The 104,948-nt window shown below is 40.2% G+C and overlaps 8 protein-coding genes and 1 pseudogene across 8 annotated transcripts; 8 read left to right on the forward strand and 1 right to left on the reverse strand.

Moving 5' to 3' along the window:
• Window positions 1–2,216: 2,216 nt before the first annotated feature.
• On the forward strand, window positions 2,217–11,626 carry LOC122643236 (probable calcium-binding protein CML41). The gene is made up of 2 exons (XM_043836879.1): window positions 2,217–2,291; window positions 11,126–11,626. The coding sequence occupies exons 1-2, from the start codon at window positions 2,217–2,219 to the stop codon at window positions 11,624–11,626; spliced, it is 576 nt and encodes a 191-aa protein (XP_043692814.1).
• An 8,705-nt stretch (window positions 11,627–20,331) lies between these two features.
• LOC122643237 (agamous-like MADS-box protein AGL62) lies at window positions 20,332–20,906 on the forward strand. Its single transcript, XM_043836880.1, has one exon. It carries the CDS (start codon window positions 20,340–20,342, stop codon window positions 20,904–20,906), a length of 567 nt encoding a protein of 188 aa, XP_043692815.1. The 5' UTR covers window positions 20,332–20,339.
• Window positions 20,907–30,716: 9,810 nt separating this feature from the next.
• Window positions 30,717–31,388, forward strand: LOC122643238 (agamous-like MADS-box protein AGL62). Its single transcript, XM_043836881.1, has one exon. The coding sequence runs from the start codon at window positions 30,717–30,719 to the stop codon at window positions 31,386–31,388; it is 672 nt and encodes a 223-aa protein (XP_043692816.1).
• A 9,811-nt stretch (window positions 31,389–41,199) lies between these two features.
• Window positions 41,200–41,790, forward strand: LOC122643239 (agamous-like MADS-box protein AGL62). The gene has a single exon (XM_043836882.1). It carries the CDS (start codon window positions 41,206–41,208, stop codon window positions 41,788–41,790), a length of 585 nt encoding a protein of 194 aa, XP_043692817.1. The 5' UTR covers window positions 41,200–41,205.
• Window positions 41,791–44,349: 2,559 nt separating this feature from the next.
• Window positions 44,350–45,021, forward strand: LOC122643240 (agamous-like MADS-box protein AGL62). The gene has a single exon (XM_043836883.1). It carries the CDS (start codon window positions 44,350–44,352, stop codon window positions 45,019–45,021), a length of 672 nt encoding a protein of 223 aa, XP_043692818.1.
• A 7,089-nt stretch (window positions 45,022–52,110) lies between these two features.
• Window positions 52,111–53,145, forward strand: LOC122643241 (cytosolic sulfotransferase 15-like). The gene is made up of 2 exons (XM_043836884.1): window positions 52,111–52,785; window positions 52,939–53,145. The coding sequence occupies exons 1-2, from the start codon at window positions 52,111–52,113 to the stop codon at window positions 53,143–53,145; spliced, it is 882 nt and encodes a 293-aa protein (XP_043692819.1).
• Window positions 53,146–60,029: 6,884 nt separating this feature from the next.
• LOC122643243 lies at window positions 60,030–60,557 on the forward strand. Its single transcript, XM_043836885.1, has one exon. The coding sequence runs from the start codon at window positions 60,030–60,032 to the stop codon at window positions 60,555–60,557; it is 528 nt and encodes a 175-aa protein (XP_043692820.1).
• A 20,844-nt stretch (window positions 60,558–81,401) lies between these two features.
• Window positions 81,402–95,278, reverse strand: LOC122643244 (beta-glucosidase 24-like). Its single transcript, XM_043836887.1, has 13 exons — window positions 95,186–95,278; window positions 94,987–95,056; window positions 94,470–94,528; window positions 93,723–93,798; window positions 92,955–93,032; window positions 92,794–92,881; window positions 92,121–92,370; window positions 87,310–87,425; window positions 87,008–87,225; window positions 86,853–86,884; window positions 86,291–86,393; window positions 84,409–84,508; window positions 81,402–81,606 (listed from the first exon to the last, which is right to left on the reverse strand). Exons 1-13 carry the CDS (start codon window positions 95,276–95,278, stop codon window positions 81,402–81,404), a joined length of 1,488 nt encoding a protein of 495 aa, XP_043692822.1.
• Window positions 95,279–101,766: 6,488 nt separating this feature from the next.
• LOC122643245 lies at window positions 101,767–104,787 on the forward strand (annotated as a pseudogene).
• Window positions 104,788–104,948: the final 161 nt, after the last annotated feature.

Raw genomic sequence — 104,948 nt, forward strand, 5'->3', positions numbered from 1 at the left:
AACACTGAGAGAAGGACTCCACATGGGTGCCAATTGTCTAACCAAAGTCTTGTGGACATTCCATCATCAATCTTGAAAATTAACTATGTGATCTTGAACCAAATGTCTCAACTTTAGAATCTTTTTCCAAGCCCAAAAAGCATCAGAACCGCATTTGACTGTCCAAATAGAGTCTTTCTTGAAGTATTTAAAATAAATCCACTGAGTTCATAAACCTTCTCTCTTTTTAACAATTTTCCAAAGAAGCGTAAGAAGACCCGCTTTATTTACATCTTTCACTCTCTTTAGACCTAGTCCTCCCTCCTTCTTTGGAAGGAAAACTGACGTCCAGCTGATGGTGTGAAGGAATTTATTATTGTCACTTCCCTTCCACAACAAGGCACACATGATGGACTCAATCATCCAAATCACATAGCCGGGAAGGCCATATATTCTAGTCCAATAAAGATATGAAGCCTGCATCATAGCTCGAACAATATCCAAACGGCCTGTGAATGAACGGACTTTGCTCTTCCACAACTGAAGCCTTTTCTTGAGCCTATCCAAAATAGGAGAACAATGATGGAGAGAAAGCCTGGAATAAATCAAAGAGAGTTCAAGATAATGTTGCAAATAGTTTGTAAATAGAAATGGTTAAACATTACCATTGCTAAATGCAACTATGACAGTCAGATTCAGAAACTGTCGAGATTAAAGTCATAGTTGAAAAACCAGGTTTTGATTTGGCCGAGTTTCCTGAGTGGAGTCAAAATTTTGGAAAACTTGGTCAAGAGTCGAGTAAACTATGTTAGGGTAAAAAATGATGAGACTCGGTCATAAGTTATCAGACTTAGTATTTTTACCCGAGTCATGATAGACTTTGCGATTTTAGTCATTTAAAAAAAAAGCCATAAAGCCGATTCACTTAGAAATTGAGTTGAGTAAAATAGTAAATTTGTGTTGTAAAATAGTAAAAAACCCTTAACTCCTCGTCTCCCTTCTATTGTTCAATGGAATAAACTCAAAATGCATTGTTATGTGATTACTTTTTTTTCCATAATTTTTCTATGTTTTTGTAATTTTTTTTAATTTATTCATATTTATTGCATAAAAAATAAGAAAAAAAAAAGTGACTCACCATGATTGGGTTTGACAAGGCCGAGTCACCAAGGTTTTTTGAAAGGCGAGTTGAGTCAGAAAACTTGGTTTTCCAACTATGGATTAAACAGCCACAACACATTTCGAATGCACAAGTGAGGTGCACCGTCCAATGCACTTTAATAGTGCATTGGGCAATGCAATGCACTTGAGAGGATAACAATGGTTCCTTTAGATATATATATATATATATATATAAGGTGATGTTCTCTTCCTGGGAGTGTACGGGGGAGCAGGTTGCGCCGATACACATGGGGTGGGATACAATAGCCATTTCAGTCATTCAGGGGGCAGAGGCGGTCATTTTGGTCCCCATGTGTCTTGGCACATCTTGCGTCCCCAGTGCAGAGAATATATATATATGTGTGTGTGTGTGTGTGATACCCTAAAAATATTTTGAAAACTTATCAGTGGAACATGGTAAGGTAAAAACAATTTGACTTATATTCTGAGGTGCATGTATGCGAGATTAGGTGATTTATGATTCTAGTTAGTTCACACAAAAGAACTTAAATGGTTTGAGCTTGAGTGATTCTATATGGATAAATGTCGAATGGTTGAGGACCAAGTCAATTATGGGTCAATTTATTGGTCAGTCTAACTCAAGTGTGAGTGGTTCAGTTATAGCAAAGTTTATTTTGGACCTTTGATATAGACTATGATTGAATAAATAAAGATATAGAGATAATGTCCAGGAAGTTTAAAGACTTATTTGGCCAGGTTTGCATATTACATCAGTGGTGCAAGAATAATAAGATTGATTTTGGTTCAGTTTAGTGATACAACGTTTTAACCAAGAACCAAATTTTTTTTTTGCTAGAAGATCCTTGTATTAAAGAAAAGGCAAAAGAGTCACAACTCCAAAAACAAGAAGAAACCGAAAGCAAAACACAAACACAGACTGGACCAGCCAGCCAGCTCCCCTAAATCATAACAAATCTATATCTAGGCAAGCCCATAGCATCACGAGCCAAATGATCTACAATATGACTAGGAAAGAGTAAGTTAGTAGAAGACACTCCGTTAATCGCCGCATGCTTTGCCAAATAGTCTACGAAAGTATTTGCTTCCCTAAAGCAATGCGAGATTTTCCAATTGCAGGAGTCAAGGAAAGGCTTGAGAGCCTGCCATCTTTGGAGCGCAAACCACGGAATGTTTGAGTGTTGAATGGCCAACACCAAAGCTGGCGAATCATATTCAATCCAAAGGTCCATGAAGCCACTCTCCCAAGCAATAAAAAGCCCGTCTAACAGAGCCTCAAACTCCGCCACAAAGCTATTCGAAACCCCCAGGTATCTGCAGTAGGAATGCAAGACTTGGGCTTGATGATTTCAAAACACACCCCCCACGCCTGCCCTTCCTGGGTTCCCGATCGAGCTGCCATCGATGTTGAGCTTGATCCACTGCCTAACCGGCCTGCACCAAAAAACCTCCAAGACATCATGAGATTTGAACCAAGAACCAAGTTACCATGTTGGATATTATTTATATTGGTCAATAGATTTAGTTTGATCAAAGTTGAATTTTTGGAGTCTGATTTAGTAAATTGGTTAAATTTCTAAACATATTATCTTGACCAATAATTGATGGGCAGTCAGAGAGAGTGACTTAGATTTCGATGAAACACCTATTTGCTTTGGATCACAAAGGGCAAGTCCTATATAACCATACTAATTCAATTATGACGATTCTCTGGAGGAACCATGATATTCAAATGATTGTGGGAGAAAGAAGATGACATGCGATCCAAGTATCCACAACTGTTTAGAGATCTTGATATGTAAATTTCGAGGAACAAATTTCTTTAAGGGGGATGGACTGTAATATCCCGCATTTATTCAGCGATCCAGGTAAGTTTAAATTTCGAGAACGAAATTTTGTTAAGGGGTGGAGAATTGTAATACCCTAATTTTGGACTAGGGGTAATTTGATCTTTTTACTTAATATAGGATTGACGCAAGTTGAAGTGTAGGATCTTGGACTTGCTAGGGTGCACACATGATGGTAAGTAGTGTGCCCTAGTGTAACACCCTTAATTTGAATTATTCCTTACCTAAGTATAGAATTAGGGTTTTATTTATAACATATATAATTTGATTTGGAAAATAGTTCATAGTTAGTAACCTAGCCTAGTGTTCAAACATTTAATTTAATTTGTTAGAGGTCTAAAGTTCTATTCTTTAGAAGTGTAATTAAACATTTTATTTCTTATAATTTTATAGGGCTTAAAAAGGGACTTCCACGATTTCTAGCCTAGGAGGTCTTAGAATTTTGTAAGAATTTAGTTAGGAAAAGTATTATGGATTGATAAGGAAAGGTGAGGTGGTAATTTCCAATTGGCTGAAAAACTCAATCTTGGAAAAAGAAAGTCTTCATAAAATAAAATCTCAACAAAAAAGGAATTTAGCTAAAATTAAACTACCTAATCTATAATTTTAATTTAAAAAATCTTAAGTCAAGATTCCTTTTAAAATATTTTCATTAGAGAAAAAGTAAAGAGATCTAGTTAGAGACTAAATAGAATTCTTCTCATCTCTTTCTTTTTTGTTAGGATTAAATCCCAATAACCAAATCTCAAACCCCATTCCCTTTATCATAAATTTGAGAGAGAAAGAGAGAGCAAGAGAGGAAAATTCGTGGACTATAGAGAGGAAGAGAAGAAGAAGAAGAGAAGAAGAAGAAGAAGGAAGGAGAAGAAGAAGAAGAAGAGAAGAAGGAGAAGAAAAAGAAGGAAGGAGAAGAAGGAGATTCAGATTATATAGAATCAGCCATTTGACGTCCAATTTCGACCCTTTTGGAGCCAAATTGAGAAAATCTTATTTCACAATAAAACATAGCCTCATCTCTTATTTTAGAAACCCAACTTGAATCAGCCCAAACGAATATCTAAGAAGAGAGATATCGCTGATTTATTGAAGGTAGGTCATTCTGTCAAAAAATCTGTGTTTCCCAAATCCGAGTTTAAGCAATACCTTGAAGTTGATTTCATCATTACCTTACTCATGGGACTCCATTAAAGGGATTCTGAACTAGGAAAAGGTAGATTAACATCATTGAAGCATTGATTTGAGGTCACCTATAGAAACCCTAGTTGCTTCACACAATGTGAGTAGATCTTCAACCATTATACTTGATATTTTCCTTACATATAAAATTTATTTTGATACATTGTTTTAAATTTGAAATTTAGTTTTAGATTGAGATTTATCATGCCAAAAACATATTTCATTCATGCTTTTACTCAATTAAATTGTTCACACATGATTGCTTGCAAGGAATGATGATATCTTTATGATTTAATTCACATATGTGTGTGCAGAATTTTTAATAATGTCATGTTTATAGACTAATGAATCCAATGCTTATTTGTTGATAGTATGATGAAGGTCTTTGAATGATTCTTCATGATTATAACCTAATGCATGATGTTTGTGGATGATGCATAAAAATCTGATTTTGTTTTGGGTTTATCTTTTAATTTTCATTGATGTTATTGTTGGATATGTGATTGCGAAGATTTTGCCCAATCTTCCCTATTATTGTTCTTCACTTTATGCATTAATATGTTGATGAAAGTTACTGTTTTTAAATTTTATTTTCATTCTTTTCAATAATATGTGTTAGGGTGGAATTGGGGAGTCATGACCCTAAGTTTCGAACTTGGATGTATAGCCCTAAATTATAAGTAAATCCACGATTGTTATTTTGTTGTTTATCTTACCGACATTGGTGAATATATTGGGGTAAAGATAAGTTGGTGAGTTTTTTAGCTACGGGTTTACCCTTATTGGAGCTATATAGACACTACTAGAAAGAGGGAGATGATAAAAAACTCTCCAGGAGGGCATTGCTGGTAAAACCTTAAGGGGCTTTGACTCGGTCTGGGGCAAGTTTGGTCACTAGTTTCTCTATTAGTTTCTTGATGTTGAGAGGGAACAGTGGTGTTGTAGTTGATCATAGCTGGAGTTCATACGTCGCTATTATGAGGGCCTTGACCAGTGTATGGTAACTAGTTCACACTAGTCCATTAGGGAGTGATGTGTTTGTTATTTTACATTCTTTGAAACTATCTTTTGTTGATTGTTGTCATATATACTTTTCATTATAGTAGTGGTGATAAGCAAATACGGTTATGCTCATTTTGTTTTGTTTTTTTTTTCCGGATCTAGATACACATATTATGTCTTTACATTTTGTATTACTTGTGCATGTTTTCACACCTATATAGTTGTTGTGGATTTATTTGCTAATATTTTTCCGAAGCTTACCCTCACCGTTTTTCAGATGAACAACTTTATGAATGCGAACCTGGATGTGAGGATGTACTAGAGGAGGAGGTCCAAGAGGACGAAGCGTTTGGATTAGAAAAGGACGACTACTATTAGACACTTGACACTTCCTTTAAATTTTAGAAGAACTCATAGTTTGTTTGAGTTTAATTTAATTTTGGAGATTGTAACCTTTATTTAAGATTTTTAAGTTTAATTTAAAAGTTGTAATAACTTAGTTTGACTACCCTACTTTAGTTGAAGTCTTAATCTATACATTTTAGACTTATGTTTGTATTTTGGTTCTACTCCGGTTCATATCTCCTTGACATAAATGATCTTGTGGACCGTCAATGTCCCTAAACCGCATAGATGGTTTTGGAGGCGTTACAGTGTGTGTGTGTGTGTGTGAGAGAGAGAGAGAGAGAGAGAGAGAGTAGAAGGGACGTAAGAGGAAGTCATGGGGAAGGAAAATAGCAACTGATAAATATTTGTTCATCCTGACAGTTTATTCAACAAGGCCTACTAAAATATATATGTTGAATCAAGATTCAGCCTAACTAAGTATATATAACACATAAACATGTTTTTGTGCATATTTCTTTCTAAAATTCAATTAAAACAAATTTATCATTACCATGTTCAGATCAAGAAAATAAGAACCAGTGAAATGCTATTTATCTTGTTGAAGATAAACAAATCAGATCATTCTTTAAATACTCCCATGTTACTTTTTGAGTATGGAATTTATAACTACTTTATATGTTTAAATAAAATTTCTGTGCAAGTTAATACAAGAACTTAGAAGCTGCTAGTACAAGCATAACTAGATCTGTTTAAGAGAAGAAGAAGACAAATGTTTATACATATTCAATAGATGGGATTGATAGGGCTACCAAAATGGTAGACTACTATTATTTCCTCAATGGTGATAATTACTGCCCCTGTGTAGCATTAGTTTTGTAGTGCCATTTGATATGATTATCGTGACCCAATCACTATCCACTCACATATGCTTTTACATGACCATGATATTGTATATTAAGAGTATCTCTTAGGTACCAGGGCAACTAGGTGTGGCAATAGGTCATGTCAGGACATCTTCGTGTTGTGTTGGAATCTCTTCACCCCTAATGAACAGGATATGATAAATGAGTCATGTTTGTGTCAACAAACAACAATATACTATATTCGTATGATCTTAATTTTTGGTAAATAGTTTGTCTTAGATCACATTAAATTCATCCATACAAGCCGTTTTGGGTAAAATTGAATTAAGATATCCTTACAAGATGACAAAAATAGTCTCTTTCGAGCCCAATGCACAAAAATAAATAAATTGAAACACCAAGTTATAACTTCATCCATGTTTAGGTATCATATAACATATATACATAACTTATTTAATTTTCTAGTTCTTTTATATTCAGAAGTTATAATACCCAACAAGTACAACACCACGTATCCTTAACCGTGTTGTGTCATGTATGTAGTTTGGCTATTCATATTTGAAATTGACACCCAAGAGGCACTGAATCATATACTTCATTTGTACAATTTTGTTTGGTAGAGAAGAAGATTAGATTAGTTATTATTTGTTAATTTCCACCCAAAACTTGTTTATTTGTAAATTAAGGATTTAACATACTTGTTTTTTGAGGTTCCACCCCATTGTAAGTCGATGTATAAACTAAACCTTGTATTTGTATGACTTTTGAATGTGGAATCAAGAATGCTCATCATCACTCAAATCTGGGACCCAATCCATGCATCCACTTTTTACAACAACCAGTCCTTTTTAAGCTCTGGATACTTATTCTTTCTCACACTGAAAATGATTTGTCTTTAAGCAACACTCCCATGAATGTTTATATAGGCAAATATTCCAACAATTCAATATTGAGGAACTTTTAACCTAGACCAGTCCTTTTTAAACTCTAGAATCTGATTCTTTCTTTTTTACTTACCATGAAGTCTCCATCCTATCAAAGTCTCTATATAAGTCTCTTTGCATGCTCTTTCATTTCCATCACAGCAAAGAGCAACAGGCAACAAGAAAAGAAATACTACTCAACGTTCCTAGCTACTCTAATGGAAACTGCTATTGTTTCCAAGACAACATTATCCAAATGGTTCTCCAACAAGAGCTTCATGCTAAGTGTCCATCGCCTTCAGCATTCCAAAAAACAATCAAGAAATGATGAACTCCAACAAATATCTCGTCACTTCGATGCTGATGGTAAGAGAAACTATACAAAGAATACAAAAAACAAGAGAAGAAACAACTAAAGAAGTCTCACACGGACAGACCTATGAAAGGGAGACAAAGCCAACAAGACAACTACTCACTTAAGGATAAACAAACACAAATCTCATAGTGGATCGAGAAAGAAAGAACCAAAAAGATCTCATCAATGGTTCGACCATGAGACAACCATACCCTAATTTTGAACCAAGAACCAATTTTTCCCAGAGTCGGTGGAGTATTGATACAGCTCACAGGGGTATTTTGGATATTTGGCACCTGTTCGATGTGTGTGTGGCAAATAAGTTTGCAAAAATAAAAATAATGAGGTTAGGCACTAGGAATGTAAGTCAAGTGTGAACCACATAATTAATAATTAAGAATAGGTTTGCTATGTACTAACTTTGAATCTCAAGCTTGGTAATGTCTTTTCTAATATCGGTAAATCTAATTTAATTATTGAGAAAGAAAAAGAGATCGATTTATTACAACCAAAGGACAGCAGCCCTATAACATCTCATGGGCATTCCCGAGAGAAGAAAGGCACCTCCAACACTAAAACGAACATACACGCTCCAAACATCGCCCAATTTGCTAATTAGTTGTTATCCCTTTAGACCAAGACTTGCTCTGGCAGTCTGGCATAGCTTGCTTAAAAGCATGCATGTGGCTTGTTCAGTGAATCAAGTACTCCTCATTGCATTGGTGTTTGGTATGCACCTTCCACGCTTTCCAACCCCACCCAATGTATTATTTGTTAGGATTTAAACACCAATCTGGTTAACCGAATGGGCAGCGGAATCGGATTGGATATTTACCTTTGCATTCAAGTTTGAGATCTCTTCTCATAACAAAAATTAAGCGGGAAACATAGGATACCTGAGAACCATAAATGTAGTTCCTGCTTCAGATAATAGCTCTTCCATACTCGAGCAACAATGGGGATTGAAAGTTGTTTTATTTTTCAAGCTTCAATCCAAAGCAAAACCAACATGAACGTTCACTTGATATTCCCCAATTAAGGATAGTGGATTTCATATTGAGCATCTCTGTCGTTCACGATGCGATATCAAGAATCCAACACACCAATATATAGTCCACTTGACATCAACCATTAGTGTACGAAAACCCATAATGAAACACCATAATGATACGATCTCTCAGGTCAAAGGACTGGTGATGGGTACGCATCTCTCCTTAATATGGCAGGTAGTAACACATGTGCGAATTTGTATTAGATTTTTTCTATATATAGAAATAATGTGTGGTTACATTTATGCTCTGAAAACAACTTTTCTAGTGACATACAATCTAACGACCATATGAACGGGATGTCCAGTCCTATTCTTAGTAGAGAACTATTTTGGGTGAAAACCCATGGAACAAACATATAAGTCCATAAATAAATTCATGCAATAATTAATATTAAATTTATTTTTTTCAAAATAATCCAGGTTTGATGGACACACTCCAACATTCTCCCCCACGTCGGGCTTCTCCCTCGGTTTCCACCTGGCCCCTGGCTGTCCTCAAAGCATGACCACCAGAACCCCCTATAAAAAAAGTCGTCTTATCCCCAACAGTTACTATTTGCTTTTGTAATATAGAGAGAATGACCAACTAACCATACATATGTATCTCATGCAAGAAGCTAGTTTTATTCCATCTACCGATTTTTTATTTTATACATACATACATACATATTTATAAGAACAAAGTTTCTCGGCCGGGAGTGTAGCCTTTGCGCTAGCGCCATAGTGTCTTGTCTCTCTCCTCCTCCCTATAAATGACCTCCCTACTAAATAAAAATAAATTAAAATCCCCTTGTCAAATTATCCCGCCAAATAATTGGGTTGCCCGCCCATTGCTAAATGACTTAAATTGTAGCAATAATAAAAACTATTGCTATGTATACCTTTTCAGTGGGTTTTTTATTACCATTGATATATTCTATTTTTTATTGAGAAAAAATTGTTTCAAACATTACTGCTATTACTTCTAATATTTTGATACTATTTATAGTCTTTATAATTATATCATAATTTTGGTTGTATTTTTTGCAATATTTGTCACAAATAATTAACTTGAACTCCATTTGTACTATTTACTGGATTTTTTATGTTTTAATTTTATTTTTTCTGATTGATTCACGATCGATATTTGAGTTGATACCAAAAATATATATTTTTTCAATTTTATTATTTAAGGGATATTTTCTTTTGTTTTTTTATTTTGAATGTTAATTCTGAATACATGGATGGGTACGTATACATATATTTATATATTTAATAATTAAATCGACATGGTCTATATTACAAAAGTTATAGAAAACTGTTGCTTTATATGTTTTATTTTTTATTATTTTATAATCATCGCTTCACCATTATTATTGGTATAATAATTACTAATAATAAATTTTATTTCTTGGATTTCTATAGTATAGGCTGATCTTCCCAAATCTATCTGATTCCTACTAAATTGAGAAGTGTTTACCAAATTCATATATTACCGTGTATGACAGCTTTCGCCAAAAAAAATTTTGAATATTTATTTTAATTAAAAGTAATTGGTTGATTTACACATTTAGTTTCGATTACTATTACAAGTTTAGGGTTTAGGGTTTAGAGTACTAGTTAATAAGGTTATAGGCAGTCAATAATTTTTTTTTCTTTAAACTGCTTCTAAGTTTCTTGCTCCTCTTACCCCTCCAACAGTTCACTCCACCTCCTCATGGCTCTTGTTTTACAAAAGCACACTAACCTTTATTGCCTCCATTTGTGCAATATTCACCGATCAATGGTGAATTATTTAGTTCTAGCTAACTAATTTATTACTTTTTTTATAAATTTGTTTACATTTTGAGGATTTTTTTTGGACATTTACTGTTTTTTACATATATAATGCAAGAAATATATCATTTTATGCAATAGTTTAAAAAAATTTACATTTTTATTTCCAATGTATATTTTTATATTGGTTTGGATTTTATTGTATTTTTATAAATTTATTATAATTTTGATTGCAATTTTTGTAATATTTCAGACAAAAATGTTTAATTATAGTACCTACCGCCACTAATTGTAGTACGTTTGGAATTTTTTATTGATAACAAAGGTTATTCAACAATGTAATTATTGTTGCTAATAGTTTGTAAATAGAAGCGATTAAACTTTACCATTGCTAAATACAACTATGATGGTCAGATTAAACAATTATCAGGGTTAAACAACCGCAAAATATTTTGTGGTAGATTTCCAAAATATTTTTCTTTTGGAAAATTACGTTCCCCTCCCCTGTACTTTGCCCTAATTACACATTCCTCTCCTTGGTTTTTTCACCTTACATTTTGACCCCTTATGGCTAACAGTGTTAGGGTGCTGTTAGTTAACGGTTTGAAAAGATAATATTACCCTTTACTAACAAATTAAAACTGCATTTCCAATTCTACCCTTTCATCATCTGTGAAATTGTTTAGGGCTTCCAAGCTTCTCCAACGACAGCCACCTCCAAGCTTCTTCAGCCACAGCAACCTTCAAGTATCTCCGGCGACAGTCAACCTTCAAGAAATGATGAACTCCAACGAATATTTCGTCACTTGGATGCTGATGGTAATGGGAAAATCTCAGGATCTGAACTCAGATCCTACCTTGCCTCTAAAAGGGAGTTCATGTCACCTGAGGAAGCTCAAGGTGTGACCAATGAACTCGATGCAGCTAGCGGCGACAGTTTGATACTCAGCTTTGATGATTTTGCAATGTTGATGGAGCGTGAAGGTGGGGATGATGATCTGAAAAGAGGCTTTCAGATGTTCGCTGCGAAGAGTTCTGGGTCCATTACATTAGAGGGCTTGCAGAGGATATTTGGTCGCCTTGGAAACAAAATGTTGAATGAAGAGTGCAAGAGCATCATACAGGCATTCGATTGCAACGGCAATGGTGTGATTGATTTTGCCGAGTTCCAGCAGATGATGGCTTAATCGTATCAATGTTTGCACCTGTTCTATTGTTTGCAAAAATAAAAATAATGACGTTAGGCACTAGGACTGTAAGTCAGGTGTGAACCATATAATTAATAATTAAGAACAGGTTTGCTATGTAATGACTTTGAATCTCAAGCTCGGTAATGTCTTTTCTAATATCGGTAAATCTAATTTATTGAGAAAGAAAAAGAGATTGATTTATTACAAACAAAGGACAGCAGCCCTAGAACATCTCATGGGCATTCCCGAGAGAAGAAGGGCACCTCCAACACTAAAAAGAACATACGCGCTCCAAACAGTACACAATTTGCTAATTTGTTGTTATCCCTGCAGACCAAGACTTGCTCACATGTCTGTGGCTTGTTCAGTGAATCAAGTACTCCTCATTGCATTGGTGTTTGGTATGCACCTTCCACGCTTTCCAACCGCACCCCATGTATTATTTGTTGGGATTTAAACACCAATCTGGTTACCCGAATGTGCAGCGGAATCGAATTGGATATTTACCCTTGCATTCAAGTTTGAGATCTCTTCTCATAACAAAAATCAAACGGGAAACATAGGATACCTGAGAACCATAAATGTAGTTCCTCCTTCAGATAATAGTTCTTCCATACTCGAGCAACAATGGGGATTGAAAGTTTTTTATTCTTCAAGCTTCAATCGAAAGCAAAGCCAACATGAACGTTCACTAACGAATTAGGGTTTCTAAAATCTTAACCACACACCATCACTCAAAGGGAGCAAGAGAGAGGAGAGAGAAAAAGTTTGCCAAGGGGGATGCCAGAGAAATTCAACCAAGCCAGTGAGTGCCCCCGCCCCCTTTGTGGTGTGTTGTTATAACTCTCAACACCTTAGGATTGGGGTGGATTCCCTTATTCACTTTCCTAATGTGAAAAGGAAACTTGACTAGCTACCCAACTTGCTTCTAAAGAGGGAAGATGTAGAATCTAAAAGGGATTTTGTGTTCTCTTTAATTAGTCAATATTTTATTTAATAAAATACTATAATTAAATGGCCAACAACCTCTTTTATTTTTCCAATTAAATGTCATGCATAATTAAACTCTTTAATCTGCATATAAGACCCTCAACTAAACAATATCTCATGATGGACTATAGAGTATTTAATTAAATATTTTCAAACCCCAATCCATCATACAAGTCTTTAATTAGAGATCCTGTGATCACAGTAGGATGACCAAAAATGCGTTTAAACATTGTTTGAAATAATATACTGATATACTTAATAAATTGAAAATAAATTTTGTAAACAATTTATAAGAATGCCACTGGATCTGCATTCCAGTCCAATTGATCATAGACATTCTTTCTACTTGATATTCCTCAATCAAAGGTAGTGGATTTCATATTGAGCATCTCTTTCGTTCACGATACGACATCACGAATCCAACACACCAATATATAGTCCACATGACATCAATCATTGGTGTACTAAAATCCGTAATGTAACACCGTAACGATACAATCTCTCAGGTCAAAGGACTGGTGATGGGTACGCATCTCTCCTTAATACGACAGGCAGTAACACATGTGAGAATTTGTACCAAATTCTTTTCTATACGCACAAATAATGTGTGGTTACATTTATGCTCTGAAAACAACTTTTCTAGTGACATAAAATGTGACGACCATATGAACAAGATGTCCGGTCCTATTCCTAGTCAAGAACTATTTTGGGTGAAAATCCATGGAACAAACATACAAGTCCGTAAATAAATTCACGCAATAATCAATATTAAATTTATTTTTTCCAAAATAATCCAGGTTTGATGGACACACTCCAACATTCTTCCCAACGTCGGGCTTCTCCCTCAGTGTCCACCCCTGGCTGTCCCCGAAGCATGACCACCAGAACCCCCTATAAGAAAAGTCTTCTTACCCCAACAGTTACTATTTGCTTTTGTAATCTGAGAGAATGACCAACTAACCATACATATGTATCTCATGCGAGGAGCTAGTTTGATTCCATCTACCGATTTTTTATTTTATACATACATACATATCTATAGGAAGAAAGTTTCTCGACCGGGAGTGTAGCATTTGCGCCACCGCCATAGTGTCTTGTCTCTCTCCTCCTCCCTATAAATGACCTCCCTACTAAATAAAAATAAATTAAAATCCCCCCTGTCAAATTATCCCGCCAAATAATTGGGTTACCCTCTCATTGCTAAATGACTTAAATTATAGCAATAATAAAAACTACTGCTATGTATACCTTTTCGGTGGGTTTTTTATTACCATTGATATATTCTATTTTTTATTGAGAAAATATTGTTTCAAACATTACTGCTATTACTTCTAATATTTTGATATTATTTATAGCCTTTTTACAATTATATCATAATTTTGGTTGTATTTTTTGCAATATTTGTCACAAATGATTATCTTTAACTTCACATGCTAAGTTTCATTCCTATCAAAGTAGTTCATGTGGCGAAATAGAAGTTTGAAAACCCAGGTTTTTTAACTGCACAATAGTGGTCAAAGGAACATATACGTATATAGAAATACATAGGGATGTGTTCCAATACATGAGACGAATATTTGATTGATTAAGCTCAAAAATTTGATAAATAGTAATATAAACCATGATCTATCTATCCAACGGTTAAAATAGCTACACCATCAATCCATGAAACAAGTGCATAAAACCCATGCCCTCGTTCGGCCATAACATCTCTCCCAAAGCATTAAAAATTTCTATTACTCCCTTGAACTTGCACCTTATTTACTTAAACTCCCTTATCAGAAGTTTCACCTTTGAGTCACCCTAAAAAGTGAATTTTTACATCTTTTTATCTCCAGCTATATTGAAATGACTAAATTACCCCTCCTATCAACCTATTAATCAGTTCTCATCAGCTGTCTTTCTCCCTCTTTATTTTAAAATTTTTTTCTTCTTCTCCTACCTCGTCCGAGAATGCAGCCACTCATCCAGATGGTCCAACCCCCTACCCCCAAGCGATACGGCCCTTTCTAATGAGATCATGAAGGCACCTCTTCCCCACACATTTAAGATGCTGACCTTTGAAAAGTATGACGACACCACGGACCCTCTGCATCACTTGGAGAGCTTCAAGTCCATGATGATTCTCTATGGGGCCCATGACGCCATCATGTGTCGAGAATTCTCAGCTACTTTGAAGAAAGCCAAGAGAGTTTGGTTCTCCTGCCTCAAGTTGAAATTTATCAAAAACCTCCAGGAACTCAGTGAGTCCTTCGTCAACAACTTCCTGAGCAACAAAAGTCATAGGAAAACTTCGGTTAACCTGATGACCATAAAGCAGTGCAACAGCAAGCCTCTCCTTGGTGGTATCGATGATGAAAACTCCTGTTCTTCCTATTAAAGAAGCCGCCCTACGCCCTACAACCTCCCTGACCTACTAGCTATCAGCGAGAAATACATCAATGCGTTTGAGACTGGCTGCACAAAAATATATCGAAGGAAGTGAACCGGACAAGAACAAATCTAGAATAGAGAAATCCGAGCTGGTTTGAGCAAAAAACAATGCTCTAACCGAAGCTCAGGTTGGTTGAAAAGCCCTGCCAAGGTGTTTGACAAGTACACTCCCTTCACCCACAAAAGATTTGACATATTAATGTAGATCAAGAACAAGGACTATGTCAAGTGGCCAAGCAAGATGGGCTCACACTTGGGGAGACAAGATCAGAGAAAGTACTACTGGTTCCACTGGGATCACATGCATGACACTAACGACTACAAGCACCTCAACGGAGATATTTTTTTGGTGCAACCTCAAGGCTCAAGGGAGAGCTTGATCCAAAGAGGTTACCTTGACCCATACATTGACAAAGACATTCAGGATGCGATTAGGGATGTAAATTAATAGTCGAAATCCGTTTCCGTATTCGTGTTCATATCCGTTTAGTACTATCCAAATCCGTCCGAAAGTTAAATAGATACGGATACGGATACGGATAGGCTATAGCTATCCAAAATGCTATATTTACATATAAACGGATAAAATATTTGATTTGTATCCGTATCCGTATCCGTTTAACACTATCCCAATCCGTCCAAAAGTTAATCGGTTCCGAATGTGAATATAACACTATCCGAATCAAATTCGATCCTTTTACATCCCTAGATGCGACCTGATCTGAGCGACGTGCGGAAAGAGAACATAATTGAAGAAGAGACTGAGGCCCAGAAAGAAATGTCCTGACCCACAGAAAAGGACACAACGGCCATGCAGATTGTGACACTCCAACTGGGGTGATTGCCACAATTAGAGGTGGACCAACAGCTAGGGCAACTCTTCCTCCTCTAGGAAAGGCTACACTCGAAGTTTCTATAGCACGGAATGGCCAAGCAAAAAAGCCAAGACGGGATAGGTGATATCCTTCTCCAATGAAGACCTCAAGAACAACAATGTGCCACACGATGATGCTATCATCATAGCATTAAAGATCACAAACTTCGAGGTGGAAAGGATGGTCGACAATGGGAGCTTGGCCACCACTCTCTTCTGCGATGTGTATGAGAAAATGAAGCTGGGAAAATATAGGTTAAAAGAGCTGGATTCGCCGCTGTATGGGTTCATGGGAACACCAGTCAATGTCGAAGGGTTAATAGAACTGCCCGTAACTGCAGGAATTGAACCATGTCAATCCATGATCATGGTCGTCAACATCTCTTGCACATACGACACAATCTTAGGCAGGGCAGTGTGAGGACAAATGACGTCATGGCGGGGGATCATCATGTGTCCTCCACCTCATTTTTCTATGGAGAAAAAAACTGAGGTGAATTGAATGTAGGAGTCGCCACCTGGAGGAGGGTTCAGGACCTATAATTTAAATTGACTCTCTTGCAATGCCCATAGGGGACTGATCGGTCCATTGGTTTGGGTACATGTCATATTACGGTATGACGAAAGTGGAATCTAGAATACAAGGAAAGGTAAGGAAACATACTTGGAAGCTTGGCTGCATGGTAAGGGTTAGTATACAGGGAAGTAAAACAATGAAATAAAGACAAAGAAAAGCCCAATTAATGCATGACAAGCATGTGGTGCGATTTATGACAAGTAGAGATGGATGGAGATACTAGCATGTACATGTGCATGTTGAAATTGTGGAGGAAGATGCATGAATGGTAGAAAGGGGGGGGGGGAATGAGGACATTAGCGGAGGAGGAAACATGGTGTAGAATATTTGACAAGAAAATATAGCATATGAAAAGCATGTAAGCATACCATAGGCTGAGAAAATACAACAAATATTATAATGAGAGAAAATAGGATGAGTCTTAGTCTACAGGGGATGAGGATCATACATTAAAAGTAAAGGAAGAAACAACAACAAGAGTGTAAGTGATCACCATCTGAAGAGATGGGATCACATGCCTCTAAAGATGCAAAATAAGTATGAAAACGATGAAATCGACAAAAAATACGTACAAGAGAAAATGATCTTACCTATTTGGAAGATGTTCTAACTAAAAGAGATGGAGGCTTCCCTTTGTGACTCAGGAGGTTGATATGTAGAGATAGTATCACCAATGGTTGGATTTTCTTGTCTCTTTTTGGACAACACTTCATCCCCAAGCACCAAAATCACTAAGTATTGATGACTCTAAGCTATGAATTTGAAGCTTGAGATCCAATGACCAAGTAGGGACTCAAGAGCAATGGCAATTGAGCAACGGGGTGAGGATCAAGCAAGGACCAAAGACCAATTGTTCGTGCACTCAAAAATTCATGCAAGGATCATAGATTCGATTTGGATCATTGGTGAAGTATCGAGAGAGGTGTCTTTGCATCGACGATGAGTATTTGGTTAAAGTTATGGCCAATGGAGTATGGGCAAGTTGTTTGTTGCCAAAGTTGAGGTTTCTTAGAGCCTAAGACAGCCAATATTTGGATCCAAGTTGCAAAAATTGAGCTTGGTCACGAATGGAAATGAAATCGGAGCTAAACATGCTAAATTTGGGTGTCTGTGATTTTCATAGGATCAACATTGAAGTTGGGTCAAGTCGACATAGTGGAGGGGTATGGTCGACATCAAGCTGATATCGACGAAAGGAGATCGACATCGAGCTGATATCGATGAACAAGGGTTGACATCAATGAAGGTATGGTTGAGTGTTGGTAAGAAATGTCTGAATGTCGAGGGTATATATACATTCAAAGGGTTCAGTTCGACATTCACATGGGTGAGGTCGATGTCAACTCTGGGCTTTTAAGTGTCGACCTTGGGTTCGAATGTCGATTTTGGATGTTTGGGCTAGTTTTGTGCTTGGCCAGGTTGGTTCCAAAGAGGACTGGGTCAGGTCTAGCCCTTCAGGGATGATTTGGAGTATCCAGGGGCTCTTGTTTTGGCTCTGAAGAAAGTTTATGGGGTTTTCCCTCTTAGGGGTATTGTGAGTGAACAATCTGTGAACGAATTGGGGAAGTTCACACTTGCGCTACATCTATAGATACATTAACTCTACGCCTTGAAAGATGCTCATCTTCATCACGAGAAGCCTCCGGGTGGAATGACAAAATGAGGTGTCTATAGAATGCCCCTCTTTGATTAAGAATGTGAAACAATTGAAGGTCAAAGAAGTGATTCCTGAATACTTCGAATCATCAAGAGTTTGAGTGAAATCTTACAAGTTCTTTGCTCAGGGGCACTAGAGCGCGAGGGGTGATGGAAACATTCCTACGTAACGGCTCCAACAGATGAACATAGGGATGCCAGGGCAGCCATTTTGTTGGCTATGCTAGCTAGTGTGGATACCGAGACCTGTGGATGCAGGTCTTCATCCGCCTTGCAAGCGGGATCCGCTTGATTCGGGGTCCCTTAGTGACATGGGGTTTGGGATCATGATATATACACAGTAAAAATAAATGGAGTTGCCACCTAGGATTCGGGCCTAGGACCCAATGGGGTAGCCCCATCCAGGATGAATGGATAGGGCTATATGATTCCATATGGTTTGGTCAGAGAGCCTAGGTAAGTGGACAAATAATGAGAGTAGGAAGGTATTAGCACACCCCATCTCGCCCAGTCAAACCAGTCTTTCTACTAGATGCTTGATTTCATATATTTTCCTATAATGATATTTCTTATACCAACATGTGAGACTAATTTATGATGCATCAAATATGTAAAAATGAACTAAATATGATACTTGTCAAAAATGGTAATGCGCATGTTGAAATAAGTTACTTTAATCTATGGAAATGAGCTAAAATACTTTATAGAAAATAAAACAAAACATTGCTTTTTGTAAATAAGGCTTACTATTTACACTAATGCAAGCTACTTTAGTTGTCTATATCATGCCAACATGATAAAAATGCGAAAGACATAAACCTCATGTGAAATTAACAGAGTAAAAAGAAACACTACAAATATGAAATGTGATGATGTCCCACGGATCAGGTGGAGACGGACGACTGGCTTGCCTCTCTTTCGTCAAACAGAGTGACAACTATGTAAGATAGCTAAGGATTACTCGGACTTCAGGCAAAGTGACAGCTGTTATCACTGAAATCTCGGGCAGAGTAATGGCGTCTCTGGGGATTTCTCAAGACTATCGCTCGTTACTCGGACAGAGTGACAATGCTACATGACCATAATAAGGATACCATGGGGAATGTAATGAAAGAGGGTGAAAAAATGAGAGGTGAAAGAGGAGGGAGGCTCAAATATCAAAGTAGGACATGGGAAACAGATGGGAGGGTCACTATAAAGCGTGCACACACACACACACACACACACACATTCAAAAAATGGTCATTTTTTTGGGGCTTTTTTATTTTGTAAATCCAACCTACCAACTACAGGTGAGGGATCCGGTATTCGACCGTGTCCAATTGTCATCATCATTGTGGATGGCTGGCAATTTTCAGCGTCTACACTAATATATACAAGGATGCTTAAAGAGGTCCCAATATTGCAGGTTTCCTAGGAGCGAAGCCAGCTCCATTCTTAATAAGTAACTACCATGGACGGTTATATTTTGAAGATTCTTTTTTTTTCCTCTTGATTAAAATGGAAATTAAACTGTCTTTCGTGGTACCATACATATATATATGTTACCATACACACTCCAGGTGACACCATAGATGGATCGTATAGGCAATTACTATGTTTCTGATCATATCATACCCAAAAGAAATTAAAAACAATATCATATCATATCTCCTATTACATTCCTAAAGAGCACCACAGTTATCCCTAAACAATGTTCATGCAGCACAGTAATCTTAGATTTTACCTTAACAGACATTCCGCTTCCTTTTCCCAAACACCACATCATATAAAAGGAAATAAATATTTTTTTTTTTTATCAAAAAGGAAATAAATATGAACTTGGTTTTCGGATTTCAAGTCCAAAATGGTGTTCAAACTGGAGAAAGGAATTTGCCAACCAAGAAAACTAAATCTCATGATGATAACATTTTTTAATCTAAATTTTCCTAATTTGTGGCTAAATCTCTTAAGTTTGTTACCAAAAGTAAAAATTATAAAAAAGTAAAGTTTCAAAAAAGGAAATAAGATGAAATAGAGGCAAAAATTTTAATATATTCGGACAGCTTTGAGAGATATTGAAGGAAAGAAGGCCTATAAATTGAGTCCAAAGAAACAACAATTTCTCTATTATCTCTTTCTTTCCCTTGATGGGTGGTGAAGCAATCTTTTTTTAGTGTTTCTCTTATTGTTTCAGTGAGATGGCAAGGAAACCAAGCATGGGTCGTCAGAAGATTGAGATCAAGAGGATCAATTGTGAATTTTCTCGACAGGTCACTTTCTCTAAACGCCGAGCAGGACTCTTCAAGAAGGCTAGTGAGCTCTGTACTCTCTGTGGTGCTGAGATAGCCATTCTTGTCTTCTCACCTGCAGGTAAGGTCTTCTCCTTCGGCCACCCTAATGTGGAATCCATCGTTGATAGGTTCCTTAATGAAAACAATTCGCCCCCGGAAACCGCTGCATTGCCTCTTGTGGAGGCTTTCCGTGGAGCTAGTGTTTGCGAGCTCAACCAACAGTACACACAAGTGCTCAACCTAATGGAAATCGAGAAGAAGCGAGCTGAGACACTCTACCAATCGACCCCAGAAGCAAAGCAAGGTGAGCCCTGGTGGGAAGCACCCATTGAAAATATGGGATTGCATGAGCTTCAGAAGTTGATGATTTTTATGGAGGAACTTAAGAAGAATATGAAGAAACGTGTTGATGCTTCTTCAATCATCCCTTATGGAGATGGTTATGGTTTTAGTATTGGACGTGGTCTTATCTGAACTACTCTTCTTTTTCTTTCAATGTGTATATGGAAGTAGTTTTCTGTCTGGTAGTGTGGCCTACGCCAGAACTCTTATGTATCTATCTCTCTCCTCCTCAAAACAAGGGGGTATCGGTATCTTTTCATATGGGGAGGAAGCGATAGACTCATGAGAGGTTGGGTTGGCTATACTGCCAGACAGAGTTCTTTTTCCCAATAATTTATGGATTTTTTCAGTTTTTTTTAATTGAAATAAATGGAGAAATAATGCTTGAAATTGACAAAAAATGGGCGTTCCTTGGCGAACGATTAAAAGAAGAATCCAGATTTAAATTAATTCATACCAATTAAGTTAATATAAAATGTATGTGCTTGGGTTGGCCTCGATACCGATTCTCTTAATAGTTCCTTGTTTTTTATTAGAATTATTGAATGAATAACTTCTCTTATTCAATGGTAATCCAATTACATTAGGTATATATGTATTTGGTGAAGCCTGATCTTAGTCCAAAAAGTGCAGTGGGAAATCTTCGGAGGGCCATTTCGGCCTCGAAATGCATCCAGGTGGCCTTAAAGGTGCATACATTAATGCCAAAGACAATGAATCCTATAGAGCTCGTCGAAATCTTCGATTTGATATGTATATCAGCATATGTTAGGTTCAGGTGCGACCCTAATCGAGTGGGTCTTTTGGGCTTCTAAGGGCATTTATGTACTTGTTTGGGTTAGGGCTTTTCTATATAGTGTCCTTATCTCGTTGAGAGATGTAAGTGAGATCTGAGGATTTGTAACTTGCGAGAAATAGTGGAAACCAGTTCTGTCGTTGGCCGTGGATGTAGCCTACCTTCTTGGGGGTGAACAACATAAAATCCCTGTGTTGTGTGTTTGTTCTTCTCTTCTTTTTCGTTTTCAAGAGAGTCCTTGAGTACATAGAGTGTTATCACATGTGATATCAAGAGTCCTAAGTCAAATAGGTTGTTATCACATGTGATATGAAGATTATCGACAACTATCTTGTAGAAGGTCATAATCATCCCATCTTATCTTTGTCGATAGAGTTCCACTTTGAGTAGGCAGGGGTGTCGACCGGTCAGGCTTGGTCGGGTTCGGTCGGGCCTAGCCGGGCCTCACGATGCTAAAAGCCTGCACCGTGACCGCCCGTTTAAGTTTTCGGGCAGGGCCTGGTCAGGTTCGGTCGAGCTAGGTCGGGTTTCGGGCTATAAACGGGCAGCTATAATCGGGTCATAATCGGGCCATAACCGGGCTGTGGACCTGTTTAACTTTGAATGGGCCTTAATTTGGCTCTAACAGGTGCAACCACAGAGGGCTAAAGAAAAAATTCAAAAGTGAGAAACACCATTCAAGCTGTCCATTTCGACCAATTTCATCTTGATCAAGTCAATTTTGAAAATAATGGGCTTATTGAAATAAGATACAATGTGTGGATTATGGAGTAGAAAACAACATATAACAAGATCATTTTATACTCAAGCAATTTTCATTTGTGGACTATGTGGGCTTATTACTCAAGCAATTTTCATGTGTGGACTATGGGCTTATTACTCCAGCAATTTTCATTTGATAAGATATGATGAGAAGAAAACAACATATAACAAGATCAGACACAAGTCACACAACCACACAGGGGAGACTGGGAGAGGGAAGGGGAGGGACATTTTAAAGTTAAAGGGTCGGGCTAGGTCGGGCTGTAATCGGGCGGGCTAGGTCGAGCCTGGAATCGATCGGTCCGGTCGGGCGCCCGACGGGCTAAAACCCCACACCGGGACCGCCCACTTATTCAACATGTCGGGCTTAAGCCCGACACGTTTAGTAAACGGGCCGGTCAGGTCCGGGCTTTAATCGGACGGCCTCGGTCGATTTTGTTGGGCCGGGCCTGAAATTGACACCCCTATGAGTAGGAATGAATTAGGTGAGTGAATGTAGGAGATCGGCTAGATGTGGATAAGCACGGTTGATAAGAAGGTAGTTGAGCTGTTCCCACTGATGGCAATGGCGTAGATGGGTTAGTTCTCATTTTCTTTTGTTTCTCTGTATTCGTCTTGGTATGCCTAGATGTTAAATACTTGTTTTATCTTTTTCTTCTTTATATATCTTTGCTGACATTTAACAAAAAATACCTCAGCGTGCATGTGTACAATTCCGAACACAATTGTAACACTAACTTTCTGCTAGTTGAGGGAAGGCCATTCATATTTGTGGAGAAAACAGTTTACAAAGAATTTTAAATACTACAGCTCCCTTGGCTCCGTTTGGTTGCAAGGGAAATTAGCGGAAAGAAAGTGAACATTTTTAAACCTAAAAATAGAACTTTGGTAATCATTATCCAAAATGATTGTATAAATTACTTAAAGGGAAAAAGAATGCAGCTCGGTTGTGTGGCCCCTGCGCTAGACACAGGAGCGCCCAAAATTACCACCCGCCCCCTATGAAACCAAAAATCCTATCTATGTTGATGCCCTTGTGTGGAGTCTCATTGTTCCCCACGCAGGTGCAAGAGTCATGCGACCTTGCAATGATCCCTTGCCGATTACTTAAATATCGATCTTATCATATTTCATAACGGTGTTTTTATAATGTAATTTTTATTTTAATTTTCAAATTCAAGGAATTCAAGGGATTGCGATTCAAAGTAAAGTGAGTTTTTATAACTAAATATGGAATGATTTGAAGTTAGTAATATAATCATGTGGGGGTTTTTTTTTTGCTAAAGATCAGCAATGTGTATTAAATATAGAAGAAAAACTTACAAGGAGTGACTGAAAACTTCAAAAAAGATAGTCCAGAGAACTAACGTGAACCCTTCGGCCTAGCCCTTAGGTAAACATTAGAGCTAGGCAATCAAATCAGTTACAAATTAGGTGAATCTATAGAAAGGCCATTCAAGCGCTTCCCAATAGACAATCTGCCTAATAAGAGGTGTTTTTCCTTTTCGCCGCGTTGGTGGCAAGAGCATCCGCAGCCGAATTTGCTTCTCTATAGCAATGGGTCATACGCCACTGGATGGAGCCAAGAAAGTTAGAGGCTTTCCACCACTTATACATTAGGTTCCAAGGAATCTTATTAGAGAGAATTGAAGAGACAACTGCTCCCAAGTCGCACTCAATCCAAAGATTTCTTGCACCCATTTCTCTAGCGTGGTCAACTCCTGTAAAGAAAGCCCCCAGTTCAGCCATGTAATTCGATCCCACACCCTGGTGCTCAGAGAAGCAACTTAACACAGCTCCCAAGTGATCATGAAGTACCCCTCCTCCTCCTATCGATCTAGGATTACCCAAGGAAGAGCCATCAATGTTCAATTTCCACCACCCAAGTGGTGGTTGCCTCCATCGCACTTCTACCATCCTTCTAACAGGTGGCCTTGAAATTGTCACCTTCAGCATACGTGCCAAGGTAAGATCATTCACTGTTTGCACCTGCACCCCTTTCACCCTTATGCAGTCCCCAACTTCCCCATAGCATAGCTTTGCCACTTCAGTAGGAGTTCTTCTCAAGTTGTCATGGCATCGTCTATTGCGCTCCCACCAAATATTTTTGCAGCAGATAATCAGTATAGCATTCCATGCCTTAGGTAGGGGAACAGTCTTCGCCTTTCTGCGCCACCATGAAAACAATAATTCAATGGTTGGGAAACCACTCCAGCTCTGATTGAAGACATATAGCACCGCCATCCAGATTTGACGCGAGAAGGCATAGTCAAGAAATAGATGCTTGATCGTTTCGCAGTCCATGTAGCATAGATCGCACCTTGACGCTAGAGGAACTGCTTTGTGGCATACCATGTGGTCAGTGGGAAGTACTCCATGCGTAAGCCTCCATCCAAATACAGCAGCACGTGGATGAAGGTCACGGTTCCAAACAGTTGATACCCACTCAGGTGAGGGCACCTTTATGCGCAGGGTCTCCCAAGCAGTCTTGACCATGAAGTGGCCAGTGGTTGCATGCGCCCAAAATCTCATATCCAGTCTGTTGTGACAAGTAATTCCACTACCTTGAATCATCGTGAAGGCCCTTTGGAGTTTAGGTTCTTGGACTGCCGGCAGATCCCAACTACCTTCTTTCCAAAAGTTCGCCACCATTGCCGATAAATTGCGTGGAATGTGTAGGGGATAGACGAGGTCCTCAATGCTTTGGTTGTGAACCCACTTGTCATACCAAAAACTTACTGAATTTCCATTTCCAATCACCCATCTCTCTGCAAACCGAATAAAATCCCAAACTCTTCTTAGCCTAGGTAGAAGCGTGGAGGTATCAGCAGTCTTCTTGAGTGACCCATCTGCCTTCACTAGTCGACCTCTCAAAAAAGCTGCCAGGGTAGACTGATCTGTGTATATAGTCCAGGAGAGTTTAGCAATCAGGGCCAAATTTAAATCTCATAATCGAAGAATTCCGAGTCCACCTTCCTTCTTGGGCTTACACAGCCTATCCCATCAAACAGTGATGGCCCTAGAGCTATCAGCCTCCCCTGACCAAATAAAGTTACGTATCCATCTCTCCATAACCTCTATAGTGCCCAATGGCCAGAGATATACAGAGAAGTTGTGGACTGGGATACTACCGATGATAGTACGAACCAGCTCAATCCTTCCGGCCATGGCAGATGGCGTCCCTTCCAAGACGCAAGTCTTAGCTTGAACTGATCTACTAGAGGCTTAATCATGTCGGGTTTCACCCTGCCCTTCATCAATATAACTCCTAGGTACCTTGTTAGGAAGATACACACTGGGATTTGGATCACTGATAAAATTCTCCGTCTTCTAGCAGCTGAGACACAACCAAAATAGACCTTGCTTTTAGCGAGGTTGATCACATGTCCTGAATAATCTCCATAGGCCTCCAGAAAGTGCTTGACACGCCTAACATTAGCCAGCTCTGCCTTCATAAAGATAAACAGGTCATCAACATAAAAAAGGTGGGAGGGGGTTATCACCTGGCGTGGCCCTGCAAGAGCATTATGCCATCCTCTATGTGGCATGTCCTTCAACCCTCTGCATAGCACCTCTTCAGAGAGAATAAAAAGGAGAGGGGATCGACAGTGGGTCACCTTGTCTCAATCCTCATTCCATCCCAAAAAAGCCGACCAATCCACCATTAATCAAAATTGAGATCCGAGTTGATTGGAGTATTTGGTGCACCCAATGAATCCACAATTGTGAGAAACCAAAGGCACTGAGCACATCGAACAGAAAACTCCACTCAAGCGTGTCAAAAGCCTTTTGTATGTCCAGCTTCATACCCATTCCACCTCCCCTACATTTAACTTCCATTAGGTTTGTAAGCTCTGAAGCCACCCCAATATTTTCATAAATAACTCTGCCTTTCTGGAAAGCCCCTTGCTCTGGAGAAATCAGCTTGTGCAATATGGAGGATAATCTGGTTGACATAATTTTAGGGATAATTTAAAAAAGAAATTCCCCATGCAAAGAGGGCGGAACTGCCCACCCTTTTGGCATTCTCAACCTTAGGGATCAAGCAGAGAAAATTACAGTTCACCCCTTTAGTCACAATGCCTTCGCTGAAGAAACTCTGAATGCCTCGACACACGTCCCTACAAATGATGTCCCGACACACCCTAACGAACGTACCAGGGTAACCATCCGGTCCAGGGGCATTAGCTGGGTCCAAGTCAAAAATAGCAGTTCTGATTTCGTCTTGCGAAGGGATCTTAGACAGCATGACATTATCTTGATCTGTTACCAGGGTAGGGATCGCTGTCAGAAGAGCTGCATCTCTAATCCTCCCCCCACTCTTGAAGAAGCTCTCATAGTGAGCTACTAAATGATCACCAATCTCCTTAGGATCAGTCAAGGCCGAGCCATCATCCCTTAATATTTCTCGAATGGTGTTCTTGGCACGCCTCATTCTAGTTGAGAGATGGAAATATTTAGAGCAGCGATCACCAAATTTCAACCATTTTTCTCTTGATTTTTCACCCCAAAGCCTCTCCTGTAGCTCAAGAGCTTGGTTATAATCATGACGAGCCTGTACCTTTCTCTCAAATAATGCTTCAGAGAACCCTTCCGCATCTAATAGACCTTGTACCTGGTCAAGTTCAGCCTTAGAGCGGCTGATTTCATGATCAACGTGGGGGAAAGTTGGAGAGCCCAATACCAGTTCTACCTGAGCTCTGCACCACTCTACAAAAATCCCCATGATCTGCCCAAAACCTTTGCATGCGGAAAGGGATATTATTAGGCCGCGGCACCGCTTCACTACACACCACCAGAGGTGCATGATCAGAGGATCCACGAACTAAAACTCGCTGAACCTACCTTGCATAGTGCTGATCCCAAATATCATTACAGAAACTTCGGTCAAGCACTGCTTGCACGTTCCCCACCCTCCTATTATTTGTCCATGTGTACTTGTTGCCTATTGAGTGAATCAGAATCAGAGCTGCCGCCTCTAACATGGCTGCGAACTCCTCTGCAGAGCCTATGTTGAAAATACCCGGGCCTCTTTTATCTCCTGCATAAAGGTAAGCATTGAAATCACCGATAACTAGCCAAGGGCAAGCCATACCTGCAATCGATGCCAGGTCAACCCATAGCTGGCTTCTAGCTGCTCTAAAACAGCTCGCATGAACCACTGAGAAAATATTACTCAACCCATTTAATTCTACTCTCATGGAGATATGTTGCTCAGATTTCTTGATCACCACTGGCCGATGCAGTCCCATCTTCCATAGGCACCAAATATTGTCAGGGCCCTCTTCACGTTCATTTGAAATAAGGTCCGAGTACATCCCCAACGAAGTGATAAAACGACGAGGAAATCTCTCAGCACCAATCTTAGGCTCAGCCAAGCATAAAAAATCCGGATTCTGTTCCTTCACTAAAGCTCGCAGATGTGCTCTAGCTTTACTGTTACCCGCCCCCTGATGTTCCAAAAGAGGCAACGCATGTTCAGAACTCTTCAGAATTTTCCTGGCGCTGAGATACAACACCACGTTGTTGAGCGAGGCTTCTAGCAACAGAGTTGGCTTCAAGTGCACCTTTCCCTCTATGTCGTGCGCCTGTGATGATATTGCCCTGTTCAATATGTCTTTCCCTTACTTGGCGCCTGCGTGGGGCCTCCAAGAAAAGTTCTGTTCCTTCGCTTTTATCCTCTCGTGAATGATCTACATGAACTACCACAGCTGTCCTACCATTGTTGCGACATTCAATCTGAATAGGAGTGGGCCGGTTCACATCATGTGAAGCCTCAGCCTGGTCCAAAGAACCAGATCAGGGAGTAGGATCTACTCTCAAACTAATCCCATCCGAACCACCATGCACATGTGATAATGGTACATGTGATAATGGTGTCTCAACTACCACCGTGTTTGAACGTGATGCCGAAGAAGTAGGCATGCTAGGTTGCACTCCCTGAAAATTCTCCTTCCCAGCTGCCAAAACCACAACAGTTTGCACCAAATCCGCAGCCTGCGTCATCCTTTCCTTAGAGTCCAAAACCAACTTTGCTTCCCCCACCGCCCTGACCCCTGCCGGCGAGCTCCCTGAAACACCCTCGACTGCCGTCGATGATTCTCTAGGATGCCACTCCTGTCGGTGTGAAATGCACTGGCCTTGCCTCTCGTCGTTAATGGCATCAGGCATGCCATCATCATGCTCCATCTCGCGGCTTCTGCAATGTTCCTCTCGATGCCCATACCGATGACATCGATGACATCGAGTTGGCGGATCCTCAAACACAACTTTCTGCTTGAAGACATACATCTCCATGGACCCCTCCTATTCCCGTTCAACATAGACTTCCTCGACCTGAGGCACAGAGTCATCTACATCCACACACACTCTCGCATAATGCCCAAAGTGCAAATTCTTAGTTCTTCTGTCAATGGCGATTGCCTCCCCACCGCCTTTGCGATCAATAGAATAATATCCTCATGCCAGTATTCTTGCGGCAAGCTTGGAAAACGAATCCAGGTTAATCTGTTTGTGATAGCCTGATCATCAACCACGAAGTCTTTTCTCCACTGCTGGAACCTCAGGGTTTGTCCATCCACGCGAATAGGACTTCTTCTCCAGATGCATGTCATGTCCTCTGCGTTGTGAAATCTGAAGATAATGAATCCCTTGCCTAACGACTTCATTGAAACTCCTTCTTTCAAACCCCAGTTCCTCATTGCATCTCGAACCCTGTCCATCGTGGTAAACCTAAAGTTCAGCCTTCCCAGGAGCGCGAACTTAAGCGTGTTCAACTATTCCATGTACGCAGCTTGGGGAATCTTGATCCTCGTGAGTGACCCATCTCGAACTGAGGCCGGCAGACTCTCAATCTCAGGTAGCAAAGGTCGTGTCACATTCACATAAGACCTTGCAGTCACCTCTGCAACCTTAGGCTGATGCAGCAAGGTAGGAAAACCTAGGAAGCCCCCAATGTCAAACACAGCTCGTCCATCTGGGTCCGGGCATCCCCCAATCTCTCTCTGCCTGTCATGCAAAATGCTCCACCAATCGCAGCCATCCAAAAATTCCCCCCTTCAATCACGTCAATCATGTGGGGTAATGATTACGAAAATTCCTTTTTTAAGCTTAAAATTTCTCTTCCATTCCCATCTTGGCTAGGAGTGGTTTGAAATAGTGATACGATACCTGGAGAACTATGAGTTTTTGCAAGAATGAAATGTATAAACAAGTTTCGAGGAAACTGAATTAGCAACCAGATCGTCCTCAGCCAATTCCAGCCAAAATCAATCAATTTTTTGAATCGGGAAGTGAATCCAGCCGATTCCAATCCAATTCGACCGAAATCGGAGATAATCCAATTGGTGCAATGTGTGTACACGTTGCACCAAATCAAAACTTCATCCTAAGGGCGTCAATTCGGTACCGAAACCATTTACGAAACCAGTACCGTACCATATTACCCTACCATACGATATAGAATACAATTCGGTATGGTTTTGGTATGAGAAAATGGTATCGTACTCAGTACAATATTGGCATGGAGGTTGATACCGGCGGTACATACCGATATCGTACCGAATTATGTAATACCAGTACCGTACCATATTACCGGCATATATACTTATATATATACTAATTTATATATAATAAATAATATATATAAGTATATAAGTATTAAATATATAAAACAATTGCCAACCCAGAAGTCATATATCTATTAAAATAAATATAAGATAAAATCAAAAGTAAAAAACGTAAGAAAATCAAAGACTAAGAATAGTAGAAGAAAGGATAGTTGTTGAACTCTCAAGTCTCAACCCTAACCCTCATCAACAAAATGGTAAAAAAGTCAACGGATAGCCGAAAATTCATATTCGATCCGCGTTTATATCCATTTAAGAGAATCCATATTTAAAAAGTCACTATCCGAAAAATATCTGAATCCGACCGAAAACTAATAGGATATCATCCGAATATGTCCAAATATAATCAGATACGAATGTGATAATGTCACTATCCAACCAAATTCGATCTGTTTACATCCTTAACAACAAATACTATTCCTCTTTTTTTTCATAACACCACATCATATAAAAGGAAATTAATTTGAGATTGGCTTTCGGATTTCAAGTCGACAGTGGAGGTCACACTGGAGAAATAACATTGCACCCAGAAATCTAGATCTCATAAGATATTTGAATCTAAATTTTCCTAATTAGCGGCTAAAGCTTCAGAGATGGAAATAAGAGGATATAGAGGCAAGAATTTTAAATATTTGGACAGATTAAATGAAATTGGAGGAAAGAAAGGCCTATAAATCCACCTTCTTTAACCTCAATTCTGTGTCAATTGAGTCCAAAGAAGAACAGTTTCTCAATTTCTCTTATTGTTTCAGTGAGATGGCAGGGAAACGAAGCTTGGGTCGTCAGAAGATTGAGATCAAGAGGATCAATTGTGAGGCTTCTCGACAGGTTACCTTCTCCAAACGCCGAGCAGGGCTTTTCAAAAAAGCGAGTGAGCTCTGTACTCTGTGTGCTGCCGAGATAGCCATAATTGTCTTCTCTCTTGCAGGGAAGGTGTATTCCTTTGGCCACCCAAATGTGGGGTCCGTCATTGAAAGGTTCCTCACTGTAAACAATCCGCCACAGGAAGCCGCTGTGTTGCCTCTTGTGGTTGCTCACCGTGCAGCCAGTGTTCGAGAGCTCAACCAAAAGTATACAGAGGTGCTCAACCGAAAGGAAACAGAGACGAAGCGAGCCGAGGCATTCAACCGATCGACCGCAGAAGCGAAGCAGAGCGAACCATGGTGGGAAGCACCCATTGAAAATATGGGATTGCTTGAGCTTCATCAGTTGAAAATTTGTATTGAGGAAATTAACCAGACTATGACGAAACGGCTTGAAGAGCTTGTGGCCAAAGCTGCTGTTACCTCCCCTTTCTTATCTATCAATCCAATGGGAATGGTGGATCATTTTGCAGCAACAAGAGCTACCCCAAATCCAAATAATGTTTCTTTAATCATCTCTCATGGACATGGTTATCGTCTTAGTCTTGGACGTGGTCTTTTCTGAACTACTCTTCTTCTTTTTCTTCTTATTCTTCTCTCTCTGTCTGTCTATCTGTATAGTTCCCTTATAGGTCATCTATGTAAACAAAGGATCGACTTATGAATAATATTGCATGGATTTTTAATCTCGAATCCTGATATATATGGACTCTTATCTCCAATGGCATGAGGACATGCATAACAAGGTTGGACCAGAGAGTGGTCTAAGAAGTAAGAACCCTCAATCCGGTTGGACCCTCGACTGTAGCCTCATGCTAGAATCATGCCTAAGGAACTTTGTGTTGGCTTTATGTGTCCATCAAACCCGGTTTGGTACGGTTCAATCTGGTTTACTTTGTATTGAACTTTTACATATTTTGGTTTAATATCATCACATGCGATATAAACTTTTTTGATCATTATGTGTCCTTAAGGTTTACTTAAAATGGTAGTCACGACTAAGGTTTGGGCTGGGCACCCTTATCATATGGTTGTCACATTGGGTATGCCTAGACTTGTTGATGTCAGGGTACGAATGCGAGTGCACATAATGTTGTGCATTGGAGAAGAATCTACTTTGCCGATTACCTCATGTATTACTGCAAGATGTAGGATGGGATAGACATGTGATAGACATGTGTCATCGAGGCCCTGTACCTGAGAGGACCTTGTCACTGCGAAAAATGACTGTATTCTTTGGATCATCAATGACTAAGATTCAACAGAGTCAAAGCCGATGTTCTGGGAATGCATGAACATTTCGTGAGTGAGGATGTTACTCAACTTGGTCACCACTGCCCAATTGGAGAACAATATCAAGATAGAGATTGTCTATGGATGGTCGGATCAGAATCTGGATCCAATGCCGTTTTAGAAATGGTTCTTGCAAAACCTATTTTAGGCTAAAAGGTCGCAGTACGTACGCAAAAATAACTTGACAGTTCATTCTTCCATTGATAACCATTGATTTAACTTATCCAAGCACAGGCGTTGAACTATTTACCTAAGACCGGCTACGACCTAATCTCTCCCTCCTTCCCCAAAGATGACAGCCCAATTCCTACAGTCCCCTACCCCACCTCCCTCTCTCTCTCTCTCTCTCTCTCTCTCGTTTCTTACAGTGAACATCAAGGAAGCATTATGACTCTTCAATGACATGAAAAGGAAGCAGATATCTTCTTCTATCTATACCTATAGATCGTTGATTTGTAATTTAAGAGAGTTGGGAAGTTGGGGTTGGCACAGATTTCTCTGTCTTTGCCAAGTTGCAGAGCTTGAGGGAACCGAGAACAAATTGATTTCATGAGAAATGGTGCGAAAAGGAGACGATTTCTCATGAAATCAATCTATTGTGGTGACCTTCGCGCTGCTACTCCAAAAAAGTGATGTGATATTTTGAGCTTGTGCTCCGAAGCAGAGGTAGGTGGATGAAATGCGACTGAGTTCAGAGGCTACTGGCTCCTATCCTCTCCCATCCTACTATCAATCCATTAGTTATCTTTGGTTCAATTGAGAGTACAAGGACATCTTCTTCTTCACCCTTTATTGAGCAGCCCCAAGGCATACATCTACGAATCACAAACATTAATTTTAGAAAAATCAATCGAATGATAAATTGTTGAGTAAATTACTCCCCCCTCTTATGCTCTAATGACAAACCCCTCCCCTGGGTATTGAGTAATGACTCTCCCCTCCCCTGTATTAACAAGATTCTATCAATCTTATCCATTTTGACTGACAGTGTTAAAAATGCAAATAAAAAGATAATAATACCCTCATCTCTACCTCACTTCTTTCTTCTTCCTCCTGTAACCCCACCCGCTCCCACCACTCTGCACCACCGCCACCCCACTCTTCTTCTTCTTCTTCCTAATGCATCTCCAGAAGCTGTACGAATTTCCATGTTTAGGTGTGAAAAAAGCTCGGCAGAGATTGGAACTCTTATAAAACTCAAGTTGGCGACTTAGAGCTCGCATGTCTACCAATTCATCATCGTCAAGACCGATCTCGTATTCACCAAAAAAAAAAAAGTCAAGACCGATCTCAATCACCTCTGCTAAGCTGTTACGCCATGAGAGGAGGTTGGAGTGGTGCTCATATGGCCCAACAAAGACCACCCATCTCTCTTCTCTCTTTAGGCTCTTGAGTATCCTTTCTCTCATGGTTGAAGGCACTGTGATTCCCATAACCTCTTGAAGATGTTTGATTGTTGGAGTGGTGCCAGAGCCACAGAATATGAATGCAGCATCTGCTCCTGCGCCTAAGCAATTTTTAATGTATGCGGTTGCCTCGTTCACCATCTTAGTTGTCTTGTGCCCCATGTAGCTGTCACTTGTATGTGTGTTCCCTGTAAATCAATTCAAAATGAAGTATTTTCCATAGAAAGGAACCAAAAGAGAGGGCTTTCAGTCAATCCATGGTGGTTATACGAGTCTATAGGAGTCGGTGGTGGAGTAAATGGTGGAGAAGGCATAGGAGTTAAAAATGGGGTCTCCACAGTGGGGAGGATATCACTCAAGCTCCTACTTCTTGACCCTTTTCGGCTTTTTCCACTTCTGGATTTCCCATCATCGGACTCCAAATCTTCCTTCAAATCTTCTTTAATGGTGAAGAGGAATCGTGGAGGTCCACACAAATTCTGCCGCATCAAGAGTTCTAAATCCATGGCATCATCTTCAAAGGGTTTCAGTAACAAATCCTTATGTGACCCAAAATGAAGGTTAAGTTAATTCTCTATTTTATGACCATGGGCTCTTGTAATTCTCACAGAGGTGCAGAGTTCCTGAGGGTTCAAGGTTGTGGAACTCAACAACGGTGGTTTATTTTTTTCCAGCAAAACATATAAAATAGCTCTCTTGTAGGAGTGTTGTAATCATCTTCAATCTCTCTGTCGGTGACCCTCTTTTTCCACCATAACAAATAGTAGAGCTCTGCAACAAGAGCTAAGAGCAGACAACCGAACACCAAAATTAGACCAATTCCTAAACTGCTCAAAGGCCTCATCCTCGCTCCAGAATCACATTCCACATCTACTGTCGCTGTTCTTTCTTCAAGATCTCACTTCAATATCCAAAATCTCAGCTAGGTCTAAATTTTCCTGTACTACCAATCTCTCTGTTCTCTAATTGATCACCGAAAACGATCATCAGCAATTGTGAGACTGGGAGATCCAGAGGGTTTGGCTTCGTTACTTTCCGCGATGAGCAATCAATGAGGGATGCTATTGAATGGATGAACGGATAGGACCTTGATGGTAGGAATATTACTGTCAATCAAGCCCAGACCAGGGGTGCTGGCGGTGGTGGTGGAGATGGTTATTGCAGTGGTGGTGGCGGAGGCTATAGAGGTGAAGGCGGCAGTGGTTATGGATGTCGTGAGGCCGGCGGTGGTGGATACAGCCATGGTAGTGACCGTAGCTAAGGAAATGGTGGTGGCGGTGGTGACCATGGGTATGGAAGTGGTGGTGGCGGTGGTGATGGTGACCGTTAGACAAACTGGAGAAATGAGGTTTTTAGGGTTTTGATATGGTTAGGGGTATAATTGGAATATCACAAACATAAGGGTATTGTGGGGTTTAAATGAATATTTTTAGGGTGACATCATCACTTAATAGTCATTTTTAACGGAATGGGTAGGGTTGATAGAATCTTGTTAATACAAGCGAGGGGAGAGTCATTACTCAATACCCAAGGGAGGGGTTTGTCATTAGAGCATAATCGAGGAGAGGGGGGGTAATTTACTCTAAATTGTTTTATTTGAAGGCTCTCTCAAAGTTCATCTGCCTCTTATTTGGCCACCCCCCTTGTTAATGAGAAGGGGCAAATCAATCACTAGCTGTTGCTTTGTTGTCTGGCAGATAGCAATTAACATCTTCCCCTGTTTTCTCCTTTTCATCTATAAAACATCTTTACCCTAGTTAGATCATTACCGTGAAATGTAATGTGTTTCTCTGTTCGGTTTGGTTGTTCGATTTGGTTTCAGGAACTCTGAATCGACGACGCTACCATCTATTGCAAGCAAGAATAGAATGTCATCTTTCCATCTTACTAAAATGGAAAAGAATCGACCAGCCACTTGGATTTGCATGGGAGAGATGCAAATAAGTGGGATGGGAGGGGATGCAAAAGCATAAGGTGGGAGGGGATGCTGAGGCACAGAGCGAGCAGAGAGGTGTTTCTGGCTTTCTGCAAGGTTCATGGCAAAGGTAAGGAGGGAGATGTAGAGAGCTAGAGTTGGGAAGGGGGAGAGACAAAGAGAGAAGGCTGGGAGAGAGATGCAAATAGGTCGATGGGAGGAGAAGGGTTGCAGAAAGAGAGAGAGAGAGAGAGAGAGAGAGAGCACGAGGCTCTCACCGTAAGAGCCAAGAACCTATCACTGAGTGAAACTTCATGAACGGTTGAGATCAACTTTATACCTAATCTATGATTATAGTATAAGAACGCAAAAATTAGTTGGCGGAACGTACGTACTGCCTCCGGTCACCCTAAATTATATGTAGTTTTATTTGAAAATATTTTATCGTGTTTTGCGAGATCCGATCACATACACAAATGCTCTCATATGGACATGTTCTATGGAATTGGGTTTGGCAGGACATGTGTGCATGTCGTAGATTCCATAATGGTGATGTTGATTAGTGGTGGGTTGGTACATAATAATTTATTATTATGTGAGGGTATAATTGGAATTTGCTAATTAATTAATTGTTTATTTAATTTAGTGGATGTGGTGCTAATTATTATTTATCTATTAAATATAAAATAAATAATTAATTAAATATTTCCTATTAGATTCTGCTTCTTCACCAATTAGAAGCCCATCAGGTTTAAACAGGTTCAAGTCAATGTGGAGAGAGAGTGTCACTCTCACTGGGATTTCAAAGATAGGGTTTTGGAAACCCATATTATCAACACACACCAAAAGGGGGGGGGGGGGAGGGGGCGAAAAAGGCTTGTACATTTCTGGCTCCCTCCCCCCTTGGATGGTTTTGGCTCCCTCTCTCTCTCTCCTTCTTCTTGCTCTCTAGCTTTTGAGAGTTGCGGTTTTGGAAACCCATATCTATGCTTGAAGATTTGAAGAAGAAGATTTTGGATTGACTTGGAGAACCTTGGTAGCACCATTGGAGGTTCAAGTTTGTTTACCTAGTGTGCTTATTAGAGGAAGAACCACTATCCATTGGAGGAGCAACACTTGAGGCTCAACAGGTTAGCAAGTTTTTGTTAATTCCTCTTGTTTTTAATTATATGATAATCATAGGATGCGAAAGAAACCCGAATCAATCTTTTTCTGTTGCGCATTTGGGTATGGGATGGATCCCTCTTTCCATGGGATGGAAAAGAGATGAGTTTTCTTATGGATCCCATAATTTTATGGGACAAGAAAGAGAAGGATTGGGTATCGGATTTTCATACCAAACCTTAATGGGCCCAAGGTTCCCATGGGCAACCATGGGCAACCCTAAAATTTAATAGGGCACCTGCGACCATGGGTTAACCCAGGAGGTATAAAACCCTAATTGTTTTATAATTGGTTTCCCAGGGAAATTAGGAGATGATCCCATGGACTGCTATTTGACTAACACTTTGCACGTGGTATGTCAAGAGCACAATGACTGACATTCCTGACAAATTTGGTTAACGGTTCCTGTGGGATCTCCCGCCTAATGTAAGGAATACGCAACCCTAAAGGAGAGGGAGGACAGAATAGCATAAGTAGAAGAAGCGAAGGAGAAAGAAAAAGTCTCTGATTACTATTCTATGGGTTAAGATGCTGAAGCTCTAGAGCCAAGCTTTCCGGCCTAGTTAACTTCTGTTTTGCTCTGAGATCTAACTTAGGCATCAGAGAGTCCCCCCTAGAACCCATTCTTAGGCACTCACCTGCTCCGTCTTCTGGTTCTATTTGTGTAAGACGGAGTTGAATCGTGAAGGGAAGATTTCAACAGCAACAGATTGGCACCTACCGTGGGATTAGAAATTGGCTACGGAGCAAAGGTTCATTAACCATGGCGAGTAGAAAAGAAGGAAGGAAAACAATATTACCATCAAGGAATGTAGATCCTAGTTTGACGACCATCGACTTGCAACTGAATGCTCTGCCATCCGCAATCTCCCCCAACCACAGTGACAGTCGCCGTGAACATCCAAGAGAAGCACTTCCTCGCAATGAGGGAGTAGATCCCAATGCTCCGGTCACCCAAAGTCAATTTGCTGCCATGGGAGAGAGAATGGAAGTATTAATGAGGATAATGCTATAGAACGGTGAACAACAGAGAAACAAGACTCACGATCCTCAACACCATCGCGACCAACTTCAAGTGGAGGGAAACAACAACTCAAATTCCAGCAGATATGGTGGAAACCAGTAAACCACCACCCCCTCCCGCATGAGCAACCACATATAGGAGCATGAGCAACCACATCTAGGAAATCAATCGGATCGAGCCAAGCATCTTCAACAACATCCTCATCCACAAGTACTACCTAGGAACAATCAACAACTGGGCAACCAAAAAGAGATCCTCCAACGTAGAATTCCAGTGATAGGGAATCAACACAACTTCGCTGAAAAAATAGAAGAACTACAACAACAATTGGAAAAGATCCGAAGGGACCAAGATCCCCAACTGAAGGGAGCTACTAATTTAAATTTCTCCAATGAGACGACACTCTCCGACAAAATAATGAGGGCTCCCCTTCCTCGGGGGTTCAAGATGGCCTCGATCGGAAGTTACGACAGAACCTCAGATCCGATGGAACACCTCATTAATTTCAAGACCGTGATGCTGCTCCACGGCGCTCGAGATCCAATTATGTGTAGAGCCTTCCCTGACACACTCACCTTCGGAGCCAGAGCCTAGTTCGGCCGTCTAGAACCAAGGTCAGTGAATAACTTTATTGAGTTGGGAAATATTTTCATTGGCAATTTCTTGAGTAGTAGAGATTATACGAAAAATATTGCAAGCTTATCAACAATTAAGCAATGGAAAGGAGAATCCCTCCGCTCTTACTTGATGCGCTTCAACAAAGAAGACATGGAAGTGGAGAACCTTCCCTATAACAAAGCTAAATGCTCTAAACGAAAGTGTCCGGAATTCTCTACTACTAGTATCCATTGTAAAGAAAAGTTCAAAAACTATGGATGACTTCATGGTGTGCTGTGATAAATACATCAGGTGGAAGAAGCTCTAGCTACTACCAATGAACAGGGAGCTGGCCAGGGCTCCAAAAGGAGAGATCCTGATGACAGGGAAACAAGGTCTGACTACAGGAAGAAGTACCAACCTAATCCAAGTTTGAGCCAGTATGGGAATTCCCCTCGAATAGAGAGATTCACCACACTCAATCGTAGGAGATCAAAGATTTTAATGCAGATAGAAGGCACCAACCTCCTTTGACAACCCGAGAGGATACAAATGGATCCGGCCAAAAGGGATGGATCGATGTCTCTACCACGACCGTGACACAGATGACTACTATCACTTAAGGGCCGAGATAGAAAGATTGATCCAAAGATGGTATCGGAGGGATTTCATCGCCAATCCCAACCTCCGACAAGATAGGCTGATCAATAGAATACCCGAAAGACTCAATCAAAGGGGTCAACTGGGTTGAAGAGATAATCCACGACCCAACAGGGAATATAACCAAAGGAGAGACATGCAAAGGGAACATTGAAAAGGAGGTCATGAACAAGAGAGGCATAGGGACAATAGAGAGAGAGAGAGAGAGAGAGAGAGAGAGAGAGAGACAAGGTAATAGAAAGGGTCCAAGAAGCCCCAGCAAGGGTGATAACCACAATAAATGGAGGTCCAATAGCAAGTAGGAGACCCAACAATTATAAGAAGGCATATGCGAGGAGAAATAGGAGGGAGGCTCAAATATCAAAGTAAGACATGAGAAATAGGAGGGAGGATCAAATATCAAGGTAGGACATCGGAAATAGGAGGGAGGGTCAGTATAGAGCACAAAAACACACTCACAAATGGTCATATTGGGGTTGTTTTTTGTTTTTGTTTTTTTTTTTTTGTAAATCCAACTACAGGTGAGGCCTTGAGTATTCGTATGTGTCTAGTTATCATCATCGCCATGGGTGGGTGGGTTGGTGGCAATTTTTAGCATCTATACTAATATATACAAGGATGCTTAAAGAGGTCCCAATATTTGGAAGATTACTTTTTTTTTTTTTTTTCTCCCTCTTAATTAGAATGGAAATTAAACTGTCTTATGTGATACCATATATATCTGTTACCATACACAGTACGGTGATGGATCGCCTAGGTAGTTACTATGTTTCTGATCATATCATACCTAAAAGAAAGTAAAAAGCAATATCATTGCATATATCCTATTACATTCCTAAAGAGCACCATAGTTATTCCTAAACAAGGTTCATGCATTGTTGACAAATCCAAAACTAGAAGACTAATAAGTTCGTGATCTACTGAACCTTGCGAAAAAATTGGACGACCCGAATTTTATCCGAATAAATTCGTCACGAAAGAAAAAAAAAAAACCATTTATGGATAATGCCCTGCTGCAAGTACGTGCAAATGAACGTACATTTGAGACGTGACAACCTGCCCTATTTGTTTTCATAAATACCCCCTCCTCCACTTGTAAATGGCAAAAATCGGACAGGTGATTTACCTCTCACATATATGTGCACCTAGGGCTGCAACAGGTCGGGTTGGGCCGGGTTTTACAAAACCCCAGCCCAATCCTGAGTCACCATAGCTGGGCCCAAACCCGGCCCGACCCTTACTCAGGGCCTAAAAAATCCAACCCTGACCCACCCTCAGGGTCGGGCCGGGCTGAACCTGATTGGCCCTGATCACGGGGAGGGCGACGGAAATGCATGGGCTGGAATGGACCGGGGAGAAAATTATCAATTTCACGTAAAATAAAACTATAATAAAATGTATTATATCACTTATTTTCTTCATATATAATATATTATATAACAAAAAGTACGTGGGTGACGTTTAAAGTTTATAATATATATATTATATCAATATATATTTTATAGTATAACTTAAAACCGGGTTGGACCAAGCCAAGCTAGGCTTAACCCGAGGCCTCAGCCCTAACCCAACCCAACCCTAACTCAGGGCCAGAAATTTTCAGCCCTGACCCGCCCTTAGGGCCAAATATCTCAGCCCAGACCTTATTCGGGCTCAGGTGGGCTAGGGCGGGTTCGTGCCGATAGGACCAAACTTGCCCCCGTATGTACACCTGCATGTACGTGCAAAGGAACCGAACTCGCTGCTGCCTCATCGAGCATGGGTTTTCACAGTTTAACAGTTAACCATTGAAGGTTTAGGCGAGTAATCTCAGATTTTACCTTAACAGATATTCCCCTTCCTTTTCCATAACACCACATCATATAGAAGGAAATAAATATAATTTATTTTTTGGTAAAAAAGGAAATAAATATGAGCTTGGTTTTCGGATTTCAAGTCGAGAATGGCAACAAACTGGAGAAATAAGATTGCCAACCAAGAAAACAAGATCTCATAAAAATTTTGAATCTAAATTTTCCTAATTAGTGGCTAAATCTCTTATGTTTGTTACCAAAACTAAAAATTATAAAAAAAAAGTAAAGTTTCAAAGAAGGAAATAAGATGAAATATATTCGGACAGCTTTGAGAGATTAAATTTATATTGAAGGAAACAAGGCCTTTAAATCCATTTTCTTTAACCTCAATTTTGTGTCTAATTGAGTCCAAAGAAGAACAATTTCTCTATTTTCTCTTTTCTTTCCCTTGAAGAAAAGAAAACCTTGGTGAAGCAGTCTTTCTAGTGTTTCTCTTATTGTTTCAGTGAGAGATGTCAAGGAAACCAAGCATGGGTCGTCAGAAGATAGAGATCAAGAGGATCAATTGTGACACTTCTCGACAGGTCACTTTCTCTAAACGCCGATCAGGACTCTTTAAGAAGGCCAGTGAGCTCTGTACTCTTTGTGGTGCCGAGATAGCCATTCTTGTCTTCTCACCTGCAGGTAAGGTCTTCTCCTTCGGCCACCCTAGTGTGGAATCCATCATTGATAGGTTCCTTACAGAAAACAATCTGCCAACGGAAGCCGCTGCGTTGCCTCTTGTGGACGCTCACTGTGGAGCTAGTGTTCGTGAGCTCAACCAACAGTACACACAAGTGCTCAACCTAATGGAAATCGAGAAGAAGCGAGCTGAGACACTTTACCAATCGACCCCAGAAGCAAAGCAGGGCGACCCATGGTGGGAAGCACCCATTGAAAATATGGGATTGCTTGAGCTTCATCAATTGAAGGCTTTTATGGAGGAACTTAAGAAGAATATGAAGAAACGTGTTGATGAGCTTGTGGCCACTGATACCCTAAATCCAAATTATGCTTCTTCAATCATCCCTTATGGAGATGGTTATGGTTTTAGTTTTGGACGTGGTCTTATCTGAACTGCTCTTTTTCTCTCATTGTGTATCTGTTTTGTTGTTTATAATTTATATCTATATAGTTCCCTTTTTTTTTTTTTTTTTTTTTTTTTGATGAAATATATAGTTCCCTTTTTATAGTTCATCTATGTAAGCAAAGCATAAACATATGAATATATTGCATGAGTTTTTTAATCTCAAATCTAATAATGTGTTGAGGTTTGGGGTCTTGACTTCTGATATGGGTATTTTGGTAAATTTTCTGTATAGGGTTTTGCTATGAACATGTAGCGAGAGTTCTTTCTCTGTAACAAAAAATCTGAGAGGCATGAATAACGAGCGACTTGTAACCCTATTTTCCATTGATAGTGAAATAGATCTCATTTCATCGTGGACGTAGGCAATCCTGCCGAACCATATAAATCTTTGCGAGTATTGTGTGATTGTTGTTTGCGTTTTCCATTCTTTTCTGCATGGTGTTAGGTTCAACATAACGCATGGGTTTTTCAGTTTTTTTTTTTTAATGGAAATAATTGGAGAAATAATGCGTATGTGAAATGACAAAAGTGGACGTGCCTTGGCATAACGATTAAAAGAAGAATAACCAAGGAGACATGGAAAGAGTCTCTCCTTGAAGCAGGGGTACACATCAAGAGAGATTGCAGCTTTTCTATATTTGGATAGGATTCAGATTTAAATTATTCCATACCAAGTTAATATAGAATGTATGTGTTTGGGCTGTCAAGACTCAAGAATCATAATCATCACAATTACTACCATTTTAAATACCTCAGTTTGCATGTGGAATTTTTTTCCTATCAGGTTCCTGTCCCGTCCAGTTCCTCTCATAGGGGGCGGAAATGACAACTTAACCACACCCGGGCAGTGTGTTCTGGTGGGGGGTTAGGTCATCATTTCCGCCCCCTATGAAAGGAACCAGACAACTGTACCAGACAGGGAACCTGAGAGGATAATGATCCGTGCATGTGTGCAATTCCGAGCAGTTACCAAGAATTTTAAATACTACAGCTCCTTTGGCTCCATATGGTTGCAAGGGAAATTAGAGGAAAGAAAGTAGAAAATTTTAAACCTAAAAATAGATCTTTGGTAATCATTATCCAAATTGATTGTTACTTGAAGGGAAAAAGAAAGCAGCCCGGCTGTGTGGCCCCTGTGCTAGACATAGGAGCGCCCAAAATTACCACCCTGCGCCTATAAAACAAAAAATCCTATCTATGTTGATGCCCCTGTGTGCACTCTCATTGGTCCCCATGTTGGTGCAAGGGCCACGCGACCATGCAGCAATGTCTTGTCCCTTACTTAAATAGCGATCTTACCATATTTAGTAATGGTGTTTGTTTAATGTAATTTTTAAAAAAAAATTTAAATTCAAGGAATTCAAGGTATTTCGATTCAAAGTTAAGTGAATTTTTATAACTAAATATAGAATGATTTGAAGTTAGTAATATAATCCTATGGATAATGATTACAAAAGTTTCTTTTCCATTCCTATTTTTGCTGGAGTGATTTGAAATAGCAATATAATACCTGGAGATCTATTGGTTTCGCAAGAATGAAATGTATAAACAAGCTTGAGGAAATTAAATTGGCAACTGGATTGACCTCAGCCAATTCTAGCCAAAATTGATCCATTTTTTGAATTGGGAATTGGATCCAATCGGTAATTCAATTCTAAATCCTCAAACACTATGTAAATAAGGGACATAAACAGCATCCCAGTGCATGAGACTCCCGCTACTGCAAGGTCTGAGAAGGGCAAATGTATGAAGCCTAGTAGCTCATCTTGCTCATTCCATCTTTATTATGCTAATTTTTTGATTTTGGAAAGAGCCATCATATACATGCATCAGACATGCATGTTTCAATTCTCACTGTTTTCTTTTTCTAACTCATGGTAATCCAATACTGATCATATGTGACCTGGATTTTCTAGTGTTTATTGTCTCCTCATGCAAAACCAAACATAGAAATCCAAGATTTATGGAGGTATTAAATATAGGAAAACACTATTCCATATAACTGGAAGGTTAATTAACATGATTAGCTGGTCATTGTGTGAGAGTAATCTCAGATTTTACCTTAAAAGACATTCCTCTTCTCTTGGCTTTGGGATTTCAAGTCGACAATGGAGGTCAAACTGGAGAAATAATGTTGCCAACCCAGAAAACTAAATCACATAATATTTTTTAATCTAAACTTTCCTAACTATTGGCTAAAGCTTCAGAGATGGAAATAAGATGATATAGAGGGAAGTTTTTTTAAATATTTAGATAGATTATTTGAGAGATTAAATGATATTGAAGGGGAAAATTATGGTTTCCAATTATCTGTCCCTCCATTTTCTTCAATTCTTCTAATAGGAGGAATGAACTCCACCCGGGCAGCGTGTTCAGACAAGTGATAGGGTGATCATTTTCGCCCTTTATGATAGGAATTGGAGAAAATAGAGAGGCAGATGATTGGAGACGATAAAGCAGAAGGCCTATAAATCCACCTTCTTTAACCTCAATTCTGTGTCAATTGAATCCAAAGAAGAACGGTTTCTCTTATTGTTTGAGTGAGATGGCAAGGAAACGAAGCTTGGGTCGTCAGAAGATTGAGATTAAGAGGATCAATAGTGAGGCTTCTCGACAGGTTACCTTCTCTAAACGCCGAGCAGGGCTTTTCAAAAAAGCGAGCGAGCTCTGTATTCTGTGTGGTGCCGAGACAGCCATCCTTGTCTTCTCTCCTGCAGGGAAGGTGTTCTCCTTTGGACACCATAGTGTGGGGTCCATCATTGAAAGGTTCCTCACTGTAAACAATCCGCCACAGGAAGCCGCTAGGTTTCCTCTTGTGGACGCTCTCCGTGGAGCCAGTGTTTTAGAGCTCAACAGAAAGTACACAGAGGTGGTCAACCTGCTGGAAACAGAGACGCAGCGAGCTGAGGCATTCAACCGATCGACCACAGAAGCGAAGCAGAGCGAACCATGGTGGGAAGCACCCATTGAAAATATGGGATTGCTTGAGCTTCATCAATTGAAAATTTGTATGGAGGAAATTAACCAGACTATGACGAAACGGGTTGAAGAGCTTGTGGGCAAAGCTGCTGTTACCTCCCCTTTCTTATCTATCAATTCAATGGGAATGGTGGATCGTTTTGCAGCAGCAAGAGCTACCCCAAATCCAAATAATGCTTCTTTAATCATCCCTGATGGACATGGTTATTGTCTTAGTTTTGGATGTGGTCTTTTCTAAATAACTCTCTCTCTCTCTCTCTCTCTCTCTCTCTCTCTCTCTCTCTCTCTCTTATAGGTCATCTATGTAAACAAAGGATAGAATTATGAATAATATTGCATGGATTTTTAATCTCGAATCCAATAATGCATAGGTTTCTCAGATCAACACAGATCTTTTATGGCGCTGTCTTGTTCTGCCTGTGCTGCGTAGACACAGGGCCGTGCGCAATGACCGTTTTATCCCCCCTTGAGCAAGGTGTTGGGGTAGGGGTAAGGCGGTCAATGCGCATCACCTTGTGTCTACGCAGCACGGCAGGACTGCCAGCCTGCACCATAGAAGATCTAGATCCTTCTCAGATTCTTTTTTTGTGTTTGAAAAGAAATAAATGGAGAAATATACATGAAATGACAAAAAGTATGCGTGCCTTGCCACATCAGTTAAATTAAAGAAGAATAACCAAGGAGACATCCAAACAGCCTCTCCCCGAAGTAGGGATAATGGTAAAAGAGATATTACAACTTTTTTGTACTTGATAAGATTTAGATTTAAATTAATCCATACCAAGTCAATATAAAATGTATGTGTTTGGATTGTAAAGAATCATAAACATCACAATTACTATCATTTTAAACACCGCAGTTATAATTAAGAAAATTATAGCTTAAGTTTTAAAAAATCGAAGTTTAACATCTACAGCTACAAATGTGTTTTGTTGTAATGGTAGCCATTGGGAGAGATCCCCTATGGTGGTTAGAGTCTAATATAAACAAGGATGCTCGCCTTTTTGTGCATTCAAGGCAATATTGCAGGTTTCCCAAGAGCGAAGCCATCTCCAGTCTTAATAAGTGCCAACCATGGAGAGTTATATTTTAAAGATTCTTATTTCTCTTAATTAGAATGGAAATTAAACTATCTTAAGTGGTACCATGTATATGTTGTTACCATACATCTCGTCCTCCCTACTTCATGCCGTGTGTACGTAGACGCAGGGCTTTTGGGGCGCCGTAGAACGCTATGCGCACCAGATTCCAAAAAAAGGGATTTTTTTTAGGGTTTTGGGCTTCTTTTCTTTTTTTTTGGGGGGGGGGTTGGTTGGTATGAGATCCTTTTGTTTTGGTTTTTTTTTTTTTTTAATAAATCGAGCTACTGGTGTGAGGCCTCCAGTATTCGTCTGTATCCAATTATCGTATCATCGTGGGTAGGTGGCAATTTTCAAAGTCTATAAAATACCCCTCTTTGACCAAGATCTGTGCCACAATCGAAGAGCAAAAAATAAAAGATCGTCTGAAATTATCATCCATGAGCATGTACTGTTGGCACTTCGCTCAATAGCAAATTACCAACCACTAGGTTGAAAATTTTGAAAATCATACTAGTCGCCTACCAGTAGACTGAAAACGAGCAATTTACCTATTAAAAGGTTGAGAATCAAATTAGTTGCCTACCCCTAGGCTGAAAATCTGCATTATGCCTATTAAAAGGCTGAAATCATTTGAGTTGTCTACCACTTGGCTGGAAATATGTAATCTGCCTAAATCATATGAGTTTGCCTACCACTAGGCTGAAAATATGCAATCTGTCTATTAAAAGGCCGAAAGTTACTAGTTACTAGTGATATACCCTGATTAACCTACCATGGTGCTGAAATTACTTGTTTAATTATTTGGCATGGTGGCTATTTTTTTTTTTGGTAAAGATTTGGCATGGTGGCTATGAATACATGATGTAATACCCTCTCAATTTGGCACTTTTTAGCCGATCATGAGATAGCTATAAGGTTTCAGAGGATTCTCCCTATTGACAACTCAAACAGCTATGAACCCAAGGGTTTCGAATGATGCCCCCTTTTGGCAGCCCAACTAGCTATAAACCTAAGGATTTCGAATGATACTCCCTAGTGGTAGACCAACTAGTTATAAACCTAAGGGTTTAAGATGATGCACCCTAACTAGACATACACCTAAGGGTTTTGGATGATACTCCTTTTTGGCAGCCAAACTAGCTATAAACCTAAGGGTTTTGGATGATATTCTGAGGGTGAGGTTGCACCACTTGACTAGTGTGTATGATTACTCCATTGGGGATGCTGGAGTGATTGCTTTACTAGAGATGAAGAATTTACTATGTCACTCTTGGATGATAGTGGCCTTGGACTTGGCATTCTTTGGCCAATGATTACTCTGCTGGGGAGCCAGATTCTAGAAAAATGGGATTTTTTTGGGGGAAGGGGTTTGGGCTTTTTTTTGGGTTTTTGGTCCTTTTTGGGCTATTTTAGGTTTTTTTTTTTTGTTTTTGTAAATCAAACTACAGGCGAGGCCTCCAGTATTTGTTCGTGTGCAGTTGTTGTTATCATCGTGGGTGGATAGTAATTTTCAGTGTCTACAGAATGCTCCTCTTTGGCCAAGTTCTGTGCCACAGTAGAAGGGTAAAAACAACAGATGGTTTGAAATTGCCATCTATGAGCATGTACTGTCGGCACTTTGCTTAGGAGTGATGGAGTTGCAAAAATACGAGCGATAAAACCAACCCAGTAAATCGATCGACAAATCATGAAGGTTGCCTACCACAAGGCTGAACATTTTGAAAATCAAATGAGTCGCTTCCCACTAGACTGAAAACATGCAATTCGCCTATTAAAAGGCGGAATTGGAAAATCATATAAGATGCCTACCATTAGGCAGAAAATATGTAATATGCCTATTAAAAGGTTGAAAATCATGTGACTTACCTACCATTAGGCTGAAAATAAGTAATCTGCTTAATTCATATATGTTTGCCTATCACTAGGCTAAAAATATGCAACATGCCTATTAAAAGGTTGAAAATCATATGAGTTTGCCTACCACTATGATGAAAATATGCAATCTGCCTTTTAAAAGGCCGAAAGTCATATGAATTTGCCTACTATTGGGCTGAAAACATGTGCGTCAAACCATGTTGCTCTCAACAAATTGCTGACTTTTATCCCTGATTAATCTACCATGGTGCTAAAATTACTTGTTTCATTATTTGGCATGGTGTCTTTGAATACATGATATAACACCCTCTAGTTTACCAAGGACAATCACGAATGCTTGAGAGTAGTTTGTCACCCTTCAGCCGATTGTGAGATAATGGTAACCCAAACAACTATAAACCTAAGGGTTTAAAATGATACTCCCTTTTAGCAGCCCGACTAGCTATAAACCTAAAGGATTCGAATGATATTCCTTTTTGGCATCCCAACTAGCTATAATACTAAGGGTTTCAGATGATACTCCTTATTGGCAGCCAAACTAGTTATAAGCCCAAGGGCTTCAGATGATACTCCCTATTTGTAGCTCAACTAGTTATAAACCTAAGGGTTTCAGACGATAGTCTCTATTGGCAGCCCAACTAGCTATAAACCTAAGTGTTTTGGATGATACTCCCTTTGGTAGCAAAACTAGCTACAAACCTAAGGGTTTTAGATGATACTCCCTATTGGCAGCCCAACTAGCTATAAACCTAAGGGTTTCAGATGACATTCCCTTTGGCAGCCCAACAAGCTATAAACCGAAGGGTTTCGGATGATAATCTCTATTGGCAGCCCAACCAACTATAAACCTAAAGGTTTTTGGACGATACTCCCTTTATGTAGCCCAACTAGGTATAAACCTAAGGGTTTCGGCTGAGACTCTCTATTGGTAGCCCAACTAGCTATAAATCTAAAAGTTTCAAATGATACTTCCTTTTGGTAGCCCAATTAGCTATAAATCTAAGGGTTTCAGATGATATTCTGAGGGTGAGGTAGCACCACTTGACCAATGTGTATGATTACTCCACTTACGGATGCAGGAGTGATTGCTTCATTGGGGATGAAGAGTTTATGACGCCACTCCTGGATGATAGTGGCTTGTGACTTGGAACTCTTTGGTCAATATTACTCTGTTGGGGATACATGTGAATGATTACTCCAATAATTCAGGAGTACACAATTACTCTCTCAAGCTTGTGCACTTTCAGTTTGTCAGCTCTTAGTACTGTTGCTCCAATTTCTGACTTAAGCATCAGAGAGTTCCCCTCGAAGTCCACTCCAACCCTCTCTTTTGCTCAGTTCTAAGTTTTTGGTGTGCAAGTCTCCTCGGAGGAAAGTGATCCCATCTCTCTAGATGGTGATCACTTACACTCCTTGTTTTCTTATTTCTTTTATGCATGCATATTTCCATGATCCCCATCTCCTCTAGGTGGCGACTCCCTATATACAATTCGCCTCTTTCTTCTTCTTCCCCCAAAAGAGGGATGAGGTGGAGGACACGTGGCGATCCCCCGCCATGGCCCACCATGTCATTGTCCTCACAGTAAGTCCAGGAAAACTGGGGTATCTAATTCCTTCCCCAAACTATAACTTGACTCATACCCAGACTAACGGACCATCAGTCTCAAAAGAGCATTGCATGAGAGTTATTACATTTACCTTTCGGGTCCTAGACCCCCTCTAGGTGGCAACTCCTACATTCAATTCACCCTTCTCTCCGTTTCCCCAAAAAAGGAGGGACGAGGTGGATGACACGTAACGATTCTCCCTCGCCATGTCGTTTGCCCTCACAGCGATTGAAGCTAAGGTACAACATCTGCTCTAGTGGACGAATATCGAAGCCAAAGACTCCAACTTCTTTTGTAAACATGAGAAATGATTATGTTAAGTGCAACCCATACAAGTTTCTGTTTTTTTCCCAATTACAGAAACATTTTTTTTTCAGTGTTACCGTACACTATTTAAGGATCCAAAATCGATCTAAAAACACAGAAATAGAAAAAACTGTGCCAGACCCAGAATTGTTTTTGTTTTAACAAAAACATTGCCATACAGAGCCTTATCAAACACATTAATTGATACCAAACCTGACCTAATTCTCTAAAAATGGCACCTTCATCCTCTTTCTTCATAATATATTGAGTAACCATATCCATCTAATATCCATGTGTTTAACTCAATATCTTATCAAAATCGTTAAAGTTGATGAAGAATAATATACAAGTACCTAATATAGCCGGAAGATTCAGATCTATGCTCAACATGGTTTGTAATCTCGGATTGGATCGGTCCAAATCTGTCAAATTGGATTAGTATCGGCCATGACCGATCTTGAGATAAGACTGATCCTGCCCAGGTTACATGGAGTGGTTGGTGAATTGGATAACCCGGTTGGATCAACACAATAAAATGGTTTTAAACCAAGATTCTGCTCTTTGTCCGTGCTCCTGACCTTCGATTCAGCGACTCCAAAGTCCCAAATCCACGAGCAGAATGGGGGTTCTTACTGTTTTTTAATAGGCAATCGATCTAAGGGACCAACTTGTATGCAGAATTGAGTTTGTAGTCATCTCCATAATTTTTGATCCATTTCCATTTTTTTTATTTTCAAATCTTCAATTAGGGTCTCAGTTTGGAATTTGGATTAGGGTTTGGCTTCACCTTTCAGCAGAGATGAAACCGGTCCCTTATTTGGCTTCCTTGGAGCCATTGTGGCTCTCATCGTCTCCTGCAAATCTATGTTTTCCTGGCAATCTTTGATTTTTAGGTTTATGGTATCTTCTATTTTCTATGTTAGGTTTTTGGTACTGTTGGGGCATTCGATCTACCTAACTATCACCCGCCCCGACATTGTTCACACTGTCCACATCCTCTGTCAATTTATGCATGAGCTTTGCAAACCTCATATGGATGCCGCAAATCGCCTTCTTCATTATCTTCACAGTTCTCCTGGGCAAGGCATACTTTTATCAGCCAACAGTTCCTTGACAATTCAGGCATTCTGTGATTTTGACTGGGCCAATTGTCCAATGACATGTCGCTCCACCACTAGTTACTGCGTTTTCCTTAATTGGGTCCAGTCCCATATCTTGGAAAACAAAGAAATAAGTCACCGTTTCCAAGTCTTTTGCTAAGGCCGAATATAGGGTCATGGCCATGGCCACTTGTGAGTTGATTTGGTTAACCTCTCGATTTCGTGATCTTGGTATTCATTGGGCTGCCCCTATTCCCTTATTTTGTGACAACCAGGCAGCTCTTCATATTGCTGCTAATCCGGTCTTCTACGAGCGTACCAAACACATAGAAATTGATTGCCATGTGGTACGGGATCGGATTCAGAGTGGTCTTATTGCAACATCTCACCTTTCTAGTATGGACCAAATTGCTGATATTTTCACAAAATCTCTTGGAAAAGACTTGTTTCTCACACACAAGCTCAAGTTGGGCATTCTTGACATTCAAGCTCCAACTTGAGGGGGAGTATTATGGATATGCATTGACCAAGCAATGAGTCATCAAGCTTGATTGCATATCTAATTAGCTAGCTGTTCTCTATTATATTTTCCATAGATAGATCCTTAGATTTCTCTTTGATTTATTCTTGTAATCTTTGGTTTATCCTCCTAACAGTATGGGCTGTATACTGTTCTATATATTTGGTTACTACTAATGCAAAGATAAGCAAATACATTTTACCAAATTTACAGATCCTTTTAAATATTGTTGTTTTATTGGCAAACTTTGATTTTTAGGTTTATGGTATCTTCTAACTTCTAGATAACCTAATACATTTTACCAACTTAACAAGATCCTTTTAAATATTGTTGTTTTCTTGGCAAACTTTGATTTTTAGGTTTATGGTATCTTCTATTTTCTATGTTAGGTGTTTAACCTTAATTGAGTTTAGTGCAGGTATGGATGCTGCTTATGGTACTGCACAAAGTGGCTTCGGTCCTGAGTCATGACCGATCCCGAGATTAGGGAACCTTGATGCTCAATAACAAGAAGACAAAATCTCTCCGGATCAACACAATCTGAGGTATATGACAACAAGATAAACATTTACGTTATGCATGCATGTAACAAAAATCTCTCCTTGATTCAAAGGGCCAGAATGTGGACAAATCCAAGTAGGAAATTCATGAAAGAGTAATAATTGTTTGTGAATTTGGAAAAAAAGTTTTAAAAGAGTAGTAAATGTGGATATTATCTGCAAATAATCTCAAAAGATTTTCCATACAAAGTAAAACTTCTAGAATGAATTAACCATTATATAAACGAATTCCTCTGGTTAGTTTTCTCAACCAGAGGAACTTTCTTCTTCAATCAATATGGCTTCTTTCCCATTTTCTGCTAGTGCTGCATTGATAGAAAAAGAAGAAGAAGAAGGTGTAGGCCAAGAATGTCAGGAACTGCTTCGATCACTTCCTCAGGAAAAGGGTTGGCGAACTGCTCATATCTACCAATACCAAGGCTTTTGGGTTGCAGGGAAACTAATAGAATCAATCATAGAAATTCAGCAAAATTTCCGAGTTCGTGACACTGATGTCTTGCTGGTCACTACCCCAAAATCAGGTACAGTATGGTTGAAAGCCCTTGCTTTCGCAATTATGAACCGCAATCGTTATTCATTCTCAGAAAATCCTTTGCTTAATACCAACCCCCATGAACTTGTTCCCTTCTTAGAACATGGGGTTTTCATTAGTAACAAACTACCCTATCTCTCTACCCTCCCATCTCCTAGGCTTTTTGCCTCACATATCCCTTACCCATCCTTGTCTGAGTCCATTAAGACCAATAATTGTCGAATCGTTTATCAATGTCGGAACCCTAAAGACATGTTTGTATCACTCTTTCTTTTTTCGGGTAAGCTTAGACCTGAAAATCTTGGGCCACTCTCACTAGATCAAGCTTTTGAGTTATTCTGTAAGGGAGCCTATGAATTTGGACCCTATTGGGATCATGTGTTAGGGTTTTGGAAGGAAAGCTTTGAAAGGCCTCAGAAGGTGTTGTTTTTGAAGTATGAAGAAATGAAGGAGGACAAGATATCAAATTTGAAGAAGCTAGCACTTTTTTTGGGGTACCCTTTTACTTTGAAGGAAGAAGAAGATGGAGTGGTGGATAAAATTTTAGGGTTGTGCAGTTTTGAAAATTTAAAGAGTTTGGAGGTGAACAAGACTGGAAAACTGATGCCAAGAGGAGATAATGCAGTGTTTTTCAGGAAAGGAGAAGTTGGAGATTGGATGAACCATTTGAGTCCAGAAATGGCAGAGAAAATAGACAAGATCACTGAAGTGAAACTACTTGGTTCAGGTCTGTCATTTCAAGTGGCTTCCTTTGAGAATGAAACAGCATCTGCCAGCTGAGTATATGATGCACTTCCCTTGTCTGTTTGGGCCGGTTCTCTATTTCCTTATATAAAAAAGAGAATCCAGTAGTTTAAGTACCTTTTTATGTTAATTAAGAATCAAATATTAGTATTGTACCATCACTCATTGTAGAACGAATTTCTCCATGAATTGTTGAATTGATGGTTTCAATTAAGAAAATTAAGTTATAAGATGACCAGATCCCACAAAACAAAATCACAACCATCATTCTTCTTTTCATTTTTTTTTTTAGGTTCTGATTTGTTCTTTTTATTTATTTTTTAATTAGGTAAGAAACATTTCTATTCAGATAACAAACATAAATTACAAGGGTAGAAGCCAAGGACTGGAATTCAGTCAAACTATGTTATATGTAATTGACAAGGCCATCCCATCTAGAGGATGGGAAACACCATAGAGAGGCTAGCAAAGAGAAACATTGACAAGCAAATGGCATTTACTTTTGTGACCATAGATGTAAGGGTATCAAAATCAAACCAAAATCGTTTATCAAAATTGAATCGAGTCGTTTACACCGAAACCGTGAAAGTGTTTATTAAATGGTTCGATTTTGGTTTTAAAAGTTGGGACCATTTAGTTAAACAATTTAAACGAATCGAACCATTTAAACCAAAACAAATATTAGTAATATGTAATGGCAATAATTAACCATTAGTGCCTTAATATAATAGGTTGCTAATAACTTTGAAAACAATGAGAGTCAAACATGGATTAGTGGAAGTGTATATGTGAAATTTGTAATAAAATAATTAGGTTGAATTCAATAAATATTTAAATTCGGTGTCAAACAGGCAATCCATTTAGGGACTAATTAAGTATCTAAAACCGTAATCAAACCATTTAGGACCGATAAATCGAAACCGTTAGTATATAGTTTTGGTTTCAATAAGTGAAACCGTTTATTAGTTTCATAAACGGTTCGATTTTGGTTTTACCTGAAAGTTCCGTGCATCGAACCAGTTAACACCCTTACATAGATGCTTGTAACTGATAAGCAAATGGGTATTTAATTTTGTAACCGATCAGCCAAGGGCATTTACCTTTGTAAACATAGAAGCTTGTAACTGACAAGCAAAGGGGCATATATTTTTTGTAACTGATTAGCAAATGACATTTACCTTTGTAACCATAGAAGCTTGTAACTGACAAGCAAATGGGCAATCACTTTTGTAAGCGATCAACAAATGGCAATTACCTTTGTAACCATAGAAGCTTGGGCATTTACTTTGTAGTCAATCAGCAAATGGCATTTGCCTTTGTAACCATAGAAGGTTGTAACTGACAAGCAAATTGGCCTTTACTTTTACTTTTGTAACCGGTAACTAACAAGAAGATGGGCATTTACTTTTACTTTTGTAACCGATTACCAAATGACATTTACCTTTGTAACCATAGAAGCTTGTAACTTACAAGCAAATGGGCATTTACTTTTGTAACCGATCAGCAAATGACATTTGCCTTTGTAGCCATAGAAGCTTGTAACTGATGAGCAAATGGGCATTTATTTTTTAAATGTTGAAACTGATAAGCAAATGACATTTACTTTTGTAACCACAAAAACGTAAGTGACAATCAAATGGCTTTTACTTTTGGTCCTACCTTTCCATATTGGCCATGTGATGTTTGTAACTGACTAGCAAATGGGATTTGACCCAGAGAGTCTTCAGTCTTCGTTTACGACTTTTTGAATCCGATACTCCCTGGAAGCCCAAGCCCATGACGATGGGTGGAGTTGATAAGCGAACAAATGCAAAACCCACGTGATCTTAAGTCAAAACCATGGGGAGGAAGGGATGGATGGTTGGTTTTTGTCACTAGCGACTTTATGCACTGGTCTCACAGCAATTTGGATCTTCTAGTGTCGATTTGCCAGGCAAAACCCTACTGTCAAGACACAGACACAGTAAGGTGGTAAATGATCGCTTTACCCATGCTCAGGCAGGGGTAAGGTGGTCATTCCCCACCTTATTGTATCTTGACAGTAGGGTCCTGCCGGGCAGCTCGGCAATAGAGGATTCTGTCCTAGATCTCCTAGAATGACTTGCCTAGCTGCTACAACTACTAGTATTCCGACCGATGGCGACTGCTCTCCGTTCGCTATTGTGCCTACCTTCGTAATGAAGCTGGAGATAAAGCACTCCCAAATTTCAAAGATATCACGAGGGAGAGGAGTAGCGAAAATGGTGGATTATGAAAAACTAATAAATGGATAGAGAGTAACACGTAAAAAGCGGAGGAGAGGAGAAGAGGTGAGTGATTAGGAGAAGAAGAGTAGGCAAGAAAGCATCATGCCACAAGGGGGCATCGTCAAAACCAACAGCTGAGGGACAAGGTTTGTCCTTAAACCAGTGAATAACTTGATTAGGTATGACATAAGAATGGATGACAGTGTGAGCTTTTGAATCTGATGTTGGAAGTGTGCCATAAAAATTTAGGGTAAATTACATGTCACCCCCTGATTTTCAAACAAAACTCAGATCATCTCCTGGTTTTTGAAAAAATCAAATCACCCCCTCTATAGTGATGGTGTTAGTCTGCTGTTAGTTATTGGTGTGAAAGGACTATTTTATCCTTGTACTAAAACAATAGAATTAAATTTACAATACTACCCTTCCTTCATCTTCAACATTGATCAAGGGTAGTTTAAGGATTTAAATTTATTTAACTGGCTGACATCATCACTTAACAACATAAAACTAATGGTAAGGACTAATTTGTCATGTTGGGGTCTAAACCAGGGGATGATTTGAATTTTTCCAAAAACCAAGGGATGATCTAAGCTTCGTTTGAAAACTAGGGGGTGACGTTTAATTTACCCAAGAAACTATTGTCAACACTTCTAGTAGAGATAAGAAATATGCACTATGTGAAATTGCGAAATTTGCACTTTAGGGTCTAGGAAGGGCAAATGTACTTAGCTTAACCCCTGGTTTGTAAAAGAGGTTGTTTCCAAAACCGGTTGTTTAAAGTTGAATCGAAATAAATCGGTTCAATTTGGGTTTTAAAAGTTAAATATTTTCCTGGTTCAATTTGATTTTTCATTTTGAGATTAAAATTATTGAACCAAATCGAATTATCCATTTTCATAATGAATAAAGAATTCAGCACAATTATATTATTTTAATATTTCAATCAATGTGGATGATAGATTTTTATGTTTTTTAATGTTTGGTGGATTATGATCCTAACAAATAAGGATTTTTTTTGTTGGTGAAGATAAAAAAAATTCGCCCAAATACCTAAAATAAGAATCAAACCGAATTCAAACCAAGTCCAAAGTGAATAATAAACTCAACAAGGAATGGAATGAAAACCGAACCATGTCGATTTGGTTCCGATTTGGAAAATAGGCTCCTATTTGATCTTTTTTTAATTTTGATTTGATTTTAATTTCCAAATGTTGTAATTAGAATCCATTCAAAATCAAACCAAAATATCTGATGTATCATAATATCTCAAGACCAATCAACCCCCAACACGTATAAACAGCCAAGTCACACTTCGGTCGGGTCATTCCTCAGCTCGGGTCGGGTGACCACATGATCTATCAAACTTGGGTGAGAATATAACTCACTTGATCTAACCACGGTTAAGGGGAGTCATGTATCCCGCATGACCCTATAATCACACGTTATGCATGACCCCAAGGCACACGTGTTGGACTCAAAGGCAGCCACCTAGGACAGCGTTACACCCCAATTACTATCCATAAACAGGTTATATCCATGTACCATTTAGCAGCTTCAGGCTATAAATAAGCATGCAGGGCCAAGGTATGGACTCACTTCTTGAGTAGCAAATATGTGCTTCATTAGCTCATAGTTATCTGTTGCAAGCTTTGACTTAAGCATCGGAGTGAATTAACCGGCTCAGGCCGGCACTTCTTTATTTTTCTGTGGTTTTGTGTGAACAGGACAGGACTACGGAGAGCGACCCAACCTGAAGATCCGGTAGTCGAGTTAGAAGCTGACGCAACAGATTGGCGCCGTCTGTGGGAAACGTCACTAAGAGCTGTGTGACGAAGTCATGGAACGAGGAAGCAGGTCCCGTTATGGGAAGAGCCCCGTGGTAGGGAGCCCAACCCGAGAGGGCCCACCCCGACAGGTAATCCGGACAGGAGGAGGGCCGGTCACTCGGCAAGCGGCAAAAGCGTTGCTTTTACCAGGACCTTCCCGAGTACGACGATCGCCCGAGGAGCTGATAGAGAATTTACCTCCCCCTCCTCCGTTACAAATCCCAGGGGTCCAACGGGTAGGACCGAGACTAAGTTCAGGTACGCAATACTTTGACCCGAATGCACCCGCAGCGAATGCACAGGTGCACGATCTGTGCCTCCAATTGGTGGCAGCAAATGAGATGTTTGCGTAGAATTATGCAGAAAGAACCTGATTTGCTTCGGTCACCTTCATGGATAAAGGAGCAAGATATCCGCCGGAGTGAGAGCCGAGCCAGTATGATCAAAAGTAGAAGGACTCCACTCTTGCAGAGGGGAGCAGGACATGAGAATCGAGGACCGAGACGACAAACGAGATCACCCACCCGATCTTCCAAGAGCGCGGGTAGGGAGAAGGATGGCCTGCAGCGCACGACTAAATCAAGGTCCCGGTTGATTCGAAGTCTGAGAAAAGCACATGAGGATCATATGGATGGTCACCAAGTAAGGTCTCCTGTCCGGGCAGAGCGAAGCCCCAGAAGAGCTAGGGAGAGAACACCCCCCGTACTCCCCAAGGGGAGAGTTGTGCGAAGAGAGTTGCCTCGAGAAGAAAGCGTGCACGGATCTTACCGTCCTGAGGACATCGAGATCGGGCGTCGCCTAAAAGACCTTGACGAACGACAAAAGAGCTTCAGGAAGAATGCGGCTGAAGAAATGCTGGCATTCTCGAATCAACACCCATTCGTGGAGGGAATCATGGAAGCAGAACTCCCGAAAGGGTTCAAGGTCCCCGCTTTTATCCTTTACGACGGTTCTACTAACCCGATTGATCATGTCAATTACTTCAACACAGTCATGATGGTGTATGGCAGGTCAGACATGGTGTCTTGTAGATTCTCGCTGCCTCGTTGAAGTGGGTAGCCATATACTGGTTTTCGCATCTTTGGCCCGAATGCACCCGCAACGAATGCACAGATGCACGATCTGTGCCTCCAATTGGTGGTGACAAATGAGATATTGCGTAGAATTATGCAGAAAGAGCCTGATTCACTTCGGTCACCTTCATGGATAAAGGAGCAAGATATCCGTCAGAGTGAGAGTCGAGCCAATATGATCAAAAGTAGGACTCCACCCTTGCAGAGGGGAGCAGGACATGAGAATCGAGGACCGAGACAACAAACGAGATCACCCACCCGATCTTCCAAGAGGGCGGGTAGGGAGAAGGATGGCCTACAGCGCACGACTAAATCAAGGTCCCGATCGATTTAAAGTCCGAGAAAAGCACATAAGGATCATATGGATGGTCACCAAGTAAGGTCTCCTGTCCGGGCAGAGCGAAGCCCCAGAAGAGTTAGGGAGAGAACACCCCCCGTACTCCCCAACGGGAGAGTTGCCTCGAGAAGAAAGCGTGCGCAAATCTTACCGTCCTGAGGACGTCGAGATCGGGCGTCGCCTAAAAGACCTTGACGAACGACAAAAGAGCTTCGGGAAGAATGCGGTTGAAGAAATGCTGGCAGTCTTGAATCAACACCCATTCGTGGAGGGAATCATGGAAGCAAAACTCCCGAAAGGGTTCAAGGTCCCCGCTTTTATCCTTTACGACGGTTCTATTGACCCGATTGATCATGTCAATTACTTCAACTCGGTCATGATGGTGTATGGCGGGTCAGACACGGTGTCTTGTAGATTCTTTGCCACCTTGTTGAAGTGGGCGGCCACATACTGGTTTTCGCATCTTTGGCTAAGGTCAATCAAAGGTTTTGCTGAAGTATCCTGAGCATTTGTTACCAGGTTCCAGAGCAGTATTAGGCAGAAGAAGATGGTGGCTAATCTACTGTCTATCAAGCAATGGAAGGATGAGTCGATTCGAGATTTTGTCTCCAGATTTAATAGGGAATCGCTGGATATTCCCGATCTCGATGAAGCGGTGGCATTTAATGCTTTATAGAGCGGGATAACTGACATAAAACTCATCAAATCGCTTATACTGAACAAAGCTCATAATATGACCGACCTGATCAGTCGATGCCATCAATTTGCCAATATGGCGGAAATCAAAGCAGCCAGAAATGAGGCAGGTGGGGCTATGGAGAAGAAAAAGGTGGGAGAAAAGGAAGAAAGGAGAACAGAAAGAAGAGAAGATAGGAAGACCTGAACTAATAGGGTGCTCAGTCCGGAATACACACCACTCAACACGAGGAGGGCAGAGATACTCATGCAAATCGAAAACAAGGGACTCTTAAATTGGCCAGGTCCTATGTTTCCAAAACCCGAAGAAAGAAATCCGAGAAAGTATTGCTAATTTCACAGGGACACCGGCCATGACACCGAAGACTGTAGGCAATTAAAGAGAGAAATCGAAAACCTCATCTGAAGTGGGCATCTAGTAAAATATGTCGATAATAGAAGAGAAAACTGACCTGATCAAAGAGGGGGAGAGAAGGAAGCTGTGAAGGACAACCACAGGGACCACCGAAGAGAAGAGGGTAGACCTGAGAAGGAAAGGGCAACTGAAAGAAGAAGTGATTTTGCTAGGGAAGCTGAACAAACCAGCCGGCCTTTGGCAGCTCCAATTCTAACAATATTAGGTGGCCCCGGACAGGAATCCATAAGGAAAGCTAAGGCTCGAGCGCGATTCATAGGTATTGCCGAGGCAACTGGTAAGGTTGCAAGGACTAACCCGATCCTATCCTTCTGGAGTGAAGACATGGAGGGGGTTAGCTGGCCCCATGACGATGGGATTGTGCTACAGATGATTATTCGGGACAGGATGGTTCACCGAATCCTCATAGATACTGGAGCATCGGTGGACTTATTGTCTTATCAGGCCTTCAAGCAGTTCGGGTTGGGTGATGAAAGTCTCATCCCTGATGGCACCAATCTCTATGGATTTTTGGGTGCGACAACGAAAATAGAGGGAAGTATTAAAATGCCTGTTACGGCAGGAGAATATCCTAACGAAGTCACTGTGGATGTGAACTTCATGGTAGTGAGAATGGTATCGGCCTTTAACGCCATATTAGGAAGACCGGCACTAAATGCCCTTGGTGTAATAGTCTCAACAAAACACTTAAAGATCAAGTTCCAGACCCCAAATGGTGTAGGGGAATGCCGAACCAACCAGAAAAAGTCAAGAGAATGTTATGCCAGCTTTGTTAAACAAAAGAATGATTGTGGGGGGATGGCCCTAACCATCGCCATACCCGATTATAGGGACAAACTTGTCATGAGATGAGGGAGCCAGCAGAGGAGGTAGTTCCGGTACCATTGGATGAAAAATATTCAGATCGGGTAGTGCAGATTGGGAGTCACCTGGGCGAAGAATTAAAGAGTAGAATAATAACATGTTTAAAGGAGAATGGCGACGTTTTTGCATGGTCCACCACGGATATGCGGGGAGTACCTCGGAATGTAGCAGAGCATCATTTGAATATTGACCCGAGGTGTAGACCCGTCCAACAACGGAGGAGGAACTTTGCCCCGGAAAGGTTGCTGGCCATTGAAGTAGAAGTTCAGAGGTTGAAGGAATCGGGTTTTATCGAAGAAATTGAATTCTCGACTTGGCTCTCCAACGTCGTAATGGTTCCTAAATCCAACGGCAAATGGAGGATGTGTGTTGATTTCACAGACTTAAACAAAGCATGCCCTAAAGATTGCTACCTACTTCCTCGTATTGACCAGTTAATTGATGCAACCGCTGGGCACGAGCTGTTAAGTTTCATGGATGCATACTCGGGATATAATCAAATCACGATGAGCGAGCAAGATCAAGAGTACACAGCTTTTCGAACCGAACAGGGAAATTTCTTCTTCAAAGTAATGCCCTTTGGACTCAAGAATGCAGGGGCAACATACCAAAGAACGGTGAATCGGGTGTTTAAACCACAGATAGGGAGAAATATGGAGGTCTATGTGGATGATATGTTGGTCAAAAGCCTCCGAGCTGACCATCACATTACTGACCTAAATGAGACTTTTCAATGTCTAAGGAACAATAGAATGAAGCTTAACCCGACAAAGTGTGTGTTCGGCATCTCCTCGGGAAAATTTCTCGGCTTTATAGTGTCAAAGAGGGGAATAGAAGCCAATCCAGAGAAGGTGAAGGCCATAGAGGATATGGAACCGCCCCAAACTATAAAAGAGGTGCAAAAATTGACAGGGAGGGTTCCGGCTCTCAATCGCTTCATGGCCCGATCTGGGGATAAATGCTTACCCTTTTTCAAAACACTGAAGAATACACAAAATTCAAAAGGATTCCACTGGACCGACGAATGTCAGAGAGCTTTCGAAGAGCTGAAGCAGTAACTGTACAGAATGCCTTTGTTGACCCAACCCATCCACGGAGAAAATTTACAGTTATATTTGGCCTCATCTGAGGTAGTTGTAAGCGCAACATTGGTTAGGACGGAGGAAAATGGAAGGGTGCAACAACCTATTTATTACGTAAGTCATCTCCTGGTCGGGGCAGAGATCAGGTATCCTTAGGTCGAGAAAATGGCATTCGCGCTAGTCATGGTGGCTTAAAAGTTGCGCCCTTATTTTCAGAGCCACTCCATTACAGTACTCACAAACCAGCCGTTGAAGAAAATTTTGCATAAACCCGATCTGGCAGGTCGGCTCATCGGATGGGTTGTAGAGTTAAGCGAACACTGCATCAGTTACAAGCCTAGGGCGGCAATCAAAGGGCAGTGCCTGGCAGATTTCATTGTTGAATGTACTCGAGGAGAAGAAAGAGAGAACAAGGAAAGATCGGATAACCCGAGACCATGGTCTCTATACGTAGACGGGTCAAGCAAGTCAATTAGCGGTGGCGCAGGGTTAGTACTAACCAGTCCGGAAGGCTTCAAGATCCAATACACACTTAGATTCAACTTCCCTGTCTCAAATAATGAAGCAGAATATCAAGCACTACTTGCAGGACTAAGGGTCACCAGGGCGGCACAGGCTAGGCGCGTGGAGGCGCATAGTGATTCTCAATTGGTGGTCAACCAAGTCAGAGGCAGCTATGAGGCAAGAGAAGAAAGAATGATACAATACCTGATCAAGGTCCAGTTGTTAATTGAGCAAATTGAATATTTTGAGATCAACAATATCCCGACGAGTGAGAACAGGTCAGCAGATGTCCTGTCTAAACTGACTACTGGAGCATTGGAGAACTTCGGCAGGTCAGTATATGTTGAGACCCTCGAACAACCGTCATATAAAGAGGAACCGAGAGTAAACATAATCGAAGAAGGACCATGCTGGATGGACCCCCTCATGGGCTATTTGGAGCATGACAAGCTACCCTCGGACCGAGCCGAGGCCCAGAAAGTAGTAAGAAGAGCAGCGAGATTCACTTTAGTCGATGGGGTCTTGTATAAGAGAGCTATTAGCACACCACTCCTGCGGTGCCTCGGGCCAGAAGGAGCTCATTACGCCCTAGCAAAAGTCCACGAAGGAATTTGCGAGAATCACCTTGGAGGGAGAGCATTGGCCTACAAGATACTCAGACAGGGCTTTTATTGGCCAAAGATGCAGCAAGATGCAATGAATTACGTAAAGACCTGCTCACAATGCCAACTGTTTGTGCCAGTTCCGAATCGACCTGCAACCCAGCTAACAACTGTCCTAAGCCCTGTCCCGTTCGCGATGTGGGGGATGGATCTGCTGGAGAACTTCACTCCGGCTTCGGGAAATAGAAAATTTTTGGTCGTGGCTATCGATTACTTTACTAAATGGGTAGAAGCCGAGCCTCTAGCAACAATAACGGAAAAGATCATGGAAAAATTTTTTCGTGACAAAATCATATTTCAGTTCGGACTTCCTAAAGTGTTATTGACAGATAACGGCAAACAATTCGATAACCCGACCTTCAAGGCTTTTTGTGCACATTACCACATTGAGTATCGAAGAATGACCGTAGCGACCCCTCAGTGTAATGGCCAAGTGGAGGTAACCAACCAAACTATACTCGATGGCATCAGGAAAAGGTTGCAGGAGGCAAAAGCCAAGTGGGTCGAAGAGCTACCCAGCGTGTTGTGGGCCTACAAAACCATAGTTCACACACCCACCGGAGAGACCCCCTTCAGATTGGCATACGAAACAGAAGCCCTAACCCCAGTCGAAGTAATACCAGAGTCAAATCGGGTCACCCATTTTGACGAAGTTACCAATGGGGACGGGTTACGAGCTAATTTAGACTTCCTAGATGAAGTAAGAGAGGAAGCCTTAATCCAAAATCAGGTATATCAACAGCGCACAATGCGGTATTACAACTCTCGAGTACGACCTCGACTATTCAGGATTGGAGATATGGTGGTACGAAAGAGCAGCGTTTCGGACCCACGAAATGTAACGAAGCTCTCCCTTAACTGGGAGGGCCCTTACATAATTTCCAAGATAATACGCCCAGGAACGTATTACTTGAAAACTCAGGGGGGCGAGGACATCCCTAGACCATGGAACTCTGTGAACTTAAAAAGGTTTTATCAGTAAAGATAGTCTCTACCCGACCTCAAGAGTTTGATATATGAAGTATAGTTTAACTCTGTATATTTCTTAATACAAAGAATATACAACAGAACTTTGTCTCTCTCTGTCTTGTTAGTAGTTCACAAGTTAGCATATTGAACTTACACATCAGGTCCACCACACCAAAAAAAAAAAAAAAGACCTCATCCGTGAGGCACGAAAGACCTCACCCGTGGGGCGTAGAAAGACCTCATCCATGGGGCGCAGAAAGACCTCATTCGTGAGGCACGAAAGGCCTCATCCGTGAGGCGCAAAAAAGTCTTTGCTCAAGAGGTATGAAAAACCTCATCTGTGAGGTACCTCATAATTCAGACAAAATCTCATCCATAAAGCATACCCGAAGTGTTACTATGCTAAAGAAAATAAACAGACATACAAGAACGGTGTAACTAATATTAATAATGTTCATAATTACAAAACCAGAGCCACCTCTGGCATATCACAAAAAACTATCCAGAAATACTTAAGGTTAGTTCCGTCAAAAGAAAAGAAAAATACATGCGACAAAAGAACAGAAAATTACACTTCAACCACTTCTACATCATCCCCAGGATCGGCTTGATTCTCAACCTTAGATAAATCAATCAGAGGAGTGCGAGAGGAAGCATCGATGTCGGCAGCTTTCAGGTCATCCACCAAAGCGGTCACCTCAGAAACTTCAGGAATAGTATTCTGGAGTGTAGCATTAAGCTCCTCCTCTTCAGCCTTGGCCACTTTCTTTTCCACCTCGAGGTCATACTGATCAAAGCCAGAAAAACTAAAAGCAGGGTCTGACTTATGAATGTGATGACAGGTAGTATGAATCCCAAGGGAGCAAGCTTCAGCATTATAGGAATAGACCAGCTCATCAAATTCCTCAGATTCTTTGAAGCGATCAATGGCCTCGACCCGAACCTTGACCATTTCCTCTTCAAGAGTTTTCTTCAACTCGGCGTTGGCTAACCTGGCCTCTTCAAGCTGCTGCTTCAATTTCCCGACGCTGTCGATAAGCAGCGTTTGGGCATTCATCAATTCACTCTTCTGGACCAAAGCTATGGACAGTTCTCCCCTGACCTTCTCCATTTCAGCTTCGGTTTCTGCTTTACTCTTATTTAACGTCTCGATGAAGGACCTCTCCTCCTTCAACGCGAAAGCAAGCTTACGATTTGCTTTCGTTAGATATTCTACTCACTTTACGGCATCGACAGAATAAAGGAGACCCTAGGACAAGATCGGGAAAGTTAGTTTCGTAAATAAATAATAGAAATTTTTCTGTAGATCAAGAAAAGTCATCACCTTAGCGAGCTCCTTGTAGACCACATCGGCTAAATGACTATGGGACATGCTTTTTAGAGAAGCCACATCATTAGGAAGGTGCCCCTTGACCAACAGTTCTTGGGCTACTGAACCATCAGAAACTGAGTCAGCTGGAGTCAATACCCAGTGAGGATTGAAGATCCGAGGGAGGTTCAGGCCTAAGCGTTGAGAAAGAACCAGATTATCAGAGCTACCTGAAAGGGACTGACTCTCGCCCTCCCATTTCTTACTCTCTTCTTGACCAGCAGGAAGACCTGCGTCGCGCACCTTCCTCTTGTTCCTGTCCTTAGGCAGAGGGGTCTTATCTGATTCCCTCACAAGAGGGCTCTTGCCTTTGTCAATACCCCGTTCCCTGTCCTTCTCCTTTTGCCTGTGCACAGCCGAACCCGCAGTCTGCTCAGGGCGGTCCTTGGGCGTCACGACTGCTGTCCTTTCGTTGTCTTTGGCGACTCTCTGCTTATGGGCAACAGCGGCGAGTCGGGTTGGATTAAGCTTCACTAATTGATAAAAAAGAAAAAAGAAGGAAAGATCAATAAAGGGAAATAACAAATAAAAATATAATTGTGGAGAATAGGTTGGACTGACCCGAGCTAAGACCCCATTTGACGAGGAAGACCTCTGAGTGAAGGTTTCGCACATCAAGTGGGGAGCCAAGTAGAGTGGCTTTCACCGTCTCTTGTTCCTCTCGGGTTAGACCTACCATACGATTCCCGACCCGGAGGTCAATTTTAGGCCACCCTGATCTCAACGGATTGTTGGGGATGACGGCAAAAATAAACTTCCCTTTCCAAAACTTATTTGATGGCGGGACTTCCACAAAAAATTTGAACTGCTTCCACGTTTCGCCCAGATCGCGATGCGTAAAGTAGTACCACCCGTCATTATACTTTTTCAAGTAATAAAAGTATGCAAAAAGGGGGAGTGTCGACAGACGTCCGCGAATCGATAGATAGATGAAAAACCCAAAAATTATTTTCCAAGAGTTGGGCATGACCTAACCAGGCACTAAACACCAATGGTCCAGAACGTCTACAACAAAAGGATGAACTGGAAACCGAAGACCGGCCTTAAGGGCATCCATATGGATACATACTTCAGCGAGCGAGTTGAACTTGCCCTCTCGAGACGGTTCAGCTGATGGATCACTACGTCAGTAGGAAGGTAGTATTTTTGCCTAAGAGCGGCGATGGCAACATCGGTATATGTGCACTCGTAATCCTCGACCCTCTAAGAAACCCGCTTACGGGGTACCACATATGCTACCTCCACCGCCTCAACATCGTGAGGAATAAGGGAGTTCTCACTCCTGTGATCTATCGAGCCTTGCCCTTCTTCAGTGTCAGGTCGATTAGAGGGGCCCTGATTGTGATCAGCCCGACCAGAAGTCTCTGCTCTGGAGAAATCAAGACGAACTGACTGCAAATAAAGCTGAGGATCTCAACCGAGCGGGATGTCACTTCCTCACCATCGCTCGAATCAAAAAGGTCCTCCGAGGAAGACCCCTCTGGGTCACTGTCCTCACTGAAGCCCTTAACATCTCCCTTACCTGGAATGGGCCTAAAATCACTAGTGGAAGACATACTTACTTTTGGAAGAAGAGGGGCAGGGATGAACTGAGGATGCTGGAAAAGTCGAACACAGGACGACTATAGAAACCCGAAGTGTAAAACCGAAAAAGTGGAAGGAGCAAGAATAAGGCAAGGAAGGGTAACATGAGAAGACCTATTTATAGAAAAAAGAGTGGGAAAGACCTATGATCCAACGGTCCAAAATCAATTAATCCAACAGCCAGAAAGGAACGAGGGTTTGCTTCCCCGAGGCTAATAATGAGATGGGACACGTGTCAAAACCTGAGTTGACACGTCAATAGCAGACCACTGACATAGTACAATCGACAATAAAAGATATCGGGATTAGCAAAAAAAAAAAAAAAACCTCTGACCTGACCTATTCTCATTGAGCAAAATCGCCCAATAAGAATGGGGGGCCTATTGATGAGCACATTTATGTGTGACATCTTAGGGTATAAAGCATTCATTTTACCACATTGAACAGTGCTACTTGGGTATTTTTTGTCATTTTTCAAGTTTAGGGGCATTTTGGTCAAAGTGGAGAATACATGTCTAATTGGACCGCCAAACGCCAGGTTACAAGGTTGAAGACTTCAGTCGGGTTAGCTTTCCAATGCGCAACATCGGAAGTCACTTGATTAGAGCCGATAGGAGTTTAGAAGAAGAAGAAGAGAGAAAAATCTAGCATAGGGGCATAACGGTAATTTTGGAAAATCAAGAATCTTTCAAAAGATATCGGATATTGGGCTCATATTGTCTGGAATTTAAAATGGTGCAACTTTAATTCTTGGGTTAGTTCCATCTGGACCTAGGATAAAAAGATATAGCCCAAAAACGATTCTTAGTGAAGTTGGAATTTAGGATAAAAAAAAATGAGAAAAATATCTTTCCTCTCTAATCTCTCTCCTAACTCTCTCGGATTCTCTCTCGGATTGTATCTCTTTTATTTTGGTAAATTCGGTTTCTATATCTTCTCTCTCCCACTTCCTCTTAAATTCCCTCATCTCTAGTATCTCCTTCCCATCTCCTTTTCACGAGCTCTCTCTCCCCCATATAAAACCCATCTTGACCACACTCCAGCCGCTCTCTCCCTTCAGTCCTTCGTTTTTTCTTTTTCAGTTTTAATTTTCTATTCTAGAATGATAATAGCAGCAGTAGTGCCGTTCCTCTTCGTTATACCCGATCTCTCATCCTCTTCTTTTATTTTTAGTTTTTAGATCTTATGTAATTAGGTTATCATATGTAATTTTTTTTTTTTTTAGAATCATTGTTAGGATAAATTTTATTTTCCCATCCCTTTGATCATATGTGTAATTTTCATTATACACTTTGGTAATTTGTTCTTCAATATTGGATGCGGCTTCAAGTGATGGGATTCAAGTGACGGAATCATCTTCATTGGAGCTATTCGAATCAGCTAAGTTATTCTTCTTATAAATTTTAGTTTTAATAATTTCTCTGTCTTTTTCTCCATCAATCCTTCCTTCCCTATTCATTGCTTTCATGGCTAGCTAAACCTCTCATTTTAGGAGTGGGTGAAACCATGAGAGAAGGAAGAATTGATGGCTAGCATTGTCTCTGTGATTAATGGACATGATCAATATTGGACTTACGATGGATGACCGCCCACAGCTTGTATGTCATTCCAAGGGGAACTATATACGTGTTCGTTAGCCGTATCCATTGTGACACCATTATGTTCATGTATTTTTTTTTTTTTTTACATTGTATGTTGTATGAGCACTGTTTTCATAGGATATGTTAGCCGTATATGAGCCGTGCCGCATATCTTATAGACTTAGGCCGTATACATGCTTTGCCCTAATATGCTAGTCATTGATCTGCCCTAATTCTCATGGTGGAAGTCATTCCCAAGTGACTTTCTTATTTTTAATTCATCCATTACTTTAGTGGTTGCCCTAGTTTCTATTTTTAATTTGTTATCTTTGGTAATTTAGTTGCTTCTATATTTGCTAGTTTCCATAATTGGTAATTCCTATATATAGGTTGTTTCCATATTTGATAAGTTGTACACTTCGCATTAATTAAAAGTGGAAACTTATTCAAGGTTGACCTCCTCGTGTTCGACCCGTAGCTACGATTGACCCGTACGCTTGTGGTTATTATTTTAAACTCAAACACCTATGATGTATTATAATATCTCAAGACCAATCAACCCCCGACACGTATAAACGGCCAAGTCACACTTCGATTGCGTCATTCCTTAGCTCGGGTCTGGTGACCACATGATCTATCAAACTTGGGTGAGAATATAACTCGCCTGATCTAACCACGGTTAAGGGGAGTCATGTATCCCGCATGACCCTATAATCACACGTTATGCATGACCCCAGGGTACACGTGTTGGACTCAGAGGCAGCCACCTAGGACAGCGTGACACCCCAATTACTGTCCATAAACAGGTAATATCCATGTACCACTTAGCAGCTTCAGGCTATAAATATGCATGCAGGGCCAAGGTATGGACTCACTTCTTGAGTAGCAAAAATGTGCTTCATTAGCTCATAGTTATCTGTTGCAAGCTCTAACTTAAGCATCAGAGTGAACTAACCGGCTTAGGCCGGCACTTCTTTGTTCTTCTGTGGTTTTGTGTGAACAGGACAGGACTACGGAGAGCGACCCGACCTGAAGATCCGGTAGTCGAGTCAAAATCTGACGCAACAATATCAAAATCGAAATCAAACCTATCGGTTAAGGGCTTAGTACGTGTTTGGTTGAAGGAGTCGGAAGAGTCAGATTCCGTCAAACCCAGATTCTGTATTTTTTTTCGTGTTTGGTTTAACACGATTCCGGGTTGGAACCCGCCGATCCACAGCAGTCCATATTTAAGGCTATATTGTGAATCCAAAAGAATTTACCCCTTGGGGTAAATTCAACAATGAATCCACGCGAGTCCACCTTCTCTGTTTCTCTCTCTCGCTATCTTAATTCTTGTTCTCCATTCCAGAGTAAATTGTTAAAACCAAAAAACCACTCAAAAGCCTGACTCTGAAGTGCTAACCTCCAGACAAGCCAAAGCTACGCTTCATCGTCTTCCCCAACTATTTGGGATAATTTTGGCAGTTAACCCAAAGCAACTGTAATTTCTCTCTTCTTCTTCTACTTCTTATCAGTCTGCAATTTGTTCACATTCTCCGATTCTCCCTCCACCTTTGTTTCTCTCTCTCACTCTCACGATTCTTGTTCTCCATTCCAGAGTATATTGTTAAAACCAAAAATCCACTTAAAAGCCCGACTCTGAAGTGCTAACCTCTAGACGAGCCAAACCTGCACTTCATCGTCTTCCCCAACTATTTGGGATAATTTTGGTAGTTATTCCAGAGCAATTGTGCCTTCTCTTTTCTTCTTCTACTCCTCCTCGGTCTACATCTCTCTTCTCTTACTTCTTTTTCTTCTTCCTCCCTTTGCAAGAGATCTAAAATAGGAGAGGCATTTTTCCCTAAATTATAAGGTTAACTTTGGATTTGTAAATTCTAACCGAATTTCACTTTCGATGTTGAAATTTGTTAACTTATTTTGTGTTTGTTGTTCTATTGCAGGCCTATTAAACCCTAACCACCAAAATCGGAATGATTCCAGCTGACAGACTCATTGTAACCAAATAGTTTTACAGATGGATTTAGGATGATTCCAACTGACAAAATCAGGGTAACCAAACAGTTTTTTTTTTTTTTTTCTCAACTACGAATCCACATGAACTAGAATTGTATGAAGCAGATTCGAAATCAGATTCTAACTCGTCTGACACCTTCAACCAAACACGTTCTTATGTCGCGGCTTGCATAGAAATATGTAGCATAATGCTTTTCTTTCAATCCCATTTCGCTCCATTTCCCAACCTCCATGTGAAGTAACTAGGGATGTACGGTATGTTAGGAACAGATTTAGCAAGTTAAGAAGAAAAGTCAACGTAGACAGCCCCAAGGACCATGAGATTTTTTTTGGGTAAAAAATACCTTGGATTCGAATCCACATGTATATTCGTCTTAATAGCTTATATGTACCCTATTCATCGTAAAAGTAATCGGGTTGCTATTTTTTGGCTCACTTTTATTGTGATTCCTTAGTTGATTCTCTTTTTCATGTTGACGAGTTTTTTCCTTTAGATTTACGTCGAATTTTGAGGAAAAATAAAGCTAGTTTGCCAATTCATAGAATCCACATGGGAAGCATGCCGATTGGCTCTCCCTTCACCCTCAATGCTTCCCATGCGGATTCCACCGAAAATATACCTGAGCTTGTGTGAGCCTAAACCCGCAGGTCTTCCCTTGCCATTGCTCACACCTCTTCATTGAATGTCCCTTCTCGAGTCAGGTTTGGACTGAGCTGCTCTCTTACTTCAATGAAAATTGGCATGGGTTTCCATCGATAGAGCTGCTCTTCTCTTGGTGGCGGAGGAAAAGCAATATGGTCAACTTACCAGCTGTATGGGGGGGTGCTTCTAATCGTGGGTTGTCAGCAGCTCTGGTATGAACGAAATAGAAGAAGATACGACAGTCTCAGAGGCACGCCGATGCATGTGGTGAAGCACTGTCTAAGAGAGATTTCGGACTGCTCTCGCATCAAAGGGGTGTAGGTCAAATCAGTCCAAGACCTGGTGTTGGCAAGAAGATTCCATGTAGTGACCTCCAGACCATAGGCAAAATCAATAATGGAAGTTAGGTGGCGGCATCCTCCACTGGGTTGGATCAAACTAAATATCAATGGATCATCCCTTGGAAATCCAGGGTCTTCAGGAGCGGGGGGAACCTTTCGGGATCATTTTGGCACTATAATCAAGAGTTTCGTGACCTACCAAGGAGTGGGGACAAACTTTAATGCTGAATTAGCAGCCTTCTTTGAGGGGATTAAGGTTACGAATGATCTTCATATTGGCTATCTATGGGTGGAATGTGATTCGACATCAGTGGTCTCATCTATTCTATCAGCTAAATTGCTTTGGAAATATGTGCAACAATGGTGGGCGATGGGAGCTTATCTTGATTCAATTCAGTGGCGTATAACGCATTGTTATCGAGAAGTCAATACAATAGCTGATGCACTAGCCAAGAAGGCAGCAAGCCTTAAAGAGTCACGTATTTGAGTCTCAGTCCCGAATTTTGTAGCCCATGCAGCTGTATGGGAAGTTATGAAACACCCATATTATAGATTCTAACCACTGTTGGGGCGTGGTGGGTTTCTTATTTTTTGAACTAAGGGTGATTTTGTAACCCTATTTTATGATTAATATACATTGCTGATCTTTAGCAAATAAAGCCAATTCATAGAATGTAAGTTTTGTTGACATTATTTTAATGGAGTGGCTTTATTTTAACTTAAGTGAGTGATCTGAGCTTTCCAACATAAATAGTTCTTAGAGTTTAAAAAAGGCTGCCACGCTGGGAAGACCCTGCGCCCAGACACAAGAAGGGCAAAATGACCACAAAGACTGACAGCGATCCCCTCTAGAGAGAAAAAAAACGTTCAGTAGTAGGCAAGAGTCTTCCCAACTGACACTCACTTCTCAGTTCAGCCCATCACCATCTTTCCCTAAAATTAAACTCTTAAGAACTATTTATATTGGAAAGCTCAAATCATACCCTTTCTAAAGGCTCAAAAGCTATATGGTCACATTGATGGATCGGACATATGTCCTACTGCAACAGACACAGAAGCCGTGGCAGTTTGGATGCACAATGATGCACTTCTTCTCTCATTTCTCATCTCCTCTCTCTCAGAAGAGGTTTACCCACTGATTGTTGGTAAGAACACTGGCCGAGAACTATGGGACTGCCTTCATACTGCTTTTGGATCAGCCTCCAATACAAGAATGATGTCGCTGAATCTCAGCCTACATCAACTGTCTCAACGTCCAAATGAATCTGTCACCAATTTTCTCCAACGAGCCAAGCTTATCTATGATGAACTCGCAGCCGCTGGAGACCTATTCCCACTGCAGCCTTTAATATGCATATCTTCAGGGCATTGCTACCAAATCTCCAAGATATTGTGGCCTCCCTTCTCAGCCGTTGTTGATCCCATTAATTATGATGACCTCCATGCACTATTGTTAAGTCATGAATTTCTTCGCTCCAACACATTACAAGGCCTGAATATAAATGATAGCTCTTCCCCTACTATCAATTATGCCAACCGTACTCCATAGCCTATGCAATCCCCTCCAAACCGTGGCTCTTCACAGTTTCGTGGGGGGCATGGGCGTGGGTTTGGTCGTGGTCGTGGTGGAAGACCTCCATATGGGAATCGACAAGGGTGCTTTATTTGCCATAGAACAAATCATGTTGCTGCCAGTTGTTACTATAGAAATCAAAACCAAGGACCGCCCACCAACACCTATTCGGCTCATCCAAGTTATTCACCTCCTGCTGCCTTCACCGCCAACACCCTCCCATCACCATCCTACTACAACAACCCAAACCCACCACTCCTCCCCACCCCACTCACCCCACCACTTCACTCCCTAACCTGGTATCCCGATACTGGCGCATCCCACCATGTCACACCCGATCTGCAGTCCCTTTCAAATTATGAGGCTTGTACCGGCCCGGATCAATTACAAGTGGGAAATGGTAAGACACATCGCATATTGCACATTGGATCTACCCATCTCACCTCTCCCTCTTCTCACAAATCTTTTGTTTTACATAATGCACTGCATGTTCCTAATGTTTCTAAGCCTTTATTATCTGTTTAGAAGTTTGCCCAGGATAATGGGGTTTATTTTGAATTTCACCCCTCTCACTTTTTTGTTAAGGACCAGGTAACACGGCAAACAGTTCTTTCCGGCCCGAGCAGCAATGGGCTCTACACCTTATCTCCATCATCAACACCTAGTGTCAATATTGTCGAAAGAACGACTATTGATGGGTGGCACCGCCGTTTGGGACATCCAAATGAACGTCTCCTCTGCTACATGCTTCTTGTCAATAAATTAGCTTGTGACTCTTCCAAGTTAGGCTCCTCTTGTTCCGCTTGCCATTTGGGCAAAGCAAGCCACCTTCCATTTGGTCCCTCCCCCTCTATTAGCACCTTTCCCCTTGATTTAGTTTATAGTGATGTGTGGGGTCCCTCACCCACCCCTTCCCCTGAAGAGTTTTGTTATTATGTTATTTTCATGGACGATAACACCAAATACATTTGGTTTTTCCCTCTTGTGAATAAATCGGACGTTTTTCGAATTTTACCCAATTTAAAGCACTTGTGGAACGTTAATTTTCATGCCAAATTAAGGCTGTCCAAACCAACTAGGGGGGTGAGTACAGAACTCTTCCCATTTATTTTGCCACATTGGGTATTAGCCATCAAGTATTGGCTCCCCACACCCATCACCAACAAGGTGCTATAGAAAGACGTCACCGTCATATCACTGAAACGGGCCTAACTCTAATGGCCCATGGTAGCGTTCCAAGGCAATTTTGGCACTATGCATTCAAAACCGCTGTTTGCCTAATCAATAGAATGCCCTCTAGTGCATCCCATGATCTCACCCCATTCCAATTGGTCCACCATAAACAACCAGATTAATCTCTTTTATGAACTTTTTGATGCTTGTGTTTTCCTTACCTTCGCCCATATAATAAACACAAAATGGATTTTCGATCTGCCCCATGTGTATTTCTGGGTTATAGCCCTTCCCATACGGGCTATAGATGTCTCGATCTAGCAACAAACCATATGTACATTACTAGACATGTGCGATTTGATGAATCTCAATTTCCCTTTGCGAAAACATTCGGCAATGGTACCTCATTGACAAGCCCAAATCCCAACCCCACTCCCACGCCATGGGCCACCCTTACGGTCCACAATCTCACCTCTCCCCCTCACCCTACTGTGCCACATACAAATCCACCACCAACAAATACCCAACCCACCTCACCTTCTCCAAATCATCAAACCCCCTCATTCGATTCATCTAATCCTCTACACGACCCTCCCTCCATCGGCCAAGACCAAACCAGCCCTCTCACCCTGGGCAGTACCAGCAAAACACCACAACCTCAACTCACTTGGTCCCTCACTGACCTATACCAACACACAACACCCTTGGAACCCACCACATCCCCACCCAATGAGGCTGTGCTCCAAGCATGGTGCACCCAACGCCCTCACCTTATCTCTACAAATGACTGAACCCACCTGCTACACCCAAGCCAAACAAAGCCCAGAATGGAGAGCAGCAATGGCAAAAGAATTTAATGCACTTGTTCAGAATGGGACATGGTCTTTAGGCCCCAATACACCTGGACTGAATATTGTTGGTTCAAAATGGGTCTATCATATTAAGCGACAGGTGGATGGTAGTCTAGAATGGTTTAAAGCCCGATTGATAGCTAAAGGATATCACCAACAACTAGGAATTGACTACATTGAGACATTTAGCCCGGTTGTGAAACCCACAACAATTTGCACCATTCTTGCGATTGCAGTTTCACAGGGCTGGAGCATTCGTCAATTGGATGTTCGAAATGCATTTCTTCATGGTGTCCTCAAAGAAGAGGTATACATGAGTCAACCTTAAGGCTTCACTGTCCTAATTACCCCCATCATGTATGTCGGCTACATCGCTCCCTATATGGGCTCAAACAAGCCCCTCGGGCTTGGTTTCAGAGGTTATCACAATTCCTTGAGAAAGTGGGGTTCAATGCCTCCAAGACTGACCCATCCTTGTTTATATACAGCATTGGCCCCACTAGAATATATGTCTTGGTCTACGTTGATGACATACTGATCACTGGCAACCATATCGACCAGGTTACTACCATGATCCAACAGTTGGGCACAAAATTATGTCTAAAAGGCTTGGGTCCTCTACATTTTTTTCTTGGGATTGAGGTCCATCAACATCCTAAAGGAATATTGCTATGTCAAACAAGGTATATAGATGATCTTCTCACAAAATCTGGGATGGCCGATTGCAAACCCCTTCTAACACCTATGTCCACCATTGTAACACCCTCTAAGTCAGGGGGTGAGTCCTTCAAAGATGATACTCAGTATCGATCCGTTGTTGGGGCTCTTCAGTAAGTGACCCTCACAAGACCTGATGTGGCCTTTTCGGTCAACAAGGTGTGCCAGTACATGCATGCTCCCATAGAGGGCCATTGGGCACTAGTGAAATGTATTCTGCGCTATCTCAAGGCCACCCGGACTCATGGTCTACTTAACAAACGGTCAACTGACAAGACCCTACAGGCATTCCCTGATGCAGATTGAGCAGGTAGCTCTGACGATCGTAAATCTACAGGTGGATATGCAGTTTATCTAGGCCCAAATCTTGTGTCTTGGAACTCTAGAAAGCAGCGCACAGTAGCACGCTCCTCTACCGAATCCGAGTACAAGGCTGTGGCAGATGCCTTTGCCGAACTTGTATGGCTGGAATCTCTTCTCCGTGAACTTGGCCATTCCATAACTGGACCTCCAATTTTATGGTTTGACAATATTGGAGCCACTTATTTGTCCGCCAACCCAGTTTTTCATGCTAGGACCAAACACGTGAAAATTGATTTCCACTTTGTTCGGGATCGGGTTGCCAAACGACAGCTGTCAGTACAATTCATCTCCACCACTGATCAAATAGCTGGCATTCTCACAAAGGCACTGCCAACGGCTAAATTCCAATTCATGCGCGACAAGTTGAAGGTCCGCTGCCTCTCCCCCTCAAACTTAAGTGGCTGTATGGACGTATATGGAGTGTTCAACTCCCTAAGGATGTGATTGCGCACAAATATAGAAACCCAATGGATTTGATTGAAGACAAATTGAAGATCATTAGAGTTGTGATTGAATATAATTTAGGCAAGCCATGTATGCAATATCCTTGTATAATATTCTATTATCACATGTGATAATAGGTCTAAAGATTTGTATAGATCACCCAACCGATTGGGGTGTCCATGCATTATATATACCTCACGTAATACAAAGTAATTTAAGGCATTTCAACCTAATCTTTGTGTCCTAACACTTCTAATTCCTGAAATACAAACATTCCAGAAGCTCGTCAAGGCAGTTGACAGTGATCTATTCCTTATCACAGACATAAAATCAAGTACAACTTGGTTGAAGGCCCTTGCTTTTGCAGTGGTTAATCGATCTTGTTATACCCTTTCTGATCAACCCTTGTTTACCACCAACCCTCATGACCTTGTACCCTCTGTTGAATATAATTTTATGGTCACTAACCAGAAAGCTTATCTATCAAACCTTCCTTCTCCAAGGCTATTCTCTACTCATTTCATACACATCACTCCCTGAATCAATCAAAAACTGTGACTGTCGAATAGTCTATTTAAGCCGGAACCCTAGAGATAACTTCATCTCTTATTGGCAATCCCTAGTCAGGGGCAAATTTACCAATGGATCACTTCCCATAGAGGAAGCTTTTGATATGTTCTGTAATGGAGTATTTCCTTATAGACCCTTCTGGGATCATATGATGGGTTACTGGAAAGAGAGCTTAGAAAAGCCTCAGAAAGTTTTGTTCATGAAGTATGACGAATTAAAGGAAGCCATTGCAACTCAGATGCAGAAATTGGCTGAGTTCTTGGGTTTTCCTTTCTCTGAAGAAGAAAAAAGAGGAGGAGTTATAGAGAAGACTCCAAGATTGTGCAATTTTGAGCATTTGAGCAATTTGGATGTGAACAAGAAGGGGAACTATAGTGCTTCTACATTTATCGACAACAGTAATTTCTGTAGGAGAGGTAAGGTGGGTGATTGGGAGAACTATTTTACTGCTGAAATGTTAGAAAGGCTAAACCAACTCGTTGAAGAAAAGTTACATAGTTCAGGCCTCACCTTCAATGTATAATAGTTGCTGATGCCGATGCCGATGCCAATGTGATGTAGAGAAAATTTTCGAAGAATTCTTGAATTGGTTAGACCGATAAAAGTCATCCGATCAAGTTTTGTGCGTGATTTCAGGATATTAGTTTCCCATTTTATTTTTCTATATTATTTCATTTCCAGATTTATTTAGGTTTCCTTTTCCTTTGTAATCAAACCTCCTTATATAATAATAGTTTTGAACAAAATAAAATCATCTTGATAGGTAAGTATGGAATTGAGTTCTCATCATCAAATTAAGCATGCAAGTTGATGTTTGGTCTGCAAATGCTTTAATTCAAGCATTAAAGGTGATGAGGATCAACATTAGTTTAACCTAGAACTAGGATTAGGTCTTATGGTTGGGTTTAAGCATGCATGCAAAGGAATTGGGTTTATAATCTAATCAAATCATGACAATCCAAACATGCATGATGATAAAAGGTTCATTTCTAATTATTCTAACATCTAAACAAAATTCTGGGTCTCAGAAAGAGTAAATGAAAGAAATCAGATGTGAGATTAAGGCATGCATGTATGGCATTGGCATTTCCCAATTGTATCTACCTGGATAGATTTAACATGCATGACCAAGGATGGTTTAATTTAGCCAAAACAGAATTGTGCATGATACTAGGTCTAGGTAAAGGGGTAGAAGGAGAGCTAGAATAGGTTTAGAAACTCTTACCTATGCTTGGCACTTGGGTAATCAATTCTCTTCTTTCTCCTTGCGGAAATAGTTTTGAATTACCCTGATTGTTAATGCCTTCGCATATTAACCTTCTCCATATGTTTCATAAGCCTAATGTATCATGTATTCGGGTAGGGTCTTAGAAATCAAGGGATGATACCTACCTTAGGCTATACATTTGGTGATGAATAGTATAGTGACAAGAAGTTGGTGTTTGCCTTCTTATCGGTGTAGGTCCTCACCAGCGAGGCTACCTCATTAAATTCAACCACGGCATCAATGCACCACAGTGTACTGGTAGCTTTGACCTCAGGTTCCAGACCTGCAACAAAAAAATTCAAATTAGCCCATATTTTTTGACACGGGTTTAACAAACTCTGTATTACTTTGCAAAGTTTTTTTTTTTTTTGGTAGATTTGTAAGTCTTAAGAACCTTTTCTTACCCATCACCCCAAAAAATTAAAAAGAAAGACATCACTTTATTTCACAAAGTTGATAAATGTATTATTTCCCTATTTTCTTGGATTTGTATGTTTGAAACTAGAAGTTGTTACATTGATATGGTGCTAGTTTGGACAGTAGGAATTGAACAAACATCCTATGGTGGACAATGGTTGTGGTGCTAAGTGTTGTGCTACAATAATACTTGTTTCTTTGAGAGAGTTATTCATAAACTTGCATATTCAATCATGGGAGCGGCAGCAGACAAGCATTATTCAAATTTGAGAGATTGAGTTTGTTTATTTTTTTAGGAAATATTGTACATGGATGTATAGGATACATTTACAAGGATAACCATTCTTTTTAATTGTAAACATTTGGTTACATAGTTTATATATTATGAATTGAAATAAAAACACAAACATTTGGTTACATAGTTTATATATTATGAATAGAAATAAAAACATTCATGATATGCATTTAAAATTTTGTAAGTATATGTAGTCTTATAAGGAACATGGGGAAAAAGAGCAAAAACATATGGGAAAAAAGAGGTAAAAAGAAAAATCAATGTTTTTTAGAGGCATTAGTCAATTGCCCCTAAAAGATAAGAAAAAAAAACTTTAAAGGTAGTAATAAAGTGCCTTTAATATTAACAAGCAAAAGCATCAAAGGCGGTAGTGAAATGACTCCAATATTAACATGAACCACTTCAAAAAGATTTCTGTTCGGTTACTAAATTTGGTATTAGCAGTGGTACAAAAAGCGATTAGAGGCGTTTCACAATTGCCACAACAAACTGCCTCTAAATGACTCAAAATAGAGGCCTTTCTTAAAATGCCTCTAAAGGCCCCAACTGATTTGTGGCACGACATTTAGAGATGTTTATGCGGCATTAGTAAAACACACCCCTAAAAGTTTAGAGGTAACTGTATAAGATTTAGATGTTTTCATCAACACCTCTAATGTTAGATTTGTTTGTAGTGGTACATCGCACCTATAGATTCATGTAAAGAAGGTATTTGGTTGAATAGATTGCTTGATTAATTGAGAATCAAGCAAAATGTGATAATTGTTTAATGTGTTAGTCTAGGTGCATTACGTTTGTCTTTAAATCCAATGTTTCATTCTTGAATAAAACACAGTGATGTAAAATATCATTTTATTTGAGATGTGGTGGAAGATGGAGTAATCTCTCTAAAAAAGATGGAGTAAATCCAATGTTTGAATCCCTAGACGTACCTATCAACATCTGGACTGACTGCGAGGAACTAATTTACTGGCTGCAACCTCCAACAAGACAATGGCCGTGGGAGATTTTCACCATCCTATGGGATAGTACACATATCTTGGGAGACTTTCGTACCTTTTTTATTTCAAAAAAAGACAAATCTATTGTGTATCTAGAACATATAAGCTAGCAAATCAAGCAAGATGCAGTAAAACTACTGTTTGTATTTCAGATTTTAACTTAATCTAATTAGTTTCTTTCTATCGAAAAAAAAATCGAATGTTTCATTCTTGAATTAAACATGTTAACGTAAAATATCATTTTGTTTGAAATATGGTGGAAGATGGAGTAATCTCTCCGCAAAAGATTCACACTAATGGCAATGGTGTAGTCATTTTGATGAAGCCTGTTACGAGGGAGTTCATATGGTGCAGAACTTCTTTTGGGCTTGTGTTTACTTGATTGAAAGTGACATTTGAACAATTCAGAATTGTGAAGATTATTTTCAAAATTAGTCTTCAAGTGAGAGAGAATGTGAAATTGAATTTACAATTAAAAAGTCAAATGCATTAATTATCCCACCATCATTACACTGTTGGTATAAATGAATGGGAAGACAATTCCCATTACGTCTTCTCATTGTAGGTTGTAGCAAATGAATGAAGAAGAAAAATTGAGAGAAGGGGTCAACCATGGTCATCACAACCCGTACCTGTCGTGCCTATTTTTGAAGAAAATGGGGAAAAACGAGGTTGGTATAGAACCATGCACGAGGTATCCCACTCAACTCACCTATAAATAGGGAAGGGAGAGAAGTTACACACAGAAGAGCGATTGAGAACTAGAGATTTCAGGGATTCATTGAGTTGTGTTCTTAATTTGGGTTGGGTTTTTCACTGTAGGAATTGTTAGTATATATTACCCTCTATAATGGTTTCCTTTTCGGGAGATTGTGAGTATGAGATTCGTTGTTCAGTGGGTTCCACATACAATATTGTAGGTGTGGTGTGTAGGTTGTATATTTTCCTTATTGTAAAGTGACTTCTGTGAGATTGCCCTTTAGACATAGACCATTACGTCAAACCACGTAAATCCCATGTCTTTGAATCTTTTACTTTTCCATGATTATTTTAATATTACACTTTAAATTCTTATGTACCATAGTACGATACAAATTTCCGCGACATTCTTCCACCTTTACTTTTATGCGTCCATCTTCTTTTCTTCTCTTCTACTCTTACACTGTTAAAACTAGCTCAATTACATAACACAATTGCAATTGATGAAGCAAACTTTTATTTATTAAAACGTATTTTTCAACGTCACTATCATAACAAAACAATCGATTCACATCCACACTCAATCTTCAGATAGAGAGAGACGGGGAGAAGAATCCTCCTTAATTAGTCTCCTATATTCTACATACACTCATACATAGTATTAAATTAGAGAGAGAGGTAAAATGAACAAAACACCCCTCTGCTCTATTTCCTACATAGAAGACACAGGAAGCTTTATATCCATTTTTAGGAAGCTTTGCAACCACTTAGCTGATTTCTTTGGGATCCGCGTCAAGTTCCTAGAGTTCATCTCTAAATTCACGTAGTAAATTCCAAACGGGGTTGTGTAGCCATAGTTCCACTCAAAGTTGTCAAGCAAAGACCATACGAAGTATCCTTTCACATTCACACCCTCCCTATAAAACAACCAAATAAAGAGGATTAAATTTTGGTTAATCTTAATAATAATGGGAAAGTTTTCATACACGGTCGTGTAAGCCGTGTATGTGAGAGGGTGGGAGGTTCAAGGCATTAATCAATGGGTGGGGATTTATGACTTTTCTAACTCTTTGTGAGAGACCCTCTCACATACACGGCTTACAAAAACTTATTATTGCAATCCTTTTAATTGGCAAGTCAATACATTCTTGCTATTTCAAAAAGAAAAATGTAGATGATGTTGTAGAGTCATATTTGAAATTACATAGATGTCCTCATGAATCTTTTTTCTTTTAGATATTTTTCTGTTTAATAATATGTCATGAACTGATAATGCTATTTTTAGTATTATAAAATATTATTTATAAAAGGGAAAGTATCATCCCCCTCCCCTCTAAGTTTGCCTAATATCAATCCAGTACCCAAGTTTTGAAAAATATCTGTCCCCTCCCCTACTTTATAAAGATTCTATCAACTGTACCATAAGTGATTAACTCTGTTAAAGTAGTATATGAAAGGACGATACTACCCTCGTGTCTAACCTCTTATTCCAATTTGACCCCTTCAACCCCTTCAACCCTTTTTCATCTTCTTCCCCATATTCCCTGCCCTGTTCGATTCCTCTTTTTTTCAGAAAAACCCTAACCTCATACCTCTTCTTCTTCCTCTTGTTTGAAACCATGGGTGTAACGAGACTGATAAAAGCCGAAGCAAGGTTGGGTAACTCCAGGCAACATTGATTATGATTACCATCACCAATGATGCGATCATATTGAACCCAATTGCACGCAATCGTGAAATAAATTTCACATCACTGAACTATTTCTTGCACAATTTTCATCACTGAATTAATTCTAATGGAGCGCCATGTCATCCCTTGGTAAGACTTACCACCCCTTATCGCCGCCCACTGTCTTAGTCGCACCTGACGATGATCCATTGTTATAGCCTTCTTCTCAATCCAGAGACCATCGAAACCCTAACGTCTCAAATAATTCATATTTAGAACCTCCATCTTACACAGATGTAATATTCAGTCCATTCGGCGACGAGAACGGCGATTAAATTAAAACATGTTGATTTCAATCTAAAGACGCTGAATCTCAAATTTTTAATGGTTTTTTGTGTTTATGGGTTCTTTGTTAATAGGAAGACAAATTTCTTTCATTTTTGTTTCTCAGATATTGGGGTAACGAATGGAAGAGACGAGATGAGGAGATGGGCGATTTCAATCCAAAGGTTCTATTCTTTTTTGTTTCTCAGCTGCGGAACGGAGGCATTTGAGAACGAGATGAGACGAAGAAGACAAAGGCGTTTCAGTTGCCTATGGGACACTAATGGCGTTTCAATTACCCAGAAATAATGAAACCTGCTGCCCTGGTAGTGTACGGTTCAGAGAAGGGATTAGAGGGGTAAAATTGGAATTAAAATAATTTAAGGGTAATTTGGGGTTTTAGATAAATCAGACCTGTCCACGTCATCAGTTAATGATCATTTTTAATGGTCAGGTACGATTGATATAATCTTTATAAAATAGGGGAGGGGATAGATATTTTTCAAAAAACTTGGGTACTAGATTGATATTACGCAAACTTGGAGGGAAGGGGGATGATATTTTCCCTATAAAATTATTATTTAAAATATTCTTTGGAAAAGATTCTCTGTCTGGGAGTGTGGCCTACGCCAGCACTCCCATGAGTCTATCTCTCTCCTCTCCACGTGAAAAGACACCTAAGCCCCCTTGTTTTAAAGAGGAGAGAGATAGACACATAAGAGTGCTGGCGTAGGCCACACTCCCGTATAGAAAACTGCTTCCCAATATTCTTATATCAGATTGGATAGAATAGCTTTACAACTTGATTCAATTTTTGGATATCTTTTTTTCAGATAAAGATTCCTCCAAACAAACATGAATATGAATCAATTATGAATTTTCAACTATCCTTTTACATCCTTAATTGTGAGAAGATATAGAAAATGTTGTAGGCTCAAACAACGAATTCAAATACCATTTGACCGTGTCATATCTTATCCTTCTTGTATAACCATTTTTTTTAAATTTAAATATAACCTCCTATCCCAAGAGTTTTACAATATGAATGAAGGACATAACCTAGTCAAATGATTAAGAATCATTAATTCAATATCATATACTCTTTACATAGTATTAGAGCCAATAGTCTTTATCTCTTCTCCCAACCTCCTTCTCCCTATTGCTGAACCACCATGCCTCTCTCTCATGGGTAGGTACCTATTTTTTTGTTTTTTTGTTTCTATTGGGAACCGGCACTCTACTGGAAAGGCACCAACTAACTATGCTAGCAGTTGTCTTCTTTCGCACTAACAATTGACTAGGCTGATACTAATAAAAAATTTTGTGGAGTGATCGCTCTGGGCTAGGCCCATTAATAACAAGGCTTGGTAGCCCAACCCAATTATAGTCCCTTATGAACTAAGTCATGCTTTCGCAGGATTGAGAATGCCATATCCTAGTTTCCAGAACTAACTAAACATTTTTTTTTTAGGGGATCTTATAAATTTTGAGAGAAATGCATCATGAAAAACTTCTTAGAGAGAAGTCTTAACAACCGTATCTGACCCATAAGTAAAAGCAGCTCAGATAGGTCTTTTGGGTGGAAGGACTTTTCTATGCTATAGTTTTCTTTTGGCATTTTGATGATATTTTCTTTCTAACACCCCCCCCCCCCCCCTCCAAAGAAAAAAAAAATAGAGATTTTTGGATATTATAGACAATTTGGGGGATTGCTGTAGATACTTACCTGATGGCTCTGTGAAGGTAATATAGATGAGTTTTGATGTATACAATTCTGTTGGTGTCATTGAGGGACTCCAATAGTGGGACTTTCTCTTGGGAAACTCCTGCATGGGTAGCCAAAATTAAGAAAATTAACTTCATTTGAAATTCCTTTTGAAATGAAATTTAAAACTTCCTATGTGAATGTTGCGAGCTTTCCTCTCTCACTAATGGATTTACTGTAGTTGGTAGGAGTCTGTCATGATTTTTGTTGGTGTATCGGTTTCCATTCAACATGTGTTTTTTTCATCTTTTTGCCTTTAATATAAGGGAAAATTACGTTTATCACCCCTGTAGTTTAAATCTGTTACATCTACCACCCCTGGGGTCTTAAAATTACGTCCGTACCTTGGAGCACCAATTCTGTTAGTTTTGAAGGAAATGACAATTTTGGCCTGTCTTATTTCTTATAATTAACGTCAAGTCACCCTTACCCTTTTGTCTTCTTCTTGTTCTTCTTCTGCTACTTCCTCCTCCTGCAAACCCACTTGCCCCAACCGCTCTGCAACCCCATCCTTGCAGGCCGCAACCCCACTCTCTCATTTTTCTTCTATCTTTCTTTCGTAATCTCATCTCCAAAGTCGATGCCAGTAACGATTATCAATTAGGTTGGATTCCAGAGAGATTCACCTGCGCTAACTCGATCAGGGAGTGGCTTAAGGGTAACGAGTTTGAAATGGACACAGAGATCAATCGTCGCATTCTAGCAGCCAGCCGTTACATAAGCTATGGAGCACTGAAGTAGAACGGCGTCCCTTGCTCCAGACGAGGTGCTTTTACTACAATTGCGGGAGAGGAGCTCAAGCTAACCCTGATCGCTGTAGTTGCAGTCGCATTACTCGATGCTGGAGTTATTTTCTTCCTTTGTTTTTTTTCTCCAATTCCCTTCGTCTTCCCCTTCTTCCAAAGCAACCAACAACAATCTCTCTATCAAAGAGAGGAGAATCCCAACAATGGTTGTGGGATCAACATGAACGTACCTCCAACCTTCAATACCAATGGCGAGAGAGAAAATTTTTCAAACCCATCTTCATTAATCCAATCATACCATTACAACGATAACCCACATGCCTTAATCCCTTCTGTTCCCCTTCATGTTCCTCGTGAGAATGCAACCTCAATTTCTGGGTTCAAGTCATGGTTGCGTCAAACACCATTTTCAGGTTGCTAGTAACTGGTGGGACACTTGGGCTTATAGAAGGAACTGCAGGTAGTGGCGGGACAGAGAAGCTAACCAGAGGAGCTACAGCTAGAGGCGGGACTGAGAGACTAACCAGAGGAGTTGCAGGTAATGGTGGGGCACTCACGGAGACAGGAGGAGTAGCAGGTAGGGGAGGGGTGGCCGCTTTGAGAGGAAGAGTAGCAGGGGCTGGAGGTCCTCGACGATGGTGATGGCGACGTCGGTGATTGGAATGGTTGGCGATAGTGGCGTCACTTGATCGGAGATGGGAATGGAAGCAGAGGTTCTCTCGGTTGTTCAGGGGCGATGAAGGTTTTTCTTTTCCTCTGTTTTTTCTTTTGTTTTTTATAATTTTGAGATGATGTTTTGAGGGTAAAAAAATAATATTACTTTATTCTAAGTGGGGGTAAATAAGGAATGAGATTTTATTAAGGGTAATATGGGTATTTAAATTAAAATTGGGTGATGCCATCATCACTTAACTGTTCTAATCTAATGGTAGAGGTACGATTGTAAGGTTTTTTCAAAATATGAAGAGGTTTTTGAAAAAATTGAATTTTCAGGGGTAATTGACATAATAGATTCAAACCACAGCAGTTGTAAACATAATTTTTCCATATTACAAATTAACTTTTAGCAAAAAAAAAAGGATCTTAATTAGTCTTACCATTCTCGGTGATGTAAATAAGAGGATTGTTGTATTTCCCTTTTATGTAATTTAAAACTTGTTCCATGGCCATTGGATATACATAGAGCCACGGTGAAGCAGTCTGCCAAAAAATAATAATAAAAAATAATCAAATGCAACATCACTATTATTAATTTGGTTACTGTATCACATGGGAAAAATTAAGGTTTACCTAAAACTACATTTTCCATACAAAAATGTGGAATCTACATCGATAGGAAAGGTTAAGTAGAGTGCCTTCTCCACATCTAGGCGAGGGGCAATGAAACAAAATTTTTGCCTATCTGACCCGTTTCACATGTGATGGAGATTTTACTTCATTAGCCTTGGCCTGTGTTTATTTTGGAAAAAGATCTTCTTTAACCATCCAACTAATGGTAGGGAGGACTTGGATACGTATCTTCAGGTATTGAAAAGATGTTGGAATGCATGTCCAAGTCTTCCCAGCCATTGGATAAGCGATTGGAGAGGATCTGGATCCGTTTATCTTCATCACTTAAAATAACACAGGGATGGGTAAATTTGTAATTAAAACTCATACCAGTGTACCAATTGCAGTGCCATTTCGAAAACCTGTGACATTGAATATTGAACAAGTGTGGGAGTTAATTATAAGTCTTATGATGATTAAACTCCATTATTTAATTAGTTTATATTAGGGTTCCAAGGATGTATGTAAGGATTTCAACTGCTTACCGGTGGTATTGGCGCAAGCATCAGTTTGATAGCTTAGATAGTTGGGGTCGGCTGGAGGAACATTGAAAGCATAAGAGGTAGTATAGTAATTTAATCCCAGGAAGTCAAAAGACCCATTTAACATCGCTGATTCTGTTGCATTAAATTTCGGCAGCCGTTCTCCCACAAGTTCTTTCATAATTTCTGGATAATCGCCATTGGTTATTGGGTCCATAAACCTTCATAATAACAAATTAAAAAATAAAAATAAAAACTAAATAGAGAGAGAGAGCACTGTTAAACTGTAAACGGAGGAGACTCACCATCCAAACTTAAAATCAGCAGATCGTTGGGTGGCATCAATGTCTTCCACGTGTGAGGAGTAAGGCACCGTAAAAAAAAAATTTAATGCCATTCCAATCATGCCTTTTTGATATGCCTGCAAGTTCACAAAAATTCAAGGGAAATTTTCAGCGACCCCCCTCTATTGGACCGTGGAATTAATGCCATTCCATTAAGGCCCAATATATCAATTTGGGCCCAAAAACTAACGGAAAAAATCTTTGAACCGTCAATTATTGATGGGAGCAAGTTAGATTTTTTTAAAAGACTATTTTACCCCTCCCCTTAAAACAAGTGAACCAAATCATCTGACCAAAATGCCCTCTATCTTCCTCAAATCGTTTTCTCAAAACCTGCAACTCATCTTTCCAAACCTGCAATTGAATTCAGATTTAGGTTAAAAAAAATTCAAATGGATCTTCCCAAGGATTCATGCTCACCTTTGATCGAAAGGAAGAAGAAATTGAATCGAACCAAGAAGAAGGCTTTTGAAACCCTCTCTCTTCTGATTTCTGTATTTTTTTTCTTTTCAACATTCATCTTAAAATCGTTTAGGGTTTGATTCAACATGGAAGAAATGGAAAGATGGGAATCAACACTTGTTCCTGGACACTTTGGAGTTAAATCGCCGCCAACTGCAGCTTCACCCGACGATGCTCCGATTTTCAAAAACCACGGCAAACAACAATGAAACTTCAATTGGTGTCCATTTGCCGGAAAAACAACCCAAAAAAAACCCATTCTTCCTCATTCGATTACCTAACCCACCCTGTGACTTGCAGAATTTTTTTTTTTTTTTTAATCTACAGGTTACCGGAGAGGCCAGCGACTGCAACAAAACTGGTAAAGGGGAAGTCGGCCGGCTGGGGCTGGCCCATGAGAGCATCACGGTTATGGCAGCCTGGCTGCCTAGTTTTTTTTTTTTTTTTTTATAAATCTAAACAGTTATAGGTTACCGGAGAGTATACTTCACTCCGGCGACCATCTCTGTCGCTGCCCTTTAACCAATCACGCTGCTGTCCGTTAATGGCAGCGTTCGCTGCCTCTGCAAATTTTTTTTATTAAAACGATCATAGGTCACAGGAGGGAGGACGATCTCACCCCGGCAACCACCATTGCCAGTCTCCCTGTCCCTTAATGGCAGCCATGACTGCCTTCGTAGATTTTTTTTTTTTTTATTTATACTCGGACAAACAAATATGCCATTGATTTATTGGAGGGTAAATACGACAGAGGTATGGAGTCGAGGACGAAAGCTGTCGGAGCGAAATGCAGGTCAGGGAGGGAATGAGGTTTCGAGAGGAAGAGTGGATTCCCAAATTTATGTTTTATTCCAAATCAACACTTGAAGATTTATTTGTTCAAAACCAATGGTCCAAAAGACACCCTTGAAAACCCCAACCCTTTTTTCTATTTTATCATTTGTTTTTGGGCAAATTTCACGGACACCTTCTGTAACTATTCAAAAAGGCAAGTACATGAAGAGAGAAATTTTCCTTCCTCCCATTCTTGGACTTCCCCTAATGAGCCTTTCCTTAAAATCAACTGTGATGGAGCATGGGTTAAAAATTCTGGTAAAGGAGGTTTAGGGGTCATCATCAGGGATCATCGGGGGATTCTTATACATGCATTTTCTTCAGGTACCTCCTGTGATTCTAGTCTTTACGCTGAAGCGCTTGCTATTAGAACGGGTCTTCTTCAAGCGGCTAAACTCCATTTATCTCATATTGTGGTGGAGTCGGATTGCTTAAGCCTGATTCAACAACTGAATTCAAGAAGCTTCGACTATGAAATTGATGCTGTGGGCTTTGAAATTCTTCAGCTTCAAAGCTCTTTTGTTGACTGTCTTTTTTGCTTTATTCCAAGGTCGTCTAATGTGGTTGCAGACTCCTTGGCCCGGTCGGCCCTGTCGGTTGAGTCACCGATGGATTGGCCAGTTTCCACTCTGTGGCTTCTAAATCTCTGTGAGAAAGAGGCCACTGCTTGTACTGACTCTGGTTTTCAATGAATCTTCTTTCAACCAAAAAAAAAAAAAAAAAAAAAAAAAAAGAAGCAAATACATGCTAAATTTTATAAAAGAGTCACACATTACCTTTATTTTATATTTTTATTTCAACTTAAGCCACTCCGTCAGGTCTATGCAGTTAAGTGACTGTTAATTCTTCTATAATGGCGAAATTACCCTTACCTATGAAACCCATTTCCCCACCTCTTCTCCATTTTCTACTTAAATGATGAAATGACCTTTATTTGTGAAACCCATTTTCTTCCCTTCTGCTTCTCCTTCTCCTTCTGTTGTCTCTTCCGCCGCCGCCGCCGCCGCCGCCACCCCCTCCAGCCCTCCTTCTCTTGCTCCCTGCAACCCCGCCACCCCCTCCAATCGTCCGTTTCCTTCTTCTCTTTCTGCTGTTCAAGCTTTGTTCTATTCAAAGCTTGAACAGATCGACTTTTCCAAACCCCAACCTCCGCAATAATCCACCGCTGCAATCGCCGCCCAGACGGTTCAGTAAGAGAGAACCCATCGAGTACAACTACTTTAGAGTCACTGGAAGAGCTAAACGGAATAAAAATATACTGAGCAAGAATGGTAAGCTTCAATACTTACCCAGCAGTTGCTAAAATGCGTTCTTCAACAGTTGCATCAGAAGGAATACTGGCACGATAAACAGGGAAAGTCAAGACAACACCCAGATGATGAGAACCCAGCAGCCTAAAAGGGCTTGTAAGAACAGTCAGATCGTCTAATGGAGATGTTTGCTTTTTAAAACACTTCTCCAAAACAACTAAATAAAATTTCTGGATATCTGTAGAAACGCTATTATCCCTATAAACCATAAATTCTTCCCTCTTTTTACCCTTTTCTATATTCTAATCTTCCCTTTCCTTCTCTTCTCCTCTCTTTTTCACATAGATACTCTTTGCTCATTGTCACACTCTCTGCTCTCTCTCCCTGCTTTTCTCTATTTTTTCAACCAGAGCTCAAGCTTTAGATTTACTTTCCATCAAAGTAACAAGAAGAACAAATCCCCCTACTTTCCTTAGCAGCCATTAGATCAGCTACTTAATAAGCTCTACACTCTCAACTTCTTTCCTTGCTACCCTTACGCTCAAATCTTGCAGCTTCCCCCCAATCCATCAAAAACTTGAAACCCAGTTCAGAGTTCAGACCTCTGGACTCACTTGATGACACCCTTTATAGAACTTGTAAAATCACACAAACTTAAATTGAAATCCATGGTAACCTTCATTATCAAAAGATTAAGAGAAAATCCACAATTAAAGACTAAAGAACTCTCTCTCTCTCTCTGCTTTAATGGCAGAGAAAGAAGTAAGAGAATGAGAAGATGGTGTTTTTGACTCAGTGGAAATAGTGGTTTGTTTGTGTCCGTGCAATCGCCGCCCAGACGGTTCAGTAAGAGAGAACCCATCGAGTACAACTACTTTAGAGTCACTGGAAGAGCTAAACGGAGAAGGGATTTTGGGATTGCCTTGTTCTGGGCTTGAATTACTCTGCTCCTCCTCGTGCGCTTCTGCATTGCCCATTTCATTTCAGGACGAGAAAAAACGGTCGGAAAATCTATGAAATCGGCATTAATCAGGGAGCGCGAGAGATACTGTATAAAACCAGAATAAATTCTCTTTCTGGCCAACGAAAAAAGCCAACCAGACAGGGCCCAATATGATCGGTAACCGAAGGATTTTGAAGCGCTCTCTTCTGATTTCTGAATACTCGCAGAAAGGCATTTAATTCCTTTTTTTTTTTCTCTCTCTCTCGCAGCTCTGCAACCCTCGCTCGCCACCACTGCTGTCCAGTTCCTTGGGTTGCCCCCCAATTCTGACTCCGCACTAGTTGTAACCAACACTGAACCGAGAGGTGGTTCTAGCCTAACCCAAATCAACCCGACCCCAGACCCTATCGTTGTAACCCTATGCTTGCAGTGGCATTCGTGGCAGTGACGTCCGTTAAATATCGTCGAAGAAATGGAAGCTCATCGCAATCAGGTTTTTCGGAAGACAAGAAAAACCTTTCTTCTGGTTGATTTGATCGGCCGGAATCACCCAACCACCATAGTCATCGTTCTTTTTCCCGTCTGAAAACAACCAAGATGCTTCGAGCTTCCTCTTACAGAGAGATAGAGAGATATGTTCGATTTGGATTCAAATAGAAGAAAGTGGCCAGTGATGAGGAAGTTCGATTTGGGAAGATGATGGAATCTTAGTAATTTTTATTTAAATTACTAAGAGGGTAAAATCGATATTTTATCTTTAGGGGTAACCTTGCTTAACGGCAGGGGGAAGGTTGACATTTTGACAAAATTTAGGGTGTACTTGCATTTTCGAATAGTTACAAGGGGTGTCCGTGAAATTTGCCCTTTGTTTTTTAATATTTTAGTGTAAAGGGTAGTTTAGTCATTTCGATTACACACAGTTAACTCCATTTGTTTTTTGGCCCAAATTGATATATTGGCACTTAATGGGGTGGCATTAATTCCATGGTCCAATAGAGGTGGGGTCGCTAAAAATTTTCCAAAATTCAATGATTTTTCAATTATGCTAGAATTCAGTCCCTAGTTGTAAGGGAGAGCAGGCTTGTTAGTAGGCCGATGTGGCACTAATCTTCCAACACTCTCCCGCATATGTGGTAGTCTATACTAGAGATACGTGGATAAGGTGAAAAACCACTTTGCTACCATGTAAAGATTCTATTCCAAAAGTTCGAACTGTTAGATGGAGGGACTCCCAGGTGTATAAGGAGGGCTATAGGCTTGTTAGTAGCGGATGTGGGACGCACCTTATATTTTCGCCTATACACATCAACTGCTGCTGCATGAGCAAGGAGCTGATTATGGGTCACAATATATGGCTCTGTCGATGAATCCCCTTCACTGCAACCCAACCAAGTAGAACATCGGGCTGGCGCATAGGTTCCATCGCCATATCCATACACCGCAAAGGAATATGGCTCGTTCAAGGTCATCCAGTTCTTCACTCGGTCACCAAAGTACTGAAAGCACACATCTGCATAGTCTCGAAAATCATTCCTGCATGTATACAAATGAGATCATCAAAAATAGAGACTCTGGAAGCGCAACTCTTGCAGCTAGACATATGATGGTGTGAAATGACAACCTCACCCTCATGAGAGAGAGAGAGAGAGAGAGAAACCAACCCACCCCTGTTATGCTTTCTCGTGCACTCCCATTACCCTCTTCCCCCAATTCCCTAATTATGTAGGGGATAATTAAGTTTCTAAGTCGGTGGTGTAGGCCACAACAACACACTCTCTCTCTCTCCTCCCCTGCCTGTACTCCTATTTACGAACCGTCTCTCACCCACTTGATTAGCTTAGAACATTCACCCTCATTTATATATGTATCTCACCCTCCCATGGCTCCCCACTCCCATCAACAAAATTTGAAACCGCATCCATACTGCCTAGCATATAAAGGGCTCAAGTTCCTTACACGATTCTAGAGTTTAAGAAACTCCCGTAAGCATCTTCAAGGGCTTGGGGAGTATCCCAGTGAAATAAAGTTGCAAAGGGCTCAAGACCTACAAACAATGGACAACCAAAATATAAGAAAAACGCAAAGGGAAGAGAGAGAGAGAGAGAGAGAGAGCTGACCATAGCTCTTAAGCTCATCAATAAGGTCACTATAAAATTTGATGCCTTCAAGGTTTATTCCCCCGCTTAGTGTGCCTTCTGAAAATTAAAAAATTTTAAGGGAAAGCAAAGTAAATATTGAATTATTTTGCACATAAAGAAAAGTTTGAGAACATCTTGTGCTGATTTTTTGGCAAGGTTGAGTTATAATTTTTTTTCGCTAAAGATCATTCGTTTTAAAGAATGAAGGAGAATAAAATATAAAGAAAAAAAACTTAGAACAAAAAAGACATCTACAACCTAATCAAGAAAACCCTTGACACCTTCGGCAATGCCATCAATGATAGGGACTAACAAGTCACTCACAAAGAAAGTTATCGAGAAAAGAAACGGAATCTCGGTCTTCGCTGAGCAAGACAAAGTTGAGTTATAATTCCAAGACCATATGGCATTACAAAATAGTTTAATGTCTAGTTTTGGTTTAACTGGTTTAACAATCGGTTTTCATCAAAAGAAAAGGGATAATTGAATAGTGGAGTTTTACGCTTCGGCTCCAAGAAAAAAAGGGTTGCAATAGGAGGACTTCCCAGGAGATCATCCATTCTAGTACTACTCTCGTCGAAGAGTACTAAATTGTGGAGTTTTACGCTTTGGCTCCAAGAACAGATAGAAGGTTAGACGGAAATGATTTGATCTAAACAAGGAACCCTTTCTTCTTTCATAATTTTGTCATCTTTATATTGAAGGACTAGTTGATCCTTTAAAATTACAAATGATCATCTCACTTACTAGGTAATATTCTAGACCACGAGATTGAGAACTTGAAAGCGGTCATCCCCAAATTCTCCATTGTGCGGACATCCTCCTGTTAACATTGGACACACCACCTCCATAAAAATGTAAAAAAGGAAGAAGAAAATATTCTTTTCATAATTAAATATTTAAGAAAAAAATTTACAATTTTGAAAATCAATTGAAAAGGTCATAAATATATGGGTTCAAAAAATATATATATTTGAAAAAAAGTACCGAGCTAGAAAGTATTTACATTTTTTGGTAGAAAATAATTGGACAAACAAGTTTATCTATATATATATTTTAAATACCAATCTAGGGTTTAGTTAATTCCAAAATTGAGTTTGAAAAATTTATGATACATATTATACACACAACAGTACTCTTCATGATTTAAAATTCAAAACGTTTTTTTTTTTTTTTTTGCCAAAACGATTCATTTGAAAGGAGAAAAAAATTACAAGAAAACAAAAGCATAAACACCGAAAATTCAAAATAGCTAATAAGTAACTAAAATTAAAGGGCTGATGTTCTCTATACCGCAGCTGAGCCCAAATACATGGACTGGGTATTCCTGCCATTCAGGGGGCAAGGTGGTCATTTTACCCACCCCCATGTGTCTGGGTGTGCGCAACCTGCGCCCCCGGCACAGAAAACATTTGGCCAAGACTAAAATTCAAGCATAAGACCATAAAAGCGATAGTTGAGAATAAAACAAAATAAGATCTAGTGTTACAATACCGGATAACGGTGATAGAAATCCACGGTAACATCTGCATTTGACTTATCTGCTATGGCATCTGTTCATATAAACCACCAAAAAATTCCATGGTCAAACTTTATAAATTAAATGGTAAAAATTTATAAACCTAAATGGTTAATATATATTTTGGAACAATGTTTTCCTGCATCCATAGAGGATGGTTCACCCACCATCCTAGGGTTCACAAACCCCTCCTAGGTTTTTAGTATGTTCCAAAATACCTCTAAATACCCATTCCCACCCTCTCCCGCCTGTACATGGTGGAAATTGAAACTCGATCCAATCTTTTGCATGGATGGTCTACTAAAAAGAGATCGATCCAACCAAGTGGTAAGATAGGGCATTTTGAGTTAGGTGGCATTTTGAGTTAGGTAGGCCGCTGGTTGCCCTAACTTTAGGTAGAGAAGAGCTTTCATGTGGTAGAAAAGACTCTTTCAAGTAGTGGCTTTTAAATCGTAGATGCTTTTGCTTATCCTCTATGAGTGAAAGAGAGACCTGGATGCTCATGAGTTAAAGTGTCCCAGATGTTTGGGCCTTTACCATCTACATTCCATGCACCTTCATACTGAAATGACACACACACACACACACACACACACAAACAAACATGTTTATTAAAAGAGAAAATTAAGTAGATATCTAATAAGAACATTATCAATTAACGACAATGACAGAAAATGATAAGAAGTAGTACTTGGTAAGCAGATGATGCGGAACCAAAATAAAAATCCGATGGAAAACTTTGCCGGTTGATGGAATTGACACCATCGAATGGTAATGCATTCATGGAAAGAGAAAAGTAGTTTAAAAAAAGGACTAGGAAGACCTTAATCAGAACAAAGTGAAGAGGAGAGCCTAGAAATGCCATTGTAGAGATCATCTTATGAGTTTCCAAGCTTCCTCCTTGGCTCCCCTTTTACAGAGTCTGGATGGATATGGTTCATGCCCGGTCACAAGATAGATAGCATCTGTAGGGTTAATAAGGAACCTACGAGTGAAGAATAGAATAGATAAGAGAAACAGCTAGCATGGGTTTAATGGAGTCCGATCAGCTCCACATACGTGGAGAGTATCTTTTCCCCACATATGGTGGTTAGCTGACACTTTTTTTGTTTGGTAAAGAATGGGTTAGCTGACACGTGATCAACAAAAAACTGATTACCTTCCCTTCCAAACCTTTCCCAAAACCGTGGGACCCACCTTACTTCTTCTTCTCCTCAGGAGCTTCCTACAGCTCGGCCCAATCTCCTTCCCCCTTCCGGCCTTCCCTGCTCATCATCTGTCCCCACCCCTTCTTTCCCTTCAACCCCGGCCCTACTCATGCTCCCTCCCTGCCTTGCCCTCTCCTCCGCCTCACCCCTGCTCCCCTTTCTTGCAAACTCCCGCTCTATCCCTCTCCCCCACCAACCCTTCCTTGCAAACTCCCCCTCTATCCCTCTCCCCCACCAACCCATTCTCTGTTTACACCTCTATAAAAGTGCATCAACCACCCACCAAGCAAGGACAAAAACAGAGCAATCGCTACCTCCATAAAAGTGCATCAACCACCTACCATGAAATGACAAAAACAGAGCAATCGCTACTTTAAAAAATCATCATTCTTAGTTGATCTATTTCCAATCTCTGATTCGCTTCCACTGGCTTGGTTTTAACTTTGAACTTGGGTTACAGAAATGCAACCTGTTGGTCTCGGATGCTTTAGTCCTTATTCGTGATGTCCGTAATTCGACTTCCATAAATGATAAATCTTGATTTAAATTAATGAGTTAATTGATTGAGAGAACAAAAATGGCTGGCGAGTCTCTGCAATTTGCTAATGGACTCGGATCTTGAAACTCCAATTCTCGACTAGCCATTGGAAGTCTTAAACAAATCATATCATAATATCCATCAAACCCACCATTCCCGAATCTCTGGTTGTTCAGTTCCAAAACCAGAGATAACTGTATTTTCTTTTTCCATCGAGCAAGGTGCTAGCCTTCACAGCGAGGGCGGCCACCTTGGGAGCAGTGAGGCGGTACTGTAGGAGACTAGTATGGAGGATGAAATAGATCTGATCCGCCAGAAGTTCGTCAAAGGAATCGAGGGAGGGAATACAGTCATCGAATAAGAGACAATCGTGGTTGAAGGAATCAAGAGATGACTTTGGCTGTAAACGGATCTGAGGTATATAACCAATGGCGTCTGAAGAGAAGCATGAACACATCTCCAGATTTGCAGTCTCAAGGGCGAAGAAGAAGAAAAAGCAATTTTGAGTTGAGAGAGATGATGTGGATCCCACCATGAAATTTACATTAAATCCCTCAAGAAAAGTTTTAGGGAGAGTTCGGTTACCGGTCGTGGCTTGGCCAAGTGTCAGCTAACCATTATATGTAAATACTTTCCACATATGTGGAGCTGATTCGAACTCGGTTTAATGTGATCTGTGCTTGAGAACTACGTCACGTACTCCCACGGTAAGATATTTATTACAACTCTAATCATGTTATTCACCATCCAATTAATTACCTCCCATGTATATGTATGGACTCTCTTATATCTTATAGCTAGGGATGTAAACGGATCGGATTCGACTTAGATAGTGATATATCTGCATCCGTATTCGATTAGCTTTCAAAAGAATTTGGATAGTGTTAAACGAATACGGACACAGATACGGATTTGATATTTTATCCTTTTACATGTAAATATAGCTTTTTGGTTAGCTATAGTCTATCCATATCCGTTTAACTTTCGAATGGATTCATTTACATAAAATGTAGAATAAATTACTCTCCTCTCCCCTCGATTATGCTCTAATGACAAACCCCTCCCCTAGGTATTGAGTAATGACTCTTCCCTCCCTTGAATTCAAAAGATTCTATCAATCGTACTCATTCCGTTAAAAATGACTGTTAAATGATGACATCACCCTAAAAATATTCATTTAAACTCCAAAATACCCTTATGTTTGTGATATTCCAATTATACCCTTAGCCATATCAAAACTCTAAAAACCTTGTTTCTCCAGTTTGACTAACGGTCACCATCACCACCACCACCACCACTTCCGTAGCCACGGTCACCTCCGCCTCCCTCACTACGTCCATAACCACCTCCGTAGCCTCCACTGCTAGAGCAAGAAAGCCTTCTCTTCTCCCTCTCCCGCCTTCTATTCTATTTTCGGCTCTTATGCTGCTCTGTTTTTGTTTCCGCGTCCCTTCTTTTTCTTTTTCTTTTTTTCTTATCCAATCCCCTCTGTATTGGCATCTGAAATCAAACTAGTAAACAAACCCATTTCGATCTGATTAACAAAAACATATAAAAGATAGAAGAGCTTGAGAAAAAGAAAAGAACACCATGATTCAGAGATTTCGCTTTTGGTAGGTACGTGGTTTTTTTACTTTTCTTCTGGTATCGGGAATTTCAGTTAAAACTTAAACCACTTCAACTAGGAGCTTCTCTTTGCGCCATCTATGTCTCTCTCTCTCTCTCTCTCTCTTTCTTTTGCTAGTTTGCTTGCTCGAAAATAGTCCAAGACCCTAAATGGATCAGATAGAGCACAAGTACATTGATGTAAGAGGGTTGAAGCTTCATGTCGCCGAGATAGGAACCGGTTGGGATTCAATGCATTTCATTTCGGTTTTTTTTATCCAAATTCCAAATCCAACCCCAATCTCCCTCCCAAAAAACCAAAAAGGCACACTTATTTTGGGTTGGGGGAGGATTCACGCTGCACTTAGCTATACTGACTGACAAACTGAAACTTACAGGGCCGTCAATGGTGGTGTTCTTGCATGGGTTCCCGGAGATCTGGTATTCGTGGCGGCACCAGATGATTGTCATTGCCAACGCCGGATTTAGAGCACTAGCACCCGATTTCAGAGGCTACGGCCTCTCCCAACAGCCCCATGAACCTGAGAAGGCCTCATTCAAAGACCTCATTGAAGATCTCCTTGCCATTCTCGACTCCTCCATTCCCAAGGTATCTCATTTCAGTTGTGAAATACAAATTCAATTTCTTTTTCTAGTTCTGTCAACGACAACGAAGGGATTCGACGAAGCTAATTTTAAGCGTATAAAATTAATGGGTTCCCATCAAAAGGTAAGCAGAGATTGAAGATATCCAATGATTCTTCGTGGGTTCTGTGCATCTGAGCTTGAATTTTCTACCACTATTAAATCGGTGTTTGATAGTTCTTCAAAAAGAGAAGAAGAAACAGTATCTTCTTCTTTTAACGCTTTCATAATTAGTTTGTGCTGTTCCTTGTTAATTCCCTCCATTTTTGCAGGTTGAAGCCCAAAATGTATCCGAACAATCCAGTCCTCTGGAGTTAACACTCAGGAAGACTCCGTCCTTTCTCGACCTCATAGAGACAAGCTGTCTCGGGGAAGGAATCTTAGTCAAAGTAACGTAGATTCCGAGAAGGGAAGAGTGAGGAGAGAACATGAGTAGGGGCGGTGAGATGGACTGCGTTGGCAGTAGGGTTGGGGCGGAGTTGCAGGAGGAGGAGGAGAGAAAGAAGATGAAGATGAAGGGGTATTATAGTCTTTTTCTAACACTTAACAGTTCTTTTTAACGGAATGGGTACGGTTGATAGAATCCTGTTAATACAGGGGAGGAGAGTCATTACTCAATACACTGGGGAGGGGTTTGTCATTAGAGCATAATCGAGGGGAGGGGGGAGTAATTTACTCTAAAATGTAAGTTTTGTTGGCATCATTTTAGTGGGGTGGCTTTATTTTAACTCTAAGTGAGTGATCGGTTTCCTTAGGGTAGGGATAAGATGAGTTTTACATGTAAATATAGTTTTTCGGATAGCTATAGTCTATCCGTATCCATATCTGTTTAGCTTTCGGATAGATTCAAATAGTGTTAAACGGATACGGACACGAATACAGAAACAGATTTTGGCTATTCATTTACATAAAATGTAAGTTTTGTTGGCATCATTTTAGTGGGGTGGCTTTATTTTAACTCTAAGTGAGTGATCTGTTTCCTTAGGGTAGGGATAAGATGAGTTTTACATATAAATATAGCTTTTCGAATAGCTATAACCTATTCGTATCCGTATCCGTTTAGTTTTCGGATGGATTCGAATAGTGCTAAACGGTTACAATACAGAAACAGATTTCGGCTATTCATTTACATAAAATGTAAGTTTTGTTGGCATCATTTTAGTGGGGTGGCTTTATTTTATTGCATTTTAATAAAGTTAGGTGATTTTCCCAGGTCCCAGATAATATTCAGTTAACAAAAAATAAAAAATAAGAAAATAAAAAAATACACCCTGTTTGTAATACTATGTTTTTTTTCAATTATTTATCATGATCAAATATATATATATATATATATATATATATATTATAGAATGGCATGATCAATTTCTCTCCTATAGAAGCATGTGACCAAAAGAACTTGGACTCAAACCCACATAATTTAAGTTCGATCTAGCTAGAAACTAAAGTCATTTTTCCTTAGATTCCATACCGATGTGCCACCTTTCTACCAAAAAAAACCGATGTGCCACCCATAAATCCTACTCTTTGTAAATAATAAACACCAAATTCAACATAGAAAGCTGTCAAAATCACTCCTCTCTCTCTCTCTATCTCAAAATGGTTTCATTGGCCTCTTATATATCCAACTGTCGTCGCATCTTAGTGGTGTACTCCCCAATATCATTTGCTTGAAGAAATATTTTCCTAGATATCACAAGGAAAAAATATATATATGAGAGGATGTAGTGTACCTTGTTTCCTCCATTTAAGATATTATAGGTATTTTTAAATTGACAAAAAGATACACACCGATAGTGTGGGGATGCTTTCACATGCCTCTTCACATCGTGATTATGTGGGTCCATACTCACATTCTAATTTCTTTAAGAAAAATTGTCTTTGAAAATCCTATCTAATGCTTCTAGGTCTTGGAGGAAACTCCTACAGGCCAAAGTTGTTACTTGTGATATGGTTCTTCACTTGTTCGGCATGAGGATACTTTCCTAGAGTCTGGATCCTTTCCATTGACATTTAACCACTGGAGTCGATCTCCCACCATCCATGGGGTGTGGTCCCCACATCCCAAAGGTGGTTCCCATACCTCATGGATGATGGAAGATCGATTTTGGTGGTTAAATGTCATTAGAGAGGATCTGAATTCGCTTTCCTATGCCCTCTCACATCCTGACCATATGGGTATTATATTTGTACACCCTCTCTTTTCTAACCATGTGGGTCCCCTATTAGAGGAAACTATTTCATGAACTATATATGATTGGTTTATAGGAAATTCCCACCACACTATCGCCATGAGAAACCCTCTATTTTTAAATTTTATACAAGTATTAGTATCCATGTAATATTTCGAAGCAGGTGAAAAATAAAATGCATGAGGGTTTCCCATGATGCTGCCAGTGTAGGGAGGAATCTACACACACACACACACACCGATAGTGATGCAAAAAATGGCATAATCCACATGGGGCCACACTATTAGAGTATGAAAGAGAAAATAATAAAGAACCTAATCTTTTGGTAAAACAAAATTTATTCATTAGAATGTGAACAATACATAGTTGTTGGGCGGGAAGACTCCTCCAAACATATGGTGGAATTTGGCCATAATGTTGTACATGCATCCAACACGACATTCCTTGTTAGGGAATCAACAACAAAATTGATCTCCTTAAGAATACAATGAAAAGAGCAAACTCTAAAATATGATGAGAAACGCATGATATCATTCATGACAGATTGAACCACTAGTAGAATGCTCAATTTTGTTCTTGTCAAAAATAAAACAACCTCTCAACAATCGGATTCCACAAGTAGTATCTCAATACATTCTAAGAGAGCCTCTAACAGTCCACTTCTAACCACCATTGCCTCACCTACCAGTAGTAGGGCTATTCTTTTCCTAAAACTTAAATATGAAAGATGGGAAAGGGTTCCTTCCACAGTGAATGTGGGGATTCTCCCATGCCACACCAATGGCAGTGTGGAAAATGCCACATGGCGCATACATAGTCAAGGTAGAAGACCAAAAATACAAAAATAAAACCCTGTGAGAGGGCTATATGGTGCACTCACCATGCGGGGAAAACTTTTTCCCATGAAAATAGAAAATCCTTTCCTGTCTAAAAATTTCAAAATCAACCATTCCGGACTGCAATGCTAAATATATAGAACATGAAATTATGGTACACTGGCTGCGTATGGTACCTGATTATATATATAAAGGACCTACCTTCCTTTTCTGTTTCAAAATCAACCATTCCTCAACATCCCATATCCATGGCTAATACCCAAATCATGAAAGCTGAAGAATGCATAGAATTGCTTCCTTATCTTCCAAGAGGGCCATCTGCTCATCCCCACCAACAGTATCAAGGATTCTGGTATCCATCACTTCTAATTCCTGAAATACAAACATTCCAGAAGCTCTTTAAGGCAGTTGACAGTGATCTACTCCTTATCACCAACCCCAAAATCAGGTACAACTTGGTTGAAGGCCCTTGCTTTCGCAGTGGTTAATCGATCTCGTTATACCCTTTCTGGATCATCCCTTGCTTACCACCAACCCTCATGACCTTGTACCCTTTGTTGAATACAATTTCATGGTCACTAACCAAAAACCTTATCTATCAGACCTTCCTTCTCCAAGGCTATTCTCCACTCATATTTCATACACATAACTCCCCGAATCAATCAAAAACTCTGACTGTCGAACTGTCAATTTAAGCCGGAACCCTAGAGATAATTTCATCTCTTATTGGCAATCCGTGGTCAGGGGCAAATTTACCAATGGATCACTTCCTATAGAGGAAGCTTTTGATATGTACTGTAATGGAGTATTTCCTTATGGACCCTTCTGGGATCATATGATGGGTTACTGGAAAGAGAGCTTAGAAAAGCCTCAGAAAGTTTTGTGCATGAAGTATGGTGAATTAAAGGAAGACATTGCAACCCAGTTGCAGAAATTGGCTGAGTTCTTGGGTTTTCCTTCCTCTGAAGAAGAAAAAAGAGAAGGGGCTATAGAGGAGATATCAAGATTGTTCAGCTTTGAGCATTTGAGCAATTTGGATGTGAACAAGAAGGGGAACTATAGTGCTTCTACATTTATCGACAACAGTAATTTCTTTAGGAGAGGTAAGGTGGGTGATTGGGAGAACTATTTTAGCTAAAATGGTAGAAAGGCTAGACCAACTCGTTGACGTCCCTCTCTAGTCCTCTTTTTTTTTTATGTTCTTTCCTCCATGTAACCCAAGTTGGCATTTTCTTTTTCTCCCTTGCTAATTCTCTAGCTGTCTGTTCTTGAAATTGTCCAGTTCTCAATAATGTAAATTTGGTTGGATTTGTTGATTTAAACTCTCATAAATCATCTCAACTCACTTAAACGTCATGGATTTTCGCTAATTTCTCGTTTTTCTGAGCCATAGCCCTCTGTGTTTGAGGCTCAAAAGTGGTTTATGAGCCTACCATTTCTAGAGGTTTTTTTCTTGTCAGGTAATGAATGCCCTTTCGTTTTTAAATTTTTCTAAACAGAACTAATATCAATTGGCAGCCATGGGTCTGCACTAGTCTTGCTGTTCTCTGTCCCAGGAACTTCTCTACTAAACTGAGGAATATTTCAGTTAGTTTTAACATGTGAAAGCCAAACCATGTAATTGATCACTTGGGCTACGAGGTATTTGTGTCTTTGATAATTTCTCTGTCCCTTTATCTGGGTTTGGTCTAGCATGTGCTTGAGCCGTCGGTTTCAGATGATTGCAGGTGTGAGTCTGGGGCGAACAACAGGTTTTGGGGTCACGGATTTCAGGCGGGAGCAGAGTGTGAGCGTGAAAAGATTGAGATGCACGAGCACAGATGTGGTGGTTGCAGGGGAAGAAGAAGAAGAAGACATTAATGTCATTTTACCCTATCAAAGGTATATTGAAATTTTTAAAACACACCTACTGTTTGACACTAACGGAAACCATTAACGAGCTAGATTAACTTATTAAGTATTTATTAAGTATTTAGAAAAGTAGGGGAAGTATGTGTAAATAGTGAAGAAATATAGATACATCGGTAATTAATCAATACCTCAGGGGAGGCATGTATAAATTTTCCTAATTATAATAACAAAAATAAATAAATAAAGTAGGTTTTTTTGGTAAAGAAGGAATTTACTAAATAGGATAATCATGTGTACAACCTGAAGCTTCAGACGTACGAAGTCTTGAAAGCCAAGGAATGGAATATGGTCATTCTGTCCTACACATGATGGATAACGCCTTCCTAGCCAGGGTATCTGCTACACAATTCGCAACCCTTGGAATACAAGAGTCAAGAGAAACTAATGGATTGGAAAAATGACAGAAGTGATCTAATATCCTGTAGCACAACTGTAACCTCCAATGGTGGGAGTCTTGAGGGATCATTGATCAGATCAATGATCTCCTTATTATTCGATTCGACATCTAGGCGAGGGAAGCCTAATTCCAATGCCTGATATATTGCACTTCTAATTGCAAGGCCTTCGCCTTGGATTGGAGAAGCGAAATGATGAGGCATTGAGAAAGCTTGAGCAAGGCGCCCTTCATAGTCTCTAAAAACAAAACCCAATCCTCCCTTCGCCTGGTCCTGTGGGATAGCGGCATCACAATTGGCCTCCATAGCACCTAAGGGAGGTCTCTTCCAATTGTCACACGTAACATTGGCCATAGGTGCTAGTGGTGAAGCATGAGTCACAGTATAATTTAAGAACCACATAGAGAGAACTCGTTGAAGGCCTTTTCTGATACAAAGATAACTTCTGATGGTGACCACTCTTTGACGTTAAATACCAAGTCATTCTTTACACGCCACAGGTACCATCAAATACAAGAAACTCTTGATAGAGATTGGTAGGCATCCCATCCTTTTAACCAATCGACAATTAGTGGTTCCCTATCCGGAGGTGAATAAGAGAGGCAACTTCCAAACCATACTAAGGAACAAGAAGGGGAACTGTAGTGCTTCTACATCTATTGGAAAATTGTCACCCCCATTACTGGAGGGGGTCAAGTGCGCATCATGAGGCTGGGACACCGCCATGTGTGCACAGTGAGCCCCACTGTGCACACATGGGTGGTGCCCCAGCCGCATGATGGCACTTGACCACCCCTAGTACTGGGGCGATAAAGATCCACATCTATTGACAATAGCATTTTCTTTAGGAGAGGCAAGGTAGGTGATTGGGAGAACTATCTTATTGCTGAAATGGTAGAACGGCTAGACCAACTCGTTGAAAAAAAGTTACATGGTTCAGGCCTTACCTTCAATGTTAAATAGGTAAATCCCGATCTCTTTATATAAAATCATCTTGAAGTTTATAACCTAATTTGTTTGTTTGCTCTTCTTCCTTGTTGAAATTAGGGTTTTTGTTACCTTGAGGATTCGATGGTTGTGAGTGCTATAACAATATGTAGCCCTCATACTTTCTACTGCATCAC

Source organism: Telopea speciosissima, chromosome 10 (genome assembly GCF_018873765.1).
Source record: "Telopea speciosissima isolate NSW1024214 ecotype Mountain lineage chromosome 10, Tspe_v1, whole genome shotgun sequence".
In the NCBI taxonomy this organism is placed as follows: domain Eukaryota; kingdom Viridiplantae; phylum Streptophyta; class Magnoliopsida; order Proteales; family Proteaceae; genus Telopea; species Telopea speciosissima.

What these genes read in the sequence shown, in the direction of transcription:
- LOC122643241 (XM_043836884.1), top strand. Translation starts at nt 52,111, where the DNA reads ATGGCTTCTTTCCCATTTTCTGCTAGTGCTGCATTGATAGAAAAAGAA. An exon ending in GCTTTGAAAGGCCTCAGAAG is followed by an intron (nt 52,786 to 52,938) that starts GTGTTGTTTTTG and finishes GAAAATTTAAAG; the next exon opens with AGTTTGGAGGTGAACAAGAC.
- LOC122643240 (XM_043836883.1), top strand. Translation starts at nt 44,350, where the DNA reads ATGGCAAGGAAACGAAGCTTGGGTCGTCAGAAGATTGAGATTAAGAGG.
- LOC122643238 (XM_043836881.1), top strand. Translation starts at nt 30,717, where the DNA reads ATGGCAGGGAAACGAAGCTTGGGTCGTCAGAAGATTGAGATCAAGAGG.
- LOC122643243 (XM_043836885.1), top strand. Translation starts at nt 60,030, where the DNA reads ATGGAGGGGGTTAGCTGGCCCCATGACGATGGGATTGTGCTACAGATG.
- LOC122643244 (XM_043836887.1), bottom strand. Translation starts at nt 95,278, where the DNA reads ATGAATGCATTACCATTCGATGGTGTCAATTCCATCAACCGGCAAAGT. An exon ending in GTGGTCTAGAATATTACCTA is followed by an intron (nt 93,033 to 93,722) that starts GTAAGTGAGATG and finishes TTTAATTTTCAG; the next exon opens with AAGGCACACTAAGCGGGGGA. An exon ending in TGCTTGCGCCAATACCACCG is followed by an intron (nt 86,885 to 87,007) that starts GTAAGCAGTTGA and finishes TCAATGTCACAG; the next exon opens with GTTTTCGAAATGGCACTGCA.
- LOC122643239 (XM_043836882.1), top strand. Translation starts at nt 41,206, where the DNA reads ATGGGTCGTCAGAAGATAGAGATCAAGAGGATCAATTGTGACACTTCT.
- LOC122643237 (XM_043836880.1), top strand. Translation starts at nt 20,340, where the DNA reads ATGGCAAGGAAACCAAGCATGGGTCGTCAGAAGATTGAGATCAAGAGG.
- LOC122643236 (XM_043836879.1), top strand. Translation starts at nt 2,217, where the DNA reads ATGCGAGATTTTCCAATTGCAGGAGTCAAGGAAAGGCTTGAGAGCCTG. An exon ending in TGGAGCGCAAACCACGGAAT is followed by an intron (nt 2,292 to 11,125) that starts GTTTGAGTGTTG and finishes GAAATTGTTTAG; the next exon opens with GGCTTCCAAGCTTCTCCAAC.